This window comes from Castor canadensis, chromosome 1 (genome assembly GCF_047511655.1).
Source record: "Castor canadensis chromosome 1, mCasCan1.hap1v2, whole genome shotgun sequence".
Lineage (NCBI taxonomy): Eukaryota > Metazoa > Chordata > Mammalia > Rodentia > Castoridae > Castor > Castor canadensis.
In genome coordinates, this window is record NC_133386.1 from 46,196,629 (window position 1) to 46,306,953 (window position 110,325).

Here is a 110,325-nt window from a genome sequence, read left to right on the forward strand (position 1 = left end):
GAAAAAACTCCAAGCTCTGCAATAATCACAAATCAAGAAACATGTTGAAAATTGTCTCTGATTGTGGAAATAGCTGTGTCTGTGAACTAAACTAGTGCGCCTTGTCTAAGGTAAGCTTTTACTCAGAGCCTGTTTAAGTATAATTTGGGGGGATCTGAACTCAGGTCATTGCACTTGCTAAACAGGTGTTCTACCACTTGAACCACACCTGCAGATCCTGTTTAAGTACAATTTAAACTCAGGGCTTTGGACTTTCAAGGCAGATGCTATACCACTTGAGCCACATCCCCAGTCCATTTTGCTCTGGTTATTTTGGAGATGGGATGTCAAAAGCTATTTGCCTGGGCTGGGCCTCGAACCACAATCCTCCTAATCTCAGCCTACCAAACAGCTAAGTTTGTAGGTGTGAGCCACCAACACCTGGCTTCTACTTAAGTATAACTGTTATTTATCTAGTGTCCAACCACACAGATTAGAATAAGAAAGCCAGACCATGTCCACTGAGTTCCAGTAGCAAGTACTTTGAAAGCAATAAAATGCTGACATCTAACTACAAAAGGGAACAAAAGTCAGACAAATCTCATATAGCAAAATACTAACCTGAGTGCTCAAAGTTATCTCAAAATTCATCCAGAAAAGGCTATTTCTTGTGCTATAAACTCCACTTAAGAAACTGACTTCTACTATTATCCTTTGTAAAGGTTTCCATCAAAAATTTCCCTTTTCAAAAAATTTTTAAATTTAATTTTTGATTTGTTATACATTAATAATATGAGGGAGTTCATTGTGATAATTCCATACATGTGTAAGGTGTACCTTGAACAAATTTACCCCCTCCATTATATTTCCAAAAAATATTTTCAAATAAAGTTTGTACCCTCCAAGTGATAAGCTTCACATCCCAAAATTGTCTGTTTTAAGGCAGAGATGTAGATAAAATGAAATGCCACCGGATTTATATAGGAGTTATGTTTTGATTTAAAAATACCTTTTTCTCAACAGCTTTGAAATATCAGTCTTTCTTCAAACTCTTGCCATGATACACAGCATTGAGACAATCAATAATTCAACACTGTTATCTGGAGTCAAACTGGGGTATGAAATCTATGACACTTGTACAGAAGTCACAGTGGCAATGGCAGCCACTCTAAGGTTTCTTTCTAAATTCAACTGCTCTAGAGAAACTGTGGCGTTTCAGTGCGACTATTCCAGCTATGTGCCAAGGGTTAAAGCTGTCATAGGTGCTGGCTACTCAGAAATAACTATGGCTGTCTCCAGGATGCTGAACTTACAGCTCATGCCACAGGTAGGCTTTTTGCACTTCCATACATTGGTTTTTATCACATTTATTATTACAAAAGATTCAGGAAAACCTAGAGAAAGTAGTTAAGGAATTGCTTTTACATCACTCAGGTATAGTTTCTGACAATGATTTGGACAAGAAACACACCTCTGAGCCCTCAGCTGCCCTGTTTCCATAATAACATCAGTCAGATGCTATGAAGGAAACTGAAGTGAGGAGTCAGAGGGTTTGGGGTCCAAAGAATACTCCACAGAGAAGTGATATTTAGCCTCAAAATTGAATGAGAAGGATTGGAAGGGAGTTTGGGAGAGGGGAAGACAGTGTCTTATTGAGAAAACACCAAGGGTAATGGTAGAAAAATAACAAAAAGATCAATATAATTAGAACAGTTTGAGCAGAGAGAAAAATAGACACAAGTAAGGACTGTAAGGACTAGGCCATGTAGCATTTTTAAATCTGTGGTATGATTTGTATTTTTTTCAAATGGGATGAAAAAACTTTGAATAGAGATGTAGATCCATCTCCCTGGAATAGAAGCCAATAATCTGAAAGTAACAAAAAAAGACCTTGAAAAACCAAAAACAGACATAACTCTCTGGGTTAGTGCTTTCTAAGCTCAAGGCATATTAGTAGTCAAGAGTTAGAAAGGAAAAAAGCTTAGAGTGAGATTATCAAGAAATGACTATCTGATGGAAATGAGCAGATAGAAAAATATATAGCATAATGAACATGCATAAGAATTCAAAATATATGATTTCCTGGAGTTGTAGTAAATAAGTGCTTATAGTCATAAATAGTTCCATTATAATTTTCCCTAGTGAAGTTAGCAATAATAAATTTAAGTTCAAAATGAAAAGACAAAGGAGAGGGAGATGAAGGAGAATGGTGGAGGGGTTGAGTTCAAATATAATATAGTTGATATATTGTAAGAACTTTTATAAATGCCATAATGTACCCCCACCCAGAACAATAATAAAAAGAAGAAAAAAAATAAGAAAAAAAAGAATTATTTACCAAACACATCAGAGATAGACTTGAGTTCAAAATTTCTACACTGTGTACAATGCTAGGTACTTGGTAAGAAAAGTAGGAAAAATGGATAACCATTGGTTAATGTAAAAATGTAATTAACAAGAATCCTATAATTTTACAGGTAAAGAAACTTTTCCAAATTTATTACAGTTAGGATTCTAACATTTTGTCTGGCTCCAAAGCCTATATTGCCTTTTTTACCATACTATAGTGTTGCCATCAAGCAGTAAGGAAAAAGAAACCATTAGGCTAGTGACATGATACTATTACAGCTATGGAAGGTAATAATTCTCCTTAAAATAGAATCACCAAAGCTATAAATTAAATTTGTTTAATTTAATTTAAATTAGACACATTAGGTAGATCTCCCAAAATGCTGATGCTTATTTGACTAGATCAGAGAGCAGAAAACTACAACCCACAGACCAAATGCGACTGTCAAGCTTTTGAGCTGTCAAGCTAAGAATAGATTTTTTACATTTTTAAGAAGGTTATAACCAAAAAAATGCAATAAAGAATATATGACAGAGACCATAGGTAAACAACAAAGCTTAAAGTATTTTGTTTCTAGTCCTTTGCAGAAAAATTTTTGGCCACTGGATGTTTATTTGACTGGATTGTTTTATGTAGAATAAAATTATCAAAGTTGTGAATTTAACAAGTTTTTTTTTTTGTTTTGGCAAACCCCAAAATGCATTTTGCTTATTTGACTGGATTCCTTTTATCTATATTTAGCTCTAAATTTAAAAAATAATATCCACTACTGGCCCTGTCCAAAGATTTAAGATATATATGAATGGTTGTAGTGATGTAGACAGAAACATAAGATAGAGCCTGAACTCTTGAAGGACTTCTACTATACACAATTCAAAATGATGAGAAAGCAATGGCTTTAACCAGCATTCTTAGGTACTAATGATCATGATTTAAGAAATTCATAAAGAAAGAAAGAAATTCATAAAGTAGGGATTCAAGATAGAAAGACCAGAGAATTTAAGAAGAGGTTATAGGAACCTTTTGAAACCAAAGTGAGGAACGCCTACCACAAGCAGACACCTGGACTTCATCAACACCATAACTAAAAGATTCCATCCATTTCCAGGTGAGTTATGAATCAACCGCAGAAATCCTAAGTGACAAAATGCGCTTCCCTTCATTTTTACGTACTGTACCCAGTGATTTCTATCAAACTAAAGCAATGGCCCACCTGATTCAGAAATCTGGATGGAACTGGATTGGCATCATAACCACAGATGATGACTATGGACGATTGGCTCTCGACACTTTTGCAATTCAGGCTGCAGCAAATAATGTGTGCATTGCCTTCAAAGAGGTTTTCCCAGCTGTTCTTTCAGCTAACACCATCGAAGTCAGGATCAATCAGACACTTGAGAAAATAATTGCAGAAACTCAGGTTAATGTCATTGTGGTATTTCTGAGGAAATTCCATGCTTTCAGTCTCTTCCATAAAGTCATTGAAAGGAATATAAATAAGATCTGGATTGCTAGTGATAATTGGTCAACTGCTGCCAAGATCATCACCATTCCTGACATTAAAAAGATTGGCAAAGTAGTGGGCTTTACCTTTCGAAGAGGGAATATGTCCTCTTTTCATTCCTTTCTTCAAACTCTGCATATGTATCTCAATGATAACAATAAACCCCTACGTGAATATGCCATGCTTTTTTCTGCCTGTGAGCATGCTAAAGACAGTGAATTGAGTAAATGCATTTCCAACTATTCTCAGGAGAGTTTGACCTACGAAGCTAACATGACTATGAAAAGGAGTATCTTCATGAGAAACGACTTCCTTGGGCAGTATTCAGAGCCAGGACTCATTCACAGCATCCAGCTTGCAGTGCTTGCCCTTGGTTATGCCATTCGGGATCTGTGTCGAGTTCGAGACTGCCAGAACCCCAGCACCTTTCAACCATGGGAGGTACTAGTTCATACATCTAAGAAAATTTCCCTACTATCTTTCTCCTATTCCTTTCATTGTCTTATTTTGCAAAGTTTTATGCTTATTGCTCTTGATCTTATTCCTTTTATAAACAGAAACTATCAGTGTTTGAATAACCTGAATTTCTATAATAGCTCTTTATTCTTGATCAGACTGGTGGAGTAGCTCAAGTGGTAAGAGCTTAGCAAGCATGAGGCCCTTATTTCAAACCCCAGTGTCACCAAAAAAAAAAAAAAAAGTTCTTTTTTTTTTTTGCCAAGAAGATTCTGTTGACAGTGCTATCTTCCTTGAGTTTATGGTTTTTTAATGTCTCATATAAATTAATTATTTAATGCTGTTAACCAGGAGAATTAGAACATATAAGATTAATGATCCTTTTCATTATCACTAAATATAATGAAGTATCCCTTACCTAAAAAGTTTGTGATTTTTGGATTTTTTTCAAATTTTGAAATATTTACATATACATAATGAGATATCCTGGAGATGGGACTCAAAAATTCATTTATGTTTACATATTTCATACAATATTTTCAGGGCACCTGCCATATAACTGCAAAGTCAGGTGTGGAATTTTCCACATGTGGTGTTATATTGGTGGTCAAGAAGTTTCAGATTTTGTAGCATTTTGTATTTCAGATTTTTGAATTAGGGATGCTCAACCTGTATTATGAATGACGAAACTAACGGTAGGAAGTACCATAAATATGACTCCAATCTGGGACTTCTGACTCCATTCCCTTTGTTTTTCATTGTGTCACCCCAGTTAGACTCACTTATTTATTTCATAGAACTTTTGTCTTCTTCAAGGGAATGTTGTCAGGTCAATGTTCCATGGAGTGTTAGGTCAGTTATGATACTCTAGGTTTAAATGAACCACCAACCATGGATAAAAGAAGCGTTTCCCTTTCTTCTCTTTGATTAGTTTGGAGAAAGTGAAAGCTTAGTTTAGCTTTATTTAGTGAAAAATAACCCTTAGTGGAGTGGTTCAAGTGGTGGAGCATCTGCCTAGCAAGCATGTGGTCCAGAGTTCAAATTCTAGTATTGCCAAAAAAAGAAAAGAAAAATATCCATTATATTTTCTAAAATGCCCATAAACAATGCATCTAAAAGTAAAATGCTTATTTTAATTATGGTAAGTATTTTACTAATTAGAAACAAATTTCTTATAATGTATATTTAAAACCAAAGTTGTATATCATGAGGCAGAATGATATTACAAAAATACATGTATTTTATAAAGAAGGTAAAGGAGTACGACTCAATTCTTCTGCTCACATAATCACATAATTGGATATCCGGAACAGGTTATTTTCTTTTGATTTTTTTTTTTTGGCACTGGAATTTAATCCAGAGCTTTGCACTTACTAAACACAAGACCTACACTGAGATATACCCCTAGACTGTGTCATTTGGACTTTAATCAACCACAAACATAACTCCCAGTGTCTCAGGTGGACAGCTTACATTTTGATGGATTATGTCTTTAAATTTTATTTATTTTTATTTTAAATTGAGTCACAATTATTGTACATATGTAAGGGGTATATATTGCTCATTTTCAACTATTTTCACTTTGTAAATGCAAAGCCAAAAGTCAATGGAAATATAAGACCAGTGATTATCTTTTTTAAAATTAATTTTCTCCTTTAAATAACACATTTATAGGTCTAATGGTTTTATTTTTGTTTATCTATGTATTTATCTATTTTGAGCCTTTCTACCTAGCCAGGCTGCCCTCAAAATCATGATCTTCCTGTCTCAGCCTCCTGAATGCTGGCATTGCAGCTTGCATAACCATTGCCCAGCCTTTCCTAATGATTTTTAAATTTTTACTTGAAAGTACTCCATTTGTAGTATAAAACTTTAATGAGGGATTGGAGAAAATCATAATCTTTTTAGATTGCTATTCTTCTGCTCCAAATTCAATATAACATTTTGTAATACATTTCAACACAGTGGGTCTGGTGCATTGCAAAAAAATGCTTTTTAGTTTAAAAGTGGGCTACCATAGTGAAATCACTATGTGGAATTTTAGGAATGAGAGATTGAAAAAGAGAAATGGAGAATAGTTTTAGAAACAGATGGGAAAAGAGGGAGAAGACAGCAGAGACTCATAAGGATAAAGGAAATCAAAGAAGAAGAGCTATTTATCCACTAAAGATCTGGGAAAGTATTTTAAATCAGGACTATATCTCAAACATTTTGAAGAAATTACTTGAGAGGGCATAATGTAAATATTCTAAAATGTTTTATTTATGCTCTAGGAGCCTGGGGTCATTCTTGATGCCCTTAAGAACCTGTTTATCTAAAAATAAACAGAAACAGATTAGCAAAGAGAAATAGTGGTGACTTGCTCCTTTGATCATTTTGTAAGTGAGTTGCATCCAAGCAGTGCCAGATTTAGTCAGACAAATAATTCATGACTAAAATCTTCATAAGACATTAAACTTTGAAAAGCAACATTTAGGATTCCTAATCAAGGATATATTATTCCTAAGGATTAAAACTTTGTCCCTAAGTAATATTCACTAATATTAAACAATACTTTCTGAATGATTTTAGATTTCAATAATTTAAAGGGGTTAGTTGCTCCTAGTGTTTGAGGATTATAAGTGCTTTGATTCTGTATTTGGTGATATTTATGAGAAGTATTTGGAAATAGCAAGGTCACACTGATTTTACTTCATCACATTTTTTAAATGTTTTTCAGATATGTATAAGAATATCACTTCTTTGTCTTGGCTAGTGGTTTTTGGTTTTTGTTTACTCCTGAAAATACATAAGCCAGTATATTTCTTATGATGAGATGAGAAATGTCTAATAGTCAAAATTCTATTTCTATGTTTATTTAGCAAATATGTGTTGCTCTCTTAATGTTTCCAGAATTGTGTTGAGTGAGTGCTGAAGATACTGTGCAGAACAAAAAAAGATTTCCCTCTTTCTAAATAGAGTCATCTGTTTAGTGTGGCAAGCAATAAAATGATTATGGAGCTGAATATAATACAGAATGATGCATTAAAATGTTTCAAACAAGTACAAGATACCAGAGAATCCCATAACTCAGGCATCTAGACCAGAATTGACAATTCAGAGAACATTATCCAGATTATATGTCATCTATTAATGGATGGATAAGAGTTAGCTAGGGCAGAAATAATCCAGCAAAGTCCCAGAAAGGAGAGAAAGCACAGCATCTTTGGAGAGCAGAAATAATGTCATAGGACTGGAGTCTTGTGTGGAATCTGTAGACAAAGGAGTCTGGAGGAGGAATTCAACAAGGATGCCCTTGTTGATTATGGCATCTCAAAATTTTGGTGTTCAGTCGAATTACCTGGGAATCTTATTATGGAGATGCCAATTCAGTAATTCCAAAACAAGTGCTGGAAACCTGTATTTCTAACAATCTCCCAGGTGATATTCACACTGCTGGTCTAGGTACCAATTTTTATATAAAAAGATTACAAGTTATGTTTAGGGTTTGGACTTTAGAGAACAACAGGGAGCCAATTAAAGATTTTTTTTTGCAACACTGATACAAATGACAATTGTATAATAGACAGGAAATATACAAGATTATTCTTTGTTTATATAAGTCCTTGGAGTTAAAACAATGTAGCAAATAATTAAAATCACTAAATTCATTCAAAACTACAGTTGTACACCAAGGCAAAGCCCAAGCAAATGAGAGGGTAAGCAGAAGAAAGAATTAAGGGTTAGAAAGAACATCAGACAGAGGTGCCATGGGGCTTACAAACTGACAATTAATACAGCAAAAAAATACTGTAGGCAACCAAGTGATAGGATATGTTTTCCATTACAGAAATAGCATTCCAACTGCAGTATGAATTGATTAGAGGAACACAAGATTGAAGAAAGAAGGGCCAATTTGTTAATCCAAGCATAAGAATGTCTTCTACATTTTTGACAATAAGGATGGAGAGACGTATATTTGGATATTTAAAAGGATAAATGAGGAACATTTGGAGATACACTGGATATGGAAAGGACACACAGAGAATAGCAAAGATGTTGCAAATGATTCCAAATTTAAGCAACTGATGCCACTTGTTGAAGTGGAAACACAGAGAAAAGTGGAGGTCAGGATGGGAGAAGAAATAAGCATTCCAGTTTGGAGATGTTGAGTCTGAAGAACATAGGGACTCACAACAGTTTATAAGAAAGGTCCTTGAAAATAAAGTTCTGTTCCATGTTATCCACATAGTTAGCAGGGAAATGGTTGCATGCTTAGTTCAATGTGTTTTCTGCTATGCCACAGAAAACTTCACTAAAGAAAAAAACATGGCATGAGCACCAGGACAAAGATGTAAGGCTGTTTGCTATGTTGTTCTCTAATTTTGTCCCATAGGTACCTCTTCTCCACAAGCTAACTCACTAATGGAGATGGGGCAGACATCAAAGAAGTTAGAGAAATTCAACACAAGATCAACCACGACACCTTAACTGGTGTGGCCTAAAAATGGGATATTATCAATTATATAACAATTGAAATTCAAATTCCAGTTTTTAAATTTTGTAGGGTCAACTCATAAAGTTCAGAGTCCCCACTGAAAAAAATTAAATGATGGAAAAATTTAATAGCTTAATAACTAGAGTGTTCGTGTTCAAATTTTACCTTAATCCAAAGCAAATGTTCTACTATATTTAATGAGTAATAAATGTACTGGTTTATTTGCCTCTATCCTCTTTCCTGTAAGAACAAGCATAAAATTCTGCAAGTTTATTTACCTTATACAATGTTATCATTATTTACAGAACAGACATGTGTCAGAACTTTACCCTGTAAAACCTAATTAAATGCAGGAAAAAACAGGTGGAAATTATAGTTCAAACACAAGAGTGGAAGAGGATGTGTTCCCTAAAGAACAGAATTTACTGTAGCTTAAGGAAGGGACAGAATTGAAAGCATACCTAAGAAGAAATAAGAATATTGAAAGCAGACCTTTGCCTACTTTTTTTGTTTGTTTCCATTTTTTTCTTCCAGGCAATGTTAGAACGATATCCTTTTGGTTATTTCTCCCATGTTAGATCCGATATTCTGCTTTTTGTGTGTGCATGCGGTACTAGAGATTGAACTCAGGACCCTGAACTTGCAAAGCAAGTGTTCTACTACTTGAGCCCACACCACGGATGTGATATCCCCTACTTCCCCTACTTCAAATTAATTAAATTAAATTTGTTAAAAGAAGTAATAAATCTGTGGAAACTGTAATAAAATCAAGGTACACACTTAATATTTTGCTAAAAGGACATTTGGTCATTTGTGTGACTATTGTAGCTAATATATTTACCTTAAAATACAACTTTATTTTCTTATATTCTATGACAAAAATGTTTTTGAAAAGGTTTATTGAAAAGGAATAGAGTAGAATAATTCTGCTCAGAGAGAATAATTTCTGCCTCATTCCACAGATTTTTTTTCATGTAACCAAAAACTGTGTTTTCATTTTATGTATGAGTTTACACTTCATTTTCTTTCTATAGTTACTGAAGTGGCAAAAACATGATACATTTTGACATCATCCAAAGGTGTTTACCTATCTTTTGACATGTTCATTTGATGGGTATTTTATAATATACACACAAACATATTTGGTGATCAGCTATTTGCATTTTCTCTTAATTAGAAATTATTCATTATTCCATGGATTTTTAATCCACAACACCACACAGAAGCATAGACTTGGGTAATGAGTGGCCCATATGAGTGCATCCAGAGAGTGTATTTACTTAATTTACATATCAAGGTAATGATGGGGCCACAACTGTGACCTGTTTTCCATCTCCGACTCCAGAATTCTTCCTCTACAGCACAAGCTCAATGTGTCCACCTCATTTGCCAGCAAATCCTTTCCTGTTTTAATGCTATTATATACCATTTCTTCCTATTCAAATTGAGTAACAAGGCTGGGTACAGTGGCTCACGCCTGTAATCCTAGCTATTTGGAAGGCAGAGATCAGGAGGATCACAGTTTGAGTCCAATCCAGACAGAAAAGTTAACAAAACCACCATTTCAATCAATGACTGGGCATGGTGATACATACCTGTTATCCCAGTTACATGGGGAAGCACAAATAGGAGGATCATAGTCCAGGCCAGTCCAGGCATACAGTGAGAGGCCCAGAGTTCAACTAATAATACTGTCAAACAAACAAACAAGAAATTTGGTATTAAGACAAGTAATTTTTCATTACATTTCTTTCCTTATAAGAAAAATCATTTGATATTAAATTAGAAATAGAATCTAGAGATCACTTTACTATGACCACAATCACTAAAAGAAACTTAGGACCATCATGATAGAAAGTCATTCTAGTCATCAAGATTGCACCACTAATGAGGAATGGAACCAGAATGAGGGCCCAGGTGTCTGCTCCAAGGGACTCATTATGAAATTCTGCAACATGAATGCATGCAGATGTTCAGACTTTGACTTTATAGTATAGAGAAGCTAACACCTATAGAAATTAACTTGCTTTTTCAATTTCACATAGTAAAACTTTGCCAGAGATGAGATGCAGAACCGAAGGGGAACTCATGCTCTTAGCTAGATGATAAGCATCCCCCAACAGTGAATCAGAACCTTTCTTATTTCTGGTTTATATAAGTGGTATTCCTTACCAGGCAGTGTTATAATTGGGATAAAGGGTAAACATACTGTGTTTCTATTCAGTATTTATTTCCACTTTTATTTTTTACAGTTACTTGATGTGCTGAAAAATGTAACATTCACTAATGGAAGGAATTCATTTCATTTTGACACTCATGGGGACTTGAACACTGGGTATGATGTTGTGCTGTGGAAGGAGATTGATGGCCACATGACTATTGTAAAGATGGCAGAATATGACCTGCAGAATGATGTCTTCATCATCACAAACCAAGAAACAAAAAATGAGTTCTGGAAACTTAAGGTAATTTTACTGTAAGCTGCTTTGCAGCATTTAAAACCTGTACCTCATCTACAAAAGTCCTTCTTCCTATTAGGACCCTCATTGACCCTTTTACCTGTTCAATGTTCCTCCTTGTATTCCATGGTCAACTCATGTAAAACTCTTGCACATGTCCTCTGCTCCCTTTCTTCTCTTTCCTTATTATACTCATTCAATCAATTCAATGTTGGTTAAGTAATTCAACTCTGTGTCTAATCAGTGTAACTCCTATGCAGCTAAACTTGGAGGAAAAAAATGAAAATCTTGCTCACTGGTCTCACTAAATTTATGATCTCTAACTGCAGATGGGCCCTTAATGCTACTGGGTAATCAGACTTCTGCCCTAGCCCACTACTTGCTCACCTTGCTAGATAGATACTTTATACTTTCTCCTGTCTCCTCTGACTTCAATATATCTTGTTCATCCTCACTTTCAGTTAATACTACTTTCTCTTCTGTTAATAAAACTGTAACAATCAGAAAAGAACACCCATGTTCCCCTGAAGCATGTCTTTGCCCATGTCCCTACCTTTCATCTGGCACTATTGAAGGCCTGCCTGTGCTCCTAGCCAAAATCAGCTCCTCCACTTGACATTTGGGTTCCAATCCCTTCACTTAATCAAGGATCTCATTCACTCTCAACTTTACCCTATTTCCTGCATCCTCAATTATTCTCTCTTCTTCTTTTTTCTCCCATCTTAAAAAGAAGAAAGAAACTCCATAGAGTCTCCCATGTCCCCCCTCTATTTACTATCTGTGGCTCTATTTTTCTTTATAGCAAAACTCCTTGAAAAAGTTGAATACATTCACTGGCCACAAATCTTCTCCTCCCATACTATTTAGAACTGTATTTAATGCATCAGAGTAGTTTGTTTAGATTGAGTGTGGTGGCTCAAGCCTGTAATCTTATCTACTTGGGAGGTGGAGATCAGAAGAATCATAGTTCAGAGCCAGCCTGGGCAAAAAGTTCTGGAAACCTCCATCTCAACCAAGGGCTGGGTTCAGTGGTATGTACCTGTCATCCCAGCTTCACAGGGAAGCATAAATAGGAGGATCATGGTGAGGCCAGCCTGGGCATAAAAATAACCAACACAACAAGGGCTATAGGAAGGACTCAAGTGGTAAAGTGCCTGTCAAGTAAGCATGAGATCCTGAGTTTAACTGTCAAAAAAAGAAAGGAAGGAAGGAAGAAGAAAGAAAGCAAGACAGACAGAAAGAGAGAGAGAGAAAGAGAGTTTATCTAGCTCACTCATATAAATCTAGCCATTTTTCTTTTACGAGCCATTTAGTCCATCCTCCATAAAAACCTGCTTTATTTGTTTCTACAACACCACACTCCCTTTATTTTCTTCCTGTGTCTTTAGTCACTGTTTCCCTACCTCCTTTGTGCTTCCTTATCTTTCCTACTACCTCTAAACACTATAGTAAGCAGGACTCAATATTGCTTTTTCTTTCTTTCTTTCTTTTTTGTTTTTGTTTAGTGATCCTATTAGGCTTATCGTTTTAAATAATGTCATTATATAGAAGACTGACTCCAAGATTTTTTTTTTTTTCATTTTTCTTTTATTATTCATGTGTGCATACAAGGCTTGGTTCATTTCTCCCCCCTGCCCCCACCCCCTCCCTTACCACCCACTCCGCCCCCTCCCGCTCCCCCCCTCAATACCCAGCAGAAACTATTTTGCCCTTATCTCTAATTTTGTTGTAGAGAGAGTATAAGCAATAATAGGAAGGAACAAGGGGTTTTGCTGGTTGAGATAAGGATAGCTATACAGGGCATTGACTCACATTGATTTCCTGTGTGTGGGTGTTACCTTCTAGGTTAATTCTTTTTGATCTAACCTTTTCTCTAGTTCCTTGTCCCCTTTTCCTATTGGCCTCAGTTGCTTTAAGGTATCTGCTTTAGTTTCTCTGCGTTAAGGGCAACCCAAATGAATGCATAGTTGCCTTACTGACATCTGTGTCTGGATGTCTAATGATCATCTTAATTTAATATCTCAAAAATAGAACTCCTAATATTTCCACCTGAACCTATCTTCATCTCAGTAAATGACAACTCTCCTTTTTAAATTGCTTATAAAAAGTCCTGCTGGGATCCTTCTCTTTCTATCACACTGCATTGAAACTTTAACTTTCAAAATATGTCCTTTCTGATGGTCACACCTTGCATTCCAAGGATATAGTAAAAATCAATATCTGAGATCATTTGGTCATATTTCAAGAACTATTTGTCAATTTACAGGTTAGTTGGGGTATCAGTATTTCTGATAAATTACCAAAAATCCCAGTCTAAAACATCAAATAACCTTAAATCCACTTATATTCCAAAGGTAACCATAAAAGACTTTAAAATGTCTTTATCATCTCTCGATGTAGAAAGAGACAGATAGGACTGGGTTGCTGGGAAGGAAGGCTGCACTTTCGTCCCCTAACAATATCTGGTTTTATCAAATAGTTTAATCTCCGTGGTCTCTGAGAACTCTCCAGGAGAAAGGATACTTCAGATTAAAAGTCTGTCTAGGGAATCCTTGAGGCATATCTACTTCTTGCTGAAAATCCAGGTCAGCAATAACTATGTTGAGAAAAGACAGTCAGTGCCATGGACACAAGACTACAAATCTTGGCTGCTTTTCACTTTCTTCCAGGATATTTTCAACTTCCAGAGAAAAGACTGGTTGGCTTAGCACTTTGTGTTCCAGACTCAGCAATAGCTGTTCAGAGGATTTTGAGAAAGCCTCTGTTAACCATTCTGATCTGGCTTCCCAAGGGTAAAAGTGAAACAATAACACAGATTTATGTCACAAGATGTACTACTGTGAGTGAAAAATAACATAGATGAACAGTAGAGCATTTCTAGGTGTATAAGAAGCCCAGAGGTCTTAAACTGGCAGAGGCTACTATGGGAAGGGGACCAGGAAATAGCAAAGAGGTCTGGTAGAGATGAACCACTGTGGGTTGCAACATACAAGCAAATGGAAGCAATGCTAGGAATCTCTCTGTATAGCTATCTTTACCTCAAACAATCAAAAACACCATGGCTTTCTCATTATCTCTTCTGTTTTCTCTTCAACAAAATCAGAGAACAATAGGGTGCTACAGGTTCTGCCTGGAAGGGGGCGGGGGAAGCAGGAGGATGGGGGAGGTGGCCCAAATAATGTATACACATGTAAGTAAATGTAAAAATGATAAAATAAACAAAAAACAAATAAAAAAGAAGCATAAGGGTCCATAAAAGTAGAATGTTGCATGTGATTCACATTGTAACATGCAGAATTATAAGCTAAACTCAGCATAATTTAAATATTATCTATGTAAGAAAAAGTGGTATATTTACATGATGGAATATTATTCACACATAAAAAGAATGAAATCCTGTTATTTGCCAGAAAATGGATAGAATGTTACGTTTAGTGAAATAAGCCGGACACAGAAATACAAGTACCATACGTTTTACCTTAAATTTGGAAGCTTCCTATGCCCACCCAAATGTAGAATAGTGATTTCTGGAGGTTGGGAAAGGTGAATAGGAAGTGGGCAAAGGTAACTGGAATTTGATTAGTGCACACTATATGCATGAATTGAAATATCACACTGAGCCCTAGTACTATGTGCAATTAATGCACAAAAATATTTTTTAAATAAATATTATCAATATATTTTGTGTTATCTTTTAAACTAGCATTCTAATAGATTTAACTTTAAAATATTCCATTGTTTTGTTTTTCAGGGGTAGATTGGATATGTTCTTTAGATGGCATGATATGAACTTCTAAAAAACATAAAGTTTAATAATTTACTATTTTCTTATGTAGTGGAACTTTTTATTCAGCATGGGATCGGACATTTCTAAGCCATCATTTCTTTTTTTGGTTCTACTATTACATATTTCTCCTACTGCTGGGAATGATGTGAAAGAGCTAATTTCTATAACTTGCTTATAGAAATTTACAAATGTCACAAAAAATGCGTTCCATCCAAAGCAGTTTCTTCATCTGAAACATTTTATGTATTTTAAGCTTGCTCATATTCCTTAAGACAGCAAAAAATAAATCTTTAAAGATATAAAAAAAACCCAATATAGTATTTAGCAAATATTTCCTTAAGTTAAGTCAAGGACAATTAGGACCATTCTTTCTAAAAATCTATTTGAGATTTCTTTTCATTTTGAATATAGCAAATTCTATCTAAATGCTCCAAAGAATGCAGTCCAGGACAAATGAAGAAAACTACAGGAAGTCAGCACATCTGCTGCTATGAGTGTGTGAGCTGTCCTGAAAACCACTACAGTAACCAGACAGGTAACACAGCCACTACAGTATCACAGACACCTGGACTATTTCTCTTAAACTGATTTTTTTCTGTGCATAATCTCTATTTTTTCATTTGAAAAAATAAGAAAGCATCCCATGATCCTATAGATTAAACTCCAGTGAAATTTCATTTTACCCTAGGAAACTGCTCTATTATGGCAACAGAGGCATGGCAAATAAATAATAGAAATATAAGAGTAATTTCACTTTCAAGGGAAAGATGTCATTCCCCCATGCATGCTTCCTTGCCAGCAACTCTTAAAGCAATACAAAGTCTTTGTCAATATTGCCCATGTATCCATCCCTATACAGACATACCTGACATATAATTGGGATACAAGAAGTACAAATAAGTCAACTCTGGATTAACTACACTGAACATAATAGAAACCCAGAGGCAACTAGAATTGAGAAGCAGACATGCATATTCAGGAGATCTTAAAATTCCTACCAAGTTGCAAAAGTTAAGTCTAAAAAGAAAGAGACTTCTGTGGGACAAGGGGACCAACTATTGACAGAGATGCAGTGCTAGCAACTGATTATTTGTCAACCGTGTGTTTATCAATGTGACAAGACCAGAGCAAAAAACACAAATAAAGTGCAAGAATGAGGTCAGCAGCTGTAAGAGCCCTTGAAGGAACTGTCAACACTTTCTCTGGGTAAGCCTACTTTACAAGCATCATATTCCTCCAAGAGCCTGGGAGTCAAAGCTGTTCCCAGCCCCGTTGCCTGTTTTCTCTTTTCTTTCAACATGACAGATGTTCCTATGTTCTTACCCCAAGGACTTCCTGGCAGGTGGAGTGACTGCAGCCATTTCCAAGGCTGAAGTAGCATCCATTAAGTTGATTAAGCTGCTGCTGTATGTGCAGCATGCCAGCAGGCAAATCACTGCAGACAGGCAATACCAAGGCATTAGAGACTGTTTGGTTCAGGTCCCCAAGGATCAGAGAGCCCTGTCCTTCTATAGTGGTAACCTGGCAACATCATCAAATACTTCCCTACCCAGGATAATAAATACAAGTAGATCTTTCTGGGTGGTGTGGACAAAAGGACCCAGTGTGGCACTGGAACAGTGCAGGGAACCTGGTACCAGACGATGCCACTGGGGCTACATCCTTGTGTTTTGAGCACCGTCTTGGTTTTGTCCATTACCTATCTAGCAGCTGTTGTGGGCAAAACCAGAGCTGAAAAGGAATTCAAAGGCCTCAGCCATGTCCTGGTCAGGATGTACAAATCTGATGAGATTAAGGGTCTGTACCATGTACAGGGTATTATTATCTACCAAATTGCCTACTTCAGTATCTATGACACCACAAAGAGAATCCTTCCAGATCCCAAATATACTCACATCTTCATCAACTGGATGAGCACCCAGTCTGTCACTGCCATTGCTGGCTTGGTTTCCTATCTCATTGACCCTGATCCCTGCCACATGATGAGGCAGTCAGGGTGCGAAGATACTAATACCACACACACAGGTCTGCTCGAGTGCTAAAGGAAGATTGCTTGTGATGGTGGAAGTTTTCTCAAGGATGCATGGTCCAACATTCTCAGAGGCATGGTTGGGGGATGCATGGACCCTAGAGCTGGAATAGTCCCCAAATACATATTCTTTTTTCTTACTGACTTCAAAGGAGAAGGATAGCAGTAAAAATATTCCAGATTTCATGTTCTATCATTGCTTGATAACGCTTTGCAGGAAAAGCTAGGGGTTAGTGTAGCCTAAAAGGGCACCATCTATCCTGTACATCTCTATCACATGGTTCTCACACATGGACAAGACCAAAAAATGTCCATTGAATGAATGACATTAGCAGCTATGGTTAAAGGAAAACAATGAATGGGTATTGGTAGGGAAATTGAGTTTGAAAAGAGGAAGTTGGAAAGGTCATGAAGTTTATAAATGAAAATACCACTTCACTTTGAGATTAATAAAAAGAACACAGAAATTTAAAAAAATTGAATAAACACTTTCAACAATCCTGGAATATAATCAGGTGGATGCCCTGAGAGAGGCTTTTTGGAAGCAGTTGGGACCTATCATCCCAAAGGGCTTGGAATGGGGAGTAAATGCAGTCCACTCCCAGACTCTATTCTGTCATCAGTTATTCATACTGCCCTGCCATCCAAATCAGCATAAATATCATTCAAATTCATCACTGACAATATGAGAGGCTCAAGTTTACTAAAATCCTTAGGGGAAAAATAAATTTTAAGTCTTCATCAACTGTCATTTCATTGATTACAATCTCATGTTATCTCAATTTTACAAAGAGACCTTAAGTTTTTAGGGTGACTTAGCCATACTGACTCTGCTTTTAAGAAGCTGAAGACTTATTCATAATAAGAGCTCCCACATATTGCAGTGTTCTGAATATGACACCTCAATAGGGCAACACACTTTTTTTTGTTTTGTTTTGTTTTTTGAGAGAGAGAAAGAAACTTGGAAATAGTCCCAGAAAGTTCAGTTTCAGGTAGCATATTCAAGATTACAGAAATCGTAAGTGTAAAGAAAGGGACTTGAGCTATGTCTGAGGTTCCACATTTTTATTCTTGAGGAATAGAATAACTCTCTATTAGAAAGTTGTAAGACTCTCCTGTCTCTCCTGGGTATATAGGTCTCCTAAGGACTCCTAGCACAGCTGGTCTTTTGTCTTTCTCTTTTTTTCTTATTCCCCTCTTTCTCTTCCCTTATCTTTACCTTTCTCTCTGACTTTCTTTTAGGCCTGTTTTATTTTAATAAGTAACCAATGTGACAACAACCTATACCTGTTTTCTAGTCAGAACTAGTACTGCAGAAGTCTCATTTGTAGTATTGTGGACAATCACCTAGTTTAAATGTTTGCAATGTAACTGAATCTTCTCTGCCTTTTAGATATGGATCGCTGCCTTTTATGCAACAACAAAACTCACTGGGCCCCTGTAAGAAGTGCTATGTGCTTTGAAAAGGAAGTGGAGTATCTCAACTGGAATGACTCCTTGGCTATCCTGCTTGTGGCACTCTCCCTACTGGGAATTACGTTAGTTCTGGCCATTGGCATAATATTTACAAGAAATCTGAACACTCCTGTTGTGAAATCATCTGGGGGATTAATGGTCTGCTATGTGATCCTCCTCTGCCATTTCCTCAACTTTGCTAGCACAGGCTTTTTCATTGGAGAACCACAAGACTTCACATGTAAAACCAGGCAGACACTATTTGGCGTGAGCTTTACTCTCTGTGTCTCTTGCATTTTGATGAAGTCCCTGAAAATTTTGCTAGCTTTCAGCTTTGATCCAAAATTGCAGAACTTCCTGAAGTGCCTATATAAACCAGTCCCCATTGTCCTCACTTGCACTGGCATCCAGGTGGTCATTTGCACACTGTGGCTCATCTTTGCAGAACCTGCTGTGGAGGAGAATATCTCCTTGCCCAGAATCATTATCCTGGAATGTGAGGAGGGATCCATACTTGCATTTGGCACCATGCTGGGCTATATTGCCATCCTGGCCTTCATTTGCTTCATAATTGCCTTCAAAGGGCGGAAACTACCTGAGAATTACAATGAAGCCAAGTTCATAACATTTGGCATGCTTATTTACTTCATAGCTTGGATCACATTCATCCCTGTGTATGCTACCACATTTGGCAAGTATTTGCCAGCTGTGGAGATTATTGTCATTTTAATATCCAACTATGGGATCTTGTGTTGTACATTCTTTCCCAAGTGCTATGTTATCCTTTACAAACAAGAGACTAACACAAAATCAGCCTTTCTCAAGATGATTTATAGTTACTCCTCTCATAGTGCAGACAGCCTGGCCATGAGTCATGTTTCAATGGACTCCATTAATGACAATATCACAATGACAAATCCCAGCCTTGGTGACAAGTCTGCAGCCTTGAAGAAAGACAAAGATCTTCAAGAACAAACACTTGTACACATATGCAGAGAAAATTCTGCAAATGTGTCTAAAACTTTGCCTCGGAAAAGAATTTCAAGTATATGATTAGCCATTAGGAGATAACACATTCCTAAGTAAAATGTTTCTAGCTCTTTGAATCAAAGATATGTATTTACCTACCCATATCACTTGTGCGTCTTTACTGCCATCATCTTCAATTTTGCTTCAATAGTGTTTGGTCCCCTTTGTTGCTTTGTCTTTCTTGACTTGACTCTTAAATGTGAATATTCCCCAGATTTCCACCTTCAACCAACATCTCTTCTTTTAATGCACTCTCTTACTATAAAATATTTCCCATTTCCATGTGTTGACTTTGACCCACACAACATTTAGAATCACAACTCTGGCCCAGGTCACTCTCCAACCAACCCATTTGCTTGTCCCTCTGACACATCAAAGTCAATGTACCCAAAATACAATTCATTTTTTGCTTCCTCCTAATTTCCTCCTCCTCCTGTTTTTAATTTCTTAGGATGCTGTACCACCTTTGGATTAATTGGGATCCTGGGATTCATTCTTGACTTTCACTGTCCACTTCAGCCTTTCTACACCTTTAATTTATCATTTGTCTTTTGTTTTCTAACTCTTACATTTTCTGAAAATGTTGCCATGATTTCTCCCTATCGTCACATCCTTAATCCAGGCCTCCATCATCTCTTTCATAGATTGTTGCCAACAGATTCTGGTCTCAAATATTTTACTCTAAACATAGAGGAGTTCTTGGTAAACTTTGTATTCACTTCCATTACATCTATTTAATCTATTTCTATTGAAAAAAAAAAAACTCTTCTTGTAAACTCAATTATTTCAAACCTGAAACAGGTCAGAACTCCTTGTCCTAATGCACAGGTTCGAGGTAAGCACCAATTCCCATCCCTTTCTTTTTGATGCAGTATCCTTCAGAAATAGCAAATTACTTATGCCTCAGAGCCTGGACTCTTCTCTGTGTTTTCTTCTCTTCTCTACACATTGTCTTCCTGAAAAACTCTACCTAAATCCACTAGACATGATACAAGTGTCTCTTCTTCTATGAAGGATCCTTTCTACGCTTGTCATAGCACTTATTACACTTCATTGTATTCATTTGTTTTTATCTTAATTTATTCAGCAAACATTTATTGAGTGCCTATATGTACCAGGCATAATTCTGTGCTTCAGAAAAACAACAACAACAAAAAGACAAATTGCTCACAGGAGGTTTACATTCTAGTGTTTTCATCTTTTGCAATAAAGTCAGTTATTTGGAAGCAGTTCGTTCAACTTCTCTTTCCTTTCTACTCCCATAGTACTAGCACTACCACTGCTATTAGGACTTGATACCTCTGGGGCTGAGTCCATGCTAGCTGCTTACCTGATTCCACACAGATCAGTCCTTCTGAAGATAGTTCTAATATTATAATTCTCCTATTCAGGAAAATTTAATAACTTCCTATTGCATTCACAATTAAGTTTCCCTACCATGCTAAACAAGACTGTTTTTTTAAGACAAAAATCAAACAAGAGATTAATCATGGTTTGTTGCTCAGCCTAAGTTTATTAACATATGATGTAGCATTATCTCATAAAATTGTTAAAGGGGTAAAATACTCTGATCAACTTAAAAATCTCAAAAATGACTCTTCTGTTTGTGGTTTTATTGACTCATTTCTCTGTTGATATGAAAACAGTTTCTCTTATTGACACGACAGCAAAGCTGCAGGAAAATTTCCAGGTTTTTGAGTGTGGTCATACAAAAGAAAACTCCAAGCTGGTTTGGCTAATAGAATAATGAATGAAACATTGTTTCATAAGAGTTGAGAGTTTTACTAGAATTACATAGATTTCAATGATTATTCCAAAAGAGGAAAAATGCTACTTAATGTAAGAAATTAAGTTCTGAGTTATTTGAAGTCAGTAACAACCAAGAGAATAACTATTCTACTTTTTTTTCCTTTAACTTTTGAAGATCTTAAATTCAACTTGATGTAAGTTAAATTATTTTTAATTATTTTTGAATACAGCAGTTCTCTTTTAATAAAAATAAATAATAATTTATAATATTAAAGGCAATGTCTAAATATTTTTAAATTAGAAAATAAAAATAAGCAAAAGGAACACACAAAAAAGTACCTATAATTCCAACCAATCAGCAGTCCTCCACTATAAATAATTCAACTCTTTACATATTGTCTTTTTTATGACAATACTAGGTATAGATTGTTTTCAAGTTCAAATCATTATTTGGATAGAAACTTTCCTATAAAAGACCAACCGATCTAGGTGAAAAAGCACTTAGAATTCAGTGTCAAACTAACTCATATAATTATCCTCCTACCCTGCCCACAGAGACACACGTAGTAAAACATTTTATTGCTAAAATTGGAGCCTGGGGGAATAATCTACATTTTGCCCAGTTTTTATTGGTAGGCTGAAATCAGAACCCAGTCAGAGCAGGTTTAAGGCTCTCAAGGGTAAAAGAAGGAAGTTAAGAAGGTGAATATGGTTGATGTACTACTATGAATGAATACAAGAATGAATACAGAATTTTTAAACCTGTTGAACTCACCATAAGAAGGGAACTAAGGTAGAACAAGAGAAAAATAGAGGTGATGAACCAGTTTGGGTTATAATACATATACGTGGAAATATCACAATGAAATACCCTGTATAGCTATCTTAAACAAACAAAAATGTCATTTTTAAAATAAAAATGGATAACAGGAAGGCAAAACAAGTCCTATCTTGGGAGTTGGTACCAGTTGGGTGGGGGAGAATTATAAGGGAAGGGTGCATGGAAATATCATGTACTCATGTATGAAAATGGAAAAAATGAGACCTGTTGAAACTACCCCAGGGATGGAGGGATTGGGGGATGAAGGAGAATGATGGAGGGGCTGAATTCAACTAAGACATATTGCAAGAAATTTTGTAAATATCACAGTGTGCCCCCAGTACATCAATAATAATTTATTTTTACAAAGAGTAACTTCCAAGTGTAATTATCATCTGTGTGTCCTGGAGTTTGCACAACTCCACTCCCAAATTGGTATTCAACAAATGATGAATGAGCAACTAACATTTTCATGAATATTCTAAAAATCTTGGTCAAAACTGTAATTTCATGACTTTTTTTTCAAATTTCCCCTCTCATATTAGAATCTCCACATAAGAGTTTTCAGACAGTTAAGGCGGAAATAATTGCATAATCCTCAAACTTGGGTAGCAGGAAGATGAAAATAAGTGTGCAAACAATTTCTAAAAAGTGGAACTTTCATTGTAAAATTAAAAAGAAAAGAGTATGCTCTCATCTTAATTCTTTTCCCCTTCTTGCTGACCACTATGCAGAAATGGAGGTTCAATCTTGATCCATGATCTAGAATCTGCTACATGATTAAAGAAGCTTTGCTCCTTAACACTCTGTAGCTATTTTTTTAAATTTTTTTGACCCTGATTTTCTTATGCTTAGAGGATATGTAAGAACAAACAGCTTTCAAGAAAGGCCAGGAATGATGGATAACATCTTTACAGTTACCCCAGGAATAGCAGGGCCTTGCAGGACAGACCACCCTCCAAATAGTTAATAGTTGAGGACAACTATGATGATCAGGCTACACCCTGGAGCAGGAGTGATCATCTCTTGGACACCAGATTGTCCCCCTCAAGTGATGACAGTTTGGAATCCTTAGAGAACAAGGACTGAGATAATGGTCAACTAAGCCCCCCTCAACCATAGAAACACCTGTGACTGGGATTGTTTACCTATGCATACCTTTATGTCCTGCTCTTTATTGTTTGTGTATCTCAGTCAAAGCTCATGTCTGCACCCTAAAGATGGCTGAAAATGGGGGTCTCTCTCCATGGCATGTCCCGGACCGCATAGTAAATCTTTCTCTGCCCTTCAAAAAAAAAAAAAGAACAAACAGCTTAACATAGTCATGAATTCAAAAGTTGAATACATAATCCACTCCCATCTAAGAGCCCCTTGTAGGAAAATCTCAAGTTATTGAAATTTATTATGTTTTTACAGCTTCTCATAGTTTTTCTTGTAACCTGGCCTGTCATTTCTACCCAAAGGCAGATTACCAGAAAATGAAATTTTCAGACCAAACCAAATTAGTCAAATATCTCCTCCTTGTTAAATGTAGTCATTATTTTGCATCTATAAATGTGGACTTTATGGACTCGATGCGCCTCTTGTTTGTTAGACATACAAGAACATGACTAGAAAATACAAGAGTCTAGAGTATGAAATCCAATCTGCAATTGACCAGTAGGCTGTGTTGGAGTATTTTTTTATCTAAAGAACTATTCATTGTAAATATACAGACAAATATAAAACATGGATCCAAATTCTGGATCCAATTCAAAACCAATGGAATCCAACATATTAGAAAAGCACTAAATTTTTTCATGAGACTAAACAGAAAGTGAGAGCAAATATTAAGAGACTCCTGTTTTGGAAAACAACATAGAAACAGTGTTGACAGCTGTAATTTATTTATTATATTTGGACAACCTATTTCCAAAAAGGACCTGAAATGGATATTACTAAAAGAAAATGTATTCAATAAAATTCTTAAAAATAAAGTATATAATGGAACAAGGTAGATAATAATTGAAGTCAAAGTGGTCATAATAGGTGCTCTTGCTCTGACTTAGCTGTGAGGATCAGAACAGAAAAGTGGACACTGTCAATATGCAAAGCTTGTACTGGTTTTGGAAGTTGTATACTTTAACAGATTTGTTTCTGTTCTAAGCAATTCTGTATTTTCTATGTAATCTTAAAAGTCCCCCATCCCACTTCACAATTCTGTGAGGAATCACTCCATTCCACTGCCACTGGAAAAGCTATCAAACCAGAATGGCAGGAAAGGGCTCAGACTGAGTTCTGAGAATCCTTCTTGGTACTTTCTTCATTGATGAGCCATGGGGCCCTTGACCATTGTCTTTCTTGTACATGAAAGAAACCTGCTTTAATGAGATGAAGCAAAGTCAAGTGGTGGATAAAAAGGAGGAGAGAGAGAGAGAGAGAGAGAGAGAGAGAGAGAGATGCAGCTTTATTTTCCTAGGATTTATTTGATTTAAAATTTAAGATCCATGATGAAAATACTTACATTTCACATGATTGTTTATATTTTCCCATCTAGAAAATGAAAGGCATGAACTAACTTGGCTCAAGTATCCCTCTGATATCTTGACAGGGGTATTATCTCATGTATTCGGGGATCTGGATTTTTGGCAGTTAGCAGGTTCTCAATTACTATTTCTTGTATCACATTGAAAACTATTTTTAAACCTATCCTTTTATAAAGCAATTACCTCTGTTATTTTTGCTTACTTTATTTCCCTCTGTATCCCCAATAAAACATGTTCACAGGTTTCTCTTTCCTGGAAAAGCAGTTATATAATGGCGTTTAAGTTAATAAGTGTGTTTGATACTCAAGTGAGAAATACATATTATACTGTTGATCTGATACCATGGAAAATTCAGTCATTCCAAAGAGTTACATTGACATTACCTAACTATAGAGAACAACAATTAATCTTTTCATTCATAATGAATTTTAAGATTTGAACTTTCTTGATTTCTATCTGTGAAAAATGGGGGAAATGTAAAAGGAATTTTTTTGAATTGGTAACTAAAAGGAGCATAAGCCAAGTTTTGGAACTTTATGTTTCTGTTAATGTTAGGGCTCTCTTTTCTTTCAAGCACCATTTCAAAATAACACACACACACATCACTTGTCATTTGTCCTCAAATATGGGGTAAAAAGAAGGAGTCATTCTGCTAAGACGCTTGAGACAGTGCTCTTTTCTTGTTCTCCTCAAAAATACAGTTCATACTGTGCTCAGGGTAACCCTAATAATCTATTACATGATTCACCCACAGTGAGTTTTTCAAGGTCCCAAATCAATGCTTACAATGAATTTTACTAGAAGATGCTGAGAAAGCGGGCATCGGAAATTAGATTACAACCAAGGGTGAAGGAAAGGAAGAAACCATTCTGTTGTCAGAGGATCTGGGTGGGATGACTTGCTATACAAAAGCAATGATTATCTATCAATGCTCAATATTTCTATAGTATATACATGTATAAGTCATACATACACAGGTATACTATTTTCTGTTGATTAAAGTTTTCTCTGAAAAAAAAATAAAGTTTTCTCTGTAACTATATACTAAATGTTTTGTGGGGAAAGTTAAGGAGAAGGGCTGGGCACAGGATTATCTTTTCCTCATAGTAAATATCCTTAGGACTGTTGGAAGGAGAAATGCAATACACACAAGCAGTATTTTCCAAAGTTCCTTGCCAGGATAACATTTGTATTTCTTGTCCTTGGTATTACATTTGTTTAGTTCTTTCAACTTCACCAAGAAATATTCCTTGGAACTATTACCAAACTTTAACAGTGTCTTAGTTTCTTTTATATGAAAAGTTATGAATACGTGTTCAGTCTACCATATTAGGTTATTATAAAGTTCAGAAGAGAGAATGCACATTAAAGTATTTTGAAAGCTATAAATCACTATTCAAAATATCATTTCTATCCCTGTCACTGTCAGTATTTGTTTTCACAGCAGTTTTGTAAGGTGACTATCACCAAGGAGGAAACTAGGGAATGGTAACATAACTGTCATGATTATAGTTACTTACCTATTTAGTTGCCACATTGAAATGAATTCAGACACCTGACTTGCTACTAGAATACCAGGTCAAACACAGTAAAATCAGGAAAAGAAAAGAGTTCTGGACTTTTATATGAACTTTTTTTTTCATTTCTTCAACCTACACTGCTTAAGCCAGAGAAAGAGAGACAGAGACAGAGAGGTTAAACAGTCTGCCAGATGTCCAAGTCAAAAGACCACATTAAAATCCATAAACCTGTTTCTACAGTGAATCAATCAAAATAAGATATGAAAAAGGAGGAAAGAGTAGAGTCCATCAAATGTTTACCCAACTGTAAAGAGACAGATATGCTCAGACCTTCAAAATATGTTAAATTTACTAGCTTGGAAATTATCACATATTATATGTGGAAGGATAAATCAGACCAATTTTTGGAGGTCAATTTGTCTATAGCTGTCACAATAAAGGAACACATAGTTTCTGACTTAGCAATTCCACTGCAAAGAATTAGGACCTCAGAAATGAATTCTCTGTAATACAGAGATATATTTATATATAAGATGTACTTTACTATAACCCTCAAAGTAAAAAAAAGATTTTTAAACTTCAAACAATGTAAATGTCTATAAAAACAATGACATAAATTCTGGTACATTTTTTCAATGAAAAAAAGTGAAGTAAACTTATTTGAATAGGTATTAAAACACCCTGCTGTACATTGTGAATGAAGAAAACAGTTTTAGACTAGCATAATTTTTAGATAATTTATATCCATATATAAACATTGAAGAGACACATGTATCTAACTGATCATAACAGTTTTCCCTAAAGAGGCATGACTTTCACTTTCTATATTTTGTTACTGTGACAACTCTCATCATAAGCATGTTCTATTTCAAAACAAAAATATAAATGAAATGCCATTTCTTTACCTGTCCATTCACTGACTTAGTGCAATCACAATGAAAATCATAAAATGATGTTTATATAGAAAATTAGAAAAGAGAAAAATAAATACTAAGGAATATTCTAAAATAGTAATAATAAAGTTGAGAGATTTGCCAGTAGGAACTAGTCCTCTAGATAAAGCCATAATAATTAAATGGTACAATGTTGATTCAAAAATAAGCATAATTAAAATGAAATTTTTAAAACCCAATGAACTATTTTTTATATTATATATATGTACTTGATGAAATAAGAATCACATAATTCCAGGAAAATTTATATTATTTAGTAAAGAGGTAGTTATAATGCAATATAGGGAAAATTGATTTAGATCTAAAATTTATACACTAAATGAACAGCATAAGAAGTATTCAAGCATAGCAATGTTAAAGGAAAAAGAAGCAAACAATTAGTTATAAAAGTAAAGTGCAAACATTCCCAGAAGCTAAATAAAGCATGAAGAAACATCATATTATTCAGATATTTCTTTGTTTTGAACTATTTCCATAAATCAATTTCCCAGACTAAAACTGTTGGTGCATATCCTCTTGTTGTTAACAGGTGTTGGGAATTAAACCCAGAAATATATATTGAAATACGAATAGACACAGAAGAGAATTAACAAAATCGGAAGCAAGACTATCCAGATCATTCTCTTACTAATTACAACAAATAAAATAAGAAACATCTTAGCATTTGATGTCCTCAATGCAAAGGAACTAATGCAGAAACTTTAAAGCAACAGAGGCCAATAGAAGAAGGGGACCAGGAACTAGAGAAAAGGTTAGTTCGAGAAGAACTAATTTAGAAGGAAACACATATGTACAGGAAAGCAATGCGAGTCAACTCCCTATATAGCTATCCTTATCTCAACTAGCAAAAACCCTTGGTCCATCCTATTATTGCTTATACTCTCTCTTCAACAAAATTAGAGATAAGGGCAAAATAGTTTCTGCCTGGTAGCCAGGGGGTAAAAGGGGAGAGGGAGGAAGTGGGGGGAAAAGGATGGGGCTGGGGAAGGAGGGAGAAATGACCCAAACATTGTATGCACATATGAATAAAAGAAATAAAAAAAAAAGAACTCACAAAAAAGGAAACATCCTAAGTGTCTACCCTAGAAATAAGTTATAATTTATCTTTATAATTCAACATTAAGATATCACATAAATGATAAATATAAGCCAGGCATGTGGTGGCACATACCTGCAATCCCAGCATTCAAGCTGGGGCCAATATGAGTACATAGCAAGACCTTATTACAAAAGAAAAAAAAAGACAAATATAAAGGTTATGCTTTAAATGAAAATGTTTCATTATGTAATAAAGTTTTAAAATGGTACAGACACTCAAATTAAAATACCATATAAACATGGATAATGATCCTAAAGTAGCATAGAAAAATAAAAAATATTTTGTGTTCTGGCTGTGAGAATGGAAAGTAATTTTATGCTGCCTTTAATGCTATTTTAATAATATTATAAATATACTTTTAAACCTAATGGGGTGTGTTGGAATGTACATATGAAAAGAGTAAGATGCTCCCATCCACTTGCAGCTCTATTCTCACTAATTAGTGAAAAAATAGACCATAACATAAATGTGACAAAGGTGAACTGGATGCCCTTAAAAATGCAATCATTTTTTAATTTAAAAAGAAAGAAAGAAAGAAAAGTCAGTTTTAATTTCTAGAGCTGAGAAAAATTAAGGAAAAACACATGCCTGAAATCATGTATATTTTTAGTGGAGAGACCCCACAGAATGTCTACTAGTCTGTCTTTTTGTGGGGTGAAATTCACAATTTGATTCCAGGCATATCATAGACCTTGACAAAACAGCTAAAAGAAGACTCATTTTTTCTTCCAACAGGAGAATAATCTATGTTTAGAATTTTTAACTAACAAAAGAAAAGGACAAGTAAAATACATACATGAATTACAGAATACAGACTGCAAGTTACTTAAGGACAAGGAGAGAAATCCCCCTTTTCACATCCCAATAAAGTTCTAATCTGCAGTTGGTTTGTAAAACAATGTGGAGATACTGCTGCCACCTGGTGGGCAATTATATTTTTACTTTTTATTTGTAGGCAGTGCTGTAACTGGAACTAAGACCCTTATGGAACACTTTTTAGAATAATTTCATGATAAGTGCTAATACTGCTGTTTCAGTATAGCTCCATATTAAATAATACAAGCATTGAGGTAAAACATATATTTTATTGGTTTACCAGACATAAATAATTACCAAATGATAACATAAAGACATATTCTTAAAGACAAAGAATTTTCTTTTAGATTTTTAGGGAAAAAGTACAAATTTTAAACTTAACAACAATAATCCCTCATTTTGAGCTTGTATACACTTTGTTTCCTTAAGGTAAAGCAATTATAGAAAGTTATCTCTCTCCCAAAACTAATTATAATGCATATGAAACAACATCTTTACAAATTTTTTTAACTTTTAAAAATTCATTTATTCACATGTGCATACGTTGTTTGGGTCATTCTTCCAACCTGCTCCCCTGACCCCAGCCTTCCCCGCAAACCCCTCTCTCTTCCAGGCAGAACCTATTTTGCCCTTGTCTCTAATTTTGTTGAAGAGAAGACATAAGCATAATAAGAAAGATAGAGCATTTTTGCTAGTTGAGTTAAGGATAGCTATACAGAGAGGTTCCTAGCATTGCTTCCATGTACAAGTGTGTTATAACCCAAGTTGATTCATCTCTAACTGATCTTTACACTGGTTCCTGATCCCCTTCTTGTGTTGACCTCTGTCACTTTAAGGTTTCTGTATTAGTTCCTCTGGAGTGGGGACATCAAACGCTTTCATGTTTTGGGTTTTCTACCTATTCCTATATCTCCCATATGTGCTCTCCCTTTGTCATGTGATCCAAGTCCAACCACATTGCTGCATTTGACCTAGATCTAAAATCCGCATATGAGGGAGAACATACAAATTTTGGTCTTCTGAGCCTGGCTAACCTCGCTCAGTATGATGTTCTCCAGTTTCATCTATTTACCTGCAAATGATAAGATTTCATTTTTCTTTGTGGCTGAGTAAAATTCCATTGTGGATAAATACCACATTTTCTTGATCCATTCATCAATAGTGGGGCATCTTAGTTGTTTCCATAACTTGGCTATTGTGAATAGCGCTGCAATAAACGTGGGTGTGCAGGTGCCTTTGGAGTAACCTGTGTTGCACTAGCTTGCATTCCCACCAGCAGTGTACGAGGGTTCCTTTTTCCCCACATCTTCACCAACACTTATTGGTAGTGGTGTTTTTGATGATGGCTATTCTAACAGAGGTGAGGTGGAACCTTAATGTGGTTTTGATTTGCATTTCCTTTATGGCTAGAGATGGTGAGCATTTTTTCATGTGTTTTTTGGCCATTTGAATTTCTTCTTTTGAGAAAGTTCTATTTAGTTTAGTTGCCCATTTCTTTATTGGTTCATTGACTTTGGGAGAGTTTAGTTTCTTAAGTTCCCTGTACATTTTGGTTATCAGTCCTTTGTCTGATGTATAGCTAGCAAATATTTTCTCCCACTCTGTGGGTGGCCTCTTCAGTTTAGAGACCATTTCCTTTGTTGTGCAGAAGCTTTTTAATTTTATGAAGTCCCATTTGTTCTTTCTCTTAGTTGCTGGTCAGCTGGGATTCTATTGAGGAAATCCTTGCCCATACCTATTACTTCCAGAGTGCTTCTTGCTCCTTCCTGTAGTAATTTTGGAGTTTCAGGTCTGATATTAAGGTCCTTGATCCATTTTGAGTTGATACCAGTACAAGGTGATAAACATGGATCTAGTTTCAGAATCTTGCAGACAGATAACCACTTTTCTCAGCAACATTTGTTGAAGAGGCTGTCTTTTCTCCAACATATGTTTTTTTGCACCTTTGTCAAAAATGAGGTGGGTATAGTTGTGTGGATTCATATCCAGATCCTCTATTCTGTTCCACTACTCTTTATGCTTGTTTTTGTGCCAGTACCATGCTCTTTTTATTTCTATTGCTTTGTAATAAAGTTTGAAGTCAGGTATTGTGATACCTCCAGCATTGCTCTTTTTGCTGAGTATTGCCTTGGCTATTTATGGTCTCTTGTGTTTCCAAATAAACTTTGGGGTAGATTTTTTAATCTCTGTGATGAATGTCATTGGGATTTTAATGGGAATTGCATTAAACATGTATATTGCTTTTAGTAGTATAGCCATTTTTATACTATGTTGATTCTATCAAACCATGAGCACAGGAGATCTTTCCATCTTCTAGTCTTCCTTGATCTCTTTTTTCAGGGGTTTGTAGTTCTCCTTGTAGAGGCCATTCACATCCTTTGTTAAGTTTACTCCTAGATATTTGATTTTTCTTGAGGCTATTATAAATAGAATTGTTTCCATATATTCTTTCTCAGTTTGTTTGTTATTGGTGTATAAAAAAGCTAATGATTTTTGTAAGTTGATTTTATATCCTGCCACCTTGCTGTAGCTGTTTTTGGTGTCTAGGAGTTTTGGGTAGAGTTTTTTGGGTCTTTAAGGTATAGAATTGTGTCATCTTCAAGTAGGGATATTTTGACAGTTTCTCTACCTATCTGTATTCTTTTATTTCTTCTTCTTGCCTGATTGCTCTGGCTAGGAATTCCAGTACTATGTTGAATAGGAAAGGGAACAGTGGGCACCATTGTCTCATTCCTGATTTTAGGGGAAATGATTTCAGTTTTTCACCATTAAGTATGATGTTCACTGTAGGTTTGTCATATATAGCCTTTACAATGTTGAGGTACATTCCTTCTATTCCTAGTTTTTTTAGCGCTTTTATCATGAAGTGGTGTTGGATCTTGTCAAAGGCTTTTTCTGCATCTATGGAGATGATCAAGTGGTTTTGTCTTTTCTTCCATTAATGTGCTGTATTACATTTATAGATTTGTGCATGCTCAACCACCCCTGCACCCCTGGAATGAAGCCAATTTGGTCATGGTGTATGATCTTTCTCATGTGTTGTTGGATTCGATTTGCCATTATTTTATTGAGGATTTTTGCATCGATGTTCATGAAGGAAATTGGCCTACAGTTCTCCTTTTTGGAGGTGTCTTTGTCTGGTTTTGGGATGAGAGCAATATTGGTTTCATAAAATGAGTTAGGCAGTGTTCCTTCCCATTCTATTTTGTGGAACAGTTTAAGGAGGATTGGTAACAGTTCTTCTTTAAATGTCTGATAGAATTCAGCAGAGAATCCATCAGGTCCTGGACTTTTCTTTTTTGGGAGACTCATTATTTTTTATTCAATATCATTTTCTGTTATAGATCTATTCAGGTAATTAATGTCCTCTTGATTTAGTTTTAGATGGTTGCTAAGTATCTAGAAATCTGTCCATTTCTTCAAATTTTTCAAATTTATTAGAATATAGGTTCTCAAAGTAGTCTCTGATGATTTCCTGGAATCTGTATTGTTTGTTGTTATTTCTCCATTTGCACTTATGACTTTACTGATTTGGGTTTTTTCTCTCCTCATTTTAGTCAGGTTTGCCAGGGGTCTGTCAATCTTATTTATTTTTTCAAAGAACCAGCTTTTTGTTCCATTGATTCTTTGTATAGTTTTTGTTTGTTTGTTTGTTTCTATGTCATTGATTTCAGCCCTTATTTTTATTATTTCTCTCCTTCTGCTTGTTTTGGGATTTGCTTGTTCTTGTATTACTAGGAATTTGAGATGTAGTGTTAGGTCATTGATTTGAGATCTTTCTAATCTTTTTAGATATGCACTCATGTTATAAACTTCTTCTTAGGACTGCCTTTGCTGTGTCCCATAGTTTCGAGTAGGTCGTGTTTTCATTTTCACTAACTTCCAGGAAACTTTTAATTTCCTTTTTTATTTCATCAATGACCCATTGATCATTGAGCAGTGTGTTGTTCAGCTTCCAATGTTTGCATGTGTTTTACTACTGTTTTTGTTGTTCATTTCTAATTTTAATTCCTTGTGGTCAGGTACAATGCATGGGATTATTTCTATTTTCTTATATTTGCTGAGGCTTGCTTTGTGCCCTAAGATATGATCAGTTTTGGAGAGGGCTCCATGAGCTGCTGAGAAGAATGTATATTGTGCTGAAGTTGGATGAAATATTCTGTAGACATCAGCTAGGTTCATTTGATATATGGTGTGATTTAGTTCTAGAATTCCTTTATTGATTTTTTGTTTGATGACCTATTTATTGGGGATAGGGGGGTATTAAAGTCTCCTGCTACCACAGTGTTGGAGTCTATGTATATTTTTAGGTCCTTCAAAGTATGTTTGATGAAAATGCATGTGTTGACATTGGATCCATATAGGTTAATAATTGTTATTTCCTTTTGGTGTATTTTCCTTTTATTAGTATGGAGTGTCCTTCTTTATCTTGTTTGATCAATGTAAGTTTGAAGTCTACTTTGTCCAAGATAAATATTGCTACCCCTGCCTGTTTTTGAGGCCATTGGATTTGTACATCTTCTTCCAGCCTTTCACTCTCAGCCAGTGTTTGTTTCTGTTGATGAGGTGGATCTCCTGTAGGCAGCATATTGTTGGATCTTCCTTTTTAATACAGTTTGCCAATTAGTGCCTTTTGATAGGGGTATTAAATCCGTTAACATTCAGTGTTAGTATTGATAGGTATGTGGTGATTCTTGTCATTTAGTTGTCTTTGGTGTTTAAAGGTTTGATTGTGTGTAGCTGAATCAATGTTACTCTCTACTATCTTGCCTTTTCTTCTCCTGTGGTTTGGTACTGCCTGCCCTTTCATGGTTTTGTTTGCTTTCACTTTCTGTGCAGGATTCCTTGGAGAATGTTTTGTAGTGGTGGCTTGGTGGTCATATATTGTTTTAGTTTCTGCTTATCATGGAAGACTTTTATTGTTCCATCTATTTTGAATGATAGTTTTTCTGGATAGAGTGTCCTAAGATTGAAGTTATTTTCATTCAGTGCCCAGAAGACCTCACTCCATGCTCTTCTTGCTTTTAATATTTCTGTTGAGAAGTCTGCTATGATTTTCATGGGTTTGCCTTTGTATGTAATTTGTTTTTTCTCTTTTACAGTCTTCAATATTCTTTCTTATTCTCTGTGCTTGTTGTTTTAATGATAATATGTCATGGGGTAATTCTATTTTGGTCAAGTCTGTTTGGTGTCCTGGAGGCTTCCTGTACCTTAACAGGCATAGTTTTCTCTAGATTTGGAAAATTATCTGTTATTATTTTGTTGAATATATTATGATTCCTTTTGCTTACACCTCTTCACCTTCTTCAATGCCCAGAAGACCAATCAGAAACCTGATTCTCAGGTTTGGTCTTTTGGTGGAGTCAGTGAGTTCTTGCATTTTCCTTTCACAGGTCTTGAGTTGTTTGACTAATACTTCTTCAGTTTTTCCTTTAACTTCCATTTCATCTTGAAGTTCTGAGATTCTGTCTTTGTTCTATTCTGCTGAAATAGCCTTCCATTTTGTTTTGTATTTCTGTTTCATTCTTTTTTCTGAGGTTTTTCCATATCTTGGGTCACTTCCTCTTTAATATTGTCAATTTTCATCATTAATTCATTTATTTCTCTGTGGATGGTGCTCTCTCTGTCCCTTTGGTGATTATTTAGGGCTCCTATGATTTCATTTATTTGTTTTTGTGTTTTCTCATATTCTTTATTTTTGTTGTCTTGGAATTTCTTGAGTGCCTCCTGTACATTTTGGTTTATCTTGTCTAGTAACATCTCCATGAAATTTTCAGTGACTACTTACAGGATTTCTTCTTTGAGGATGTTCTTGTGGGCTTTGTTGGGTTCCTTGGTGTCATGTATCTTTGTTTGTTGGAGTCTGGATCTGGGAATCCATTTTCTTCATTTCCCTCTGAATCCTGTACTAATTTTTTGGGGGGCAAGAATGGTTTCCTTCCCTTTTTCTTCTTCCCATCACTCCACTTGTTTCCATTTCTGTCCCTGGACTATGTGTAATTTAGTAATAGCTTGGTTACAATAGTAAAACTAACAAAACCAAGAAAGAAGGAGAAAAAAGAAAGAGAGAAAGAAAAGAAAAAAAATTGGAGAATCAAAGAAATCAAGAGAGAGAGATGGTGAACGATCAAACAGTAAACAAGACAGCCAAACCCTTAAAGAAAGGGGAAAAAAAAATCACCAGTTCAGGAACGGTAGAATTACAATCTTAGTTGTTCTGTTGTTCTAGTGTTACTCCTTTGGCATCTAGTCCTGTTTGTCTGTGTCTCCTAGGCAGGTTTAGAGCCAGCATCTCATGGTGTTGGAGACCTCCAGTGGTGGGCTGCAGCCTAGCAGGCCTGCTGGGCAGTGGCCTGGTGGGTCTGAGGGGCAGAGGCCTGGTTGGCCGGTGCGCCAGCAGGTGGGCCGTGGCCTGGTAGGCTGAAGGACAGCAGTCCGGCGGTGCGGGGGCCCAGTGGGCCTGCAGGGCTGAGGCGTGGTGGAGTGGCAACCTGGCAGGTCTGCAGGGCAGGGGGCCCAGCGGGCCTGAGGGTCATGGGCCAGGTGGGCCTGTGCAGCCTGGTGGACCTGCGGTATATGGACCCAGCTTGTGGAGGCCCGGCTGTTCTTTCAGTAAATTGTGGCCTGGAGAAGCCTTCCATGAGATAGGAGTTCAGGGTGCCAATGTTTTGGCTTTCCCTGGTGTTTTCCCTAGCCAAGCATGTCTCCATGTCTCAGCAAGGTCCCTGACTAACAGAGCTCACACAGTCTGCGGCTGTGTCCCAGTCGCCATCTTGAATCTTCCAATTTTAGTTTTTGAGAGAGAATCTTTTATGTAGTCCAGGCTGGCCTGAAATTTGTTTTGTAGTAAGCAAAATTTAAGTTCCTCTTATCTCTGCTTCCTGAGTGGTGGGATGATAGTCATGAATCCACATGCCCAGTCATAACGGAATTTATTTTATCAAAGCTATTATGATAGCATATATTAAAGTGACCTTAAAATCTAATTTTTAAATAAAGCATTTATACAACTAGCAAGTGCCCAAACATTCTTTGCTGCTCTCTAAGTGCAGTCTAAGCTTTTTATGAACCAGCTTTGAAGATTTTAGGCGAGTACTAGAGGAAGTACTTAGAACACTTCAAACTTAGAGCGTAATAGCTGTAGCAGAAGTAGACTATTTAACACTGACAAATCGAAGTCTTCAACCCTACTTAAATTTTTTGAAAGATCTCAACAGAAATTTATTATTGAATCAATACATTCATTTTGTCAATGTAATAAATTCTTTTTAGAATAAGCATTTATTATGAGTAAACATGGACGTTACAATTATAATTAAGTATATATTCAAGGAGATAGCTGTTTTCTAGAGTTTTAAATTTTGATTTTTAGATAGCCTAATATTGATCTAGTTGGGCAAGGCCTCTGAATGTAGACATTCAACCCACATTTTCCAGGTGAATGAAAGAAAAAAACTGAATGAACAAAATAAAATAGTTTATTTTAATACCTATAATGTTCTGTACCTTAGTTTGTTCAGTTTCAACTCTGAAAAATTTCCCTAGATTTTAATTCTTTAACTCAACACAAACTTCTTGTGGGACACCACCAGTACTTAAATAATTTTTGGCAACCATGCTCAGCCAATTATTATAAACAGATTTTGTTATACATATTTATTTCATAATCATAAATAATAAAGTTTCTGTTTATAGACAGTCATGTATAAGTATCATGTAAAAATCAAAAAGAAAATTGTAAAACCTTTGCACCTTTAATCAGCTTTGCCTAGATATTCATATACTTCAGAGTGAAAATTAGAAATCATTAAGAGTAGTCTCAAGACAAAAGGTTTTAAACAGAAAAAATAAAATCATTTTGATGAGCTGTTATTTTTTTTTGAACAGGCAAAATGTTCAGATAGATCATTTCCCAGTTTCTGAGAAATCATGACGGTGTAAGAAAAAACAAAGTAAAGAAATATGTATGCATGCATGTGGTGCAAACCGTAGTTATCCTAAGGTTTGAGGTGGCATCATTCACGTTCATGAGAGGACAACTTTCTTTTTTTGTAACTACATGGGTAAGGAGTGACATTGGTAATGAGTATTACTAGTTTTGCCTGCCTACATACTTATAGATGCATTAAGTGGGTAGTGTAGATAAGGAGGTGAAGAAGCACTAGCATGCAGGTTTAAATCCCATAAAGTTCATATTGTGTGACAAGGGTGGAAAAAGTGTAGCAGATTTAATTTTTGGAACCATAAAATGATAACTTGATCATGCAAGATTGTTACTAAGAGCTTTGGGGCATGAAGTTTATCATTGTGGACAAAGACTGGTATCATAAAATAATTAGACGATTGAATACAATCTGACATATGCCTGAGAATTTTGGTAGCCACTGAACTGGACTATAAACATAACCATTCAGCTAAAGAATGAGAGAGATGTGGTCATTGCAGATGAACATATGCTTCTCCATTCTTTGGGGCTGTTTGCATATGCTGTACTTCATAAATGTGCTATTTCTAGAACAAATAAAATCTGTGTATGTCAGATTTGCTTTTTCTTGAAAAATAAAAGCTATGAAGTATTAAAGATATAAAATAAAAAAACACTTTGGACTGGGTGTGGTGACTTGTGTCTGTAATCTTAGCTACTTGGAGGGTGGAGATCAGGAGGATCAAGGTTGTCAAGGTCAGCCTGGACAAACAGTTAGCAAGACCAATAAAAGCTGAGTGTGGTGGCGTATGCCTGTCATCTCAGCTACACAGGAAACAAATAGGAGGATGGTGGTGAGACCATATTTGAAAAATAACTAAAGCAAACAGGGCTAGAGTTGTGGGTCAAGTGGTAGAGTGTCTGCTTAGTAACTGCAAGACCCTGAGTTCAAGATAAAGAAAAAGAATGCTTTGAACAGTCCTTAGCTGGAGGAGCAATTAATACAACCTGCTCCTTTCTTCTGAGTGTACTCCTCAGAATAATATTCAGGATTTTTTTTTTTTTGCTGTGTTGTGCTGAACAATGAATGCAGGACCCTGCACATACTAGAAAAGCTACCACTGAGCAACACTCCCAGCCCAAGGCCCAAGGCCCAAGGCTAATGTTTACAACAGTGAGACAACAAGCAACTCAGTTGTGCCCTGGCGAGCACTGGTCACATACACTCGGTGTGTGTACTCCAGCCCTCCAGCCAAAAATAAACTGATGTTAATTGATAACTGCTGTGTATCACTATTAGCAGGTAATTAAACAGAACCTATCTACCTATGGTTACTGACATCTTAAGTGTCTAAAGATGTGATGAAGAATAATTTGAATGAGATCATGCAAAATACCAAAGCAGGAGACTTTAAGAGTTCTCCTTGCTTCATTATCTTTTTCAGCTCTGTGTTTCTAGCCTGTGAATAAGGTTGGGGATGCAGTGTTATAGAAGCAACAGGGAAGAGGTTGGCACTCTGATAGGTTTATGATTACATGCATGTTTTAGAAAGCTATCTCTAGAAGCTATGCAGAGAAAAGATTGGAGAAAAATCAGAAATACAGAAAATATATTGTGGGTCATCCTGATAGGAGGGTTGAGAGATAAAAAAGACTGAATTAAAATAGGAAAAGTGGGAAACAAGAGAATTTACATGAAAAACTGGAACGAACTCATGAGATCTCACTTTGTGAAGAACTGTAAAGAGCCAGACTGTTGAAGGCTGAGATGTGAAAATGAATAGACAAAATGGAGAATAGAGGCAGTTAGGAGCCTGGTTCTTTTCTTAAGATCTTAATGGGATGAGATCAGGCTATATTTACCATCCTTTCATGCACTCCTTTATCCAACACATACTTGAGAATCTGCCAACATGCTATGCACTATTATATCCTGACCATAAAATTATTCTCCAAGACAGACAGAGTTATCCTGATCATGGAGATTGAACACACAGAGTGGCAACTGCAAAGTAAAAAACAAGGTGATGTAATAGAGAATGACTTCAAGCTTTTTGGAAATGAGGGTGAGTGCAGGTGTGGTGGTACTTCTGCTAGGAACAAGAAAGCCCTCTATCAGGCAGTGGAAAGCCCTATATCAGGCAATGGCAGCTACACTGACACCTAAATATTGACAACAAAAGAAATGTGAGGCAAGGGCAAAGTCCTTGAGAAGAGAACAAACTTGCTGATTAAGAAACTCCAAGGAGAGCAGTTTGGTACATGGAAAAAGGAGAGAATGGTCAGAGTTGAACTTGGATAGGTATGCGGTACTAGGTCCCACAAGGTCCTTAGACCTTGATAAAGAGTTTCAGTTTTAGCTCAAGTACAGTGTAGAATCAGTGAAAAGTTTTATCTTGCTAGAGATTTATATATTTTTTTAAATACCACAATCAAACCAGGTTTTGATGTTAAAATAAGTTCTAGCTGTAGGAATTCATGTCAAATTAATTTTTGACATCTTTAAACGCTGAAAATACTATACCTTTCCCCAACCTATATGTAAGTATATATTTAAGAACCAAGTTAACAAACTTCTGATGCTCCCTAAAAATTTTTTTTTACATTCTAAATCTCAGAATAACTTCAAACTGCTCCCTCACTTGTGTGTGTGTGTGTCCTTTTTGTTGCTGACTTCCTAAAAGTTAACTGGCCCTCACCTGATCTACCTACTTGATAAGTTTTCCCCAAGCATTAGAGACCACTGTGAGCTGGGTCTGTAGGAAAACTGTCTCTTTAAAACTTTCCCCACTTAGAGATTAGTAAGAAATTGGAAAAAGAAGTTAGTTAAGGTCCCTCCCAACCCTTCCCTTGGGAGTTAGAGTATTTCCTGATTGGGAGGACATCATCTCAGACAGACTGGCAGCTCCCAGGGACAGCTCTGTAGCTTAGTCTTTGAACTCCCTGCTTTAGCCTAACACATATCACACAGCTTTCAATTTAGAAAAAGAAAAAGAGAAAAAAAATTACCCCCACAAATTCTCTTGCTAGTTAGAACAGTGTATCTATAGCCACAATAGCTGGAGGAACTGGAAATGTAAACTATACTAATCAAAATCAACCCCTGAAGAAATGATACTGAAAATGGCATATTCAAACAAATAACATAAACCTTTGAACTAAAAAGGAACAAAACAGTATGGGTAAACTGAAACCACCATGGATTGGTAACAAGGAGCAGAGACTTTTGCTATCACCTGAGAGTTTAGAACAGGGTCCAGCATATAGAAGCACCCAACAAATATTTATTGTTAAATGGACAGATTTGCTTCCCTGGTTTAAAAAAAAAAAGGACTATGATTTTGCTTCTTTTAAGAGTAGATTCAAGTTTTTTTAACTTGTTTTAATTTTAGAATTAAAGAAAAGATAACTTATGCAGCTGTGAGCAATTTATTTTATGTAGATCATTGCCAAATAATGGTATTTTAATCCCATTAAGAATAGAGAATAGAAAGCAAATTGTTCTTTCTCTCATGACTTGGGTCCTGTTTACTCTCCTTGCACCCTGTAGGTTTGTAATGCCAGGAGAGTTAGAGTATATTTGTATGATATATAGTTTGCTGCAGGAGATAAATTTATTTAACCAGTTTAATATTTCTTGATGAACTATTAATGACTAGCTTTTTAATCAGAGATGGTTTTCTTTTTTTTTGAGCTGGTTTTCTGTAGTTCTAGGGATACTTTTTCCCAGTGATATGAAGAAAATAAAATAAGCTTAAAAAACACATTTGAGTAATGGGAGAATTTTCATAGTGGTGTAACAATCAGATATTATCTATGGCACCATGCTTTCTCAAATATGAATTCATTCAGTTCAGTTCCAGTGTTGTTATGTGTTGGGCTATGTGATAGACTCTGGACAAAGTTGCATAGGATAAAAATTGTCAAATATTTCAGTCATTTCTTAGCCCAGGTGGAGTCTATTCTATTTTTTATGATATTTATCCATTCATTATTAAACAGATATTTTTTAATAAAATATCCACCAACTGCCAATTTTTCAGCTATACTCTGGAAATATAGTAACAAATCCTTCTAGTCCAGGAGTTCATAGTTCTCTCCATACAGAGATTTCATGCATTACAATGCTCTTGTGTTCAAAAATACTTCAAGAATGCAAAAATAAAGAATTCATGTCTTTTGATATATTATTATGTGTTGGACACATTTAGGATATCCCTGAACATTCTAAATAGCCTCTAACCTTGAACCCCATACTCCACTTCTGCTTAGTTATTTTTCTATCTTGCTTTATTTTTCTTTATTACTAGTCCCCACCTAACTTTGTCACTGTTCTGTCACCAGCTCTAAGAAGCAGCTGGCACATAACAGGCTTGAAGTAGCCATTGTTTCAATGAATGAAAGGTAGGAATTCTGGTTTTACAAATGAGACCAAGACATAACTTGAATGATTTGCCCATGATTACACAACTCTTAAATCACATTTAAACCTAGATGTAAAGAAAAGCTCAGGTTCATTCCACAATCATTCCTCTAAATGCATATTTCTTTGCAGAACTATTAATCTGCCCTCTTTAGTTCAAACACTGTATGTGAAAGACATTGGCCTGGAGTTACAGAGAAAGCCTTGCTTTCAGGAGGCTGTATCCAGTTAGGAAAAAAATATCTGAAAGTCCAGCTGCAAATATAGAGCAACTGGGAGGTGTGGAAGGAACCCTCAGAGGCAGTAAACAGGTAAGAGAGTTTGGTGAGCCTGAGCTGTCTGAGGTTTGTTGCTTGTAGAATACCACAAATATTTCTTCAAAGTAAAGAGCAGTTAGTTGTACACCCTCTTCATCTCCAACCTTGGAGTCTGTGCCCCTATTCCCGTTTAGTACTGACGAATAGTACATTCTCCCCGCCTTCGCCCGCCCCCCCGCCCCTCCCGTCTGCACAGGGGAGATGGTGAAAGATGAAAGAAGAAAGACGCATTTTGAAGAGAGTTTGGAGAGTTTCTGGGCTTACTAAGAAATGGCAAAGTAGAGAAAAACAGTTGTAGGAACTAAGGACTTTTTGCCTAAAAAACAGAAACAGTATAGAGTTTAAGGTGGGATGAAGCACTAACTTCAAACAACTTCAAGGGGAAATGAGAAGTTCGTTGAGTGCCCCCTACCCTTCTTTGTTAAATATCTGAAGGACTGTTATGTTTTCTTAGAGAAGATTCAGACTTATTCTCATGGGCACAGTGAAACCAAGACGGAAAGCCTAATGGGAACACATATCTACTCAACACAAAGAAATATGTTTAAAATGAGCTGTCAGATGAGTTCTGTTTTCAAACAGAGCCAGGCCATTCCCTGAGGAATCCTCCCCCAGGGGCTTGGAATGCCCCGGGTGACTGGCTTGGGGCGGGGACAGAAGGCGGGGATTAGGGGCAGCCGCACCCTGAACTTCCCCCCAGGCTGCACTGGGGACCTGCGGGGCGGGCTGAAGGGAGATCTCGTGGTGGCAGGTGAGGGTGTGCACGCGGGAAACTGCGCAGCATGCTCCCCGCGGTTGGGAGCCTCCTGAGGCTGGGCCTGGGGTGCGGGCTTCGCTGCGTACTGGGGGCATCTCTGCCCCCGCAGCGGCGGGCATGGGTTCTTTTGCCCGGGAGCCTACGCCGCTATTCCAGCAACGGGACCCCCAGTGGCTCTGGAGCCCAAGGACACGGTGAGCCAGCGGTAAAACGGAAATGGCCTGGGAGGGAGGAGAGTGAAGAGGGACTGCGATCCAGGCCTGAGCATCTGCTGATCCACTGTGCCTTGGATCTGTCCTTCCCCTCGTCCACCCCTGTCGCTTTCTTTGCAGAGAAGATTCACAGGGTCCCCGCCCAGCTGAAGCCTTCGCAATTCGACAAGAAAATCCTGCTGTGGACCGGGCGTTTCAAATCCGTAGAGCACATCCCACCTCTAGTCCCGTAAGTGTAGCGGTGTCGCCGCCGGGATTTTGCGCGCAGGGGAGAGTCTGTCGGTCCGAGAGAGATGGTTCATCCAGTGACCCACGATGGTACCACACGGTCCTTTGCAATGACATCCACGATCGTTAAGGACTTCACACTCCCCCTACCCCCGTTTGATTAAATGTCAAGTTCTTTGGTTAGTGGGCAGGTAAACTAACAGTGAGAGTGCAGAAGTTGGGCGAACACCTAGAAGTTCATTAAGTACTCCACAATGGCCCAGATACCAGTTCCAGAGAGCTCCAAACCGGAGGCAGTGGAGTACTCAGGCCAAACAGAAGGCACCGTTCTCCGCGTGGGTGGCTTTGGTGGCGCCGGAGAGGGAGAGGTTCGGTAATTCGAAGGTGTCTCTTCGCCCCTCCACCCAGAAAGGGGCTCCTTGATAATGTGATAATGTCTCCTGGGGCTGTGATAATGTCTCTCGGGAAGAAATTTAACTCATGAGGCCTGGTCTTGGGATGGGAGAACCCTGGAGAATGCAGTTATGTAGGTCTCTACCTGCCAGGTTTTCTGGGATTGGGACATGAGGGGAGTGCTGGCATGTTGGCCTCTACATGGTCCTAAACTCACCAAGTTCATGAAGTGATAAAATTTAAGCTAGCAACTTCATCTCCAGGGTACAGTAACCTGTAATGATAATAATACTTATTATTAATAAAATGTAACTTGTAAAGCAACAATCTTTTTATTCTTATTAGCACACATTCACATTCACGGTACAGAGGGGATACATTGTGACAATTCTGACTAGCCTTACATTGACAACCATCTTTCTGACATATTGCATTAGCATAGCTGTATGTGGGAAGAGACCCATTTTACAGAAATTATTTAATTTCCTCAGAGTCACAGTAAAAAGAAGCATTACATACTGGACTATTTAACAATGAACAAGATGCTTATACAAAGCATTGCAGTTTTGAGCTGGAAATATGAAAGCATTTGAATAGTTTTATTATTGTATCTTAATTGCACATTTTCATACATGCATATAATGTACTTTGATCAAATTCTCCCTCTCTTCTTCATATTCCCCTCCCTCCTTTTAAAAGCAATTTTAATGGATTTCATTATTCTGTTTTCATAATACTTCAATCATATTCACCTCCTTCATCTTCTCCTTTCACCCTTGAATTTTTTTCATTTTATTATTTTTATAATCTTTTAAGCACTTCTATTTAGGAAGGATATTCCTATTAAGTCGATAGACTTGCAATATAAATAGCTTTCACTTTTTATGCTTTTAATGCACATGTAATTGACAACTGACCTGTAATTTTTGTACCATACACTAATTTTATTTTATAATTGTATATATATACATATTTTTTTAGTGCTAAACTAATTTGGTGTAGCAGATCAAAGCCAGATGGATACGTAAAAAAGATTAGATCTGTTAGGTTCCATCTGGAACAAAAGCTACCAACAAATGTAATTTAATAATGTCTCCATAGACTCTAACTGGAACTGTTTATAACTACATCTTAAACTTACATTTTGCCCACACTGAATGAACATAGGCGTATGTGTGTGTGTGTGCGTGCCTGTGTGGTCTTTCAAGTAGTGAAAAAGTTAAAGTTTTTCATTTTTAACAGAAATTGTAATTTGTCTTTCTGGAATTTTTTTAAAAATGTAATTACTTTCTATTTAAACTTGACTTTAGATAGAAAAGAATGCCACTAAATACATTTTCAAGAACCAAGTATTTTATGCATATTTATAAACTGCCACTTCATATTATTGCAAATTGCTAAAGTTTGTTTCAATGTGAAACATGATTCCTTTTACAGCACTTTTGTGAGTGATATTGCTAAAATCTTAGACAACTTGCATGTAACTATTAATAAATACTACTTCCCAGTATTTAAGTAAAAATATATCAACCTTCAGAATAATATAAAAAATGAAGGTATCTTTTGTCTTTTTGACAAATTATGATTTTGATCACATCTTTTAAGCTTCCTGCAAAGCAATGAAGGAAAACATCCTTACATTAACAATTATTTCTACAAAATGTGCAGTAATATGATATATTGGTAATATCATGGGAGGGAGGCAAGAAGAGATTGGAAGGTCAGTGCAAAAAACAAAGTATTGAAAATGTGTCTTGAAAAATAACCTGTTCAAAATAGCTTTAACTCTTACTCCATTTAACAAATAAAAAAACACAGGCTATAATCTCTAACATTTGAGCATTTGGAAACTATATATACTACAATGGCTTCATAGTGGCTGATATTAAAGATCTCAAGCTAAATAAATGCCTGTTAATTAGAAATTGGTAAGACTAATAGGCTAGCATTCGCAAGTCTTTAGCATCTATAGTTTGCATTTGGAGAATGCAATCATCATGTCTGTCAGAAAACCATATTTTTTGTTTTAATTAATGAAATATACATCTTGGTTTAGGCCTGAAATGATAGATGCTGCAAGAAACAAAGCTCGAGTGAAAGCTTGCTATATAATGATTGGGCTCACAATCATTGCCTGCATTGCGGTGATAGTGTCAGCCAAAAGGGTGAGTACCTCCTTAAAAATACAGACTTGTGGTGGGCAGCAGATAGGATCAGTGGTAGAGCACTTGCTTAGCTTGTGTGAAGCCCTTGGTTAAAGAGGAAGGAATAGAAGAGGAGGAGGAGGGAATAGGTAGAAGCCTAGGCCCAGGGTTTAATCAGAAAAAGAAGAGGAGGAGGAAGAGGAAAAAAAGAGATGTTATTTATTTATTTATTTATTGGTAGCACTGGGGCTTGTACTCAGAGCCTCACACTTGCTAGACAGGTGCTCTATCACTTGAGCCACTCCACTAACCCAAGATTTTGAATTTTAAGACATGTCATAGACCTTGTTCTTAATTCAGGGATTATGACTATTCCTTAATCTAAGAGCAAATTTATCTTTGAGGTCTGGGACCACCCACATACATCTATCACACTAGAAACAAATTTATTCATGGAAATTTGAGTCAACAAATTAGCTACGTGAGCAAGAAGAACAAAACTTTTTTAAATTGCAAAATAAACAAAAACAGGAAATTCACCATTCCTTAAATCATGAATGAGCTGTTGCATAGAATTATGAAATAGAACTGTACAAGTTGCAAATGATCCCCAAGATAATCTAGATTATCTGTGAGTTATTTTTTGCCATCTCCAATATATAGTTTCTGCTTAATACCTCTAGAGAGAAATTAGGAGCTGATAATTTTCAAATAATTTTGTTCTCTTCCTGCTCAAATCCTTTCATTTGCTGGTCAGTTTTTGCCACCAAGAAAATATTATTTCATCAGTTAGGAGCTGAATGAATACACAATTTCACTCCACCAATATTGTTATATGTATTAGGATACATATATAACACATCTGAGTCTTCCCTTCTCTAGTCAACTTCTCCCGGGCCACATCCATTTACCAGGTCCCTCTTCATTGTGTCACCTGGCCAACATTTTTTTCTCAGATGCCTGTGACTGAAACCATTTCTTTCCATTCTGGCTTATCTCTCCTGTACTCACTAGTTCGTGCTTTAAGTTACTTTCATTTCTGGTACTTTTAAGATTTCCCTTTTTGGATTTTGGGGTTACTTGAAAATATTTTTCTATTCACAAACACATCTATATGTACCAGAGAGGATGGAGGTAGATTTCTGACATCAGGTGTCTTGTTGACTAGAAGTCAACAAGAAAATTTACATTTTTCCCTAACAAAAAAAACATTTTTCTTGGATACTATCTGTGACAGATGTTATGTTACTTTTGTATTCACAAGATTTTCTCTATGCACATCTAACTAAAATATATATTCTCCCAGAGTCACAATTTTTTTTTCCAGGCTGCAAAACGACATGAATCCTTAACAAGTTGGAACCTGGCAAAGAAAGCTAAGTGGCGTGAAGAAGCTGCATTAGCTGCACAGGCTAAAGCTAAATGATATTCTAAATGGAAAGTGTTTACTTAAACACCACCACTATTATCAACAATACAAGATAGGTAAAATAGAATATTTAAAAGACATTTGCCATGGTTTTATTTTGATAACCAGACACGGTCCTTTTATTGTATTTTTTAGAAAACTTTCATTGAAGCATACCAGTTCAAAAAAGTGCACAAAACTATATACAGCTTTGGTAGACCTTTATAATGAAAATGCTGGGTAAACTCTGCTCAGGTGATAATGTAGAATGTCAACAGTTAAGTACCTTAGACACTTTTCTGCTAAGTCATTATTCCTCAAAGGTAACCATTGTTCTAAGTTTTATCACCATAGATTAATTTTGTGTTTCTGAACTCTAGATGAAATCATATAGTATGCACTTGAGTGTGTGGACTTTTAACATTGTATTGAATGTCATTCAGTGTGGAACTTCATTTTTATTTTACAGTATTCCATTGTTTGAGTATAGCATAATTTACCTGGATATTTGGTTCAATTTTTGGTCACTAGAGAAAATGCCAAAATGAGCATTTTGTAAGGTTGAAGTCAGAAGGACTCTTTAAAATCAAAACTAATTCTTCAACCTAAGTTCTACAAACTAAGAATTATTAATTGCAAAATCTATTACTAAAATGATAAAGTACTAAAACAATAATTGTAAAAGTAATTTAAAGACAAAATCAAAAGAGAAATGGTATAATGGCTAATAATCTCCAAACTTGTTTGAATAAACCTAAAGCAACTTATATATCTCATCTCATGTTAGTTTTTAAATTGTAAATTTTTAGCTCACAAAGTGCTTTTCTTAGAAAACAAAGATCTAGAACAAATGTCATAAGTATCTCAAAGAAAAAATAAAAACTATAGGAAAAGTCCAGAGAATAGAGGATTGGAAAATTTAAAGTTAAGGGCAGAAACTAATGGAATAAAGACATAGATGATCAATATAACCAAATTCAACAAGTCATTGAGATAAAAGAAAAAAAAAAGACAAATGAAAACAATACTGGGAATGACAAAATGAAGGAAAGCTTATATTGTTAACATCATACAGCCAGGCATGATGGTCCATGTTTGAATTCTAGCACTTGGGAGGCTAAGGCAAGACTGCAAGTCCAAGGCCAGCCTGAGCTACAGGGCAAGACCCTGTCTCAAAATAAACAAACCAGCAACAACAGCAGCATTATGTCATCATCTGCTACTGGCCAAAATGGAGAAATGATTAGATTTACTCTTTGGCTGAAACAAACTAAACTCCAGACAAAATATGAAACAAACAGAACACATTGGGTAGCAGGCAGTGACTTGTGAAATAAAGGAAAACAATTAATTAAGCCCTATGGTTGCTTTATTTTACATCCTAAGGAGTTTCAAGACTGCAGGGAAAGAGAAATCCTGAAGTCTCTTGAGTTGGAAGGCCATGGAGGGCAAGACAAGCGGAGTTCACAGGATAGAGTACCAAAAGTGACAGAGCTGCCAGACTGCTTCAGAATGTGCAAAGGGTTCCCTTGAGTCTTAGCTAATTTAACCACATAACCACCACCCAAGGCATCAAAATAACCAGCAGAAAAGACAAGAGGAAACAATTTTTAGAGCTCACACATGGAAAGCTAAGTACAAATCCTAGAGTATTAGAGTACAAGAATGGAACTGCCTAATGATTCTCTAACAAAATTTAAAAGCAAGTTTGTAAACAATCAACTTTTTTCCAAATAACTTGTGGACCATAACAGAGCTCAAGAACAATGCACCTAGGTTGATTCTGTATCTTAGCTATGATGGACAGTGCTGCAATGAACATGAGTGCAGGTATCTCTCTGGTATGTTGAGTTTATCCAGAAATGGGTTCAACACCATTAAGCATCAGAGAAATGCAAATCAAAACTACATGAAATATCATCTCACCCCAGTTAGAACAGCTGTCCTCAAAGTCAAAAAATAAAATGCTGGTGAGGATGTGAGGAAGAGAACTCCTAAGCACCTTGGGTGGGAATGTAAATTAGTAGTCATTCTGGAGAACAAAAGTTCCTAAAAAAACTGAAAATTGATTTACCAGATGGGTCTTGCTCTTTTATTCTACCTGACATTCTCAACATTTTAATTGTGGTCCTTAAATTGTTAAGTTACTGTGATTAATGGTGCAATTTAAATCTATTGCCTTGCTATTTGTTCCTTTTTCCTTCTTTTTTTTGGGGGGTGGGGGAAGGAGGTCTCCCTTTTCCTCTCTTGGATTAATCAGGTATTTTTTCTTATGACTGCATTTTAGCTTCTTTATTGGTTTTATAAAGTACATGGAATGCTAACCAATGATGGCATCTGATTTTGCTTGTTGTTAGGAATATACAACCTTAAGAGAGAACAAATGAAATACATTTACATAAATGCAATTGTAAAATAGCATTTTATTGTTTTTAATATAGTGTTGTAATATTTCATAATACTGCATAATGCTCAAAATGTTGGTTTATTTATTTAGGTAACAATACCTTCCCTTCTCCTCACTCCCAAATCAGAATTTGAAGAAACACTACCCTTTTAGAACCCTATTATGTTGACTCCTAATCTGTCACATTTCATAAAACAGTAATGCTACAAATTAAAATGAATAAAAGTTAACAACAATTTGATTTCACAATTTCACAATTAAGCAACCAGTAGATTACTGGATTTAGAACAATTACAAAAATCCATTGAGACGTATTTATATTTGTTTTTCCATGATGCTCCTTGTGAGAAGAAATAATACATAGTCAAAAAGTAGTAAATGCTTTTTTTAGTCCTTCACCCAACAGATCATCTTTAACTGCTAACAAGTTTTACAGTTACCAAATGACATGCTATTTCCTTGCCAGAGACTTTATTCCTTTTTTTTGTTGTTCCTGTTCTGGTGCTCCCAGTTAAGTGAGCAAATGATACTAAAAGTTAAGGATGCTAAAAATTGTTTTAGAATCTTTTAAAATAACAGTTAAAAAAAAAACAGACCAGTGAGTCAAGTGTTTATAAAACTAATAAGCATTATTGCATAGATTGACTAGTAGAAATTGAAATTCAAACCAAAAATTTATTTAAATTAAATGGACTCTTTCAAGTATTTTCTTGGTATTTGCATTAATGTTGCATTCATTCCCCTTTAGAACATACTTTGACTTAATGTAGCAGTTTCTCTCAGATGTAAATATAAATATTAGAAAAGCAAGTTAGATCAATTTTTCAAAAGGGACAGTAAAGATTAATAGAAACACATTTTGGAATATTCTTCACAGTACATTTGAAGAGTGGCCATATTTTTTAATGTTTTAAAAGCAAAGTACCTCTTAGTCTTAATCAGATAAAATCATCATCAGGCATATAGCTGGTCCAGTGCCCTTTGCATTCAAATCTAATCAAATTGATGACCCAAGTAATAGACCCAAGAAGTTAAGTGTAAATTCGTATTTAAATGTTAAAAATATGACCATATTCTGTACTTAGAGATACCGCATTTGTCTTACTGGCAAATTTTAAAACCTCCCTTGATAGGTTGCTTCATGTGCACACAAACATATATATATAATTTTTCCTTCTATAAGAACTATTTTTTTGAAGGATTGGGCTCATGGATAATATTATTATAGTGACTATGGGGTGCTCAAAAGCAGGCACAGCTGGCTAGTTTGTGAATTATGCTACATTATCAAGTTCAACTGATTAGAAAGAGTAGAATACCCTGTCACCTGACACTTAGAACCACTGGCACCACAAACAGTGTTTACTGGATAAATTCACCATCAACTCGATAATCTTAGTATCACTACCCTGTTTTTTGAATATCTATAACGCAAAAGAAAAACTTTTTATACTCAACTATGTAATTTCCACTACAATAAAAAGGGCACAGATACAATCTTCTACTTAACAATATAAAAAAGAAATGAAAGATGCAGTTAGCATTAGAGACACCATTTAAACATGGATTTAATGTTTCAGGTTTCAGGTGTCTTGCCAAAAGCTTAATTTCATGATATATAATTTACTAAGTGCCATACTACTTAAAAGTACTCCTATATACACTGTCCTCTAGTAACACGCCTCTGATTTCCAGCAGAAACATTGTAAATGCTACCATAAATGAAATCTTTCTTTACAGAATAGACTATGAATCATATCAAAATGTTTTAGTTTCCATCTTAAAAGAGCTGTAAATTAGGTTTTAAATTAGTATTCTGGTTATATAATTGGAAAATGTAAATAGCCTGCATATATGTATAAATTAAGACTGAGTTCAACAGTACCACATCTGCTTAGAAACTTCTACCAAGCACAGCACTGAGAGAATAACACAGACAGATGACATGTATGCAAATATATAGATACAATTTTTCTACTGAAACCTTTCTTATAGTTTCATAGTTTGAAGAGACTTTTGCTTTTAATTCATAAAATGCACATTACACTGACCAATCTGATACGAATGTAATCTAATACATGATTTATATAAGCAGTAGTATAACTCTGTGAATATTACCAAAAGAAAATATTCCTAACAGATTTCCACATTAAAGAATTCTTAGCAATTTTCATTAATATCTCATCACTTATTTAGTCCGAACATTAAATACATTTGATAGAATTTAATACATTACAAGGTGACTTCTTCGAAATACGTTTGTCACTCAAGCACTTAACTTCATTAATATACATAGAATAAAACCTTTCAATTACTGCTCTGAAAAATCAGAGCAATAACTACAGTATTCTTTTAGGTATGCAGCACTCCTTTGGATTTATGACATCTGTCATAATCCTGTCATGATACTCTTTAAAATGAAGACTGCAAAAACAATAAAACTTTAATTCCAAAAATGGTAGATTTGGTTGAAATACAAAATACACTAGTATAATAGCATTGATATGTTAAAAACACAAGTGTTTAAGTGTTCTGTAATTTCTTGAATGTGCTCAACATGAAGAACAGCTTCTCTCCACAATTGCCACAATTTTATTAATTGATTATCAGTATATTTTTCTGTTGTATAAATAAATTTTACAGGTTTCCGTTGCAAATTTTTGCAAAGTACAACCTACAGCACAGTGATTTATATAATTTAAGGTAATAAATACTTTCACATTCTAGTTCTTTTTTTTTTTTTTACATGAGTACATGCTTCTGAAGCTTTTTGTTTTTACTTTTGCTTCAAGATAGAGGTAGATTTAATAGACTGGGCATATCAGACTTATTGTCAAAATACAATTATCAACAGCTGTATGGTGTAGTTTCCAGGGATACTTAAGTTCTCCTTTTCAAGCTTCAGTTAAATAATTGCATAATATATTTAACTGTTCACAAATAGGCATAAAAATTCAACAACAAAATACAAATATAGCCACACCAAAACAACCAACCAACCAACCAAAAAAAAAAAAAAAAAAAAAACCCAACTTTAAGGAAAGGTTGCATCTGAATGGAAACTTTTGGTTTTTTTAAATGCAACAGATTCTTTCTTTTCTATGTGAAAAACATTTCTTCTGACACTGGCAACATATAGGAAATATCTGAAGCTACCTCTTTTAGCTATTACATTTTTTTTCTTCTACCAAATTAAAGTTGAAACCCTCCCATTGGTGCTTCCTGCTGGTGAAAAACAAACTGTTGCTGGTTTTCATCCACCTGAGGTACAATGCTGGGGTCATCTTCTTCTACACCGAAATAATGTTCAATCAGATCAAAAGCCTTTTGATAAATCTCCTGATTTTCATGGCTTTGCAGAAACTCAATTTTATCCAGACCTATTATAGAAAGCACATATATTTTTTAAAAATATTATCAGAGTTTTAATATATATTTAAATCAAAATAATAAATCCACTTGCAATGGGATTGCTTTTTTACTTAATTTTTACATATTCAATAGCCAACAAATTACCCTTATTCTTCAAGAATGAGGATATGGGAAATACAGTATGAAGGAGGACCACAGGCCTGGAAGTAAGATCACAAACATCAGCCATCCTGCTAGCCATGGGATCTTAGCCAAATAAGTTCAATTTCTCTGTACTTAGGTTGCTCTACTATAAAACGACAGTTTTAGAACAAGTAACTCCACAGGTCATTTCCAGAGTAATTATACTAAATATGAAAGCACAAAAATGGAAAGTGATCAAACAAACTAAATGAACAAATCAAAACATGTTAGGCCTGAAGATGTTAGTATGGGTATTATAAAAGCAAATTATTTGCAAACTCATGACACTATTTCACAACAAAATATCACATATAACTGCTACATAGTTTACTAAAAGTAAAATCTATAAATAAAACTGGAAAAACCTCATTCTGAAAGGATGAGAAAAATCTACAGAACCCTAGTTTATTGCTTACAAGGAAAAAATTTTACATAGATCTGAGTAATGCTGAAATATTTTTTTCATTTACAGATAAACCACTTTAATTGGATTACTGCACAAGAACTAGCAAAGCAGTCATATCTATTCACATCACAGAATACCCCAAACTATAATTTGGGATCAAAATAATGGTTATAGTAAGGAAATATTTTAAATTAGTGATTACTATCTTGTGCTTATGTAATGTTTTAACCAGTGATATATAATTTGAAATAAAGGCAATGTGATATCCTAGGCTTTATTTAAGAATCATAAGTAAGGGCTGACGGAGTAGCTCAAGTGGTAGAGTGCCTGCCTACCAAGCATAAGGCCCTGAGTTCAAATCCCAGTACTACCACAAGAAAAAAAAATAGATCATAAAGCAAGGCTGGTCACAGTGGCTCATTCCTATAATCCCAGCTAATCTAAAGGCATAGATTGGGAGGACTGAGAGTTGAGGCCAGCCCTGACAAAAGCTAGTGAGGTGGTGACACATGCCTGTGATTCTAGCTATGTGGGAGGCCATACTTGGAGCTGGTACTCCAAGCTCATCCAAGCAGAAACACAAGACCAGACCTTATCTGAAAAATAACTAAGGCAAAAAAGGGTTGGGGATTTGGCACAAGTGGTAGAGCACTTGCTAACAAGCTACAGGCCCTGACTTAAAACTACAGTTCCACCAAAAATTAAAAAAAGAGTAATAAGTAAAAGCTTGGATCAGCATACAATATAAAAGGGACTTAACAAAGAAAAGTGAATATTCATATAGATAAGTTAAAAGAAAAAAAATACTTTAGAGTCATACCTATCCTAAAATCAATTCCATGAGTTAAGTTAAATATTTTAAGAATCTAATTGGAAAAATCTGGCTGATAAAAATCAATTTTCAACAGATCTGCACAGAACAATGACTTTGTAAATTTTGAAGAAATAAGAAACCTAGCCACTTGTTAAATATAAACAAACATAATTTGTTTCATTAAAGTAGTAAAAGTGAGCAAAAAGCTACATCAAAATAAACTACAAAACAAAATTAATGCAAATTTTTACAAAAGAGTTACATAATGATAACTTGACAAAATACAGTGAACATTCAATTTTGATGAGGAAATATACTACCATATGGAAAATACATACCACTCTACATGAAATAAGCCAAGAAATGTGTGTGAAAATGACTTGGGAATGCCAGTGACATCTGCAAAATCAGCAGATCAACAAACATGAAGCTGTGGAGTACACGCACACAGCCAATAACCCTGTCAACTGACAGGCTGTAAGAAAAGAAAATGAGAAGATACATCCAAAGCTTAAAACAAAGTTTGTACTCAGGATTCAGCAACTTTATTCCTGAAAATTTATCTCAAGATACAGATTCAACAGAAGAAATAAATTGATATGCAGAAAGTTGTTTACTTTGACACATATAAAGTAGTAAACTCATGATCAACCACAAGTGTATGGCTAAAACTGCACACAACATTCATTCAATATAATTTTATGTGACTACTATAATTGTGAAAATCATGGAGAATGTAAAGTGTCCCCAAAATGTTAAAAAGTTGGTAACAAAAGTAGACATAAACTGTAATTAAATCAATGTACGGCTTTTACAATGTAAAAAAGTAAATAATGAAAGTGGTTATAGGTAGAGTCATCAGTAACTTATTTAAAAGCTTTTTTTATCAAATATTATTGCTCTTCCATAAAAAAAAGTTATGGACTGGAGGGGAAAACTGCCTATGACCGGTAAGAATTGCCTACAACGGTTAATTTTTAAATGACTGCTTACCATATGCTTCTTCAATGAGAGCGCAGTATGGATTAATGCCTACTCCAGTCTGCTTTGATTCTTTTTCTCCAAGACGTAAAATATTTTCAAGTCCATTTAAAGCCACTTGAACTATTTTGGAGTCCATAACAGTCAAAAGGTCACAAAGTGGTTTAATACAGCCTAAGGCTACCAAATACCTTCAGAGAAATTTGAGTAAGAGAAGAGTGGGGGAAGAGAATTAAAAAAACTTAAATAGTTTACTTTATAATGATACAAAAACATTCTTCATAATGAAATATAAGCAATTAAGAAAAGTACTCCCATACAAACTCAAATATTATATGCATTTAAATTTTTATCTGCCTTGGAACCTGAAAACATTTATTTTCCTATTCTCTAATCATAATTAGCAATAAATAGTATTGCAAACACTGAAAAACTTACACACAGGCAAACTGGTACTTTGATATAGTTTTCCATGGCATATAAGCATTAAAAATAGTGGTTCCACATTTTTTTTTAAAGGTTAGGCTATATCACACAATAGAGTCACATGATGGTGATGTAGAAATGGAGAGGGAGAAGGAACATCTAAATTAAATTTTAGGATATTTCTCACCAAAGCAATCATAGCTAATGTTCTGAAACATATGTTTCCAAAATGAAAATGACCTCTAGGAACGAAACAGACCATTGTGCTTATAAATAATGTTCATAAAATATTCCATTCATTTCCGAATGCTTTGTTATTATCTATTTTTCTGTTCTCTCTAATGCAAATGAAGTAACTGATTTGTTCACTTTGCATAAGGTTTATATTAAATAGGAAGGTTAAAAACAGGCTCTGAAGCCTGTCCCACTTAGTTTCACTCTTAATTATGTGACTTTGATCAAACACTCTGTACCTCAGTTTCCCTATCTTAAAATGGGGATAAGAATAGTACCCAACTTAGAAGGTTATGAGAATACAGTAGGCCATTTAATAAAACGTTTCTGTCTGGAACACTTACTTTCTATATACTACACAGTAATTTGATCAAAAATATTCATTGAATGAATAACTACCTAATAATTATGAGAAAGGAGATAAAATAGATAAAAGCACCTCATACAGTGCTGGTAGTCAATAACCACACAACTGGCACTAGCAGGTACTCATCATACATTAGTGGTATGCATGCTGAATCTAAACTAAGATCAAGATAGTCTCTTCCCATATATTTAGTAACTATGAAATGGCTAAAATGGTTAGAAAAATCATTTGTCTGAACACTTGATCCATACTTAAGAAATAATACATGGAATAGAAATAATCATGAAAATGAATTGAAAAAATGTGTAATTGTTTATAGATGAATAAACTTTCAAGCAGATAAAAATAACTTCATTACAAAAATTCAAGAGAAAAAAGGAAAAAATCTTGCTTTATCACTACTTCTATTTATGATATAAATGAAGTGCAAATACTGCCGAAAGTAACAAAATAGAATGGAAAAATAAAAAGCAGAGACAGATTATATCCTTACATACAAATACGAATTTTGAATCTAAGAGAACAAGGGAATAGTATAAATGGAGACAATAGGGAGCAATGATCTGGCTAGATGTGGTGTCCATTCAGGAGGCTGAGGCAGGAGGATCATCACGAGTTCAAGATCAATCTGAGCTCTATAACAAGACCCTGTATCAGCAATCAAAAAAGGTGGCAAATTTCAAAATCCCATGATTTGCAAAATAGCATTTCATTTGACTTCTTGTTTTATACCTTAAAAATAAGTCAAGTATTCATTAGAAACTATTTCCTAAATAGCCACTTCAAGAAACCTAAGTCCCAAGTTAATTTTGAGTCTTGTGGAGAAATCCTCAGGGTAAAATTCCATAGGAAGACAGCCTTTTATTTGAGGCACAAAGTAGAACTTTGCTACTGAAGGCTGAAAAGCTCGTAATAAAGAGACTTAAGAATCAAGTGATAAAAATTATGATCACAAATAATAATGACAATAATAACTACCTTTACTTGAGAACTTAATGTTTAGACTCTGTGCTGAGCATTTTAAATACATACATTTGACTGTTGGTACTTTGTTACTGAACTCATTTTAAAAAATGAAGAGACTAGATTAGAAGGCTTAAATAACTCCATCAAGATCACACAACTTTTACTGAAGGAGTACTTGGTGCCAGGCTCACTTAAAGCTCATGCACCAACTGTTTATAAGCTGTCAGTAAAATAAGTTAAGAAAAGCCCTATATTTAAAAAAAGTCTAGTACATAAAAAAAAAAAGTGTAGTGTAGAAAATAAAAGTATGGTTCTATCTACTGCCATGGCTAACAAATGATTAGGAGTAGAATATCCTCAAATAAAGATCTATTTCAATTTTACTTTAATAAGTTGATACTCAAATATATTAGTTATTTCTATAAGGTAAAGTTAAGTTTTTGTGATTTTAATGCTTTAAAAAATATCTATGCTCATGACAATGTATTTTAAATATTAATACAGACTGTTCCTATTCAGATTTTTAATCTCTGGTTTGCCAAGGAAAATGATATTAATTATAATTTCAATTTAATTAAAAAAATTGAGAAATGAATGATATAGCTAATGCTGCCACTTTATATTAATAATGCTTATCAAATGGACACAGAATAATGTCAACTTCATCAATAAATAAAAAAATGTTTTATTTCAAATTCAAACTGTCTGATTTGAATTTTAAAAACTTTTTTTTTTTTTTTGTGGTACTGGGGTTTCAACTCAGGGCCTCAAGCTTGCTAGGCAGGAGCTCTACCACCCAAGCCACACCCCTAGTCTCTTTTTCTTAACTTTTAAAAAACAGGGTCTCATTTTTGTCTGGGCCAGTCTAGCCCTATTTATGCCTCCGAAGTAGCTCAGATTTACCCACTACCATGCCCAGCTTATTGACTAAGATGAGTTCTAGCCAAGTTTTTGCCAAGACTGGCCTCAAACTTTGATCCTCCCAGTCACTACTTCCTGAGTAGATGGGATGACAGGTGTGAGCCATCGTGCCCAGCTCTTAAAAACAATTTTTAAAAATTTGAATCACACCTTATTTGCTCTGGCGTGCCTCCTGATGTTGCATTAGTTATAGCCCAAGTTGCTTCTTTCCTTGTGCGAAATTCTGCTTTCTGAAGAATCTCAATTAAAACAGGAAAAATACTTGTATCTATAACAGCCTGAGAGAAAGGAAAATGATATAGCGTAATTAGTGCAAATGCTGTTCTAAAAATGTTATCAAGTAAAGGAGTATTGAAACTCAGTAGCTTTAAAATGTTTTTGGAATGTATCTTTGGAAATGTTTTGTTTGTAATTTGTAAATAAACTATGGCATTCTTTCCTAAAAGGAAATTCATTATTTTATTCCTTTATTCATTTTGAGATAGGGTCTTATTATGTAGCCCAACTCAAGATCTTCGTGACCCAGCCACCTGAGTGCTGGGATTACATGCATGAGCCACCACGTCTACCATGTCTTTAGCTTTTTAAAGAATGGAGAAGATATTAGCAAAATATAAATTTTAAAGATGGTAAACTAGAAGAATATGACTAACCAAAATGTGCAAGTAAGCACTAACTAACTCAAGGAGCTTCAGGACTTAAAAAAATCACTAAATGCTCTGAGAGGAAGATGATGCCTAATTTAAACTTAATACAAAAGACAGAATTACTACTCCTCACTAGAAAACCAAAAACATATGCCATGATTTTAGAAGAAAGGCCATGTTACTTAAAATAGTTTCAAACAATATTTTCTTAAATTCTTTTTTAGTTATTCACTAAAACATCTCTGATGAAATTCTGACTTTTGTCCAAACTGGTATCTTAGACCTGTGTGTTCTGGCCTCAGCTATGAAAGGTGTTTACCTGAATCTGAGCTCTGTTTCCAGCAGTGATGTTAGAAATAGTCCAACAGGCTTCTTTTCTAATTGACTCCTTTGGGCTACTCAACAAGTGTAAGAGCCAGGGTAATGCAGAACAATTCAAAATTACCTAAAACAAGTAAGAAATGGAAACAAAAAGGTTTATAGTAAATTATGCAAAAATCTATTAGCAGACTGTTTAGAAGTATAAAAATCACTCTGAAAAACAAAAGAAGAAAAATTGGTCTCAAAGTAAAATTTATGTATTTGTCATCTTTTACCCTCCTGCTGTTGCCAAAGCTAGTCTAATGCCTATGTAGCAAAGTGGCCGGTTCTCAACCCACTAAAATGCAAATCGAGGAATCCTCTTTAACTTAACAAATTAAAGTAAGTTTCTGCTTCATAGTCACTGCAAATACTGTTTTTAAAATATTGCCAAATAGAGGAGTCTTAAAACTCAATGGCTTTAAAAAAAAGTCAGGAGTTGTTGGGGACCAGGACTGGGAAATAATGGAGCTTACATAGTTTGTCCATGGTAGGAGCCTGAACAGTCTTTCCTACTCAGTCTTCCCAGCACCTGGTGTCTTGACCTTTGTTCTCACATCTCCTTGAAGAGAACCACCTGTGTGTCCACATACCAGCCCCCTGATGCAAAACTAGATAAAGTACCAGAACTATTTGGAGACTTCCTGATGCAAGGTTAATAAATACCTTAGTAGATAAGGTGTCCTGGTTGCCTTGATGATTCCAGAACAGATGTGTTGTAATTAAGCTTCTATAGCCTAAGGAAAATAAGCCCACCACACCTCATTCCTTTTACATTGTATCAAAGAATTGTTGAAGCTTGATTTTTACCTGAGTCTTTTCCTTATACTAACCTATAAAATAAACACTCTGGTTCATATAGGCGCTCACGTTTCCCACCAGGTACATGTAGTCCTCCTCCTGTCCCCAGCTTTCTGTTTTATGTCTGTATGGGTCTTATTTCTCATTCCCTGCTGTTCTTAGTCAGATTCATGCAGCATACCCATGCAGGTCACAGGCAAGGAGTTTTGGAAATATTTTCAGAATTCAAATGACATAAACTGTATGAAGAAAGATTACTGACTGACAGCAGGATCCAATCTCTAGTTTTCGAAATGAATTAATGAAAAAAAATTCATTACATATATTAAAAAGCCTGAAATACCTAATTATATGCCCACTAAGAAACCTTAGCCAGGTGCTGGTGGCTTATGTTATAATCCTAGCTAATTGGAGGGCTGAGATTGGGAAGCTCAGGGTTTGGAACCAACCCAGGCTAATAGTTCTCGAGATCCCAGCTCCAAAACAACTAGAACAAAATGGACTATAGGTGTGGCTTAAAATGTGAAGCCCTGAGTTCAAACTCCAGTCCCACCAAAACACAAAACAAAACAAAACAAAAACCTTAATGAGAGCTCGAGGTGTGGGAGAGTACTTGCATAGCATGCACAAGACTCTGGTTGTACAAATAATAATGTGCAGGAAAAAGTCTGTTTCATTAAAATTTTTACTACATTACTTTTCTTGTGTAAAGAAGTAAATTCTGCTTTGTCCTTTGACATTCTTTATTCCACAGCAATATTGGTCATGTTCCTATATTCAAAATCAGCACCAGAGATTTACATGACATTGGAGAAGAATGTATGGAGCAATGTACTGAAAATTTAGGTGAAAGATACATTCAATATTTAGAAGGGGACTGGAGATCCAAGATGGCGACTGGAACACAGCCACAGACCTTCTGACCTCTGTGATCCAGGGACTTTGACAAGAAGCTGGAGACTTGCTTGAATGGTGGTAAAACACCAGGGAGAGCTGAAACATCAGCACTCTGAACCCCTAGCTCCTGGGAGACCTCTCCACCCCACCATATACTAAAAGAATAGCAGGCGCTGCACGCCAAGTCCCGCTCCATAGGCCCACACAGCCGCTGCTCCCTACCCCATGGGATCTCCGATCCTCCAGCCCTGCTCTTTTGCCCCACCAGGGCTGTGCTACCCCAAACTCCCACTCCTCAGATCCGCAGGATCTCCCTGGGACGAGCCCTTAAGGCCAGGGATCCACAGACATTTACATCTCCGCCAGGCCACACACCCTCCAGGCCTGCACAGCTCTGCATGACCTCTGTCTCGCTGGGCCATGCTCCCCAGCCCTGCACGATCTCTGCTTTGCCAGCCACGCCCCCAAAGCCTGTACAGCACCGCACAATATTCACTCTGCAAGGCTGCATGCCTAACGCCTGCCAAGCCGGGCACACACATACACATGATCTCTGTTCTGCTAGAACGCCCCTCCCCCACAAGCCAGGGATCCATAGACACACAGGATCTCCAATCCACCAGCCTGCATCCTTCAGGCATGCCAAGTTCACACTTCAAAGGCCACTACCTCACCTCAGCTAAAGGCCTCCATCCATAGGCCCATGGGACCCCACCCACCATCCACTTGCCACAGGAAGGCTCCAAACCTACCTAAGAGACAGACACAGACAGATCTGGATGCTAAAGAACTAGCATCAGAACAACTAAGACTGCAATTCTACTGAACCAGAACAGATATATTTTTTTTAATTTTTATTTTTTTCCCTTCCTTAAGGGATTTGCTGCCTGGCTTACAGTTTGATCATCCGCCATCTCTACCATTTTTTTTCTCTTTTCCTCTCCACCCTATTCCTTTTTACCTTTCCATCTCTCTCTCTTTTTTATCCTTTACTCTTGGTTTTGTTAGTATTAATATTACTACCCAGCTAATACTAAATTACACATAGTAATTTAGTTCATGCTAAACATGCCAGCATGAAGTCTGGATACTTTGACACAGACTCACTGCACCTGTGTAGAAAGACTCCCTGCTGCTTTGCATAACCTCCTGAAATTGAGAGTCTGCCCCTTATCACTGGTCTTCCTCCTCCAACAAGCCTTTGAGGACCTGTCACGGGCTATGCACTGGGGAGGAACTGAGGAATCGCGTCAAGATTCAAGTTCGTGTGATTTTCTTCCTGGAGTCAATATGCCTGCCTTAGACGCTCCCGAAGAGAGGCTGAGAAAATTTAAGTACTGGGGCAAAGATGCATCTGTGAGGCGGCAGCAGAGGGTGGCGGCCAGCCTGGAGCTCCGGAAGGCCAAGAAGGACGAGCAGAGTTTAAAGAGAAGGAACATCGGTCCCCTGTCCTCCGATGTGGCTTCAGAGGTCCCTGCCACCAGGGTCAGCCTCACTCTGGATGAAATAATCAAAGGCGTGAACAGCTTGGATCCAACTCTCTGTTTCCTGGCCACGCAGGCAGCCAGGAAAATGCTGTCGCAGGAAAGGAACCCCCCCCTAAAAGTGATGGTGGAAGCGGGGCTCATCCCAAGGCTGGTGGAATTGCTGAAGCCCCCCGTCCCCCCCAACCTGCAGTTCGAGGCGGCCTGGGCTTTGACCAACATCGCCTCCGGGACGTCAGAGCAGACTCGGGCTGTGGTGGAAGGAGGCGCCATCCCACCCTTGACCGAGTTGCTGTCCTCCCCCCATGCCACCGTGTGCGAGCAGGCCGTGTGGGCGCTGGGCAACATAGCCGGTGATGGCCCAGAATTCAGAGACATTGTTATCTCAGGAGGTGCTATTCCGCATCTGCTCGCTCTTCTGTCATCAGCCATCCCAATCACATTTCTACGAAACGTCACGTGGACCCTGTCCAACCTGTGCCGGAACAAGAACCCGTACCCCAGCCAGGCAGCCGTGAGGCAGGTGCTGCCGGCGCTCACCCACCTCCTGTGCCACCATGACAGCGAGGTCCTCTCGGACACCTGCTGGGCCCTGTCCTACCTCACTGACGGCCACAATGAGCGCATCGGCCAGGTGGTGGACACGGGGGTCCTGCCCAGGCTGGTGGAGCTCATGGCCGGCTCAGAACTCAGTGTCCTGAGCCCTGCTCTGCGCACCGTGGGGAACATCGTCACGGGAACAGACCAGCAGACCCAGAAGGCCCTTGACGCCGGGATGCTGCAGGCCCTGCCCCAGCTCCTGAGGCACCCCAAGTCCTCCGTCCAGAAGGAGGCCACATGGGCCCTGAGTAACGTGGCAGCTGGGCCCCCTCACCACATCCAGCAGCTGATCGCGAGTGACATACTGCCCGCTCTGGTGGCCCTGCTGAAAAGCGCGGAATTCAAAGTCCAGAAGGAGGCTGTGTGGACGGTGGCGAACTTCACCACGGGGGCCTCAGTGGAGCAGTTGTTCCAGCTTGTCCACACTGGGGTCTTGGGGCCCCTGATGGACCTGCTCACTGTCCCCGATGTGAGAATTGTCGTCATCATCCTCGACGTGGTGGCCTGTGTCCTCCAGGCTGCAGAGAAGGTTCGAGAGAAGGCCAGCCTGTGCCTCCTGTTGGAGGAGCTGGGCGGCGTGGACAGGATCGAGGCGTTGCAGCTCCACGAGAACCGTCAGATCAGCCAGTCCGCCCTGAGCATCATCGAGAAGCACTTCAGTGAGGAAGAAGAGGAGGCCATCAGTTTCTCGCTCTGGTCCCCGGAGTGCAGCTGCATCAGGATCTTCACCGAGAACCCGCCGAGGTGCGAGGCTCCCCGACCGGGAAGACGGCTGTGACGCCACGCGCCTGGGGCTCCATGTCACCCGGGCAGACTTTTAATTAACGTTTAATAAAATGCTCAGTGTTCGCAAAAAAAAAAAAAAAAAAAAAAAAAAATTTCAGGGATAGAAAATTTACCAATTGGAAATATGGGAGAAGAAAAAGGGAAGGAAATTATTCCCCCCCAAACATAAAGTACTGCAGGATGTAGAGTGAAATGAAGAAAATGGATACGCAGACCCAGGCTCCAACAAAACAAAGATAAACTATACCAAGGAACCCAAGGAAGCCCACAAGAACACCCTGAAAGAAGAAATCCTACAAGTAATTAATGAGAAGTTCACAGAGATGTTAGTAGACATGGTCAAACAAAGTGTACAGAAGGCACTCAAGAAATTCCAAGAAGACAAAAATAAAGAATATGAGAAAACACAAAAACAAATAAATGAACTCAGGAGCCCTAAATAAACGCCAAACTGAAACTGAGACCACCACAAACAAAAAGAGAAATGAATTAAGGTCAAAAATTGACACTATTAAAGAGGAAGTAACCCAAGATATGAAAAACCTCAGAAAAAAGAATGAAACAGAAATACAAAACAAAATGGAAGGCCATTCCAGCAGAATAGAACAAACAAAAGACAGAATCTCAGAACTTGAAGATGAAATGGCAATTAAAGGAAAAACTGAAGAACTATTAGTTAAACAACTCAAGACCTCTGAAAAGAAAATGCAAGAACTCACTGACACTATCAAAAGACCAAACCTAAGAATCATGGGCACTGAAGAAGAAGAGGTGCAAACAAAAAGAATGCATAATATATTCAACAAACTAGTAACAGAAAACTTCCCAAATATAGAGAAAACTATGCCCATTCAGGTACAGGAAGCCTCCAGAATACTGAACAGACCTGACCAAAATAGAACTACCCCATGACATATGATCATTAAAACAACAAGTACAGAGAATAGAGAAAGAATATTGAAGGCTGTGAGAAAAAAACAAAAAACATACAAAGGCTAACCCATCAAAATCACAGACTTCTCAACAGAAACATTAAAAGCAAGAACATGAGGTGAGGTCTTCCAAGCACTGAATGAGAATAACTTCAACCCTAGATACTCTACCCAGCAAAACTATCATTCAAAATAGATGGAACAATAAAAGTCTTCCATGATAAGCAGAAACTAAAACAATATATGACCACCAAGCCACCACTACAAAAGATTCTCCAAGGAATTCTGCACACAGATCATGAAAGCAAACAAAACCATGAAAGGGTGAGAAAAACCAAACCACAGGAGAAGAAAAGGCAAGAAAGCAAAGAGTAACACTGATTCAGCTATACACAATCAAATCCTTAATCAACAAAGATAACTACATGACAGGAATCAGCACATACTAATCAATACTAACACTAAACGTTAATGGACTAAATTCCCCATCAAAAGACACCGATTGGCAAACTGGATTAAAAAGGAAGATCCAACAATCTGCTGCCTACTGGAGACCCACCCCATAGACAGAAATAAGCACTGGCTGAAAGTGAAAGGCTGGAAGAAGATTTACCAAGCCTATGGTCCGCAAAAACAGGCAGGGGTAGCAATACTTATCTTGGACAAAGTAGACTTCAAACCTACTTTGAGCAAATGAGATAAAGAAGTACACTCCATACTAATAAAAGAAGAAATACACCAAAAGGAAATAATAATTATCAACCTATATGCACCCAACATCAATGCACGCAATTTCACCAATCATACTCTGAAGGGACTAAAAGCATATATAGACCCCAACACAGTGGTATGGGAGATTTTAATATCCCTCTATCACCAATAGATAGGTCATCCAAACAAAAAATCAATACAGAAATCCTAGAACTAAATCACATCCTAGATCAAATGGACCTAGCTGATGTCTACAGAATATTTCATCCAACTTCTGCACAATATACATTCTTCTAAGCAGCCCATGGACCCTTTTCCAAAATTGATCATATCTTAGGGCACAAGGCAAGCCTCAGCAAATATAAGAAAATAGAAATAATCCCATGCATTCTGTCTGACCACAATGCGATAAAAGTAGAAATCAACAACAAAAAAAGCAGTAAAAAACACACAAACAATTGGAAGCTGAACAACACATTACTCAACAATGAATGGGTCACTAATGAAATAAAAGAGGAAATTAAAAGGTTCTTGGAAGTTAATGAAAATGAAAACACGATCTACTGGAACCTATGGGACACAGCAAAGGCAGTCCTAAGAGGAAAGTTTATAGCCATGACTGCATATATCAAAAGATTAGAAAGATCTCAAATCAATAACCTAACACTACAGCTGAAACTCCTAGAAAAACAAGAACAAACAAACCCCAAAACAAGCAGAAGGAAAGAAATAATTAAGATAAGGGCTGAAATCAATGAAATATAAACAAAAAAAACCATACAAAGAATCAATGAAACAAAAAGCTGGTTCTTTGAAAAAATAAATAAGCTTGACAGACCCCTGGCAAACCTTACTAAAATGAGGAGAGAAAAAACCCAAATCAGTAAAATCAGAAATTCAAAAGGAGAGATAACAACAAACACCACGGAAATCCAGGAAATCATCACAGACTACTTTCAGAGCCTATACTCTAATAAATTTTAAAATCTCGAAGAAATGGGCAGATTTCTAGAAACTTACAACCACCCAAAACTGAACCAAGAGGATATTAATCACCTGAATAGATCTATAAAACAAAAAGAAATTGAAGCTGCTATCAAGAGCTTCCCAAAAAAGAAAAGTCCAGGACCTGATGGATTCACTGCTGAATTCGGTCAGACATTTAAAGAAGAACTAATACCAACCTTCTTTAAACTGTTCCACAAAATAGAATGGGAAGGAACACTGCCTAACTCATTTTATGAAACCAATATTGCTCTCATCCCAAAACCAGATAAAGACACCTCCAAAAAGGAGAACTATAGGCCAATTTCTCTAATGAACTTTGATGCAAAAGTCCTCAATAAAATAATGGCAAACCAAATCCAACAACACATGAGAAAGATCATACAACATGACAAAGTAGGCCTCATCCCAGGGATGCAGGGTTGGTTCAACATAAGCAAATCTATAAATGTAATACAGCACATCAATAGAAGCAAAGACAAAAACCACTTGATCATCTCAATAGATGCAGAAAAAGTCTATGACAACATCCAATATCACTTCATGATAAAAGCTCTAAGAAAACTAGGAATAGAAGGAATGTACCTCAATATTTTAAAGGGCATATATGACAAACCTACAGCCAACATCATACTTAATGGTGAAAAACTGAAAGCATTTACCCAAAAATCAGGAATGAGACAAGGGTGCCCACTATCCCCACTCCTATTCTATGTAGTACTGGAATTCCTAGCCAGAGCAATTAGGCAAGAAGAAGAAATAAAAGGAATACAAATAGATAAACTGTCAAAATATCCTTATTTGCAGATGATATGATCCTATACCTTAAAGACCCAAAAAACTCCACACAAAAACTCTTAGACACCACAAACAGCTACAGTAAGGTAGCAGGATACAAAATCAACCTACAAAAATCATTACCTTTTCTATATACCAACAATGAACAAACTGAGAAGGAACTCATGGAAACAATTCCATTCACAGTAGCTTCAAAAAGAATCAAATACCTAGGAGTAAATTTAACAAAGGATATGAATGACCTCTACAAGGAGAATTACAAACTCCTGGAAAAAGAGCTTGAGGAAGACTACAGAAGATAGAAAGATCTTCCGTGCTCATGGATAGGTAGAATCAACATAGTAAAAATGGCTATACTACCAAAAGCAATCTACGTGTTTAATGAAATTCCCATCAAAATCCCAATGACTTTCATCACAAAGATTGAAAAATCTACCCCAAAGTTCATTTGGAAACACAAGAGACCACGAATAGCCAAGGCAATACTCAGCAAAAAGAGCAATGCTGGAGGTATCACAATACTCGACTATACTATACTAAATTATACTAAAAAGCAACAGCAATAAAAACAGCATGGTACTGGCACAGAAACAAACATGAAGACCAGTGGAACAGTATAGAGGACCCAGGTATGAACCCACACAACTACACCCAGCTCATTTTTGACAAAGGTGCCAAAAATATACGATGGAGAAAAGACAGCCTCTTCAACAAATGTTGCTGAGAAAAGTGGTTATCCATCTGCAAGAAACTGAAACTAGATCCATGTCTATCACCCTGTACTAATATCAACTCAAAATGGATCAAGGACCTAAATATCAGACCTGAAACTCTGAAGTTACTACAGGAAGGAGCAGGAAACACTCTGGAACTAATAGGTACAGGCAAGGACTTCCTCAATAGAACCCTAGCAGACCAGCAACTTAGAGAAAGAACAGACAAATGGGACTTCATAAAATTAAAAAGCTTCTGCACAACAAAAGAAATGGTCTCTAAACTGAAGAGACCACCCACAGAGTGTGAGAAAATATTTGCCAGCTCTACATCAGAGAAGGGACTGATAACCAGAATATACAGGGAACTTAAGAAGCTAAACTCTCCTAAAATCAATGAACCAACTAAAAAATGGGCAACTGAACTAAACAGAACTTTTTCAAAAGAAGAAATTCAAATGGCCAAAAAACACATGAAAAAATGCTCACCATCTCTGGCCATAAAGGAAATGCAAATCAAAACCACACTAAGATTCCACCTCACCCCTGTCAGAATAGCCATCATCCAAAACACCACCACCAAGTGCTGGCGAGGATGTGGGAAAACGGGAATCCTAATCCACTGCTGGTGAAGACTTCTTAAAAATCTAAACATAGAACTGCCATATGATCCAGCAATCCCACTCCTGGGGATATACCCAAAGGAATCCAACACAGGTTACTCAATAAGCACCTGCACACCCATGTTTATTGCAGCGCTATTCACAATAGCCAAGTTATGAAAACAACCAAGATGCCCCACTACTGATGGATGGATCAAGAAAATGTGGTACTTGTACACAATGGAATTTTATTCAGTCATGAAGAAAAATAAAATCCTATCATTTGCAGGTAAATGGATGGAACTGGAGAACATCATTCTGAGCAAGGTTAGCCAGGCTCAGAAGACCAAAAATCATATGTTCTCCCTCATATGTGGACTTTAGATCTAGGGCAAATGCAACAATGTTGTTGGACTTGGATCACAAGAAAAGGGAAGAGTACATACGGGAGATATAGGAATAGGTAGAAAACCCAAAACATGAAAGTGTTTGATGCCCCCACTCCAGAGGAACTAATATAGAAACCTTAAAATGACAGGTTATCACTAGCAGGGGATCAGGAACCAATGTAAAGATCAGTTAGAGTTGAATCAACATGGGTCGTAACACATGGGTACATGAGAACAATAGTAGGAATCTTTCTGTATAGCTATCCTTAACTTAACTAGCAAAAACGCTTTGTCTTTCTTATTATGCTTATGTCTTTTTCAACAAAATCAGTCACAAATGCAGAACGGGACCTGCGTGAAACTGAGGAAGGGAGGGGGGAAGTGTGGGGGAGGGGTGAAGAAATGACCCAAACAATGTATGCACATGTAAATAAATGAACAACAAAAAAGAGAATGACAAAGAAATATATATTTAGAAGGGCATTTTCACTTGAAGAGTTACTTTGAATAACTATCAATTACTAAGGATCAAATGTTTAATAACTTTGGTGAGCGCTGAAATAGGACTTGAAGAAATTACAACTGAAAAATATACACGTTTAGAATAAAAAACACACTTTAAGGTGGTTAAACAAAGAGACTACCATGTGTTACAGAGATGAAGTTTCTATCTTTAAGAAAGACTCTACCCAAAATCAGAAGTCACTCTTTACATCATACCTTATTTGGCATCTCACCATTCTCCCAAAGATAGACACACATATACATGTAGTTAATTACCAATTCTGGAACTGTTTCCTTGCTGTTTTTCCCTTGGTCTCATAACTGGGTCTTCAATCTAGTATAAAGGTCCTCCCATCTCCAACCCTATTTATATTCGGTCATCCTTCACTAACAGTTCTAGTGTAGTGAAGTTTAATGTTTCTTAAATAAACCCTTCCACATCTCTGCATCTGTACCTATGACAACATAAATCTCTTACTGTCTACTTAAGAACTTCTTCACTTTTAGGATCTAGCTATAGTTCCAACCTCTTTATGGAAACTACAAAGACTTCCTAGTATAGTAATCTCTTTCTAAAACTTTTATACCATTTACTCACTGAACAGTTCATAGCATACATACTAACTTGGTTAATTTGCTTTAGTTTAATATGCACGCGTGTGTGTGTGTGTGTGTGTGTGTGTGTGTGTGTATTTGTTCTTCCTAATTAGATTATAAATCCCTCAAAAGCTGAACCCTAAATATGTACTTCTTTGCACTGACACAAGTCTATGATAGTCCTTTTCCATAGAGGTGTTTCAGGCTGATTACATGTTATCAAGAATATGCTTACTGCCATGGATGCCTGCAGAATTACAGTAATACTGAATTATTGGCTAATGTATAATTGCATGGTATAAAACACAATAAACTTAAAAATAATTATGTTAACAATTTGTTATATTAAAGTCTGAACTCACCTGTGTTTGAATATCATCACCAGTCACAATATTACCCACTGCTCTTAATGCAGGTGATACAACTTTATAGTCATTGTGCCTAAAAACAGAAATAGGAACTTACACACAGTACCAAAAACTCCTATAGTCTTCAACTCAGCAATCCCACTTAAATGTAAATGTCACTAATATCCAGGACTGGGGTCTGAACTCACAAACTTGCACTTCCTAGGCTGCTACTCTCCTGCTTGAGCTATGCCCCGCCCCCTAGCCCTTTTTGCTTTAGATATTTTTTTAACAGGTTCTCAAATTTATGCCCAATCCAACCTGGATCATGATACTCCTATTTATGCTTCCGCACTGCTGGGATGACAGGTGCGTGCCACCACATCCAGCTTTAATTGGTTGAGATAGGGCCTCTCTAACTTTTGTGTAGTGGCTGACCTCCCAATCTCTGCCTCCTTGAGTAGCTAGGATTACAGTCATGAGCCACTGAACTCAGCCCATATTATCTTTATAACAAAGAATATAACCCCAGATCACATGTTGCACCCAGCTGTCATGTCTCTCCTCTAATCTCATTCAATCAGAACAGTTCCTCAGTCTTCTCTTGATTTTCATAATTTTAACACTGTTGAAGATCACAAGCCAGTTATTCACTTTTACCCCATGGTTCCTCATGATTAAGGCCCAGGTTATATTTTTGGCTAGATATTACAAATGCTACATAGTCTTCTCATTACAACATATTAGGTGGTATATAGTCCCATTTTGGTGGTGTTGCACTCTATTCACTCATTAAAATAGTCTTGTCAGATGATTCTACTTTACCATTGATTTCCCTTTAAAATTAGTACATTTGATGAGGAAATACTTTCAGATCACGTAAAAATCCCTTTCCTTAACCTACTTTTACCACCACTAGCTTTACCGGTTTTGTTACTAATGATGATTTACCAAAACTATCATTCCAGTGATATGCCTTATCTATACATCTACCTCCCTACCTACTTATTTTAGTGTGAACACATGGGTTTTCTATGTTATTCAATAAGTTATAATACACTACAATACTTTATGCCAAAACTCAAACTGTCCCAATTTTGGACAGTGGGAGACCCTTCTAGTGAGTCTGTATGTCCTTCTGACATTTCTCCATTCTTTGTTCCTCATTACTCTCTGTATTATTTTTTTTCAGTCCCAGCCCTGGGACTAGTCATTTCTCTAAGAATCCTGGTTCTTTTGAAAGGAGAGTGGTATTCAGAAACCAAGATTTTGGTATTCAGTGTGTTCAGCTTATTTCTAGAGGGGTGCCACTGCTCCCAGACCTTTATAGGATACCCACACATACACACATTTATATATCTCTATGTTGAGAGCCATGCATTTATACTGAAAGCTTCAGTTTGAATCTAATGCCACAGGATTATTCAGGCTGTCTCCCCTTCCATATTTATATCTCATTCTCTGATAGCAAGCATCTTTTCTCCTAATCATTTATGGATAATCTTCTGATCCAGCTAGGGTACCTCATGATATACTGGCTTTAGGCTGCTTGTCTGGTCACTCTGATGGATACCGTGATCTCCCCATTGGACCAGCCTGTCTACTCTTTTATGATGCTGCCCTTATGCTGGGGCCTCAATTCCTCATCAGACCTCTATTCGTTATGCCAACTGCCTCATTTGGGTCTAACTAATGACTTTTGGCAAAAGAAAGGAAGATAACAATTTTTTAAAGAAAGTAGGAGGATGAAAGTTACAGTATCTTTTAAACAAAGTTTTCTTTGAAGTTTTTTAAAAGAAGATAGCTGTAACATCCGAGTAAAGAGAAACATTACCTTTTACACAAGTGAGATACTAGATAATTTTTTCCATGGCCTTTTATATAAATAAATTATTAGAATGAATAATAAATTAGATTACCGGTTCTGTGGGAGTAGGAACGTATTCTATACTTCATTAACATGTCTCACATACCATGTTGGTAGATAATAGGCATTCTATCAATACTTGTTGAATTAAGTCTCTCATTCATAAAGAGATCAGATAAAATTAAGGAGATGAATTTACAAAATAATTTATCCATACTTCAGAATGTAAGTTTAAGGATCAATGTTTTAGGATGATAGCTATTTTGTAGTGTGGGGTTGGCAGCTTCTTAACTCTTCCTGAAGACAGTGACTGTTGAGGTATTTATGAGACTATTACTTTAATTGCTAATCTCATACACAATCATAAATTAAGTATAAATTTTAATTACATCAAAAGTTCCACCAATCTTCGACAGACTCCAGAATCAATGACTGCTTGAATTTTATCATTGGGTCCATCAGAGAGATAAGAAAGGGCCCAGCATACATCTGCTAACACATCTGGGTCACTGCTAAATAACAATCGTGAAAGGACATTTAAGCAAGGTGAAACCTGGAAAGGAAGAAAGAGCCATTTAGTCATTTTTTTTTTCTTTCTTCAAAACTGTATTTCCTTAGGAAAATGCAGAAATTCAATTTAAAACAAAAATACAATAAAATTAAAATGTTGTATTAGTTTTAAGTATGGTTAGATATATGAACATATAACTGATTATTATATTGAACAAAATATGTGGTAAAGGTTTTTAAAAAAATAATGAACTATGTATTTGTATCGCCTATGTTTCGATTATCTACACTGCCCTCCAAACTACATATAAAAGCTGAGAAAAGTCTAAATACTTTGAATCTAGGGTTTACTACAATGAACACAGTATATGACCTAAATGAGCCTCGCTTTATTCATTACATGAACTTTACTAGAAATAAATCTAATAATCATTTGAAGAGCAAAGGTATAGGAAATTTAAAAGCAAATATATTTTTTAAGGATCTTCAAATGGAAGTTGCTAATAAGCTGTATTACTTCTTTTCTTTTTTATTTTTTTCTAGAAGAGTCTCACTATATGGTTCACACTGGCCTTGAATTTTTTTTTTTTCCCCTTCTTGTGGTGCTAGGGATTGAAATAGGCAAGTGCTCTACTATTAAGTTACATTCCCTAACCTGGCCTCGAACTCTCAGTCCCCTGCTGAGATTATAGGCATGAACTACCACACCTAGTCCAGCTATATTTGCTCTTGATATGATGAAACCTTAAATCATCAGCCAAAAACCCAAAATTCACCAGGTGGAGTGGTACACATATGTAATGCCAGCACTCAGGAGGCTAAGGCTGGACTGTACATTCATAGTAAGACCCTGCCTCAAAAAACAAACAATAAAAACAAAACAAAGGGATGGGTGTGGGTGACTCATGTCTATAATTCTAGTTATTCAAAAAGGAGAGATCAGGAGGATCATGGTTTAAGGCCAGCCCAGGCAAACAGCAAGACACACCTTAAAAATACTCCCCCAACACATACACAAAAAGGGTTGAAGTATGACTCAAGTAATGGAGTGCCTGCCTACCAAGTGTGAAGCTAAGTACAAACCCCAGTACCCTGTCAAAAAATCAAAACAAAAACACCTAAACATATAATAAGGGAGATTTGCAATTCCTCTAGCATTACAACTACTTTAATCCTTCTTAACGCTACAACTAATTAGTTGTGGAAGTGAGCAAGCTACCTCACCTCCATCATACTATTTCCAAATTTGTGAAATAAAGGGACTGGATTACATAAATCCTTAGATTCTTCTTATCTTTTTGTCAGGCAGACCTAGTTCAAACACTGCTTACTACTTCAGTGGCCATTGAAAATTTACCTAACATCTCTATTTAAGACATGAATAATATGGTACTCTTTAATTTGTAAGAATGCACATACCATCTAAGAACAATGCCTGACATAAAATAAGCTTTCTTTAATTCCCATGATCAGTATTGATTCTCTATTCCTTAAGGGTTTTGTTTGTTTGTTTTACCCCTGTAGGCAACATAACATTATCCCTTAGTTTCCTTCCTCAGATAACAGCTACCATTGCTTCCACCTGTATCCACTGGGAATCCATTCTAAGAGCCCCAGTAGATGTCTGAAGCCATGTAGAATACTAAATATACTGCTGTTTTTTTCCCTATATATACAGAGGCATTGTGCCTGTAACATCTGTAATTTGAGGCACAACAGCAAAACAAGCTTGGATTTCTTTTTTTCCTGAAGACAATCATTTTTTTTTTCTTGTTGGTACTGGGGTTCGAACTCAGGGCCTCATGCTTGCTAGTCAGGTACTCTTACCCTTGAGCTACTCTGCCAGTCCGTTGTTTTTCCCTTCACAATTTTGCAGACAAAAGATTTGTTCTTACCATAGATCTTAGCAACCTCAATATACGATTGTTTACTTTCCTTATTAAGCCAAGAACTTTCAAGTTTTCTCTTTAAAGTCCTTTGCAGCTTCTCTTTGACACATCTGAATTAGGCAGAGTAAAGGATGAAATAAAGCAGTGGATGGAAACTAGGGAGATTAAGAAAAAGTCTACATACTGATCAGTAAAAACCTCTAGTCTCCTCCCAATGTCTAATTCTCATACCTCCAGAAGCTAGGTGTACTACCTGCTCTATTTATCCAGCTTCGAGCAAGTGAATGGAAAACGTGTTTGGAAAAACCAGAATGATCTCAGAAAAGAGACTGAAATTTGGAGTTTCTTAACGATAATATGGTTTTGCTGCCCAATTACCCTGTAATTAAGCCAGATGAAAAGTCCCTTCCAGACACCCATCTTCCAATCAGTCTTTTCGTGCCTCTTCCTAAATATGTCCAAAGAGCCAAGCAGATAAATAACAGCCTCCAGAAGGAAAGCGACTAAGACAAACAATAAGCCATAAACAAAGAAAAAAAGGCTGAAGAAACGGACACAAGAAAAAAGCAAACTTTAAAAAAATCTGTACGTTCTCAAATAGGTATTTGCTGGTTCATAAAAGAAGAACAGAATTCTATAAAAACATGAGCAACCAGAGAATAATAAAAATAGTTCTTGGGCTAGAGACATGGCTCAAGCAGTGGAGCACTTACCTGGCAAGTTCAAAGCCTTAAGTTCAAACCCTACTACTACGAGAAAAAGAAAAGAAAAAAAAAAAAAAAAACCTTAAAAATATAAAATATAATTGGGGAAATTATAAAAAAACCCTCTGAGAATGGTAAGCGGGAAACCTGTCTTAAGGCCCTATAATGTGATTGTTCCATAATTTTGAAATACATATAAGAAATATAGATTCCTGGCTTTAAAGAGTTTAATTTTAGTGGAAGACTTTAATTTTAGTGGAAGAGTTATTTTAAATTAATATACATAATAAATAAGAAAATACCTGTTATATAAAAAATGATTTGGAAAAATTAGAGGGTCAGGAAATGAAGAAGTCAGAAAAGTTCAGGGGCTGTAAGCAGTAACAGATTATAACAATGTATGTATCCGTCTGGAAAAAGTTCAAGAAAAAAGGGATTTCTTCACAAACACGTAAGGATATAAGACAACCAGACAAGGGCGACTAGGTCACCAGTTACCAAAGTATGCTCCATGGACAAGGATGGTGTTCCTGAAAATCTTTTAAGGGATGTGTGAGGTCAAAACTATTTTTATAATAATACTAAATTATAATTAGTCTTTTTATTTTGTTGACATTTGTATTCATGGTACAAAAAACTGTTGAGTAAAATTGTTGGCACTGTGGCCCAATTCAAGGCAGCAGTACCAAATGGACTATAGATCTTTGTGTTCTTCACCTTTGTATTCCACCCCAGTTAAAAAGGGTATGGAGTAAGCCAATTTTTTTTGAGAATGTCCCCGAACAAGAAGCAAAGATTATTAATTCTAGCCAGATGCTGGTGGCCCACACCTGTAATCCTAGCAACTTAGGAGGCTGAGGATCAGGGGGATTGTAATTCAAGGCCAGCCCGGGCAAAAAGTTTGAGATCTCAACCAATAGCTGAGCACAGTAGCACATGCCTGTCATCCCAAGTTACATGGAAGGCTAAGATCAGGAGGGTAGCAGTTCCAGACCAGCCTGGGCAAGAAAGTTTGCAAGATACCATCTCATCTCAATTGGGAGGGTGGGAGGGTGGCATGCACCTGTCATCACAGCAATGGTGGGAAGTGTAAAATAAGATGCCGTTGGTGTCCAGACTTGCCTGGTCAAAAAGTTGAGATACTATCTCCAAAATAACCCCAGGAAAAAAAGGATTGGAGGTGTGGCTCAAACAATAGAGTACCTTCCTAGCAAGCACGAGTCCCTGAGTTTAAATCACAGTACTGCCAAAAAAATAATAATTACTAATTTCACTAAATCTCAACTCCTGAGTTCATGTCTTCTAAATATCTTATGGCAGGAAATGGGAAACATACGCAAAGCACTTCTGCTCACAGCAGGACTAAGATGGTCTTCTAGAAAAGCACTTATGATTGAGTTGCATATAGAACTAGCCACTTTTTTCCAGGGCACACCATTTTTACTTGAGAGACTATTAATCTTTATTCAGTCTTAGGTATTTGGAGGCCATTTTAAAACTAAGCAAGCCTGTCGTTTCAAGGAAAATAACTGACAGTATTTGTTCCTAATCATAAATTGTAAGTTTCAAAACTTAGAATTTTGGAAAACTGTCACCTTCCATTGTTAAGTTTGACAGCATCCTATAGTATTTGTGATGATGGTGTGATTTTAAAAAATATGTTAATAGTAAAATGTGTTAACACTTGGGAGAGCTGAGTAATTCAGTGGAACATTATTTTCCAAAAGACTAAAGCATAATATATAAAATTGTGAGTGAGATAAAGATTCATTTCAAATGCAAGATAAGACTGATGGATTCCAATGTAAAACAATGCAGAAGTTCTAAGGTAAGATTTCAGATTCTTCAATGCAACTAACTTTCAAGAAACTACTGCTCAAGTTTTGGTGTACTATCAAAGGTTATCTGAAAAGACTTCATATTGTTCAACTAAAACAACACAGCATAGCAACACAAAGTGCAGAGAAGAAATGAGAACTCTGCTGTCTCCAAGTTATTAAAGATTTATAGAAGCATAAATCAATACTACTCTTACAAAATTTGTTTTGAAAAATAATTTTCATAAAAAGTGTTACTAAACACGTAATAGGTTTGTTATTTTTAAATGAATTTATGATTATTTAAATTCTTTCTTAGTTTTATTTTTTAATCTAGTAAATATCACTACATATAAGTCACATAAACAAAGGATTTGGATCCTTATAATTTTTAAGAGTGGAAAGGGATTCTAAGACCCCTAATGTCTTTTCTTTTCTTTTCTTTTTTTTTTTTTTTTTTTTTTTGTGGAACTGGGATTTTGAACTCCAGGCTTCATTTCATGCCTGCAAAGCATACACTCTACTGCTTGAACCAACATCCAGTCTCCATTTTGCTCTAGATATTTTCGAGGCCTGGGCTGGCCTCAAACCAAGATACTCTGGATCTTGGCCTCCCAAGTAGTTATAGGTGTGAGACATTGGCACCCAGTATCTAAGCCCCAAAATTTTAAGGACCACTCATTTATTGATCTAAGCAGAGGGAATAGCTACAGCAAAGTTAAGTGTATGCTTTGTGAATCTGAGGAATAGCAAGCAAGTCAGTGTGGCTAGAATAAAGTGAAATGGAGAACACAAAATGAGTCAGACATAACAATGGGTCAAATCTTTGAATAAAATTAAGAAGTCATTGCAGGATTGCAATGGTATGAAATAACATTTTAACTGGATCATTCTGGTTGTTTTCTTGAGAACAGAAAATGATGGGTGGGAAAAGACAGATGCAAGATTTGTTAGCAGGCTAACGGTGATAAAAGGTAGTATACTCCAACTCCAGATAGGTGATATACATCCTTCTTGAATATATTACTTTGAAAAATTTCAAACCTACAGAAAATTTTCAACATCAAGATTTGAGTTCACATGTATTTCTTCTTTCCTTGTTTGAAAACTAGATCACCTGTGAACCAATTGGAAACACCATAATGGTACTTCACCTCTAAATGCTTTAGTACATATTTTCTAATAAAAAGGGCACCCTACATTCTTCTACTACAACATATTGCACAGAGGAAATTTAACATTGATACAATATTATTATCTAAGAGATAAATCACATTCCAATTTTTAAGCTAAAAATTAATTTTGATCCATTATGTAACCAAGGATTAAATATTTCATTTATTTGCTATGTCTCTTTAAAAGGTGACTTAAAAATCAGGCTTACTAAGGTAGTTACAAATAGTAAAATTACATCCTTTGTAGGTATACAATTCAGTATGTCTATTTCTTTTAGGTATGTCAACTTGAATAAAAAAATTTGTACAAGTTGTATGACGAACATCCAGTCAAAACACAGAATATTCTATCATTCTGAAAAGTTCTCTTCTGCTTCTTGGTAGTCAATTTCCTCTCCCCAGGCAATCCCCAATGATTTTTGCTATTATAGCATTATCTTTTCCAAAATATTATATAATTGTAATCATGCAAGATGACACATTGGTAAATGGCTCCTTTCATTTACCTTAAAGTTTTAGGTTAATTCATGTTGTTGCATGTATCAGAAGTTTGTCTCTTCTTCTCTTCTTACAGCTGAGTTGTATTCTATCACATGAGCACACTATACTTCATTTAGTCCTACACCAAACTGATGTACATTTTTCACTGTTTCTACTTTTTATTGATTATGAATAAAGCTGCCCTACATATGTGCATATAGGTCTTTTTGTATTCATATTATTTCATATTTCTTGAGTAAGCACCAGGCAGTGTGAATGACAGATAATTCCTACAGAAGCATCCGTGTTATTTTACAGTCCCAATTTTATAGCCAACAGATGACCTGTATGAATTACTTTCATTTTTTTGGGGTGGGGGGGCTTCAATTTCCTTGAAGTGAAATGACTAGATTTCTAAAGTAAACTTAAGTAAACATCTGGTTTGTGGTTGCCTCTGGACAGAGGAATCACAGAGGTGGAATGAAGAATAAAAATCTATAAATCTTTACCATTTTGTGAATGTGCAAATAATACTGTTTAGCCAATAAAGAAAATATTTATGAACAAAAGAGATGTTCAACCTCAAAAAGCTATCATAAAGAAACTTAAGTTTATGGAGACAGATTTCTTAATCTGTTTATTTTACTCATACCTTACTAAAATTTGGAGGAGGATTTTTGCCTCTACATAAATTTGAGAGGGCCCACACAGCATTTCTGGTTGTTGTAAGTCTGTTTGAATTTGTTAACAGCCTGCCAAGAAAAAGAAAAAAAGCAACTGTCACTTTAAATTCATTTTTCCTTCTCAACTTTTTTCTACCATAACTAACAAGTTCTCTTTAATATATTCTGTAAGACATTCAAATTGGTAAAGTAGGAAAAGTAAGTCTTTAAAATGTATTATATTTTCAGAAACAATTATAGCTCTATTCTCTATAGTTTGAATCTAAGATCTGAACAGATTCCTAAATCATAAAACACTTTGAAAATAATTGGTGTCATGGGAAAGTTACTATTCCCATAAAATTTAAAGATTACATTTGGTTTAATCATGAAAATAATACATCATACAAATTCAGGAAGCAGGAATAGAGTTGAATCAAATAAAGATCACTTTGAGAAGAGAAGTGTTTTTTTTTTTTTCTTTCTCAATCAGACTGTATTTCTAAGCACTTTTGTTGTTTTGCAATGAACCCTGGTATCTGCTAAGAAACTGAGTTTCTGATATAAGAAATTTTCTTCTCAGCCTCCTAAGAAGTTATTATTGACAGGGATTTTTTTGTTTTTTCACAACATAATGTTTTAATTATTTATATGTTTTAGCTATTTATACTTAAATAGGAGAACCCTCAAATAGTGGTCCATGAAACTTTTAGGGAGTTGTGGACCCCTGAGAAACCATGATAGATCACATCTGGGAAAAAAAAAAAAAAAAAAGCATAGTCATCACAGTATTTGGCATGCAGTTTCAGGAATTCATTAACCTCCCAAGGACATCCGCATACCTGCTAGAAATATAGAGGATCAGGTCGGGAAAAAAAAAAATCCCTGTTTTGGAGTGACATCAGTAAAAATGTTGAAGGGAACTCTGGGTGTACTGTCCCTCCCTAGAAATAAGCAACACTTGTGCAACTGCCATGATCAACTCTATCAGAACTCTGGAAGACAGTCAAAGTTTATAGCCACTTTTATCCAATAAAGAGCTAAAATGTACAAGAAAGCTTTCTAGCATTGTAATTTACCATTGCTCAAACCCTTATCCAGCCTGGCAGCAGCCCATTTTCCAACTGTGAGTTTCTGGTTCCAGAGGGAGCTGAGCAAACTTTGTTTTCAAGTGCTTGTGTTTCAGTCTTTGTGGGGCTCCCTGAAAATGTGATACAAGGAACTTGTCTGTGTTTTGCCTATCTGGGAACTCTTTCAGGGTAAAAAAAAAAAGTCATGCAAAGAATCTTCCTTGAAAATATTGTAAGGCAAGTCAATAATGTGCTGAAACCTGAGACAAAGAATATAGTTTAGGCAAACAGGAGACACACAAAAAGACTGGATGGAAAACTGGGGAGTAGAATATTTCAGAGAATAGGCATTTCATAAGCTCTCACATATGTCAGACATCTAGACATCTGCACATATGCTCATACCAGAGTAGATACTCAGGAAAAAACCCTAAGTTTTCAGCTCTGGCTGGATTTTAGGCTTACCATAAGCAGGAAGTGAAGGCTAAGTTACAGTTGTAATTGCTCTGGTTAAGCACTAAAGGAATAGCCCAACTAAGACCTAATCTATAAAGATAATTTTTCATTTCTCTCTCTCTCTCTCTCTCTCTCTTTCTGGTCCTCCAAACATTTAAGTAATTCTCTGATGTCGAACCATGAGCTAGCCACTAATTTAAAGGAATAGGGGCTGGGCATGGTAGTGTACACCTATAATCTTAGCACTTGGGAGGATGAAGCAGGAGGGTCTTAAGTTTTGAGACCGGTCTGGGCTACACAGTAAGTTCCAGGCCAATCTGGGTTACAAAGATTTACAAAATTAATTTTTAAAATATCCTTAAGCAAAAAACCAGAAAACTACAGTAAGTAACAACATCACAACCTGGGGGGAAAGGACATTCTTATTTCCATAGTTGCCTAATTTTAACAATCAAAATGTCTAGTTCTCAACAAGAAATTAAAGGGCTGGGATGTAGCTCGGTGGTACAGCGCTTGCCTAGCATGCGTGAGGCTCTGGGTTCAATCCCAGCACCAAAAAAGAAAAGACCAAAAAAAAAAAAAAAAAACCTTTCCCCTCAACAAGAAAGTAAGAGGCATGCAAAGAAATTAAGGAACTATAAATGATTAAAGGAATCCACCCGTGAGGTATCATAAACAAAGGATTTACAAAATCAATGTTTTAAATCCACTGTCTTAAATATACTCAAAAGAACTAAGGGACCCACATCTAAGAACTAAAGAAAACTAAAAGAATGATATCTTAACAAATAGAGAATTATTAATAAAAATGGACAATATAAAAAACTAAACAGAAATTATACAGTTGAAATTAAAATTTCACTACAGGGGTTCAACAGTAGACTTGGATGAAGCAGAAGAATTCATGAATCTGAAGACAGGTCAACAGAATTACCCAGTATGAGGAATGAAAAAAAAAAGAATGACCCCTCCCTCCCAAAAGGAACAGATCTGATAGACCTGTGGAATGCCATTAAGCATACCAATATATGTATAATGGAAGACCAAGATGGGAAGGAGAGAAAGGAGTAAAAGAAACAGTTAAAGAGGAATGGCTAAAACTTCCAAGATGGTCAATGAAATTGAAGTAGGATAAACTCAAAGAGATCCACACCAAGACACATTATAATCAAGCTGTCAAAAGGTAATTATAGGAAGAATGCTGAATAAAAACAAAAGAAAACCAGGATTGGTGGTGCATGCCTGTAGTCCTAGCTTCTCAAGAACCTGAGGTGGGAGAATTTCTTGAGCACACAAGATCAAGCTCAGCCTGGGTAATGTAGCAAAACACCATTAGTTTTTAAAAAAAGATTTCCTACATTGGAGGCATGGCTCAAGCAGTATAGCACTTGCCTAGCAAGTATGAGGCCCTGAGTCCAAACCCAAGTACTGCCAAAAACAAACAAAAAGTATACAGACAGGAAAGCAATTGGGAAAGGAATCAATACAGTATACTACAAAAAAAAAAAAAACAATTAAAGGGGAGATGATATAGCATAGTGATAGAATGCTTACCTAGCACACACAAGGCCCTGGGTTGAATCCCAGCACCACAAGTAAATAAATAGATAAATATCAATTAAGCATAATGGAAAGCAATTAGACAGGAGTTGAGAAAAAATACGAGATATAGAAAACGAGAGATTTCAAGATGGTGGATGATTCCTACAGCCCAGGGTGAAAAAACTACCCTGAAAAAGGAAGATGGGAGGATCCCAAAAGGTACCCACAGGGTCCTATAATCAGCAAGAAGCAAAGCCCTCTCTGAATCTGCAAATACAGAAACAACTAACCCCTGGGAAGAATGGGAAGAACAACACTCAGCTCAACACTCCTGATCACCCCTGTCACACAGCTCCAGGCTCCATTACTCGGTGGTAAATTCTACTTCCTGACACACACAGGAACTCCTACCTCCACGCTCCCCCTTAATGCATGACCTAGTGCCTTCACCCTGAAATACCAGGGAAACCAGTGCCCCTGTATAAGCAGGTACCATGACTCCTGTTGCTCCACGGTAACAGAAGATGCAAGCCAACAGGCTCTATTCTCCTGGCAACAGTGATACAGAACTGTGCTCCCTGAAGCCCTTGTAGGAGACTGGGCCGGGGAATTCCCACTGCCCACAGGCTTTGTTCTCCTACGCTGGCAGCAGTGCCATGGGACTGCACTTCCTGAAGCCTGAACAGGAAATCAGGCCCCAAAATTCATGCCACATGCAGGCTTGGTTCTCCCGAGCACGCAGCAGTGCCACAGAACTGCGAGCCCTGAGGCCTGTGTGGGAAATCAGGCCCCAGAACTCCTGCTGCCCACAGGCCTTGTTCTCCTAAGCCAGCAACAGTGCCACCAGACTGCTATTCCTGAAGCTCGTGCAGGAAATCAGGCCACAAAACTCCCACCATCCACAGGCTTGGTTCTCCCGAGCAGGTAGCAGTGCTATAGAACCATGCTCTCTGAAGCTCCTATGGAAAATTAGGTCCCAAAACTCCCACTGCCTGCAGGCTCTGTTCTCTGGCACCTGCAACAGTTGCTGTGGCTCCTGGAAGTCCATGCCACAGTACAAGTAGACCCCAGGGCCTTTGCTGCCTGGTGGACACCAGACGATTCAAGCCCACTGGCCTTGCTGCCCCACAGGTGTCTTCAGCTTGCCACACAGTGCCAGGAGCCCGCCACCACACACCAGGCTCTAGACCTTGCTAGTCTGCTGGTGCCAGGAGGCTTCCCTCCTCATACAACATGGAGGCCCAGCACTCCCACTGTTCCTGACAACAAGAGAGCCCTTGGTCCCCCGTCAAGAGTGAGAACACCAGATTCCCCACTGAGATGAAGAAAGCTACAACCTGCTGCTCTGCAGGCCGACACCAGAAGCTCTGTTCCCCCAAGGTACACAGAAGCCCAGCACTTCACACTGCACCTCCCTGCAGGAGAGTTATGTCTCTCCTATCCAAGAGCAGGAATCCCAGCTCCTCTACTGAGTGGCAATCTGCTACTGTGCTGGTGCTAGGAGGCCTACCCTCCATAGTGCACAGAGACCCTGTGCTCCCTACTGCTACTGTAGGAGAGCCCCTTGCCCCCATCAAAGAACAGGAACTCTAGCCTCCTCACGGAGGGGAGAAAGGAGGCAACTGGTACCACAACAAGAACCCTACAAGGTATAACATATCCAGCATACCCCTCTCTGAGGAACACTGCTGGAGCTCCAGAAGAAAAAAAACCCTCAAAATACCAACTACAGGCATACGAGAGATTAAAACCATAGCCAAAAACAAATCAGATGTGTAAATTTCAATGCAGACCTGCTCTCTATCAAAAGCCAATTCCATCACTAAGGATCCAGATATCTGCTGCAGAGGAAGAGCTATCACATAATGAATTCCTAAAAAGCAATAGTAAAAATGACTAACGACTTCAAAGAAGAAACATAAAAGTTAGTATCTGACCTCAAAGAGGACATGAATAAACAATTAAATGAGCTAAAAGAAAATACAAAGAGATGAATGAAATTAAGAAGACTATCCAAGATACGAAAGAGGAAATCAATAAAGATATGGAAACCCTGAAAAATAATCAATCTGAAATAAACAACTCAATATCCCAAATAAGTATCACAATCGAAAGCTTGGTGAACAGAGTGGAGCAAGCTGAAAACAGAGTATCAGGAACAGAAGACAAAGTAGAGGAATTAGACCAAACAGTAAAAGATCAGTAAAGAATACTAAGAAAATATGAATGAAACATGCAAGATATCTGGGACACCATGAAAAGACAAAATCTACAAATCATGGGTGTAGAAGAAGGACAAGAGATACAAACTAAAGGCACTGGCAAACTATTCAATAGAGTAATAGCTAAAAAATTCCCTAACCTCAAGAAAGAGTGAGTCTCCCAGGTACAGGAAGCTTACCTGCACCAAACTGTCAGGACCAAAAGAGAAACACTCCCCAGATACATCATAATCAAAACACTCAGCACATAGAACAAAGAATTCTGAAAGCTGCAAAAGAGAAAAGACAAGTCACATATAAAGTCAAACCCATTACAGTAACAGATTTCTCAACTCAAACTCTAAGCACAAAAAGGTCATGGAAACACATAATTCAGGCCCCGAAGAAAAGCAAATGTCAACGTAGACTAGTCTACTCAGCAAAACTATCTTTCCTATTTTGAAGGAGAAACTAACACCTTCTACAACAAGGAAAAACTAAAGGAATTTGCGACCACCAAGCCAGTACTACAGAAGATACTTAAAGGACTTCTACATATAGAAGAAAGTAGAATGAGACAGGAAGACTCAAGAAAGAATAAACACTTTTGTCCAAACAGACCAGTAAACAAGGAATAGGTAAAACTAAACAACAGGGAAACAAAAATGACTGGAAACAACAGACACCTCTCAATATTAACACTGAATGTAAATGGCTTCAATGTGCAAATCAAGAGACAAAGCAGGAAACTGGTTTAAAAAACCAGATATAACCATATGCTGCTTACCAGAGACTCATCTAACAGAAAAAAAATAAACACTGGCTTAGAGTCAAAGGGTAGAAAAAAGTTTTCCAAGCAAATGGACCCCATAAATAAGCTATAATCATATCTGACAAAGAAGATTTCAGATTAAAATCAAATAGAAGAGACAATGAAGGTCACTTCATATTAATGAAAGGAAAAATTCATCAGGAGGAAATACCAATCCTTAACATATATGCATCAAACACATGGGCTACATTAAACCCGGCTACATTAAAAAAAAACTTTAATGGCCCTAAGAGCCCAGATAGATACTAACATAGTGATAGTGGGACACCTGAATACCCCACTGTCACCAGTAGATAGATCATCCAGACAGAAGATCAGCAAAGAACCTTCAGAGCTACCCCATACATTGGACTAAATAGACATGGTTGATATCTATAGTATTTCACCCAAGAACTAGGCAATATACATTTTTTTTCAGCAGCTAATGGAACTTTCTCCAAAATAGATCATATTTAGGATACAAAGCAAGTCTTAACAAATTCAAGAAAACTGAAATAACGCCCTGCATCATATGAGATCACAATGGAGTAAAACTAGACCTCAACAACAAAAGAAACCCAAGAAAATATTTAAACACATGGAGACTGAACAACACACTTCTAAAAAAACCAATGGGTGATCAAAGTAATAAGGGAAGAAATCAGAAAGTTCCTAGAATCCAATGAAAATGAAAACACAATCTACCAGAATCTGTGGGATACAGCAAAGGCCATCTAAGGGGAAAGTTTACAGCTATAAGTGCCTATATTAAAAAAAACAGAGACCTCTCAAATAAATAATCTAATGATGTATCTTAAGCTCCTAGAAAATCAAGAACAAACCAAACCCATAACCAGCAGATGGAGAGAAATAATAAAGATCAGGGCTAAGAGTAATGAAATAGAAACAAACCAAACTATACAATCAATGAAACAAAAGTTGGTTCTTTGAAAAGATTAACAATATCGACAAACCCTTAGCCAACATGACAAAATAGAGGAGGGAGAACACCCAAATAAATAAAATCAGAGATGAAAAAGGGGACATAATCACAAATACCATGAAATCGAGGGAATCATCAGAGACTACTTTGAAAACTTATACTCAAGTAAACTGGAAAATCTAGATGAAATGTATAAATTCCTTGGTTGCTTGTATAACCAACCAAGTTATTAACCACCTAAATAGTCCTATTACATGCAATGAAATTGAAGCAGTAATAAAAAGTCTCTCTACAAAGAAAAGCCCAAGACTTAATGGTTTCACAGCTGAATTTTACCAAACTTTTAAAGAAGAACTAATGCCAACACTCCTCAAACTTTTCCAGGAAATAGAAGGGAAAAAACACTACCAAACTCAATCTATGGAGCCAGCATTAAGCTCATTCTGAAATCCAATAAAGGCATAACCAGAAAAGAGAATTATAGACCAGTATCTTTAATGAATATAGATGAAAGATTCTCAACAAAATACTGGCAAACAATACAACACATCAAAAAGATCATACATCATGACCAATTTTTTTCATTCCAGGGATGCAAGGATGGTTCAACATATCTAAATCCATAAACCTAACACAGTACATAAACAGAAGCAAGGACAAAAACCACATGATCCTCTCAACAGATGCAGAAAAAGCCTTTGACAAAATCCAACACCCTTTTATGATAAAAGCACTGAAGAAACAAGGAATGGAAGGAACGTTCCTCAACATAATAAGGGCTATATATGACAAACATAGAGCCAACATCATGCTAAGTGGAGAAAAACTGAAACTGTTCCCCTTAAAGTCAGGAACAAGACAGGGCTGCCCACTTTCCCCACTCCTACTCAATATAGTTTTGGAATTCCTAGCCAGAGCAATAAGACAAAAGCAAGAAATCAAAAGTATTCAAATATGGAAGGAAGAAGTCAAGCTATTCCTATTTGCAGATGACATGATCCTGTACCAAAGAGACCCCAAAAACTCTACCAAAACACAGGATACAAAATTAACATACAGAAATCAGTAGTTTTTCTATATACCAACAATACACAGACTGAGAAAGAAATCAGGGAAACAATCCCATTTACAATAGCCTAAAAAACAATAAAGTACCTTATAATAAATTTAACTAAAGAAACCAAAGACCTTTTTAACAAAAAGTATAAACCACTGAACAAGACATAAGAAGATGAAAGATCTTCCATGCTCGTAGATTGGTAGAATCAACATTGTGAAAATGGTCATACTACCAATAGCAATCTACATGTTCAATGTAATCACAATCAAAATTCCAATGACATTCTACACAGAAATAGAAAAAATAATTGTGGAAAACATGTGGAAACACAAAAGACCTAGAATAGTCAAAGCAATTCTGAGCAAAAAGTCCAATGCTGGAGGCATAATACCTGACTTCAAACTATACTTTGGAGCCATGACAATAAAAACAGCATGGTATTAGCACAAAAACAGACATGAAGACCAATGGATCAAAATAGAAGATCCAGACATAAACTCATGCATCTACAGCCAACTGATCTTCAACAAAGGAGCCCAATACTTTACACGATGGAGAAAAGACAGCCTCTTCAACAATGTTGCTGGAAAAACTGGATATCCACATGCAGAAGACTGAAATGAGAGCCATCTTTCACACTGCACCAAAATCAACACAAAGTGGATCAAAGACCTTAAGGTAAGACTTGAAAGTTTGAAACAACTCCAAGAAGCAATAGGAAACACACTGAAACAGATAGGTATAGGGAATGACTTCCTAAACAGAACTCAAAAGGCTGAGCACCTAAGAGAAACAATGAACAAATGACATTGAATCAGACTAAAGAGCTTCTGCACAGCAAAGGAAACAATCACCAGACTCAAGAGACAACCCACAGAATGGGAAAAGTCTTTGCCAGCTACTCATCTGAGAAGGGACTAATATTCAGAATCTACAGGAAACTCAAAAGACTCAGCCCCCAAAGAATCAACATCCCAAGAAAGAAATAAGCACATGAATTAAACAGGGAATTCTCAAAGGAAGAGGTACAGCAGTAAATACATGAAAAAGTGTTCAACATCCCTGGCTATAAAAGAGATACAAATCAAAACAAGACTTAGATTTCATCTCATCCCAGTTAGAGTGGCCATAATGAAGGGTAATAACAACAACAAATGGTGGCGAGGATGTGGCAAAACAGGAACCCTTATACACTACTGGTGGGAATGCAAATTAGTACACCCACTATGTGAACCAGTACGGCGATTCATCAAAAGACTAGAGATAGAACTGCCATATAATCCAGTGATACTGCTCCTGGGTATCTACCTAAAAGACAGTAAATCAGGATACAATAGAGACATCTGTACATTGATGTTCATCGCAGCACTATCCACACAGCTAAGCTCTGGAAACAACCCAGATGCCCTACAACAGATGAATGGATCATGAAATTGTGGTATATACACACAATGGGAGTATTACTCAGCTACAAGGAATAATGACATGGAGTCTGAAGGTAAATGGATACAACTGGAGGACATTATGTTAAGCGAAATTAGCCAGCATCAGAAACTCAAAAGATGCATGTTTTCTCTCATATGTGGTAGATCCAAAGATAAACATATACACAAAAACAATTATGACCATATACAAATTCAGTTGTAGAACATGTTTTTAACAATGAAACTAGTCTACGGAACTCAGGGAAAGAGAGAAAGGGAAAGACAATGATAGGGTATATATTGTATACCATAAGATGGGAAAGTAAAGGATATATTGAAAGCTGTTGAAAAATGGGGATGAGGGGTGGGAAGTAAAGGGTTAAGGGAGAGTATTCAAAGGGATTGAACAGACCAAAGTAAAGCACACCCAGAGTGGGCACACATTGAGACACCCATTTGAATGTTAACTCAAATATTAATTATAAAAAACAGGCAGTGTTTGGGGGAGGATACAAGTATAGTGGGAGGGAGGAGGGTGAAGAAAGGAGATATGGTTGATGGACTTCATATACCTATGAAACAGAACTAAAAAAACCTCTTGCAAATGTGTAAACAATTAACAAAAAATATTTTTAAAAATATGCAAAACAAATAAATTAATATTAAAAAACCCTCTTTCAATTGCCTTAACTGGTGTGGAGAGGGGGCTAAGAGGGAAAGACAATGGGGGTAATATAAATAATATACAAATCAAGACTAATTGGAATTGTCATTATGAATCTCTCCCCTGTATAATGAATATATCCTAATAAAAAATTTACAGTAAAAAATTTCTAAAATACTCTAAAAAAAAAGAAAACAATGAAATCACAGAAGCCAGCCTTCATCAGTAGTTAAATACTGTTTAACTACTACTTCCTACTTCCTTCAGCAGTAGAATCACATGAAGTTCCTGGTGCTCCTAATATAGGTGTTCCTAGGCAGACCTTTAACCACTAGCCTCCTAATCTCAGTCTCCCAACTCAAATTTTTAAATATGGAGAAACCATATTTGAAGACACATCTGAAAGAAAGAAAATCCTCTTGAGAGAAACAGTATGTGTGATGAATGTGGAAAACACTTCAGTCAAGGCTCAGCCCTTATTCTTCATCAAAGAATCCATAATGGGGAGAAAACTTACTGATGTATTAGGTGGTAGAAAAGCATTCAGCAAAAGCCCCAACCATGTACAACTCAAGAGTTCACACTGGAGAAAACCCTTACAAAGTTCTTGAATGTGGAAAAGCCTTTAGCCAGAATCTTAGGCTTATTAAGCACCAGAAAATCCATATTGGGGTGAAACCTTATGAACACATTCAGTGTGGGAAATCCTTGTGGTCAAAATTCAGTTTTTGGTTTTTTTTTTAGATATCAGAGAAGACACAATGCAAAAAATACTTCTGAATGTTGTGAAAGTTTAAGAAATTAAAAAAAAATCAGCACTCAGGTCTTCAGAAATGAAGACAAAATTAAATTAAAAAACATGAAGTGATACATAATAGTTTTCTCCCTATCGACTGCCAGAAAATCCACTGAGAAATATAAAGACAAAAACTCACTCACCATTATTTTACATTGAGAGAAATGGTATTATACTTGCCTAGAAACTGAAATTTTAAACTTAATTCAGGTGTTAATGCCCAAGTCTTCCAGGTGATGCTTATATTCTCTATTTTCCCCAAAAAAATGGATTACCTGATTCTGTCCCTTTTTTAAGTTTCCCTTTTTTTGACAAATATCTTATTTCTGTATTGGTCATTGAAATATTGTAACAATACATTCCCTTCTACTTTAAAATGCATAGGAATTGAAAGTCTGAAAAGTATCTCCAACCATTTAATACTATCTTTTTTTTTTTGTAGTACTGGGGCTTGAACTCAGGGTCTGTACCTTGAGCCACTCCACCAGCCCTTTTCGTGTTAGATACTTTTGAGATAGGGTCTCTCAAACTACTTGCTCAGCTGGCTTCAAACCGCAATCCTCCTGATCACTTTCTCTTGAGTAGCTAGGATTATAGATCACCAGTGCCCAGCTTAACACTATCTTTTAAAAACTTACCTTTCTGTTTCCTTTCACGTAATTTGAATTATATACTTGAGATAACAGAAGATAAAGAACAGCTAAAAGCCTGAAAGTAAAATGAGTCTTAAGATCTCAGGTAAGAAGTGATGGGTGGATAACACTTCAAAAAGTAAATGAAACATTGAAATTAGGGAAGATACACAGATGCTAAGATCTAAGGATTGAAGTATATCAGCTTCTCTAAGTGCAGTCATTCTTTTGCAGGAAAACTCAAAAAGTGCTCATTCATTAAAGGCCTCTTACAAATAAAAATAAATGTTTTCCCACTTCTTATTAAACAATAGCTGTAAAACTCTGAAGGTAAAAATAGTGCTAACAAAGAATTTGCAGTGAATGGCAGTACTGAAAGGCAGTAATCTGTCTTGGCTTTTAGAAAACCAGACTTACAGATCAAATTCATCATTATTTTGCCTTCATCCTTGCTAAGAACAGATAATTCCCTGACAGGTGGGCAACAAGTATCAGGTTTGCTATTTTTATTCCCTTGGTATAAACAAGTTAACCACCAGGCTAAAACAGACATGCATTTATTATTAAACATTTTCTACAAATGAGGCACTGTGCTTGGTACTATAATCCTACCATAAGGAGGTAGATAATTTTTTGTACTTGATACAAAGCTTTTCCATGTTGTTAGCCTCTTTCCCCCATTAGCATTTCCAGGGGAGATTTCTTCTGAGATTCCCAGAGCTGTAATTCCCTTACCAGGGTGTTATATTTGGAAGGAGAGAAGGACTCGGCTCAAAGAGTTAGCCAGCTCTGCAGCATTCTTCAGAAGTAAGTTCAATATATGCTATCACAGTTTGGAGGTCTATGAATCCTTTATTTAAAACAACTAATCAAACTCAAGTAGCACTGAGGTTGTACCTGCATGCTAAGTTGAACTATTCTACTTCAAAAATAAACAACGAGGCTATTAAGAACTAGTTTATTAAATAACAGAATTGTTTGAACATTTTCAAATTTTTCTTTCTTCACATATTTTTAAAAATGTGTTAAAGTAATACATGAGGTATTAGGATTGCACACTCCTTGACTAAGAGTCCCAAGTATGATTCTGTTTAGTGAAAAATTTTGGAAGTTAAAATATTGAGTATGAGAAAAGGCTTTTTTATGAAGGTCATCATAATCCATCCATGCAAATTCAAATACTTCATTTCAGAGATTTTATGTGGTCCTTGGATCAAATTTTAAACTGGAAGGTGAGATTTGCATAAGCCTGTTAAACTGTACAGTAGTAAATGTAAAGCTAACTGGTAGAGAAGGGAGGCAGAATGGAGCTTGTTTATAGATTTTTCTGATAAAAATTACAAGAAATATGCTTTATAGAATTAAGAAGTATAAACAGTGTAGTAATGATACAATGTATTTTATTGAAGAATAAATAGAGTTGTACTACATAATGTATTTTAAGTTATACTAGAAAATGTGGGGACATTGTTCGGTTTTCTCTGTGGCTAAGAGGAAACAAGTCAATGTACAATAAAGCTATAAATTCCTATGCTCTAATATTAGGAAAGAAAAAGCAGAAACAGATATAAACCAAGCAGAAAAATACTGGAGAAAGTTAATGAAAATCAAAAGGTAGTTCTTTGGGGAAAAAAAAAAAAGATGACAAAATTAACCAATCTTTATCTAGACCAACAAAGGCAAAAAGACTTAAATCACTAAAATTAGAAGTGAAAGTGAGGACATTACTACTGAGATTTAAGGAAAAAAAAGAATTATATGAGAATATTGTGAACAATCAAAAGCCAATAATGTGGAAGATCAAGAAGAAATGAAAAAATTCTTAGAATCATACAATTACTTTTGACTCAGAAAAAAACAGAAAATCTGAACAGGCTTCTATCAAGCCTTTGCTTGGTATATTGAGTTACTAACCAAAATCTTTATAACAAAGTCCAGCATCAGACAGCTTCACTAGCAAATTCTACCAAACATTAAAAAAGAATTAAATCCTACTTAAATTTTTCTAAGAAACAGAACACCAGACTGGAGGCAAGGCTCAAATGGTAGACAGCAAGTCTAGAGGCCAAAAACAAAAACAAAAAAAGCCAGAACATTTCCTAATTAATTCTATATGGATTGCATGAATATACATGCAAAAATCCTCAATAAAATACTAGAAAAAAATGAGCCCAACAGCATATTAAAAGGATTAAATAATATTACACAATGGGATTTTATACCATGAATGTAAGGCTAGTTCAATATGCAAATATCAATCAATGTAATAAACCACATTAAAATAAAATGAAGGAAAAGACAGTCATCTCAACAGCTGCCCAAAAAGAATTTAAAAGAATTCAATACTTCATAACACTCAATAAAAGAGGAAAAGGAAACATGACAAAGGGATTTATGAAGAACCCGTAACTAACATACTCCATAATAAAAAAAAAAATAAAAGTTTTTATTCCAGCATAAGAAGCAAAACAAAGATAGTCACTTTTGTCATTCCTTTATATAACACAGTACTAGAAGCACTAGCCAGAACAATTATGCAAGAAAAAGAAGTAAGAGATCCAAATTGAAGAGCAGTAAGTGAAATTATCTCTATTCAGATGATTTTATGCATAGAAATCCAAAAGAATCCACAAAAAAACTTTTAGTGCTAATAAGTGAATTCAACCAAATTGCAGATACAAGATCAAAACCAAAAGTCACTTGCATTTCTATACATTATCAATGAAAAAGTCAAAAGAGAAATCATGAAAACATCTATTTATAACAGCATCAAAAAGAATAAAATGCAGATGTTCCCTGATTTATGAGGTTACCTACCAATAAATTCATCATCAAGATGAAAATACTGCAAGGCAAAAATGCTTACGATACACTTAACCTGCTGTTATGGCATGGATCTTAAATGTTCCCTTAATACCCATGTTCTAAAGGCTTGGTCACCAGCCTGTGAGGTACTAATAGAAGAGAAGAGAACCATAAGAAGAAGGGGCCTGAAAGGAATTCAGTTCACTGGGCACATGCCCTCGAAGGGGACCTGGGGACCTTGCTCTTTTTGCTTCCTGGCCACCATAAGGTCAGTAGCTTTGCCTTGCCAGCACACCCATCTTGATGCTGTCTCTCCTTAGGCCCAAAGTGACAGGGCTAAGCAACCATTAACTGAAACCTCTGAAACTGTGAGCCAAAATAAATCTTTCCTCCATGTAAGTTGATTAAACTCAAATATTTTACCAGTGACAAAAAGCAGACATCATGCCTTCCAAACATACGTAGAATGCTGGTTATTTACCCTCACTGGCAGATGTAGCTTTCTGCTGCTACCAGAAATCACAAAAGATTACCATATTACATATTGCTGATCTAAGAAGAGATCAAAATTCAAAAGTCAAACTACAGTTTCTATTGAATATATTTCACTATTGCACCATCATCAAGTCAAAAAATCAGGGACTGTCTATACTTCAGAATAAGCTTTACCTAGGTGGTATAAGACTTGTATGCTAAAAAACTACAAAATACTGCCAAATTAAAGAGGACCTAGCTAAATTAAAATGTATCCCATGTTTATCAACTGGAAGACATAACAGTATTAAGATGGCAATTCAATACAAAGTATAGGTTCGAAATGGCAATGGCCTTTGTGCAGAATTGGAATATTCAGCCATAAAAAGAACCAAATATTTGTACACTGTACAATGTGGATGAACTCTTAAAAACATGCTAAGAGAAAGGAGTCAAATATAAAGGTCATATTGTTGATCCCATTTATATGAATTATCCAATAAAGACAAAGCTACAAAGCAGATTTTTAGTTTCCAAGGAATGAGGTGATGTCAAAATGAGATGTGATTGCTTAGTGGGTATTGGGTTTCTATTTGAGTAGGTGAAAAAGTTCAAGAACTAAATAGTGATGATAGTTATGCAATGTTAGGAGTGTACTTAAAGCCACTGAATTATATATTTTAGAATGATTAAAACAGTAAATTTTCTGCTATCTGTATCTTACGCACTAAAAAACATCTCTGTTCTAAAGATTTTCCTATAAATAGATTTAAGGCTGCCTAAAATACATCTCATTTAGAAATAAAGTAATTAAACAGATTTTGTATACCCAGGGGTTGACAATGTTTTTCAGTAAATGTTTTAGGCTCTTGTTCTGCAGTTACACAATTATACTAGTGGAAGATGAAAGCAACTAAAGGCATCAGCTAAGTGAGTAAGTGTGAAACTTAATTTAGAAACACAGCCAACCAGATTTGGCTTGATGGCCTAAACTGGTATTGACTAGGGATGGCTCTGTTGTATACTCTTCTTCTTCTTCTGTACTATTGGGGTAATTATGAGAAAGTACAAATCTTTTCTAATAAGTTAAAGTGTGTCAGTGTATAGCCTATAGTAGTAAAAGATTTATATTTAATGAGAATCAAATGAATTAGCAATAAAAAAACTTGAAAAAAGCTGATCAAATGATATATGTACATGTAACTAAGCATTAGCTAAATGTGAATTTCAATGGGAAAACAGATAATTTGTAATAATTTTTAAGTTATTATTTTTTTCCTTAAAGTGACAGCATCTGGTAGCTAATCTGACTTAACTTTCTTTTGATTACATTTCTTGAATTTTTTTATAAGGCTTTGAACTTCCTAATATCAAACTTTACAATGAAACTGAAAATTTTGAAATTTTCTAACATCCTTTTGTGCAATTCACTGGTATTGATAGGTAGGCACTACTTATTTGTTCTCCACTAGCTTAAGTTCAATCATGACTAAAAAGCTTCTTAGGACATTCAAAGGCATAGAACCTAAAACATGCTTACTACTTACTTCATAAACTACTACCAACTTGAGATATTAACAGATAATAAAATGACCTAGAAAAAAGAACCAAAAGTAAAAAAGAAACAAAACAGTCAATCTTCAAATCACCTAAGGTCAGAAAAATGTCATACTGAAACTTTAGGAGGTGTTTTTCATAGTGCAGACTTCAAAATGACTGATATTGAACTCTAAATCAGTATTTTCTTCGTAAGTTGAATGCTCACATACTATGGAAAATTAACTTTGGATAAGTCCATAAGAACAAAGTTGTAGCAACTGGTCCTTAATTAATGTTACTTGTATGAAGTCATGTCAAGAAATTTCTTATGTCCACAGAAAGCTACTTTCTTTTTTTTTCTTTGTGGGGGGGGAGGTACTGGGATTTGAACTCAGGGCTTTGTGCTTACTAAGCAGGTGCTTTACTGCTGAGTCACTCTGCCAGCCCAGAAAGCTACTTTCTTTATAGGAGTAAAGTGTCTGTTACAAACTAGTGTCTTGAAATTTATTCTTCCTATTCAGTTCCTCAGCTGGAGAGGACAGAAAATGGCACTGAAATGATAAACAGTAAAATTTTCTTCTAACCATCTCCTCAGTTCGCTTTTTTTTTCACACTTCTTACCATAAGCAGTTAGCCTAAATAAAGACCGTTTTTGTAACTGATAAACAACATGTATAAATAAACCTGTCTTTCAAATAATTTATGTCATTCAGTCCTTACATTATAAAGTAGTTCTTTTTAAAAAATGAGTATCATCTTAAGGGGAAAACCACTAGATGAGTCACTTTAAAATTCTAACTCTGAAAGAAAGATCTTATGGTCTCTGTCCTCTGAACATTCCAAGATCAAAACGTATTATCTGTTCAAGTATTAAAGATTCCATGATATAGGAAAACTTTAAATTTATTGAATTATAAATTACAACATATTCTTGTTTTGTAGAATAATTATTTTAGCACTGAACATATCTAGTAAGCAATGACCACTGTTAGGTATGGCTTAGGAGAACATAAAATGACACAATTTAAAAACTTGTCTTAGTTTTACCTACTTTCAAGCTACTGAAGGCATGGCTAACCATTAAGAAAAATTCTAAAACACTGCTGAAGAACTTAATTGTGTGTGTAGAAACACAGTGGAGTTATAGTTTTTTTTTTTTCCCAAAAGTATGATTACATTAATTGTGAAAATTTTACATAAAATACTTACTCTAAAAGAGGTGGAAGTATTTCACAATTCAAAACAAAATCTCTGCATTCTGCATTGTCACCAGCAATATTACCAAGAGCCCAAACAGCCTTAGAGAAACAAGAAAAAAAATTCTCTAAGACAGAATCTTAAATAAGATGCTCTCTTAAGAATGACATTTTAGTACAGAATGAATAGGTAATAGTTTTCAACAACAATGTGAAAAAAACAAAAGTAATAGAGTAAGAAAGGAAAACTTTTAAAATGCAATTTTATAGAATACTTTTAAATGTAAAGATAAGAGCACTTAAAAACTTTCCCTTACATTCTAATGAGATGTCTGTACTACTCAACAAAGAGCATATTGTGTCTATTCTGAAGCTACATGGAGAAACAAAATATATCTTTCTAGCAAATTTTCCAATTACCTATACTAGAAGCTTGCTCTTATGCCTCTAACTGGGAAGGTACTGATGTATAAATAAAAAGAGAAAGCTAAATTTGGTGGCTCACACCTGTAATCCCAGATTCTCAGGAAGCTCAGATTGGGAGGATCATGGCTTGAGGCCAGCCCAGGCAACAGTTAGCAAGACCCCATCTCAAGCCAACAGGTGGGAATATGCGGGAAGTGTAGGGAGCAGTCCAGGCTGGCCTGGGCAAAAACAAGAGACCCTACTTCAAAAATAACTAGAGCAAATAGAACTAAGGGCATGGCTCAAGTGGTAGAGTGCCTGCCTGGTAAGCACAAGACCCCGAGCTCAAACCACAGTACTACAAAAAAGAAGAAAAAAAAAAAAGAGAGAAAGAGACAAAGCATAGAAAAAGTAATAGCTAACATGAAAAGTAGATTAGCTTGATCACTGAAAACAAATTAAAGCCAGGTACTGGTGGCTCACACCTGTAATCCCAGTTATTTGGGAGTCTGAGCACAGGAGGACCTCACTTCGAGGCCAGCCCAGGCAAATAGTTCATGAGACCCCTATCTCTAAAATAACCAGAGCAAAATTGACTGGAGTTGTGGTTCAAGTGATAGAGTAGCTGTTTTGCAAGCATGAAGTCCTGAATTCAAACCCCAGTTCCACCAAAAAAAAAAAAAAAAATTAAGATTAGTCAGTTTGTAAACTTATCACATAAGTACAAAAGCACCTTATTTTTTCAACTGGGAAAACTTTTTTTTAACATTCAAAACAGGAATTAATAGTTACAACATCTACTTTAGACCTAAGCTTTTCTTAAATGTTTTTGAAAAAAACATTTAAAAAGTAAACAAACGGGAGAAATGACCCAAACATTGTATGCACATATGAATAAAAGAAAAAATAAAAGTAAACAAAAAAACCCTTTTAAAGTAAAGATGCTTTTTACTCTGCAAAGTATAATATTCTACTGGTAGGGATATTATTTGCTCTGAATTTTTGGAGGCCAATTTTGAAATATGCAATAAAACCCTTAAGTTAAAATATATTTTGACAGGATAGTCATTTTCCTTAATAAAATAATCAAGAGGAACATAAAAGCTAATATATTATATAATTATAAGGATACATAATTATAACATCATCAATAAAACATTATATACCAATAGTTTATTAATAATAAACTAGAAATAACAAATGTAGAGTTATTAAGAATAGATGAAAATTAAGAAAACCACCTGAGTGTATATTAAGCAATCAGTAAAATTTTCTTGGAAGAATAATTAATGCCATAAGAAAAAGTGCCCAATGTTACTGTTCAGTGGATTAAAAAAATGGCATAAAATTAAATGATGAATGGACTAGGAAGTCAATGTGCATAACAAAAACAAAAATACCAAAAACTTGATTTTCTTTGGATGGTGCAATTAGCAATTATACATAACCAAATTTTCCCTCTTATAAGAAAAACTTAAAAATTTATCCCTGAAGTATATCCAAAGTAATATGATACAGTAAAAAGAAACAATAAAATAATCCATATACATGCAGAGAGTAAGGAGTCAGATTGGCTCAGATTAAAAACCTGCAAGCCACTCATTATGACTGAGTAAGCTATTGACTTTTCTGGATCTTACTATGCCTTTTGTAAACAGGATCACTGAAAAGGAACACTGGTTCCTATGCTAGCTGAGGTACCTATGAAGAACCCAGCATTTGTATACAAGACAATTCATTCTTCCTCCCTTCTAATGTTAACAAATGCAGCAGACAAGTAAGTAAATTACGCACAAAATTTCGCATTATAAATCACAATCACAAGTGCTATTTTCAAGAAAAATTAGAATGTATTATACATAGCAGTACAAATTACAAACTTACCTGCTCCTGAACATCTTCATGTTCTGAATTAAGAAGTTTGATAAAAATTGGAACAGCTCCAGTTTCAATCACTACCTTGGTATGCAGAAAAGTTCCAGATGCTATATTAGTTAATGCCCATGCAGCTTCAAACTAAGGGGAAAAAGTAAAATAAATGAAAGTACCAAAGTAATGTCAGAAAGGAAAAGAAAGGAAGAAGAGAGGAAATAAAGACTTAGCTGAACAGGCTGAGAGAAAGGCTGGCTTCTGATTAGCAAGCTTCATTGTTAAGTCAGGTTTCAGCGATGGAAACCATTATTTAAGAAAAAAACAGGGTGCTTCAATCTGTACAAACAAAAACTGAGAAGGAGTATAGTGGAAATTTATACCAACAATACACAAAAACATTTTAATTTACAATTCATAAAACTCCTGATATTTACTATTAGAGAGTCAAGTGTTCTAAAGCAAACAGTTCCAAAATAAATGAGATATAACTTAACAGAGCAATAGAATCATAAAAAGTACCTGTTGGCCTAGGGATCATGTAGTCACAATCTCATTTAAAAACATGAAAGTAAAGGTTCAGAGATTGAGGTGATTGTTCGATATTAAGATTTCAAAAAAGCAGAGCCAGGACTAAGATTTTTGATATCCTTTAAGCAGTACAGCCTCTAAGATGTTACTCATATCAATTTAATTAAATTTGAATATATCTATATATGATGGACTTTAACAGCAACAGTGGAGAAAATTTAACACATGGCTCCCAAACTAAGCAGTGACCACAGCTTAGTTGGGTACACAACTTTCACATTAGTATAAATATCATTATAATTATTTAAAAAAAAAAAAAAGCATTACCAAAATACTGAAAAGCATAGTTACTATAATGTACTGAGATGAAGAAAAATTTAAGAATTTTTATTAAAGAACAATGGAGAACAATCTTAACCAATCATAAATAATGAAATAAAAGGCAACTAAGAGTACAAACTTCTCCTCTGCTATGTCTAGTAGAAAGCATTAGTGAAAAACTGGAATGCATGATTATGAATTTAAAAAAAAAAAAGACAAAAAAGGGAAAAAAATCTTGCTTTGCCCCATTTCATCTTACTATGTGGCAATAATGCCAACAGTCTTTGTCAAATGAAGTAAAAAATCTGGTATTTTCATTTGAAATTCCCTGATTTTTAAAAGTCTAATATCTAATTGACATTTTAAATTTGTTTACAGGTGGATCTGACCTACAGCCCCACTTGAGGCTACTCTTAGTAAGACAGATTAATGGTCTGAACTAGCACATTCACATGTACTTGGAGAGGTAACATGCATGGTATGTTCGGAGCTGCCCCAAGACCATACTGATTTCGTTAGGTTTCAATCATAGTAACTAACAAAACACTCACATTACCAATGTTCTTGGAGCAACACGCTCTATGTGCTACGCTCTCAACCTAAAATTGATGTCACTCTCATTCTGCCAAACTCTCCTTCACTCATAAGACTACAGTTATAAAGGCTTCCTTAACTTCCCCTACACAGGGTCAATTGCAGGGTCTCTGTGTTCCCAGAGCACTTTGTTCACATTTATGTTACAGCACTAAGCAAACTGTATTAGCACAGATCTCTTTGTATGTTTACCTTCTGCAGCAGAGAGTGAAGAACTTCTATAGACAGAAAAAATGTCTTAATTTCAGAACTACAGTACCTTACATAGTACTTTGACTCAAATTAGCATCCAATTTTATTTATTCCTATCTACTCATTTCATCTTTTCCAAAAAACCAAATAATTAACCAGATTTCAGGAGACCTGGGTTTTAGTCTGGACTCAAAACTGATATAAAGCGAAGGGACTAGATCTCATGATTTCTAATCCAAAGTAACTTGTCAGTAGAAGTATTACCTGAATAAAATATATGCTGTTTCCTTTCACATTCTTGTGTGCTACACACTCCTTTGCCTCCACCTAAAATGTGAGGGTCTTTCTCAAATTATTCAGATAAGTGCACCACTACTCCAAGTTGTAAATTTAATGGTTACTTAAATAGCAGTCCTTCATTACTGACAACCGCACTGGTTAAGTGGTTGTAGGTCTGCTGTAATTCCTGAAGTACAGATAAAATTCTACCTGTACTCTTACTTAAGAATATGCATAGCAATTAAAGTCAGAGTAAGGTTTTTTAATTAACATTAAAATATTTGCAAATTTCAGTAATCTATCATTAGTAGCAAATTATTTGAAATATGTTATTTTTTATTGGCAATGCTAGGGCTTGAATTTAGCTAGGCAAGCACTCTACCACTTGGGCCACACCCTTGATACTTTTTGCTTTACTTATTTTTGAGATAGGGTCTCACATTTTTGCTAGGTCCAGCCTCAGATCTCTGTCCTCCTACGTATGCCTTCCCCATAGCTAGGGTAACAAGTAAGCACCACCACATTCAGCTGTTGGTTGAGATAGGATCTTGCTAACTTTTTGAACCACCCTCCTCCTGGTCTTCGCCTCCAAAGCAGCTGGGATTCAACATACCCAGCTGGCAAATTTGGAGGACATCTTTAACTGTAACTGTATCAGGGTTGACAAATAATGCTTTCTAAGGCCAATCTAATTTTGGTTACATTTTTAGTAGATTTTACTAATTTAGTCTTTTTCAAAAAATTAATCAATCAGTTAAAAATGTTTTAAAAGGTAAAAGGTACAACTATGAAAATCTAAGAACCAAAATAAATTTAACCATTAAACTAGTATTTTAGTTTGAGGTTTCCTAAAACAAAAAATCATTAAAATTTACAACTATAAAATTTTTATTTATATTAGTAATGATTTTAGACTTTTCCCAAAATTATTTACTAAAATAATTCATAGAAGAAACTAGCACTATAACCATGCTATGGCAAGACAGGTGATGCTACTTTTTCCTTTAATTGAAAAGTATTTACTGAATACTTACAATATAGTCAGTATTGAAGAAACTATTTTCACTTTTAACTTTAACATGTCATTTCTAGAAAGACATTAAGCAAGAAAACTTTAGACTCACTTGTAAAGTACAATTTTCACTTCTTTCAAGAAATTTTACAAATCTCTGTACGACTCCTGGTTTCTGTATAACTTGATCTATTGGTGGATTAGGTTCTAAAAATTAAAGAAGAAGTTATCAAATAGACTTGAAAAGACAAAGACCTGGTCCAAACTTCAATTAACAAGGCATACAAAATACGGTTCCCCAACTTCAATAGGTTTAAAGCCTTTGTCTGGATGTAATGAAAGACAAATATTCTCATAATCGCATTATCTTTTTGCAAAGCAAATTCTACTTTTTTTCTTAACTGCAATGGTAGGAAATTTAAAAAATATTTCCTACATATTTAAATTTCATAAGTTGAAGGCTATTTAGGAGGTCACCTTTACAACATGGGAGAATTTCAGTCCAATAGTCAAACCATCAACTGAGGTATTAAAAAAAAAAGTTCTCCCTAATTCTTTATAGTACTATCCTAAACTTTCAAGGGTCTCTCTCTCTCAGTATCAACCAAGACTTGCTTAATGCTTCTCAGCTAGATGAGATTTTATTTTGCCTGTATACTACTTATTATATTTACAAATGCTATAGACTACCCCAAATTTTTGAGAAATGTTCATGAAATGCAAAAGTGGTTTGAGAATCATAAGATCTCTAGGAAATTTAAATAAAATTCAAAGAAAGATATTCCAGTAACAAAGTACAAATAAATCTTTCTACCTTGGTTTCAGAAAAAAATTGCCGAGTTCAAATCCCAGTACTACCAAACAAAAAAAATTAAAATATATGTATATATTTGCTTCTTTAAATTCCTCATTTTATAATATGTTAAGATACTATTTAAAAATATATTTTAAAGATAAACTAAGACCAGTGAAAAAGTGTCTTATAAAATCTCTAATAAAACTACACTAGAAAATCCTGTAATAGCAAGTAAACATGCTGAAAATAATTCTTGCCTTTAGAAAGCAGCTTTCTAAATTTCTGTGTTGCTGTTAGCTGTTGTTCAGCATTATTCGAAAAAATCATCTGAACCATATCTGTGGTAATAACTTCTTCCTAAGACACACAAAAAAGAAAATAAATATTTAAATATCTTACATGAATAGTATTTGCTGTCTCTGAAATATTGTTGAGGTATAATCCAAATTATATTTTTGTAAAATATACCTCTGGAATGGGTACAGTGGAACTGATGTCTGGATCCTGGATAGGACTTTCTAACATAGAATCATCATTTCTGGGCAACGAGACATTTCTGCGTTTAAACAGCTGCAACAAAAAGAAATCAATTTATACATTACACTTTCCATAAAACATTCAATTGCCATAAAATTCCATTTTTCACTTGCACGAAAAAAGCAAGCTAGCATTTTATAATTTAAAACATTAAGTACACATCTACATCTTATAGCACCTGAAAAAGCATATGTTTCTACACTGGATTGTGAGATGTCTAAGAATTTTTCCAAGGAAATCTCAATTAAAGAGGCAAATCTGTTACGTGTAAAGATAACATATGGTATATTAACAGAGGTAGTATATACAATTAACAAGCAACAGAAAAATTCTCAGGAAAAACAGTCCTATGCTTATTATTAATTCAGAAGAGAATAAAAATGAAGAAAAAAAGAGAAAGAGACAAGGGTAAAGTCACTAAAGGAGATTTATAGGTACATTTCCTAAATCAGAATTAATAAAAAAATTTTTATATTCTTTTTGATAGCTAAATTATGGTGTTCTTCAATCTGTATATATTTTCTCTTTTTTCCCAATATTGTGGTAAAACTTGGGGCATGGAGCTTCCTAATCAGGTATTCTACCACTTAAATCAGAGTCCCAGGCCTTTTTTGCCTTAGTTATTTTTGGGATATGGTCTCATGCTTTCTGCCCAGGACTTTGATCCTCCTAACAATGACTCTCTTGTAGCTAGGATTACAGACAGACACCACCACATCTGGTTTAGAGTCTCACTAACTTTTTGCCCAGGCTGGCCTTAAACATCCTCCTGATCTCCACTTCCTGAGAAGCAGCAGGTGTGTCACCTCACTTGGCCCTTATACTTTTCTTTTTAATCAGCAGGTTTTTGGGTTTTTTGAGTGACTGATGTATCAAGTACTGTGCAAGACATGACAGGGAGATGACAAATCATAATCATATTCCTAAAAGATGCCTTTTCTACTTCCTTGTACTAGTCCTTTTCACATATCAGATTTAATTTGTAAATGTGAGGACCATGCCCTCCTATTTACTTATAATATTTCTAAATTTAAGTATACCTTGGGATGAAAAATGTTAAGATGTGGTCTCTCAAATGATTTTCTGTTCTTTATGTCACGTATGTAATGTTTAAATAGAGGAGGCTAAGATATCTGGCTGATGAGACTATAGGAAGAAAAGGATGAGCAACATGCAAACATGACTATAACTTGAGACTTATGAAAACCAAGAGCAGCAAATAATTAATGTTTTTTTTCGGGGGGGGCAAATAAAAAAATAATAGTTTATCCATAAAACAGAAAGTCATTCCTGTCAGTAACTAAAATTAATACAGGATTATAATTTTTTATGGTTTTATTAACATATAATGGTTGTACAGGTGGATACATTGTGGTATTTACAACACAGGAATTCAAAATATATCTTAAGATTTACTCCCTCCATCATTCTCCCTCTTCCCTCCTCCCACGTTCTTAGAACAATTTCAAAAGGATTTATTTTTCTATTTTCATATATGGATACAAAATACATCTACCATATTCACCCTTATTCTCCCTTTCCTTGTGCCCATCTCCTTCCACAGGATTATAATTAATGAATCTGTGAATATTATTTCTTTACTCTAATTAAAGAATAGACAGCTATAATAAATTTTCTATAAACACTTTTCCATTTAAAATTATCTAAAATTAGCATTAATAAATGTTTAAATTTCTGTAATTTCTTAGTGAAAAAATTAAGTATTTGAAACCACTTACCTGTTCTTCCCTTTTTTGTTTTCGTAGTTGTATTCCTTCTTCTTCTCTTCGTCTACGCATCTCTTGAGGATTTAGGGCTTTATTCTTATAACTTTTCATTCTATAATTATCTTTCCCTGGACTAGCCATGGAATCTTAAGGGAAGAAAACAGGGATAACCCTCAAAACAACTTAAGAGGCCTACCCTAAGGCCATTAAATTCAAGTTCACTAATTACATAGTCCAACAAAACCCACTGTGAAACTTATGTACAAAGAATACTATCTCTCATTCCTATATCAAGATGGAAGCCTTGGGATCAACCCCCAACACCAAAGATGGGGGAGCTACTTTGCACCTTCGAAGTTAACAAATGTTCATTCTAACAATCAAAATGCATTCATAAATTGCCAAAATCCCTCTTTAAAATATTTAATGGACTTGAGCAATACTGTATGCACCGACAAATAATTATCTTTACAAATCTAACATTATCAATGGCAAGTTTAACATTATTCTCTATTTTACACATTAAAAATGTCTTTCTAATCCCACTATGAGCCTAAATTTGGAAACAAAAAATAGAGATCACAAAGTTCATTACAGAGCAATCTAGGTCTCAACATTAGTTGGTGAAAGATGCTTATTCAGTAGGAAATATTTTAATAAAAGGAAATGTTTGTGGAAATAAACTGCTTAAAAATATTTGTCACCTGTATGTGTGGCATTTTCTAGACCAGTGGCCTCTAAACTTTTTTGATCAGACACCTTTATGCATGCAAAATTTATCTGTATATTTATCTTCATTATTTCTATACATGTATTACTATCTTAATATACTGCCCCATTATTAAATTCACAACAAAACAGCAATTTTACAAAAGCAATAATTTTAAAAGGTAAACAAACAGTAGTTCTAATATTTTTCTAACCACATTCAATTGAATCACAGTGTGCCTACTCCAGGAAACACATTCTAGACACTACTTTTCAGACTATTAATCTAATCAACCGAACTAAAGCATTTCAACAGAAACATTTCAATATAAACTTGTTATCCAAATAAAATGTAGTCCAAAGAACGCATATCACTTTTTTCCCTTTTTTGTTCTATAGTACTAACTTTCTGCTTTTTATTCAAGCACCTTCATCTTCGCCATGTTACATTAAAAGGGATGTCAGTTAAGGCCAAGGAAAATAATCTCTAAAGACACCTCCCCAAGAAAATTTTGTTTTCTGGAAAATAAATGTATATTAAAGACTGTGCTTCAAAGGCTGGGGTTTCACAGAATTTATGTCAGATACAGGAGATGCTATTCAGACACTTTAAAGTTACTAGGATTTTTCTTTCATAAACTTACCATTTTTTTACCATGCTGAAGTTGAGCAAATGTCTGGACTCTTTACTTAGGGTTTCCTTTTTCTGACAACTATTAACGGAATTTCTCATTCCAGCAAAACTTTCATTTGTATGGGTTCAGACACCTCATTAGAACATTACAAGACTGTGCACCAGGGACGTGCCCAGTGGGAGCCCCTACAACCAAGTAGGGTGTGAAGGGCGGACCATTCCTGCAAAACAGCAGTCAGGCCTGAGTGCTGTCCTCCTGTCTTTTCATGTGTCCGAAAAGCTCGTAGCAGACGGGCGTTAGGTTCTCTGACGCCTCCCGAGCATCCCGTTAGCAACGCTGCCAAGTTCCCACCCGGGATCGGGGCTGACAGGGGGCTGCTCGGGTCCCGGGCTGGCGGCGCGGTTCGCGCGCGCGCTCGCAGGTGCCAGTGGCGGCGGAGGCCCCCGCATCGCCGTTACTCGCCTCCGCACGGCGGCATTTCACAAGCGGACGGCTGGCCAGGCGGGCACCGAGACCGGCCGAGAAACGGCCATTGGAGCGGCTCTCGCCGCGCCTCCGCGAAAACAGTCCGGCGGCCACGCCCCCACTGCTGCGGTGGCCGCGGGGGAACCAAAAAACACGCTGGCGGCCAGGGAAAGGGACAGAAAAGCGCCGTGGCCCCGGCAACCCAAGGATCCAAATCCGAGACGCCCCCGGCCCAGCCTGCGTCATTCTTACTTACCCATGAATGTGTTGTCCCCGGCGCCCAGACTTTCCAGTCCACGGCGGCGACGTCTGCTGCGGCTAACGGAGAGGCCGTCACTCCTCCCCGTAGCGTGAAGCGCAGCAACTCAATTCGCAACCCAAGATGGCGGCCACCTGCGCCCCCTCCCCGAGACCCCGCGGATCGGCTCCCAGAAGCCTTTGCAGACCGCGGTGGGGGCGGGGAGGAGGGGGCGTGGCTGTACGGACGGGGGTCGGGGAGCGGGGATGGGGGTGAGAGGCGGTGGGGGCAGGGTGCGGGGAGAAGAGTGCGCCCCACCCCACCTGCCATAGGGTTGCTGCTTGAGCCGGCCACTGATTTTCACTTCCGTGAGGGTTAATGGTCCTCTGCGAGCCCACCAAGGACAAGTTCTCATTCATTCATTCATTCATTTATCCAACCTACAAGTAATATTGAATAACAGCATAGTCTGCCAGGCACCCTTTTAGATAATGGAGATACAGTAGTCAAACCGGCCTCCTGGAATTCACACACAGGCTTTTGCCTTCTACATTTTCATTAACTTCTTCCTATATACTCATTTGTTTCAAAGCCTTTTAATTTTGTATTCATTTAGAAATTTGGGTTCTATAATCTTTGCAAGTTTTTGACAATAAATGTAGTCACTATTCTATACTATAAGTAACTTCAAATAATGTACTCTAAATTCTAACACACAAACACAGCTCCATAGTCCACCGTGGAGTCCCACAAGCAGTATTGAAAAGTGAGTCCCAGACGATGCTAGGCACAGAACACTCAAGATTAATACCCATGATCCTTGCTCTAAAGAAGTATGCCATATATAAAGGGGAAAACGTGAAAATAAATGGCTTTGTTTGCTAGCCGAAAAATAAACAGGAGAGAAGTGATTTTTTAACTGGCCATAGGTGTGGCTGTGAAGAGAACAGAAGTCTGACAAAGGAAACATGGACAGGACTTTTGAAATATTAATAGGGTTTTATTGTACTTAATCACTTGGCATGCTGTCCTTATTTCCTCTTTCTCCATCCTCTTCCGAATGATGAGGACCTTTGGCATTACATTGCACCACCAGGGTAATCTCATCTCAACATTCTTAATCTTCACAGATTCTGGGAATTAACACATTGACTATAATATAGTCAATCTATTGCAGGGTGTAATATTTCTCTCTGTTTAGTCATGAACATGGGGCTATTTGTCTGCAGCTTCTATTTATTTTTTACTTGTTTATTTCCTCCTTCATTTAGATGGACATTCTTGTTGAATTCCTTACCTTAACTTTCTTTGTTTCCGCCCTCATTTTAGCAGGAGCTTCCTGAGAAAGAATGGATGAGATGTTTTGTTTGGGGAAAATTATCTTCACTGTCATTTCTTAGATAATTAATTTTCATTTACCTTTTACTCTTTTCTGTACCTCTTATTAATTGGAAGTGGAGCTCTATTTGTTACCAGAACCACAGATACTCCAAGGAAGGTCTCCAAAAGGGAGGAGGCCTCTGCATGGCCCTTGGATACTAAGTTTGTGATATTGTTGCAAAAAATAATAATAATTTTAGGACACATAGAAATAGAGACCAAGAAAGTATGTTAGCAAAGCAAAAACAAGGAAAAATAGAAACACAGTACACACCCATACATGGCTACAGGCACATCCAATAATGGATGCAATGAATGTTTTAACATCAGAGGTATTTATGGTGAAAAAGTAGGTAGGGGGTTGGCTCAATTTACCTTAGGAAAAGTGCTTTTTATTTTGATACCTATCATAGTCATTTTTTGCAGTTACACTATCTCATAAATTACACCTAAAGATTTCAAAGTTGGTTCACTCATTAAATTTGGAACGCTATGAGATAGATGTTTGAACATCCCTTAGATAAATAATGGTCCTACCAGATGTTCCCTTTAAGACAAGTGTCCATCCTTGTAATAAGTATTTTCCTTTGTAGACACTTTCTGTACCCAGAGGAGTCATTTTCCCAACAGCTTTACCCCCAAGTTGTGCCTTTCTTTGAGACATTCTTGCTTAGTTCTCCTAGTGCAGTAATTATTTGGGGGCAAATGGGCAAGGTTAGAGCAAGAGAGTTGCTTTCCTCCTCTCCCTTTTTTCTTTTTACTAAATATTGTAGCTTATTGAGGGAGTGTAAGTCTTAAAGAAAATAGTATCTATATACTTTTTATCAAGCCATTCATTAATATAATGTTTATCTTTGAATTTCCAGTTGCTATTTTCATGCCTCAATTTTCCTGGCCTATCCTGCTTTGAGTTTATCATCTAATAAATTTCTTCTTTTCTATTTTCCATCCCTTCCTCTTTTTGTTCTGTTTGCTGAGTAACTTATAGGGCCTTATCTTCCAGAACTCTTATGATACACATTTTTTTTTAAACCTATGATTGTATTTTTCAATCCCAAGAACTATTTCCTATTTTACATTCAGGGATTAAATACATTTTCTTATCTGAGCATATTGTGGTTTCCAATGAATTCTTTTTTTTTCCCCCCCTCTTCCTTCTTTGCCTGTATTTCTTCAGAGCTCACTTTAAAAAACATTGTTTTTGTTCCCATCTTATCTACCACTGACTACTTAAATGCCTGGTGACCCTTGAGTATGAATCATATTTAAGAAAAGACCCTAAAAATACTTATTGAAAGCTATGTATCAGTGGAGTTTGTTCTGCTTCACTAGAGAACAATCTGAAAGTATCTGTAGGATTTTTTTTTCTCTGTTTCTTATAACAATTGATTTCTCAAAGGGAAATTTTCAAAATCTTCTGCCTTGAGGACACAAATCAGACTTTAGGATGTGATAGGGTGACTGCCTAGGGGTTTCATAATTTAGTACTTACTGTTTTCTAGTCCTCATTTTTAGTCCAGTGCTTTGCCCCCACCCTTGTCTGTGTACTTCTTCATTTCCTCTCTGTTTCATTTTCTTTGTGAACTTAACTGGTGGCCTTTTTTGTCTTGGAGGGAAAGATGAGTCACTTGGCAGCCTGGTTGATGAAGAACATCTGAAGATTGAGTTCTAATTGCTCCTTGTTCACAATTCAGCAACATGTTTCTTTTTCATTCCCAAATTTCAACATCTTTTTCAAAAGTATCTGGTCTCTATTTGCTGAACATTTCCAAATTTCCAAAGGGTAAGAATTGTTTTTTTGTGGGCCCTTCATCTTAGCTAAGTTAGCTACACCTCATTCATCCTCTTTCTAACTT

At 36.2% G+C, this 110,325-nt stretch overlaps 4 protein-coding genes and 1 pseudogene across 16 annotated transcripts in view; 4 read left to right on the forward strand and 1 right to left on the reverse strand.

Annotated features, from left to right (window-relative positions):
- Nucleotides 1-19,549, forward strand: part of Gprc6a (G protein-coupled receptor class C group 6 member A) — a 21,847-nt gene extending 2,298 nt beyond the window's left edge. Inside the window, exons 2-6 of one of the 3 annotated variants that reach the window (XM_020151479.2) lie at nt 1,003-1,306; nt 3,438-4,274; nt 11,019-11,231; nt 15,424-15,547; nt 18,435-19,549. In XM_020151479.2, the coding sequence (XP_020007068.2) occupies nt 1,003-1,306; nt 3,438-4,274; nt 11,019-11,231; nt 15,424-15,547; nt 18,435-19,549 (2,593 nt within the window). The remainder of the gene's footprint in view (nt 1-1,002; nt 1,307-3,437; nt 4,275-11,018; nt 11,232-15,423; nt 15,548-18,434) is intronic. The other 2 variants (XM_074065322.1, XM_074065311.1) reach the window with 2 other exon arrangements.
- Nucleotides 16,318-17,204, forward strand: LOC109674536 (ADP/ATP translocase 2 pseudogene; annotated as a pseudogene).
- Nucleotides 19,550-42,348: 22,799 nt separating the features above from the next.
- Fam162b (family with sequence similarity 162 member B) lies at nt 42,349-57,260 on the forward strand. Of its 4 annotated transcripts, none has more exons than XR_012448822.1 (5): nt 42,355-42,622; nt 42,761-42,869; nt 45,318-45,426; nt 46,733-46,890; nt 53,248-57,260. XR_012448822.1 is itself a non-coding variant. In XM_074075989.1 (4 exons), the coding sequence occupies exons 1-4, from the start codon at nt 42,454-42,456 to the stop codon at nt 53,344-53,346; spliced, it is 486 nt and encodes a 161-aa protein (XP_073932090.1). In that variant the 5' UTR covers nt 42,349-42,453; the 3' UTR covers nt 53,347-57,260. The 4 variants fall into 4 exon arrangements, 2 of the variants coding, with proteins under 2 accessions (XP_073932090.1, XP_073932076.1); XR_012448821.1 differs by lacking the exon at nt 53,248-57,260 and adding an exon at nt 48,200-49,925; XM_074075989.1 differs by lacking the exon at nt 46,733-46,890 and having other exon boundaries at nt 42,349-42,622.
- Nucleotides 51,948-107,315, reverse strand: Kpna5 (karyopherin subunit alpha 5). 8 transcript variants are annotated; one of them, XM_074075866.1, is made up of 16 exons: nt 107,108-107,276; nt 105,056-105,189; nt 103,248-103,349; nt 103,037-103,136; nt 102,096-102,190; nt 100,957-101,019; nt 99,070-99,201; nt 96,794-96,882; nt 84,637-84,726; nt 79,158-79,257; nt 72,320-72,483; nt 70,079-70,157; nt 58,857-58,982; nt 58,041-58,168; nt 54,989-55,167; nt 51,948-52,600 (listed from the first exon to the last, which is right to left on the reverse strand). In XM_074075866.1, the coding sequence occupies exons 1-16, from the start codon at nt 107,109-107,111 to the stop codon at nt 52,413-52,415; spliced, it is 1,773 nt and encodes a 590-aa protein (XP_073931967.1). In that variant the 5' UTR covers nt 107,112-107,276; the 3' UTR covers nt 51,948-52,412. The 8 variants fall into 8 exon arrangements, with proteins under 8 accessions (XP_073931967.1, XP_073931975.1, XP_073932005.1 ...); XM_074075874.1 differs by lacking the exon at nt 107,108-107,276 and adding an exon at nt 106,396-106,637; XM_074075904.1 differs by lacking the exon at nt 105,056-105,189 and having other exon boundaries at nt 107,108-107,315.
- LOC109674532 (importin subunit alpha-8-like) lies at nt 61,671-63,521 on the forward strand. Its single transcript, XM_020151475.2, has one exon. The coding sequence runs from the start codon at nt 61,817-61,819 to the stop codon at nt 63,455-63,457; it is 1,641 nt and encodes a 546-aa protein (XP_020007064.2). The 5' UTR covers nt 61,671-61,816; the 3' UTR covers nt 63,458-63,521.
- Nucleotides 107,316-110,325: the final 3,010 nt, after the last annotated feature.

Coding starts and splice junctions, on each gene's coding strand:
- Fam162b (XM_074075989.1), top strand. CDS start 42,454: ATGCTCCCCGCGGTTGGGAGCCTCCTGAGGCTGGGCCTGGGGTGCGGG. Junction 42,870..45,317: donor CACATCCCACCTCTAGTCCC/GTAAGTGTAGCG, acceptor ATCTTGGTTTAG/GCCTGAAATGATAGATGCTG. Junction 45,427..53,247: donor TGATAGTGTCAGCCAAAAGG/GTGAGTACCTCC, acceptor TTTCATTTACAG/ATAAACCACTTTAATTGGAT.
- LOC109674532 (XM_020151475.2), top strand. CDS start 61,817: ATGCACTGGGGAGGAACTGAGGAATCGCGTCAAGATTCAAGTTCGTGT.
- Kpna5 (XM_074075866.1), bottom strand. Junction 58,169..58,856: donor GAAACAGAGCTCAGATTCAG/GTAAACACCTTT, acceptor CCTTTCTCTCAG/GCTGTTATAGATACAAGTAT. Junction 52,601..54,988: donor TCTCATTGAAGAAGCATATG/GTAAGCAGTCAT, acceptor TTTCTATAATAG/GTCTGGATAAAATTGAGTTT.